The following is a 133,449-nucleotide window of genomic DNA, read 5'->3' as shown; positions in this document are numbered from 1 at the left end:
ACCAACAGACACAACTTCCTCAACTCAGTCACCTTGACTCAAATGGACACAATCTTCTCAACTCGCTCACCTCGACTCCAAAGGATACAATCTCCTCGACTCCTTCATCGATACAGCCACTCCGACCCCAGATGATACAACCTCCTCAACTCCTTCATCGATACAACCACTCCGACCCTAGATGGTACAACCTCCTCAACTCCTTCATTGACACAACCTACCCATTTCCAGAGAACACAGCCTCCTCGACTCTTTCGTCGGCTTGTAACATCCCCCCTTCCTACCTATAGGGGATGCTACTTACTTTAGCATTATTAAATCCTAAATATAAATTTCCATAGATAAATTTTATAAAGAAATATTCTTAAAATAACAGAAAGTTATTATTATTAATAAAATAAAACAACTGGTCAACTCTTATGATGCGGAAGCGATTACTATAAAAGACATAATCAATACTAAGCATGGTTATTTATTTATTTATTCTAATCCGCGGTTCCGCCGCCACACACATCGAACACTGCTCCTGCTGCCTCCCGTCGCTTAACGCTTTTCTTTACCTCTATCTGCAGTATAAGGAATGCAACTATAAGCAAAGCTTAGTAAGTACACACCTAATCTCACAAAACAACGAAAATCATTGCATGCATTCTTTTGGAATTAAACAGGAAAGGACTTGTAATTATAAAGACATGTACTTAAGCAGAAACTACCTGAACATGGAAATACTTGTATTGCATAGAAAATTTCTAAACTTCTTTATATTTGAAAATTCATACATTTGAAAATAAGTAAACATACTTAAACATACTTATGGGCCCTGGCGGAGTATCAATGCGCGCATCTCTGATAGGACTCGGGGTAGCTAGCCACCGAATGCTACCAGAGGACTTATCTTATCAGGCGACCTTTGGCCTGGAATTCCTTTCCTTATGGGCGAACCTTTGGCCCGGAATTCATTGTGGGCGAACCTTTGGCCCGATACTCGCCTCTTAAAAGTAAAATACATTTCTTTACATATCATAAAGTTCTTATACTTTTACTTACTATATCTTTGTCCTTTCATCAATCATTTATCATGCTTTACTTCCATCCTAAATAGGAAGAATAATTTACATATTCATGGTTAAATCCTAAATCATGCTATGGAAAGAACATATATATATATATCCTATTTTAACATGAATCATACTAGAGGAAGAACACATCAATACATTCACGTCTAACATAAATCATGTCATGGAAAGAGCATACATATAAATACATTCATGTTTAACAGAAATCATGTCATGGAAAACTTAACATAACCATGCGAAAGAACAATACGAAAACAACTTATACTGCAGGTGAGAGATGTACTTACCTTTTGCGCTAATTTCCTTACAATTCTTCCGTTAGAGAAGAAGATCTTCTCGGTGATCTTCCTATATCTACGCGTTCTTATCGCGGAGAGGAGCGTCCTTGTAGAAGAAGTTCTCCGGAAACTTTCCTTGTGATCCTGGGGGACGGACTCCTCGTTCTTCGAGTTTGGGGCGCCGAGAGAGAGGAGAAAAGAGGGCGACGGCGTTCTGGGCGAGAGGGGAGGGAAGGGTTTTCGAAGATAATCAAAACCCTCTCTTAAGCCTCCTATTTATATTAAGTGATTCCTAGACCTAACTGGCCTATAATTAAATTTCGGTTCCTTCTTTTTTGGAACAGACTTGCTGGGTCTCTTGGTCATTGGAAATATTTTAAGAGTTGCAAATTCTTAAAGGTTGCGGGTTCAAATCCTGCCTCGGACATTTTCCTTCCTATTTATTTTAAACTAACTCGCCTATAATTAAATTTCGGTTCCTTCTTTTTCGGAACGGATCTGTTGGGTTTTTGGTTATTGGAAATATCTAAAGAATTGCAGATTCCTATAGGTTGTGGGTTCGAATCTCGCCTTGAATATTTTTTCTTCCTATTTAATTTTGCTACTTCCGCTAATCTAAAAATTTCAGAAAAATATTCTAAAATTCCAGAAAAATCATAGAATATTTCTAAAACTATTTTTGAGATTTTTCGGGCGTTACATCAAAGCAGCTAAGGAAAGTTTGAGGGATTACATCCATCGATTCAGTAAGATATCTATAGATGTATCTTCCGCCACCTCTGATGTATTCATCATCACTTTCTATAAAAGATTGCAATATGGAGACCTCTTTTGATCCCTATTGATGAATACGAAGCACTATTGGTAGGACTGCGAGCTGCCAAACAAGTGGACACTTCTAAAATTATCATTCACTCTGACTCTCAACTAGCCATTTAGTAGCTAAAGGAAAAGTTTGAGATCAACCATCCCCGTCGGGCCTATCCGACCGTACTCATCTCTCAGGCTTTTGTTCGTGATTGAGTGATACATGGGTTTCAAGGCAGATTTTGCATCACTGCAAGATATCTTTCTACAGGTCAGGCAATAAAAGCTTCCCTTCTGCTCGGTTGGTTTCTTCTGCTTTGCTCGTGTTATTTGTGTTACTTCGATAGATTTTTATTTTTGTATGTCGTAAATATGACCTTTTCCCAAGTTTTTTTGTGCCATAGCACGAAGTTTGTTGGATCATTCATCATTCGATGAAGAAGGAAAAAATACTTGCAATTTTCGGAGAACTTGCTTTCTCTATGCACTTCTGTTCGTAGTGATTTCTTTCATATACGTTCCTTGGATTGAATTGTTATCTGTGCTGCTTTATACATCAAAACAGTGAGTTACTAAATAATTTGAGATCTTAGGTGGGGCTAAGGTCAATTAAATAGCGTGTGAGTGATTTGATTATCTATATTAGAAACAATTATATGTGAGTTATAGAGCACATATTTTCATTGTAAAAGAAAGTGGATGTTGTTAATATAATTAAAGGACCCTGATTGTTGATCCTGTTACATACGATGAGTATTTCAGAGGTTCTTTACTGACATGGACTACTTTCAAAAGGTGGGTATCTTAACTTATTTCTTTGATATGTCATTTTGATATGTATGATTTTGCTATAGCAAGTAGTAATTTTTATGCTTTTATATCTGCCCAGGTATGTTACTGTTTGGTACATGTTTTATGCCATTTTTATCTGATACCTGTTTAGGTTCCATTTCATCTATATATGATATATTGTTTCCTTATTGGGCATAGATTGATAGGTGTTTCACGCATTAGTGTCATGCACTATCCTTGCATGATTGCATACTAGCGATCATCGACTCCTTTGTAGTCTGAGTCCGTCGCTGCAGGATTATATATTAGCGATCATCGGCTCCTTTGTAGTTTGAGCCTGTCGCTAGTTACATGATCTGCACACACTGCCACTCACAGTTAGTAGTACATCAGGAGGGTGCGTGCAATTGCTCTGTCAGGGCTCCGCTCTGCCGCATCAGAGGTAGTGGTGCCATAGCGTGGTAGCATTATAGGGATCCCTTCTTCGTACAATGAGACGAGGAGATGAGAGCATTGCTCCCCCACATGACCTGGGGTAGGAGGATAGTTGTACTCCACCAGCATCCTGTCCACTCGGTCACTCGGGAGCAGTGACAGCAGAGTGCACAGTTGTCATAGCCTACCTACTCGACCTCACCATTGTCAGTGACGGTGGCTGACTGGCGTCAGGAGTGACCATGTCATTGCATCATGTGCATATGACATGGATTGCATTTATTATTGCTTGTTGTATTTGTTTGACATACACATACAGGAGGCCTTATGCATTTGGTTTGACCACCTTGCATCTGTTGCAGGGTTCGTGCCGTTGTGTTCTTATAGATGATGATTTTGGTATGTACAACTTTCCCATGATTTCAGTATGCATTTTCTTACTATACAGGCATGATTATTACTGCTACATAGCTTATTGTACATATCTGTAGATATCCACTGAGTTCCTTGAACTCATCCCATTGGTTTTCATTCTTTTTAGGTTGACGTCTGTCTGGAGAGCTGTGCTGCTAGTCCTACATCGAGTTGACCTCGATCATTTTGGTTTTTTTGCTATGTTTTTCAGTATTTGTGTCAAAACTTAGTCTATGTCGTATGGATTTTCTTAGACATGTTCGGTTTTATGATACACGTTATATTTACTGGTTGTGGACTTTATTTACATAGTTTAGTACTTGAGTACCTATTTTGACATGTATGGATTGTGGCCGTGTAGGCCTTATTGTGACCATGTAGGTCTTATTATATTTGTATTCAGGGAAAGTGAATTGTTACGGGGGAGATGCTATCGAAATTTATCGGACAGCTGCCTCTCGGGACATGACACATTTCTCTCAACTAGACATACAATTAGATCACAAAATAACAACTCTAGTAAAATCTTTGTTCTATTAGCAAAAAGTACATGAGTTATATTGGCAAAAAATAATCTTTCGTTGAAAAATTACAAGAGTTATATTGGCAAGGAACAGAAGTGAAAACTATGATTGTTCAAGGTCTTCTGGAGGAATTTCATTGAAGACTTTCTCTAAATCCAAGCGAAAATTAAGAGGAAGATGACTGACTTCTTGTAGCTCCTTCAAAGTTGTACCTAACCATTTTAATCATGTGATCGCCAAGCTACTCGTACATCTCTTTTTCCTTGGTCGTTCCTCCTCTCCAGTCTTGTAATTCTTGAGTTCTACTTCCTTGGTCAAGAGTTTTCTTCAGACAGCTTTAGTGGTCAAGTATGGTTTTGTAAACGGATAATAAACAACTTTCATAATCAATGTGATTTTTCTTCCGCAGTTTGAGCCGGCACCAAGGGGAGGAGAGCCAGATGTGACTCGCAGAACACCCGATTACTTTCTCTGAGTCAGCTAATTAGGATTTACATTCACAGCAATTACTGCTTGCTAATTTGCCTCATGGTGGCTGACATTTTAGATCCTATGATCAACTCGACATTCACATTCCAAACTGCTAGAGTTTGGTAGTTTTATGTACAATCAATCATGTTGAAAGCGGCACGCGTTGGTCATTAATTTGTAAGGGGGTTTCATTGTGGTTGGAGATGGCGAGGCTAACCATGCGGAGCAGCCTTTGTTTTTCCCTGAGTTTCATGATATTCATCCCCATTTCCCTTCATTGTCGTTATTTATTTTTCAGTTTCTAATTTCTGTAGAGGGGCTCATTTCAACTTGCACACTGCTTTAGCAAATTCATAGGTTCAGTTAACCTTTCAGTTTTTGTTCTTCTTGAATTTCTGTATATTTGCCGTCCTAACAATGATTCATCTTGGTAGAACAACATCTGGTTATAGATTAGCTTTAATTTGTTTTCCTGCAATCGAATCGAAGCACAGAGGAAATTCCTGCAGTGAAAGTAGAAACAATGTTAATGTCAAATGCAATATAATCCAATTAAGAGAGTTTAGAGCTTTGGATCTCATGCCTTTGCTGGATGGGTGTTAGTATTGGTGGAGGGTTGCGAGACCTGTGTAGTTTGATATGATATTAAAAAATGATAATCCCAATTAGTCGCAATGACTCAATTCCTGAGGGTGACCGATCCGGTCTCACGGAAGTTTCCCATCGGCCACCAAAATAAATCGAGAAATCCACACAACGGCCAACCTAGTTTGATATGATATTAGATTGCCTGGATGGGTGTGGTTGGCCTTAAATTTGAAGGCGATACTTATGGAAAATATATATAGATAGTTTGAAAGATTTCATGGAAAGGTTGGTGATCAGTTTGACTATAAATAGCAACAAGTTCTAGTGATAGATTAAGTTCTACTCGAATTTATATCTATAAATATAATATAAAAATATTCAAAATTTAAAATAATAAATACAAGATGAATCATGTTATTTTTTAAAGCAATTTAAATATTTAATTCTTACGATGATTAAAGAGGATCCTGCTATCTTGATTCTATATGACATATTATTACTATTGAATAATAAATTTATCTAACCAATCTAAATAAAAATTTAATAAAATAAAATTTATATTGTAATTCATTTAAATTAATCGATTATTTCAATATTAATAAATAAGTAATTACTAATTCTTACCTTAAATTTGATCATTATCTAATGACATCATTAAACAAGGTGACTCTAGCAACAACTAATGAGGGTGAGGCTGAATCAATGTGCAATTATATATATTGATAGGAATCATTCTAATTTATGCAATGAACGAGCAGATCGTCTATTAGAGTTACTGTAGTGGTTTCTTAAGTCTGTCTCAGATGGGATGAGATGAGATTTCACTTCATATTTTTAATCAGCCGGGATCTCACGTTTTATAAATTTTAGATCCGAAATCCATTAACAATCTATCACTACAAAAAAAAACTTTTTACTATGAATTTGACGACGAATTGTAAAAAATAATTCATCGTAAAAACATTTTATGATGAAATATTTTTCATCGGTAATAGGTTATTTTTGTGATGAATTTTGTGACAAAATTTTTTCGTGGATAATAGGTCGTTCCACATTCTACGATGAAATAATAGAAATTCATCGTCAATTTTACGACAAATTAATATTTCATCGTCAAAGTCGTAAATTTACGATGAAAAAACATATATATCGTCGCAAAATTTACTTATACGCAAATCTGCAACAAAAGATGATTTTCGCCATAGATTTGTGACGAAAATGATGTTTATCGTTGATTTTCTGACGAAAAATATTTTCATCGTCAATTGGTGACCAAATTAAGTTTGTCGTTGATCTACGAAGAAAATATTTTTGTTGTCAAATCGACGGTGAAAAATTTAATCATCGCAGATTTGCGATTGGCGACAAAAAGAGATTTTCGTCGTCGATTTAGCTACGAATATCTTTTTTCATTGCAGAGAATTGTGATATAGAATATTTTTTCAATAAATTTACAATGAAATTATTTTTGTCCTAGAATTTGTCACGACATAAGAGGGTATTGCCTGACCTCACCACGATTCAAACCCTTGACCTCTTCTGCAATTCTACTGCATCGTAACCAATTCAGCTATGCCCCAGAAGCTACAAATCTTATTTCATACAATACTAATATATTCTAATCTAACAAGTCAAACTTAAATATTATGAAATAAATCATTATATCTAAAATTCAATCTATGAAGTGAGCATACATACTCAAATAAAAATATCTCATATAAAACAATTTCAAAATGATGACAACATACAAACAAATATCATTGTCTTCCTCTGTAGATATTTTCTTTTTTTCCTACATTAGAAAACAAACAAATAAAAAGTATCATTTGGTACAAGAAAAAAAAGGTCATATAAATTCACACAAAATTTAATGTGTAAAGACTTACTTCTTTCGATATAGATTTTTAAATTTCATCCTCTTCCATCTCACCAATACTTTTTGAAACAAATTAACACTAATAATCAATAATACAAAATTGAAGGGTTTCTAAACTCAATCAAATAAAAAATATTCAAAAGTATTAATTCTGAGAAAAATAATATTTATACACAACTAGGATCATGAAGAATCACCACCACTATCATCATCATCGTCACCATTATCTCCAAAACTAGAAGGAACTTAATTTGGAGTGAAGCCTAATTGAAGATATTATATTATGAAGTCTTGTTGGTGCAATTCTCTCATTTCTTGATCCCTTTGCAAGATTATCCTTTTCAAATTACTAACCTCTTTAGTCAAGTTTTCCATTTGTGCCCTTATTACTGGTGGAATGGAAGAAGATGTACTAGAATTTTATAAATTTTGCTAAAAGAACTCATTCCCAATATCATTCTCCTTTTGGATCCCTCACTCACCTCAAGCCAATCAGATTATTCCTAATAGAGCACTCAAATCCATTATTATCATCACTATCATCTAAACTTCTCTATGCTAGCTGTAGCTAATCATATTTTTCCTATATTGTCATGAGAAAAATTAAAATAAATTTATAATAATAATAATTTAGAAACACATATAATATTGATTATATCTAATGTAAACACATTAAATATAAAGAGAGAACAAGTACATAACTATTAGAATCTAAGTTAGAAATTAAGAACCAAGATTAATCTAAATCTTAATTGCTTTAACTCTATCATCACTTCAGGTCTTATCTTTCTTTTAAAATGTGTGGGTATAAGTCTTTATAAATAATGTCTCTTTCCTCATTTTCTTGGTCAAAAAAATATTGTTAGAAATAATGTAATAGTTTGAAATCAATTTGCGATGAATTTGAAGACAAAAATAGTTTTAACGATGAATTTGATGATGAAATTTATTTGTTGTTAATTCTGTTATTAAAATATTTTTGTCAGAAATATCATCGTCTATTGACAACGAAATAATTAATCGTCGCTAAGTTTATTACATATGTGTAATGAATTATTTTTGTCACTAATCAAATCATTTTTTTGTGCATCATTATTAACATATCGGTTTAATAAACTTCATATATATAATTCACACCCAATAACTTAAAAACTCACAATCAAAATCACTACATCAAGTTATATCCTCAACGTTATATCTGCATGTTGTCAATTAATATGTAAATCCATACACAAATGAAAAATAATCGAACATATTTCAGCAAAAGGTAGAATCTACCATCCAACGACCCCATATGGTCGACCACATGACTATATATGAGGAGGTAAATCAGAATGATATAGTTGATCGTGGAGATGGCATTGTCTCAGCTTCATTGAGATTCAACCCTTAATAAAAACAATCATGATGGATACTGTTCCACAATGGGAACAACAAGCGATCAATTATTTTGTTCTACAACACATAATTGTCTTCGAGTTTGTTATGTTAAATTGGTTAGTTATTGGATATGAATAATCAATCCGGGACGGAGCTAAGGAGGACGATGGTCACCCCTCTCCTCTTGGGTCTTATTAAATTTTTAATATAAGAGATATAGAAATATAAAATGAGAGATGAATGAGACGGTAAATGAGAAGTGAGTAGTTGTCCTCCGAGAGCTGTCTCAATTAAGTTTGACGTGTAGATGAAAAATAAATAAATAAATCTTTAATATTAATTTTAAAAAATTAATATTTTTTCTCATTCTTTTTCATATGAACTTAGGATAACAGCTTTAAAAATAATTTTTTTAAAAATGAAATAATAATAATAATAATTCGGTGATTTATTAAAGGGGTGCATGTATATTTAAGAATTCTTAAATTACGCATCATACTTTAAAAATGTATGGTAACCTTCCCATTCTCCCTTTTTCGTCAATATTAACTTTTCACATGTCAATTTTCAAAATATATCGCATTTAAAAGAATAAATATAAAAAATAGTTCTGTGATTTGGATATCACTTATGCAATCTCAATATCTCTCTCTTTTCTCTTCACTCGTGAAAATCAAATCTCTCTTCATTAAATATAAAAATTATTTTTGTAGTTTGGATACATGCAACTTCAATCTCTCTCCTTCCCGGTCTCTCCAATCGTACAAAGCAAATCTCTCCCCTTCCTCTTTCATTTATCGATTTATACAACTAATTTTTTTTACATATGATTTAACTATTAAAATCAGAATCAAGATTTGACATCAAATATACTTTCTCCAACTTTATTCTTTCATGCGGATTTCAATCAAAACTCACTGATCGACCAACAGAGATTCAATTGCACTCATTTCAAATCCTATGAATTTTTGAAATGTAAGTAATTTAAATGTGTCCTCTTTTTTTTTTTTTTTTAGACTTTCTTAATAATATCAAAGAGAACAAAAATTTTAATTATAATGCTTAGATCAAAAATTAATATAATACTAAAACACCTTTAAAAGCTTGAAATTAATAATAAAGGAGGATACATTTGAAATTAATTTATTGCGTCATGATGGGAACGAAGGTTTTTAAGTGAGAGGTATGGCAATAGTCCTGCGGGCGGTACACATTGCTGGTAAAAGATGGGACGTGCCATTATTTCTCTGCCGCACACTTTGCTGGTTAAAGATGGGACGTGCCATTATTTCTCTGCTCCTGCGCGGGTCCCACGTACGCGGGAAGATAAACCACCTGTAAAACATGGGTGTAAGTAGCTAGGGCGTGCTGATTCAGTAATTAATTAATTACTACGTGCCATATCAATTACTTTTATTTGTTCACTTTGATTTAATTTCATCTTAGCGGTCCTATATGGTCGATCTCACGATCATCTGTGAGGAGGTAAATCGAGAAAATACAATTGATTACGACGTAGGAGGGTATTGCCTGACTTCGCCAGGATTCGAACCCTTGCCCTCTTCTGCAAGTCTGCTGCGTCGTAACCAACTCACCTATGTCCCGGGGGCTTAGGTGATACTCTTCGCTGTAGAAGATAGACATGGATGAGCAAAAATTTAATTAAATTGAATAAATTGAATCGAATTAAAAATTTGGTTCGATTATTTTGAAAATTCGGTTATTTTTAAAAAAAATCGATTAATTCGATTCGGTTTCGATTTTAAAATTTCTTATTCGGTTAAATCGAATTAATTAAATTAGAAAAATAATTTATAAATTGTAAATAAATAAATTTATAAATCCCTAATTCATTAGTAAAATTTTTATAATATTTGAAAAAATTTGATTAATTCGGTCGAAAACCGAATTAATCAATAAAATATCGGTTCGGTTTGTTCGATTTTTATTAAAAAATTCGGTCGGTTCGGTTGGTTTAAAAAAAATTGGTTTATTCGGTTTTTGATTAATTCAGTTCGATTTAATTCGATTTTAATCGAATACTCACCCCTAAAGATAGGGCACATGGCATCTGTCGTTCTCTGCTCTTGCATGCGCGTGCATGTGGGAGGTACAGGACCCGACCACAGTTCAGAACCGACGGTTCGACGGTTCACGGCAGGTCGACCCTTAACCTTAACCGCCCAAGACGATTACGGTTCACGATTCAGAACCACCAGTTCACAGTTCGGTTCACGGTTCGCGACGGTTCGCAACGGTTCAAGATTATTATTTTAAAAAAATTAAATTTTAAAATTTATATAAAAGAAATATTGAAAAAAGAGAGAAAAGTTGATATAGTTTAATGGTGCGTATTCCTTTCTCTGGTTCGATCCTCACTAACAGCATGTAAATATAATTTTGAAATAAATATATAAATAAATTTATTGAATAAGTTAAATAAAAATGTTGTAGTATAGTGGTCTCTGTATACATTTCTCATGCGGAACTCTCGGGTTTGATCCCCACCAATCGCGTATTATAATATATTTGAAATATTTATATTATATATAATATCGTAATGAAATTATGTATAAAAGTCATTGGGGTACAGTAGTGAGTGTCTACGTCTTTGATCGGTGAGAATTGAGTGTTCGTTCTCCATCAACGGGATCTTAAAATTGACTTGAATTAAATAAATATAAATATAGTATATATATAATTATATTAATTTTATAAACAAAAGGCATTGTAGAAGAGTGGTGAGTATATGCGCTTGAGTCCCAGGATATCCTAGTTTGATCCTCAACAACGACGTATTAAATTATAATTTAATTAAATAAAAATAAATATATTTTATATAAAAATGTATTGATAATATATACAAATGTATTAAAGTTTAAAAAAATCATAAAATTAAAAAAAAACCAAATCGGCTGTTGCTGTTGGAACCGACGGTTCAACCCGCCGATTCCAATGGGCTTGAACCGTAACCGGCCCGTTGACCCGGGTTGGACCCGGCCCGTGGTCGGGTCTAGGTACTCTGAAGAAAAATCACTTGTGAAACAATAGACTTTAAGTAAAAAGTGAAATTTCAGTATTACATTAAAAAATAAATTAAAAAATTATAATTGATCACTACAAAGTAAAGTATTATTTCGACCGATCTTTTCCGATGAAGCTGAGTAAATTTCTCAATTTAACTCTTCACGATCATCATAAAACACATCATGTGGGACCGGAGTATTCATTGCATCTTTATTTTACCTCGTCCTTTCCTTTCTGTATTTCTCTCTTTTTCTTTTCCATCACTGATTTTTTTTTCATCTTTTTCTTTTCTCTTGCCTTCTGTATCCAGCCAGCGGGTCATGAAGTCCTTCCACCCACCACCCGCAGCGAACTTTAAAGCTCCAATCATATGTTTTGGCTATATAACGCTCACTGCGGCACAGGTTGCTTCGCCCAACTCTTGTTCTTGTAATTCCAGTTCCTGAAGCTTTGGAGGGGCACAGCTCTTTCCTGTATTCGCCTTTTATCCTTCAGTTTGGAGATTGCTGCTTGGTTTATATATGGGAAATTGATCATATACTGTTTTCGTTGTTTTCTAATAGATTTCAACTCAGATTACGTAATTTGGAATTTTCATGATTACTCCGATTTATTCTTTGACTGGAATCGAGAATTTTGGTTTGTTAGAACATATATTAAGGGAGATTAGTCTGCATTTTTGGCGGTGACGACTGAACCACACGTACGCTGTCATTAATTAATTTGATTTGCTGTAGGGAGCCATGGTTGTGATCAACGTGCGTCGGTCGATGATGGTGCAGCCGGCGGAAGCGACGCCGCAGCGACGGCTGTGGCTCTCCAGCCTGGATCTGGTGATGCCGCATCACCACACGATGACCGTCTACTTCTACCGGCCGGATGGGTCGGCCAACTTCTTTGACGCGGCGGTGCTGCGCGACGCGCTGGCCCGGGTGCTGGTGCCCTTCTATCCCATGGCCGGGCGTCTGGCGCGCGGCGAGGACGGTCGGGTCGTGATCGACTGCAACGGCGAGGGGGTGCTGTTTGTGGAAGCTGATGCGGAGGCGACGGTGGACGACTTCGGCGACTTCGCACCCACCGGGGAGCAGGAGCAGCTCGTCCCGAAGCCAAACGCAGACTACGCCGACGGCATCTCCGACTTCCCGCTCTTGCTCCTCCAGGTGCATGCGTACTTACCCCATTTGATGAATTAATTGTTTCAGTCAAGTTTAAGAAAGACGTATCCAAATGAAAATAACTAAAAAAAATAGATCTTACTTTTGGATAAATTTATGGTAGAAAAAATGTAAACGTAGTGTGTCAATATTTTTTCCTTTTATATATATATATATATATATATATATATATATATATATATATATATATATATATATGATTCTAAATCTTATTTTTTGTGAAATTTAAATGTATATTGTAAAGATATGAAATTTCCTAATATGCAATAAAAATAAAAAAAATGTTAAATTAAATACTTATCTTATTATTAGTGACCGTAACTAGCACTTGATCTTCTAATGTTCTTATATCTATAATAATAGTATCCAAATTTTATTCTAGATCAAGCAACTAATTAATTAGTATTAGACAACAAAAGAAATCACATATATAGATTTTTAATATTTGATTTGACTCTTATAAATATAATTATTCAACAAAAGATGGAATTTGTAGTCATTCAGCAATCTCATATGGTCAACTCTATGATCATCTGTGAGAAGGTAGATCGACTCTTATAAGTACAATTCTTCTGTAAAAAGGTCAAATCCACCACCCCAACAGTCCCACGTTCATATATAAGAAGGTAAATAAAAAACCTATAGTTGGTTACGATGAAAAAGAGTATATTCTCGACTTTAAACCTTTGCTCTCTTCTACAATTTTAGTTCATCATAACCAACTCAATTATGCTCCGGAGTTCTTATAAGTACAACTCAAACGTACCTTAAGTGCAAGAAATTAAATAAGACTAAATTAAACATAGTCTGAGGTAGTGTTAATTATGTTCATCTTATTATTTTTATGAATGAATGAAGGTGCGTTGGTAAACTGTGGATTAAAAATATGAATGTTTTTTAATGTTAATTTGTTTATTAATTTTTTTAAAAAAAATATGAATGCTAAATTTGATCTAATCGATGCATGCATTCACACAGGTAACGCACTTCAAGTGCGGTGGTGCAGCCTTGGGCGTCGGCACGCAGCACCACGCCGTCGACGGCGTCTCAGGCGTTCACTTGATAAACTCCTGGTCCGACGTTGCCCGCGGCCTTGGCATCTCCGTCCAGCCAGTCATCGACCGGACCCTCCTCCGCCCTCGCGACCCACCCAACCCTACTTTTACTCACATCGAGTACCATCCCCCTCCTTCCATGAACAGTAGCTCTGCTGCCCAAGTCCCAAGCCCTGCCGCTGCTGTCGGCATCTTCAAGTTCACCCAGGAGCAGCTTAACCACCTCAAAGCCAAAGCTCCCCCGGGTGGCAGCTACAGCACGTACGTCCTCCTCGCTGCCCACGTGTGGCGCTGCGCGTGCATAGCGCGCGACCTCCCGCCCGACCAGATGACCAAGATCTACATTCCGACCGACGGCCGACACCGAGTGCAACCACCACTTCCGCAAGGCTACTTCGGGAACGCGGTCTTCACGACCACGCTCATCGCTGCAGCAGGGGAGGTGACCTCTCCGGAGGGCGGTCCTTCCCCGGCGGCCAAGATGATCCAGAAGGCTTTGGTGAGGATGGACGCCACCTACTTGCAGTCGGCATTGGACTACCTGGAAATGCAGCCAAATGTGAAGGCTCTGGTGAGGGGCCCTCACACTTTCAGGTGCCCATCCCTCAACTTCAACAGCTGGGCGCGTCTGCCAATCCACGCTGCAGACTTCGGGTGGGGCCGACCAATTTTCATGGGTCCAGCCGCCCGTGGCTCCGATGGTCTGTCGTTAGTCCTGCCAAGTCACGCCGGAGATGGTGGCCTCTCGGTGGCCATCGCTTTGCAGCCTGATCACATATTGAAATTCTCAAAGCTCATCTATGATATCTAAGACTTTGATATCATTTATACATGTTATTTTGAATTATGACTTAACCGACCACCTCAGGGATTGAGTCCATGAGACTGGCTGTGATTTATCATTTTTTTTTTGAATTATGATTTAAAATTGTCATGTTTAATATTAAATCAGTTATTTAAATTTCTGATATGTATCCATGCAAACATTAATTACTTTAGAGTATGTGTTCTCTACTCTTATGGTGTTAAATGAAAATTTCCAAGTTAATGATAATAGTGAAATGGTCAATATCGCTCTCTACAGAAAATTAATTGGTTCCTTGATCTATCTAATGTGATATCTTGGAGCTCAAAGAAGCAAAAATCTATAGCATTATCTTCGACAGAAGCAGAATATATAGCTACAACAAATGCAACTTGTGAGGCAGTTTGGATGAGAAGAATTTAGAAAAATTTAAAATTCAAGCAAGATGAACAAATAATAATTCATTGTGATAATATGTCTACAATTGCAATGACAAAGAATCCAATCTTCTATGATAATGGGGTGTGTTTAATTAAATTATTTTAATATTTTTATTTGTCACTTATACTCTTCAAAATTAAAATTTATAATTAATCAAAATCTTTATTTATCGCTCACGTAACGTTCAGGTCGTCTCTCATGCAATCAATGATAGAGAGTTTTCCTAGACAACATAGTGCTGAGTTTTATTTGTTGATCGTATTCACTTCTAATTATCCAAAAAATCTTTTTATTAACAATTAAATCCTAAAATTTACAAATGAATATTAAGTACACATAATTTACAAATTAAGACTAATCATACACCCTAATTATAATTTTTCAGATAATAATCCATTTTACAATATCAATCCTATTTCACATAATTACAATAAAGTACAACTTCCACAAATTACTATTTATTCAACAAATCAATTACAACTAAACATAAGTTAACATGAACTGGTTCATAAACACAACAATTGTTTACCATATAATACAAGATATTCTATTCACTTTCTAAACAACAAAACTCACTTCATCATCAACCTTCTAAACAAGAACCACACCTTATTCAATTACCACATTCTAAATAGGAACAACTTGTTCAATTCTCATAACAACAACCAACAATATTTCCCTTAACTATAACATCAACAACATGGTTTAAACAACCATAATTCAATACACATCTTCTAAATTAAAACCGCAACCAAACAACAAGATGTTCAATCATCCCCAAATCAGATAACAAGCATGCTCAATTTATCCCATTTCAACCATCACAACTGAACAAACAACTTCATGCTATCACAACCTAACCAAACATCAAGATTTAAATTCAACAACTCTAACATTCAACAAATTCAATTATCCATTCAAATTCAACAATCCTTTAATAGCAATTCTGAATTACAAACAAGAATAAGGGGTTTTTGATTGATTTAAGCCAACTAAACAAAATAAACCAAAGTAAACAAAAAAACTAGGGTTAGGGTTAGGTTCTTCCCGGATCAGCACAAAATGAAGACATGTCACCCTCTCGGTTGAGTCGTGCCAACAAGGGATGGTGGAACTCGCCGGAGCCGGCCAATCCTAGCGGGGTTCCGTCGGAGAAGACAAAAATCGATAGATGCTTAGCCGAATTCCTGCTGCAAACTACAAACAAGGATTAGAAATCGAACGAAAATCTTACCTCCGTCGGAGCTTAGATGGTCGGAGAACAGCAGGGTGTCCCTTGCCGAACTCTGGTGGATGTGGATGAACAGGGAGCTCCGTCGGAGCAAACCACTCACGACGGTGCTTCCCTACTGTGCGAAGTGTCGTCGACCGTCAATCGCCGGAGTTGATCCACTCACGGCAACAAAATCACAACCGACGAGGGCGAAGAAGTCGTTCGCCGGAGCGAATCGCTCATGGTGAGATCTCCTACGGTTGTGCCGGCACTCGTCGACCTTTGTGGACGTCGGCCGTTGCTTTGTCGTTGATCGGGAAGAAGGAAGATGATCGGCGGAAGAAGGCAATGGATGGAGCTCAGCGGTGGAAATCACGATGAAGAAGAAATGAGAAGCTAGAGGATTTGATCGATTTTTGCGAAACCTAATCTAGATGAGCCCCCATCTCTGCGTTGAACCCAGCGATGTTTATAAGCCTGCGCAGAACCGGCTTGAACCGGCCTGAACCCAATCTAACCCAGACTCAACCCAAATCTTACCAGATGAACCCAAATCTGACCCATATTGAACCAGAATTGATTTTCTCCCAATTGGGTCTGTTCGTGGGCTTCTTAAATTGATTTTCTTGGCTTGATTTGAATTATTTACAATTGTAATTATCTCAAAATTATTATCTTCATCTTAATTTTTTACAAAATTAAATATCATAAATTAATATCCGTAAATTATCTTAAATTAATAAGAAATAGAATGAAGACATCAAATTAATTCAAGTTAAAGAAATAGACTAAAAATTTAAGATGATAACAAAAGCTATTATCATTGATAAGTTCAACAAATTCAAGAAGCAACTTAAGATTACAAATTAAGAGGGGATATTGAATAATATTAATCTGTAATCTTTGAAAATCTAGAATTGCATGGTCAAGCCTTGGGAAATAAGTATGAAGTTTATCCAGACAGATGATCAATCAGTAGATATCATGACAAAAGCTATGACAAAAGCTATCACCATTGATAAGTTCAACAAATTCAAGAAGCAACTTAAGATTACAAATTAAGAGGGGATATTGAATAATATTAATTTATAATCTTTGAAAATCTAGAATTGCATGGTCAAGCCTTGGGAAATCAAAGAATTGAAAATGCATGGTCAAGCCTGGGGAAATAAGTATGGAGTTTATCCAGATAGATGATAGACATCATGACAAAAGCTATGACACAAGCTATTACCATTGACATCATGACAAAAGCTATATATACCGACACAAGCTATTACCATTGATAAGTTCAACAAATTCAAGAAGCAACTTAAGATTACAAATTAAGAGGGGATATTGAATAATATTAATATGTAATCTTTGAAAATCTAGAATTGCATGGTCAAGCCTTGGAAAATTAAAAATTTGAAAATGCATGGTCAAGCCTTGAGAAATAAGTATGGAGTTTATTAAGATAGATGTTCAGCCAGTAGACATCATGACAAAAGCTATGACAAAACCTATTATCATTGATAAGTTCAACAAATATTAATCTATAATCTTTCAAAAATCTAGCAAACCTTGGGAAATCAAAGAATTGAAAATGATGGTCAAGCATGGAAAACGAGGAGTTGCTTGGTCAAAAAACCCTAGAACTTGTTAAGAGTTAATTTAGCTTGTGCTCGATCGGCCGTTGGTGAATTCCTCTCCCTGCTTGGGTGGCGATTGAAGGTGCATGGCGTAGCATAGCGATTGAAGGTGATTGTGGTGATCGGCCGTTGGTGCTTGTGTTGTGTGTATGTATACTGTTTGCCTTTATGGAGTAGCTAGCATAGCGTTTGGCTTTGTGAATGAATGTTATTTTTTCCCGGTAGATTGGAACTTAACGTAATTTGGAATTTTCATGATTACTCTGATTTATTCTTTGACTGGAATTGAGAGTTTTGGCTTGTTAGAACATATATTAAGGGAGATTAGTCTGCATTTTTGGCGGTGACGACTGAACCACACGTACGCTGTCATTAATTAATTTAATTTGCAGTAGGAAGCCATGGTTGTGATCAACGTGCGGCGGTCGACGATGGTGCAGCCGGCGGAAGCGACGCCGCAGCGACGGCTGTGGCTCTCCAGCCTGGATCTGGTGACGCCGCATTACCACACGCTGAGCGTCTACTTCTACCGGCCGGATGGGTCGGCCAACTTCTTTGGTGCGGCGGTGCTGCGCGACGCGCTGGCCCGGGTGCTGGTGCCCTTCTATCCCATGGCCGGGCGGCTGGCGAGCGGCGAGGACGGTCGGGTCGTGATCGACTGCAACGGCGAGGGGGCGCTGTTTGTGGAGGCTGATGCGGAGGCGACTGTGGACGACTTCGGCGACTTCGCACCCACCGGGGAGCTGGAGCAGCTCGTCCCGAAGCCAAATGCAGACTACGCCGACGACGGCATCTCCACCGTCCCGCTCTTGCTCCTCCAGGTTCGCGTACTTACTCCATTTGATGAATTGTTTCAGTCAAGTTTAAGAAAGACCTACGTATCCAAATGAAAATAACTAAAAGAAATAGATTTTACTTTTGGATAAATTTATACTGTGTCAATATTTCTTTTCTTTTCTTTTTTGTATAGGTATGATTCTAAATCCTATTTTTTTGTGAAATTTAAATGTATATTGTAAAAATATGAAATTTCCTAATGTGCAATAAAAATTAAAAATATGTTAAATAAAATACTTATCTTATTAGTGGCCATAGCTAGCTCTTGATGTTCTAATGTTTCTTATATCTATAATAGTATCCAAATTTTGTTCTAGATCAAGCAACTAATTAGTGTGAGACGAAGAACTTATAGAGATGTGCAACTGCCTTAAGGATCACATATATACGAATAATCACATATATAGATTGTTAATATTTGATTTGACTCTTATAAACTCGATTAGTACAACTCAAACGTACCTTAAGTGTAAGAATTAAACAAGACTAAATTAAACATAGTCTGAGGTAGTACTGTTAATTATGTTCATCTTATTTTTATGAATGAATGAAGGTGCGTTGGTAAACTGTGGATTAAAAATATGTTTTTTTTATTTTAATTTATTTATTATTTTTTTTAAAAAAATATGAATGTTTAATTTGATTTAATTGATGCATTCACACAGGTCACGCACTTCAAGTGCGGTGGTGCAGCCTTGGGCGTCGGCGCGCAGCATCATGCCGTCGACGGCGTCTCAGGCGTTCACTTGATAAACTCCTGGTCCGACGTTGCCCGCGGCCTTGGCATCTCCGTCCAGCCAGTCATCGACCGGACCCTCCTCCGCCCTCGCGACCCACCCAACCCTACTTTTACTCACATCGAGTACCATCCCCCTCCTTCCATGAACAGTACTACCTCTGCTGCCCAAGTCCCAAGCCCTGCCGCTGCTGTCGGCATCTTCAAGTTCACCCAGGAGCAGCTTAACCTCCTCAAAGCCAAAGCTCCCCCGGGTGGCAGCTACAGCACGTACGTCCTCCTCGCGGCCCACGTGTGGCGCTGCGCGTGCATAGCGCGCGACCTCCCGCCTGACCAGATGACCAAGATGTACATTCCAACCGACGTCCGGCAACGAGTGCAGCCACCACTTCCGCAAGGCTACTTCGGGAACGCGGTCATCATGACCACGCTCATCGCAGCAGCAGGGGAGGTGACCTCTCCGGCGGATGGTCCTTCCCCGGCGGCCAAGATGATCCAGAAGGCTTTGGTGAGGATGGACGCCACCTACTTGAAGTCGGCATTGGACTACCTGGAGATGCAGCCAAATGTGAAGGCTCTGGCGGCTGGCGCTCACACTTTCAGATGCCCATCCCTCAGCTTCAACAGCTGGGCGCGTCTGCCAATCCACGCTGCAGACTTCGGGTGGGGCCGACCAATTTTCATGGGTCTAGCCCGCATCGCCTACGAAGGTCAGTCGTTCGTCCTGCCAAGCGCCGCCGGAGATGGTGGGCTCTCGGTGGCCATCTCCTTGCAGCCTGATCACATGTTGAAATTCCAAAAGCTCATCTATGATATCTAAGACTTTATCATATTAGATCACCTATATATGTTATTTGTAGTTATGATTTGAAATCGTCATGTTTAATATTAAATTAGTTATTTAAATTTCTGATATGTATAATGCATCAATGCAAACATTAATTAAATTGGAGTATGTGTTCTAATATTAAGTTGGATTTGCAATATTCAATTCTTTTCCATATTTGCAAATATTTATAATCAATTTGACATTCCCTAGCTAGACCAAGTATATATAGTGATGGGGACTTGAATGGAGGTCTTAATTACTTGGGAGGTTCTTGACCTATTAACATGGGCTCCATGTAATACATTTTTGACTTGGTCAATATGGAATCCACATGATATGCCTTTGATTTGTCATCATAGATTTGAGTCGTTTAGAATCTTAATTGTGTTTGGATTAAGATGAGCTGAGTCGTGATGATTTTGAAAGAGCTCGACATGGAAGAGCTCAACAAAGTTGACTTTGGAAGAGCTCGGTATAGATTATGGGGGACTCAACCATCAAACTTCGGTTGAGGCATGACTAATTTTCACAAGTCCAAGCCGCATCGGCTATGAGGGCCAGTCGTTCGTCCTGCCAAGCACGGTCGGGGATGGTGGCCTCTCGGTGGCCATCTCCATGCATCCTGATCACATGGTGAAGTTTCAGGAGCTCATCTATGATATCTAAGCCTTTCAGATTGTTGTTGTGTTCGAATTTAAATAAAATCACCTATATTAGAGATATTTTGATCACTCCTTCATTGACTTGGTGAAGGTCCAATAGTCAGTCTCGACCTCATCAGTTTGGTCAGAGATATTTTAGTCACTCCTTCATCGACTTGGTCATCCCGACTCTAGAGGACACCAACCTCTTCAACTCCCTCATCAATTCAACCATCCCGACTCTAGATGATACAACCTCTTCGACTCCCTCATCAACGCGGCAGCTTCAACTCCAAAGGGCACAACCTCCTCGATTCCTTCATCTACTCACCACCAGACTCCAGAAGACATAGCCTCCTCAACCCCTTACCCCTTTATTGACTCGGCCACCCTGACTCCATTGGACACAACCTTCTCGACCCTTCATTGACTTGGCTTACCTGACTCCACAGGACACCACCTCCTCAACTCTCTTATCAACTTGGTTATCCTGACTCTAGAGAATACAACCTCCTCAACTCAGCCGCCTTGACTCAAGAGGACACATCCTCCTCAAATCCTTCATCATCTCACTTGCCCCAACTTGAGAGGATACAACCTTCTCAACTCTTTCATCGACACGGCCACCCCGACTCCAGATGATACAGCCTTCTCGACTCTTTTATTGACACGACCTACTCATCTCAAGGTTTTTGATACTATGCCAGAGGAACATTCTGATTTCAAGGTCATTTTTAGTTTATGTCAAATTAGATATTGTTTCTTGCAATTATTATGAGAAGTTTTTGATACTATAGCAACCCGAGTCCTTACACTCACATAACAACTCTCGAGTCCTCACACTTGAACAACAACCCTCGAGTCTTCACACTCGAACAACAATCCTCAAGTCCTCACACTCGAATAACAATCCTCAAAGTCTTCACATTCGGACAATATCCCTCGAGTCCTCACACTCGGACAACAACCCTCGAGTCCTCACACTCGAACAACTCTCGAGTCCTCACACCTCGAACAACAACTCTCGATTCCTTACACCTTGAACAATAACCCTCAAGTCCTCACACTGGGACAACAACCCTCGAATCCTCATACTCGGACAACTAGTCCTCACACTCAAACAACAACTTTCAAAATCCTCACACTCGAACAACAATATTCAAAGTCCTCACACTCGAGCTAACAACACTTGGGTCTTCACACTCAAACCTACACTAAGTCTTTCAAAAATATACGCTCTCCCTTGTATTTAAAGATCTTGGCTCCGCTCGGCTTTGCCCGACTTTATCACACCAATCATAGTTGTGACCCCCCTAGCTCTATGTATGATTCCCTTCAGAGTGTTTAATATCAGAAGGAACTGGTGATTTCATATCTAAGTTTATATGTTATCTTACAATGCGAGATCGCTTGAGATCCCTCATTTCTCTCACTAGAAATACAATTAGATCACAAAATAACAACTCAAGTAAAATCTTTGTTCTATTAGCAAAAACTACATGAGTTATATTGGCAAAAAATAACCTTTCGTTGAAAAATTACAAGAGTTACATTGGCAAGGAACATAAGTGAAAACTATGATTGTTCTACATCATCAAGGTCTTCTAGAGGGATTTCGTTGAAGACTTTTTCTAAGTCCAAGCAAAAATTAAGAGGAAGATGGCCGACTTCTTGTAGCTCCTTCAAAGTTGTACCTAACCATTTTAATCATGTGATCTCTAGGCTACTCGTACATCTCTTTTTTCTTGGTCATTTACCATTCCTCCTCTCCAGTCTGTAATTTTTGAGTTCTACTTCCTTGGTCAAGAGTTTTCTTCAGACAGCTTTAGTGGTCAAGTATGATTTTGTAAACGGATAATAAACATCTCTCATAATTAATGTGATTTTTCTTTTGCAGTTAGAGCCGGCACCCAGGAGAGGAGAGTCAGATGTACATGACTTGCAGAACACCCGATTACTTTCTCTGAGTCAGCTAATTAGATCATGTTAGATCCTATGATCAACTCGATATTCACATTCCAAACTGCTAGAGTTAGGTAGTTTTATGTATAATCAATCATGTTGAAAACGGCACATGCTGGTCATTAATCTGTAAGGGGGGTTCATTTTGGTTGGAGGTGGCAAGGCTAACCATGCAGCTCTAGGAGCAGCCTTTGTTATTCCCTTAGTTTCGTGATATTCATCCCCATTTCCCATCCGTCTCATTATTTACTGTAGAGGGTTACGTTCATTTCAACTTGCACATTGCTAAATAACCTTTCAGTTCTAATTGTTCTTCTTAAATTTCTGTATATTTGTTGTCCTAACAATCAATGATTAATCTTGGTAGAACAACTTCAGGTTATAAAGTAGCTTTGTTTTCCTGCTATCAAATCTGTGTTCTACAGTTTGACTTGATTCAGGTTAATTTGACAATCAAAGAGAATTTTAAAGAATTTCCTTCATGGTAAAATTCGAGAGAAGCTAAACTTCTTTTATTTTTTCCCTTTGATTTATTGCGTCGTGATGGCCAGGAAGGTTTTTAAGTGAGAGGTATAGCAATAGACCTGCGGGTGGTACACTTTGCTGGTACAAGATAGGGACGTGCCATTAGTTCTCTGCTCCTGCGCGGGTCCCAGGTTTTTAAGTGAGAGGTATAGCAATAGACCTGCGGGTCGTACACTTTGCTGGTAAAAGATAGGGACATGTCATTAGTTCTCTGCTCCTGCGCGGGTCCCACGTACGAGGGAAGGTAAATAATTTGTGAAACAATGGGTGTAAGTATAAATCTCAATTAGTTTTGTTGATTATTTTTTAGAATGATCGGTTTGATTCAATGAAAATTTTCTATCGATCATTAGGATAAATCAGAAAGTATATATAGTGGCTAGTTCAGACGTCCAGCATTCTTTGATTACACTTTTCATTTGAAAGTAAATTTCTATAAATAAATCATAATTGAAGATCGAGCCGCAGATGACATGTAAAAAAAAATGATAACCCCAGTAGCCACATCTCTGGGGTGGTCGGCATAATTGAAGATCGAGCCGCAGATGACATGTAAAAAAAATGATAACCCCAGTAGCCACATCTCTGGGGTGGTCGGCCCGGTCCCACGGAAATTTCCCACTGACGGGTAAATCTACGGCGGCTATTCATCCTTTGAATTGATTAATACGCCGTACTACCTGCCATGTCCTATCGTTACACCATTGCCCCGGGGATCGCAGAGGACATGTAAGTAGCTAGGGCGTGCTGATTCATTAATTGATTAATTACTACCTGCCATATCAATTACTGGACGTATTTATTGTCGGGAAAAAAGTAAAAATAAAATAAAATAAAAATACACCTCATTTTATAATTCATTTTTTAAATATATCTTTATTTTAGCTCGTGCTCGATCGGCCGTACGTGAATTCCTCACCCTGCTTGGGTGGTGATGGAAGGTGCATGGGCCCCTTCCACCTACAACTTACAGCGCATCTTAAAAGCTCCAACATGTATATGTTTTGGCTATTTAACGCTCACTGAAGCCCAGGTCGCTTCGCCGCCGAGCTCTAGTAGCATAACCAGTTCCTGCTTTGGAGGGGTACCGCTCTTTAATTATATTATTCGCCTTTTATTCTTGATCAGTTTGGAGATTGTTGCCTTTTATTCTTTGACTGGAATCGAGAATTTTGGCTTGTTAGAACATATATTAAGGGATAGGAGATTAGTCTGCATTTTTGGCGGTGACGACTGAACCACACGCTGTCATTAATTATTTAATTTGCAGTAGGGAGCCATGGTTGTGATCAACGTGCGTCAGTCGATGATGGTGCAGCCGGCGGAAGCGACGCCGCAGCGACGGCTGTGGCTCTCCAGCCTGGATCTGGTGATGCCGCATTACCACACGATGAGCGTCTACTTCTACCGGCCGGATGGATCGGCCAAATTCTTTGACGCGGCGGTGCTGCGCGACGCGCTGGCCCGGGTGCTGGTGCCCTTCTATCCCATGGCTGGGCGGCTGGCGCGCGGCGAGGACGGTCGGGTCGTGATCGACTGCAACGGCGAGGGGGCGCTGTTTGTGGAGGCTGATGCGGAGGCGACGGTGGACGACTTCGGCGACTTCGCACCCACCGGGGAGCAGGAGCAGCTCGTCCCGAAGCCAAATGCAGACTACGCCGACGGCATCTCCGACTTCCCGCTCTTGCTCCTCCAGGTACGTACTTACCGCATTTGATGAATTAATTGTTTCAGGCAAGTTTAAGAAAGACGTATCCAAATGAAAATAACTAAAAAAAATAGATCTTAATTACTTTTGGATAAATTTATGGTAGAAAAAATGTAAACATAGTGTGCCAATATTTTTTTCCCTTTTTTTTATATATAAATATGATTCTAAATCTTATTTTTTGTGAAATTTAAATGTATATTGTAAAGATATGAAATTTCCTAATATGCAATAAAAATTAAAAATATTTTAAATAAAATACTTATCTTATTATTAGTAACCATATATAACTAGTTCTTGATCTTCTAATGTTCTTATATCTATAATAGTATCCAAATTTTATTCTAGATCAAGCAACTAATTAATTAGTATTAGACAACAAAAGAAATCACATATATAGATTTTTAATATTTGATTTGACTCTTATAAATACAATTATTCAACAAAAGATGGAATTTATCATTCAGCAATCTCACACGATCGAGTCTATGATCATCTGTGAGAAAGTAAATCGGCTCTTATAAGTACAACTCTTCTATAAAAAGGTCGAATATGTCACCCCAACGGTTCCACGATCATATGTGAGAAGTTAAATCAAAAACCTACAATTGACCACGATGAAAGAGGGTATTTTCTCAGCTTTAGGGTTTAGGGTATTTTCTCGGCTTCAAATATTTGCTCTCTTTTACAATTCTACTTCATCGTAACCAACTCAATTATGCTTTAGAGCTCTTATAAGTACAACTCAAATGTACCTTAAGTGTAAGAAATTAAATAAGACTAAATTAAACATAGTCTCAGGTAGTGTTAATTATGTTCATCTTATTATTTTTATGAATGAATGAAGGTGCGTTGGTAAACTGTGGATTAAAAATATGAATGTTTTTTAATCTTAATTTGTTTATTAAAAATTTTTAAAAAATATGAATGCTAAATTTGATCTAATGGATGCATGCATTCACACAGGTAACGCACTTCAAGTGCGGTGGTGCAGCCTTGGGCGTCGGCGCGCAGCATCATGCCGTCGACGGCGTCTCAGGCGTTCACTTGATAAACTCCTGGTCCGACGTTGCCCGCGGCCTTGGCATCTCCGTCCAGCCAGTCATCGACCGGACCCTCCTCCGCCCTCGCGACCCACCCAACCCTACTTTTACTCACATCGAGTACCATCCCTCTCCTTCCATGAACAGTACTACCTCTGCTGCCCAAGTCCCAAGCACTGCCGCTGCTGTCGGCATCTTCAAGTTCACTCAGGAGCAACTTAACCTCCTCAAAGCCAAAGCTCCCCCGGGTGGCAGCTACAGCACGTACGTCCTCCTCGCTGCCCACGTGTGGCGCTGCGCGTGCATAGCGCGCGACCTCCCGCCCGACCAGATGACCAAGATCTACATTCCGACCGACGGCCGACACCGAGTGCAGCCACCACTTCCGCAAGGCTACTTCGGGAACGTGATCTTCACGGCCACGGTCATCGCAGCAGCAGGGGAGGTGACCCCTCCGGAGGGCGGTCCTTCCCCGGCGGCCAAGATGATCCAGAAGGCTTTGGTGAGGATGGACGCCACCTACTTGCAGTCGGCATTGGACTACCTGGAAATGCAGCCAAATGTGAAGGCTCTGGTGAGGGGCCCTCACACTTTCAGATGCCCATCCCTCAACTTCAACAGCTGGGCGCGTATGCCAATCCACGATGCAGACTTCGGGTGGGGCCGACCAATTTTCATGGGTCCAGCCCGCATCTCCTACGAGGGTCTATCGTTCGTCCTGCCAAGCGCCGCCGGAGATGGTGGCCTCTGGCTGGCCATCTCCTTGCAGCCTGATCACATGTTGAAATTCCAAAAACTCATCTATGATATTTAAGACTTAATTTGATCATATTAGATCATCTATGTATGTTATTTTTAGTTATGATTTGAAATTGTCATGTTTAATATTAAGTCAGTTATTTAAATTTCTGATATGTATAATGTATCCATGCAAACATTAATTAATTTGGAGTGTGTGTTCTAATATTAATTTGGATTTGCAATATTCAATTCTCTTCCATATTTGTAAATATTTATAATCAATTTGACATTCCCTAGCTAGACCAAGTATATATAGTGATGGGGAGTTGAATGGAGGTTCTTGACGCAGTCAAAGTCAACATAGACTCCATGTAATACATTATTTGACTTAGTCAATATGGACTCCGCATGACATGTCATTAACTTGATCATTATAGATTTGAGTCATTTAGAGATTTAATTGTGTTTGGATTAAGAGACGGGTTGGGTACGTCGTGATGATTTTGGAAGAGCTCGACGTGGATTATGGGGAAATCAACAAAGTTGACTTTCGAAGAGCTCGATATGGATTATGAGGAACTTGTTAATGCTTATGATGAGTTCAACAGTACTTAGAATAACTTTGCCCAGTCGAATTTAATTTGTATAACAAATTATCAAGGTTAAATTGGAATGAGTTATAGTCGCATCCATTGCGGAAGGACGTTAAGTCAAGAATTCCAACGGGTATCTTGTCAATAGTAATGAGTATCGATTACAAATGCAAGAAAGTAAATGTTGATTGCAAATGATGAAAGTTTGCAGAATTACACATGCTGGTTATGCAGCCTCTCAAAAATCTACAATCGTTCGGAAGAAACATCTTTTCTTCTTCTTTTTCTATATAAGGTAATAACTCCGGTAATAGAAGATATGCACAATTCGACTTAAAATCTACTCGACTTCTACTATTCTCCGTCTTGTTCTCCACTCTATTCTCCTATTCTAACTCGGACATCGGAGGAGCCAAGCTAATGCCGCGAAGCCACATATATCTTTACCCAAGCTTTAGCCCAGGGTCATCCAAAGGTGCGTGGGGGTGAGGGAGGGAGGGAAGTATAGAAATAGAAAAATATGCGGTGAATTCTGTTATAGTTCAAATGTTTTTTTTGTTAAAAAATTTTAGTCCGAACAAATGTATAATCCTGGCTCCACCATTAGGCCAAGCCAAAGTACACTTTGACCTTTTTTTTTTTTTTTAATCTCTTGTTATCGGTTCATGTTTATTCTTCCTCAATAACACTCGCTGATACAAGTCATTAATCATTGTGGTATTGCTATGAAGCAACTTTGTTTTTCCTTTGTTGCAGGGACTTATATTGATAAGAAATGGCCATTCACTGGAACTGTGTCAATTAGAGGCCGCATTTTGGTCGGCACATGTCATAGTGCCAAAATGAACAGAACCATTATTGTCAGGAGAAACTATCTTCACTATGTGAAGAAATATCAAAGGTGCATGACTGCTTTACCAATGATTCCATCTGATAGAATGTGAACTTGACTTGCAATTTTCATTTACAAGGTATGAGAAGAGGCATTCCAACATCCCAGCACATATTTCTCCTTGTTTCCGAGTTAAGGAGGGTGCCCATGTTCCTGCTGGATCTACTAATGGTGGGGGCAAGAAGGCTTTTGTAGTTGCTTGAGACGGCTATTTTTGGAAGTGAAGATGCTGCAGTTGAAAAGATTTATGTTACAGAGCTACTAAATTGTTTCAGAACTTTGTGCAAGAATTTTAGTTGTCATTTTGATATGTATTCTTCAATTGATTGAATTGGTCTGGCAGTTTGATTCTGCATTAAACTGCCTAGATTATTTATGTTTAACAAGCAACTAGTTGTACCAGCATTAATTGTAGCTCTTCAAAAACAATATTATTGCTTACATATTACGTCATAAGTTGGTTTAACAATCGTTGATAATAAAAATTATATAAGTATCAAAATAAATACAATGATCTTACAAACGCTATTATCATAAAACCAATTTATAAATATCTCTAATTTTTTATTTTATTGTTAAAGTAAAATATTATATATTTATTTTATAATAATTAACAATGTAGCACCGCCCATCTCTAAGTTAGCTGTCTCTCCAAGTTAATTTTAAAAAATAATTAAATATTAAATTAATTTAATTATAAAAAATGATTATAATTGAACTAGGGGTAATATAGTAAATATTAAAGTAAGTAATGTATTAAAACCTTCAAACAAACAAGGTTTTATCTCATTACTTAGGATTAAACCAAACAACATTAGGTTATGTTGTATTCCCTATAACCTTGGTTATGTGATTACTTGGTAATCACATAATCAAGGTAATCACGGATGCTCCCCAACCAAACGCACCCTTAGGGTCATCCACTTGACATCAGCCCACGAAAGACAAATTCGCTAAGAGCCGACTCGGTGGAAGACGATCCGTTTAAAGAAGCCAGATCTAGTTGCAGCTAACTCAACCAAAATCAACAAAAGGTGATCCCGTAGGAGTTAGACCCGTTCCTCAATCTCAAACGGGACCACATATATAGGATAAGCTGTCATCTTTTTCTGAGATTTCAATCTTAAATACATATATAGCATAAAAGACCACCAATACTTTTATTTTAAAATTAAATATAATGAAAACTTTGAAACCTATACAAATAAGTTAGGATTAGTACAGGTCTATATATGATCGAAAGACATATATAGGACCTACCATGAAGTATTCAAGCCGTTTTCACCTAATTTATACCTCCCATCAATTCCCTCGTCATAATTATCTGAATTATTCTGCCTCCTTATTTATTTCTCACGTTGTGTCATGATGATCGAAAAGGCTAGCTTTAAATGAGAGTTTTGTCTGGAATGTCATGACTACTGCATTAACCAATTCATTGCTAGCTACCTACAATATCAATTAGTTGGATTGCCTTCAGTCCTTCAATGGATCTTTCTAACATTAACTCATGACGCTGACTTAACTCAAGAATCGTCGGTTGCCACATTCTCGGCCAAGTAATGACATGGTCACCCTAGTCACTTCGTGGAGTTCTTATAACCGGATCTGGCTTTGCTTCCTTAATTCCTATATTTATTCTCATTTCATCAGTTCGGTTCGGAGATTTTTGCTTGGTTTATGGAAAGTTGATCTATTGTTTGTTTTGTCGGCCGGGCCGGGGCTCATATATGATATCTAAGACTTTGGGGTGGTTGTGCTTTGAATTTAATTAAGATCATCTATGCCATTATAAGGATGTTAAAGATAATCTCACACAATCAACTCAATATGTTGAAAATCAGGGATATGATTTGATTTGATGATAAAGATAATCTCACATCATCAATTTAATATGTTAAAAATTAAGGATAATTTGATTTGAGATTTCGATTGTAATTATTTAGCTATAAATTATAGTTTTGTGATTTAGTATGATGTGTAGATATCATTTATATTCATTTACTTTCCTTACAAATATTGACAATGTACACAAATCAAAATTAAGGAATACAAAACACTTCAACCTGTTCGAGTTCCTTGCTCTTCTTTTTCTCTTCTATCTTGGTATCAGAGCTTCAAGCCAAATGACTGAACAAACAATCGGACTGCTCTTCATTTCTGTGTTGTTAAGGATCGAGCTATGAAAACAGAACTACTTAGAGGTGCAGTTAAAGCAGGGCCGTCTCAAGATTTTATGGGGTTCTAGGCTAAATTTTTTTTTAAACTTTTAGCATATTTTTTTTTAAATATAAAATTTTTCCTCATCCTTTTTCATTCGGACTTGGGACCGACAAGGATAGATTTAAAATATTTTTTTAAATAAAATATTAATTTAAAAATAGTTTTTTATATAAAATTTAGTTTTCTAACTATTAATTTAAAAATAGATTTTTATATAAAATTTAATTTTCTAACCTTTTTATATTTAAATTTTGTTAATAAAATTTTTTCAATTGATAAAATTATTAAATTATTTAATCTTATTATTGAACGTAAATAAGACTTTATTAAGATATTATTTTTAGAATGATTCATCAATTCAGCCATGCATTAATTTTTATACATGCAGCAACTTCTCATGCATGCAGGCGTAAATAGTGCATCAAATGCATGAAGCGGCATCCAATTCTCATGCATAACCATATAGGCGTGATGTGACCCTGCGAAAATCGAAGCATCGTGAACTCGTGAAATGAACACGTTGTTTGACTGATATAAAAGAACTTAATAAAATATATATTTTTTTAATAACAATGGGCCCCAAGTTCATTGGGGGCCCTAGGCCTATGCCTTAGTGGCCTATGCCTTGAGCCGGCACTGAGTTAAAGGAAGTCTATATTACATAAAGCAGCTCATAAGCCCTGTGATCAATCGGACTGCTCTTTTCATATGAAACACACTTATGAAATATTATCAACTATTTATCTTCTCATAATTTTTTAATTATTTTAAAATTTATTTTATTATTTTAAATATCATTTTAATTTTTTTTAAAAAATAATCATATATATGCATATAATTCAATTTATCTATTTACTTAATGATAGAACCCAAACCACAATTGGACCCTAACTGCCAAGGGACAAGACGAGGGTGGGCCCAGAGACCACTGATGGGCCGTGAGCCCGGTCGGTTTCAGCCCACGATCAAGGAGCGAATCAGCTGCCGCCATCGACGGAGCTCACGACAACACAACCACGTCATCTCATCGATCGGCACCAAACAAACGGCTCCAAAACCCCAATACCCGCCCGAATCCCGATCGCTCGCTGCTGGTCCGACGACGATGGGAGAATATTCGCACGGCGACGGGCGGCGGCAATCCTTCACGGACCTGCGTTCCAGATTGGAGAGGCTGGATGAATCCTTGGTACTCTTGCTTAATCGATCGAACTTGCATCTCGTCTTCATCATCTCCCCGCCTCTTAATCTCTGCCTAGTCATTGAAATCGGCCTCGGTGATGTAAACACGTCAGGTGAAACTAATGGAGGGGCGGCAAAAGCTGTCGAAGACGACGTCGAGCGGCGGCACGGAGAGGCAATGTTTTCTGCCCGATCTGCCCGTCGAAGCAGCCCGTGAGAAAGGAGAGGTTTTGGATCGTGTCTCTCAGCTCGAGCAACGACTGGCACAGGTAGGATTTTGCATTAATTCGTAAAATCATTTATATCTTTTAACTTTGATCAAATGCTCCGGATTTATTATATCCTGCTTTCGATCGGCATAATAAGATTCCTTTTGCAGATCTCAGTAATTATTCTAGGGTGATGCAATTGTTGTTCCTATTTATGATGTTGAGTTCTCTTAAACACAACAAGAATGACGCCAAACTTGGATGAAAACTCCTTTGACTCACAGTCCGGTGAAAAGTATCTTTCATCACTTGACATTTTATCCAGAGAGAATACTAAAGCAAATATGGTCTAAAAAATGAGTATTTTACTTGACTGTAGATACATTATTATAAAGTGCACTAGTTTATAAATGTAGGTATACTAATTTAGTATGCTTATATACATTGTGCAAGTATGATACTGGACAGGTATTTTACCATGTTGTAAATGCATCCATTCTATATTTTAAACTGCACAAACTTAAGTAGATGTAGGTGCAATGATTTAGTAGCTGTATTTGCACCTGTGTGTTTAAAAGACCCCAGCTTGAGCATCATATGTGGCCCTGCTAGGTAAATTTTAAAGTGGGGCATCTAGTGAACGCAGACGGTTACATATTGTATACACGATTTGCCTATGCAACTAAAAGCTTTATTTGCTCATTCCCAATTTAAACTCAACTAAATTTACATAATAGCTTAAGTTACTTTAGTTAGTGGCTTGTAACTTGTAAATTAATGTGAACTTAAATACTTATTTTAAATATGACAAATACATTAGATATCAATCTAAATATATTTTTAACTATTTTAATAATAGCAGTAACTTTTTAGATTATAAATATGCTATGCAGTCAGTCAATCACATACGGCTTACACATGTTTTTGAAACATTGTGTATATTAACTTTGCAGACTTATATATTAAACGACATTTTACTTAGATTGAGGGTGCATTGGTTCTATAGTCCAAAATGCATTACTTTAGTTGATGGTATATAGTATACATATTCCAAGATGTATTTGTTTAGTAGATGTTAGTATACGAGTTAAATAGACTTAGGTGCACTCATTTAATAGAATCATAAAAAATTGCAAACATGATACTGTGCTTTGTAGCTTTAGGAGTCCTATGGACAAGCCGCATGTGGTGAATGCTTCCTTTACTTGATCTTGAGTGAATGGGCCTTGGCTTGTTTAAACAGTACTTTCTTAGAATTACTTCCAGCCATTTATAACCCCCCAAAAAATAATATCCGATCAGTGTTATTGAATGTGAACTTGAAAAGTAAACTGCTTATTTATTATTCTGCATTCATATGAACTTGTCACTTGAGTAAGTTGTGGCATTGTTTTGTCCTTTTTTCAATTGTTTCGTATCCTTAGACAACAATACTGAGTGGATGTTTGGTTCTGTGGTATTTCTTTATTCTAGATTCATATGTTTATGAATGGCCAAATAAATATCACTGTTTCTTTGATAATATGTCAGTCAAGTAACAGTCACGCAAATGCAACTATATTATAAATCCACTAGTAGTGAGCTGTCACAGAAGCACATGCATAATGAAATACACTCAAATGTGAATCTCTATATTCAGGCTTTTCTTTAATTATTTCTTATGTTTTCATTTCCTCTTTGATCTTATAATTCATTCAAATAAATTTAAAATAAATGACCAAATTTTTCTCCTTTTCATTTGCAAATGTGTATTATGAAATATGATTGCCGAATTATGAGTTGCACTATATTTCTGTTCTCAGGTAGGTGTGATGTTAGTTTCTGTATGATTTTCTCAGTAATTACCTTCTTCAACATCTTCCAATTGATTTCCTCAGTTAAAATTAGCAATTGAAGCAAGTAGCAACTCAAGCTCATCTACTGCAAGCTCTGTTGGGAACCCATCCAGAAGACTCAATTCCATTTCCAGCAGTAAAGAACCTTTTTCCACTAAAAATAAGCAAGAAATAGTTCCTGCACAACAGGAGGACAACCAGCAAATAATACTTGGGAAACCCTTCAGAAATAAGAATAATTCCAAGGTAAGCTTATCAGATATCTGTGTCAACATGCAATCTTATAAAAGATACCACTCTCGTGTTCTTATTGTATTTATGATATTGGTTCCTTTCTTTTTAATAGAATAGTAGCTCATTTTTTCTGGTTTCTCTTAATTTGATAAATATCGTACTAGAGCTAAATTTTAGAAGTTGAAACAAGTTTGTTGCTAACTCCTATATATATGTATGCTTAAGCTCATAATAGAGAGAATATATAGATATTTTTTCTGATAAAAATTTTAATATTCAAGAATAAATAGAGATGACATGTACATGTATAAAAAAGATTCAGATAGAAAAACATTAATATTTAAGAACAATTATGAACCAGATTAATGACCATTACTAGATTAGATAACTATAAAAGTGTAATATGTTACTGTGGAGTGCATAAGGGATAAAGAAAGTTAAAGAGAATATTAATTAATGTAATAAAAATAATTTAATTAATTTATATATATATTAATAGTAATATGGTTTTGATTAGAATTCAGTGTATCTTTAATAATTAAAATAAATTCAGCTCGATGACAAGGATGCTGTTTTTCTTCCCCTTTCAGTGTGAAATTGTAGAAGAGGAGGATGAATCAACAAGTGATCAGCAAGAAAAGGATGAGAAAATTCACACCGGAATGCATCAGAAAAAGATGAAGTCCAAATCTGGCAACTCATGGCGATATAAGAGGTTACTGGGGTGTTGATCTGTTGGACTTGCCTCTTCAACACTTAACCAAAAGGAAACAAAAAAAAAAGTTGTTTTATTCATTTATTTTATTCATTTATTCAAAATATGTTCTACGATTTTTTTAGATTGTTCTGTTTCATCACAGTCGTCATTTCTGCCAGAATCTTCATCTAGAAGCTCATAATGTAATTTAAGTAGAGTTAGGACAGTTCATGCAACTGGACCTAGGAAATTAAGTATCTGGAGATGAAGGATTTTCTTAGGATTTATAAACTATTTTTTTAAGAAATTAATATCTGGAGATAAAGAATCCAGATTAGAGCTCTTAATTATGTCTAAATTAATATTTTATAATATTAATACAGCAAACATTATATGATGAATCATAATGAAATTGCTAAATTTTCTTCTTCCTATAATTATTTCATAAAACAGTTTTAACAATGTCAAAATTTCCCCAAACACCCTCCAAATGTATTAGTATTTATCTAAATTAATTTGCCATAATTTTAATCTATGATATCATTTATCATGCTATTTTATGAAATATTTTGATACCATCGATAGGAAAATATTTGGATCACAACTTTTTGGAATAGCAGGATTCAAATTGAGGACATCCTTATAAAAACTAAACCAATTGAATTGCCCAACAAATTTTTTCCAAACCAGGAGAACAAACTAAGTTTGTAAAATTATTTTCTAATTCAATCATTTAATCTAGACTAGCAGATCAATTATCTATTATTTTTTTCTTCTCCTTCTCATTTTACTTCAATCCATTATAAAGCTAAAGAGAAACCTTAGTGCAATGATAAAATTATTGTGAAATAATTTTTACAATCATAAAAATAATTTTTATAATACAAGATAAGACTGTGTATTAGATTCTTTTCCGGGACTTATAGGGTGACCAATCCAATTCCATAGAGAATGGGTGATTTATTAATCTAGTGTTCATAGGTCAACTGTCTATTAAAAAAATTCATCCGTTAATTCATCAAAGTTTGAGATTCAATGAATTGTCTAATAATTGCACCAAGGTTTAGAAGTGCTCTTTCTTCTACAAAAAGTGGAATCTGTCATCCACCCCAACGGCTCCACATATCAGCTCCACGACCATCTGGGAGAGGTAAATCGAAAAATTGCAGTTGATCACGACGGAAGAGAATATTAATTCGAACCTTTGCTCGAGATTCAAATCTTTATCGTAACCAACTTAACTATATCCTAAAACCCTAAACCCTAAAAGTGTTTTTCTTTTGAAAAAGGTGGAATCCGCCATCTTAGCTGCCCCACACGGTCGGCCCCACGACCATCTGTGAGGAGGTAAATTGAGAAACTGCAGTTGGTCACGACGCAGGAGGGTATTGCCTAGTTTCGCCGGATTCGAACTCTTGCTCCTCTTCTGTAAATCTGATGCATCGTAACCAATTCAGCTATGTCTCAGGAGCCTAGAAGTGCTCTTTCTTCTAAAAAAGATGGAATCTACCACCTTAGTCTCCGTACGATCGATCCACGACCATTTGTAAGGATAGAAGTGCTCTTTCAATACATATACAGCTGGTTGAATGTAAGTATTTGACCTTAGTATCAGTGGCACTCTACCTCTACCTGTAGACCTTAAACTGCCAAGCAGCAACTGCAAACTCCAGAATCGCATAATAAATTAAAGAAACTACATCAACACGAGAAGTTCGTCGCGGTACTGATCGAGCCCAGAGTCAACTCCGCTTTGCACTTGTGAAGCTATAATAATACTATAATCGAAGGTCAACATCTTCAGTCAAAATCTGCTGTTGGAGAGCTGCACACGCAGAGGGCTCATGAACCCATCAAACTCAATCAAACTTCTGTGTATTCTTAAAATGTCCTTACGAGACGATTCTTAAAACTTTCATTAATCTCTAAACCTAATTTTAGCCAAATTCTCGTCGTTAATTGCTAGCTGTTAATGATTATGCTTTGATTACAATACCTCTCATTCATGTACAGCTGTGTCCTAAGCAAGATGCATGTGAACGGAAGGCAAAGTTGTTTTTCTCCCTCTGTGATCTCTATGATTAAAGTGACCCACTGGGCCAAGCCGAAGGCATTCCATAAGCCTTCTCTGCACTGTAGCTTCTCTGTGGTTCTTCCCTGAACATGGCCATGGAAGATAAAGGCGAGGAGTACAGGTGCAGGGCACTCGCAGAGGATCTATTGGGGAAGACGACAAGGCTTCCTGTTAAACTATGGCTAAGTGCTTTGCGAGTTGGAAGAGAAGATCCAAGACGAGTCGTTCATGCTGTAAAAGTTGGGGTGGCACTGACATTCGTCTCCTGCTTGTACCTCCTGAAGCCATTGTTTGAAGGAATCGGACAAGATGCAATGTGGGCTGTCATCACTGTGGTCGTTGTGCTCGAGTTCACCGCAGGTGACTGACTTCATCAGGCCAAGAACTGTATTTATATATTCTCTTTGATTCTTCTCTTCTGTTTTTGCATTTTTCAGGTGCAACTTTGTGCAAAGGGCTAAACAGAGGATTTGGCACACTGTGTGCTGCATCCCTTGCTTTCTTCATCGAAGTTGTGGCACAGAAGTCGGGCAAAGAGTTTCATGCTATATTCATAGGAATTTCTGTATTTCTAGTAGGTAAACAAAAAAAAAAAAAAATCTCCACTCGAGCAAATGATTACTTTTACATTTCTGTATAGGATCTAACATCTGCTGCACCAGGATTCCTGGCTACATACTTGAGATTTGTTCCATACATAAAGAAGAACTACGAGTATGGCGTAGTGATTTTCCTACTGACGTTCAATCTAATAACGATATCGAGTTTCCGGGTGGAGAATGTGCTGGACTTGACGAGGGACCGTCTGTTGACGATCGCCATCGGCTGCGGCGTTTGCCTCTTCATGAGCCTCTTCATTTTACCAAACTGGTCAGGCGAAGACCTGCACAATTCCACAGTCCACAAGCTTGAAGTCTTAGCAAGATCTATCGAAGGTAGCAACATTCCTAGCTAATTACTGACAATGATTAGTGAAACTCTGCTAACCTGTAGCTTTTCAGCTTGTGTGCATGAATTCTTTGAGAGCCATGACCAGAAATCTCCGGTCAGGGAAGACGAGTCATCCAAGGATGAAATTTACAAGGGATACAGAGCAGTCTTGGACTCCAAATCCAGCGATGAGACTCTTGTGAGTTACTGCAGTTGTTATTTCTAGATGCTGCTCCAAATCCATCTTGAAATGGTGACATGGTTGCAATCTCAGGCACTCTTTGCGAGCTGGGAACCGAGGCACTCCAGACACTGCTACAGCTTTCCATGGGAGCAGTATGTGAAGCTCGGTGCTATCATCAGACACTTTGGCTACACTACTGTGGCACTTCATGGATGCTTGGAATCAGAAATTCAGGTGCAGAATCGTAGAGAATCTAATTTAGATCTTTGTTTTTGTAAGAGTTAGATTTTTGGAAATGTCTTCGTGTCCTTTGCAGACCCCTCAATCTGTGCGGTCGCTGTTCCGGGACCCGTGCGTCCGCGTCGCCGGCGAGGTGCGGAAGGTCCTGGACGAGCTCGCGAGGAGCATAAGGAACCGCCGGCACTGCTCCCCCGACGTCCTGTCCGACCATCTCCACGAGGCCCTGCACGACCTCAACTCCGCCATCAAATCCCAGCCCCGCCTCTTCCTCAGCTCCAAGAGCGCCTGCCGCGCCGCCGCGGAGCGGAGGCCGGCCGCCGAAAAGAGCGCGACCACCCTGCCGTCGGCCAGATCCGACATCACCTTCGTGATGGCGCCGGAGTGGCGGGGCGGCAAGCGGGCGGCGGCGGATCAGCCGCCGGTGAAGGAGTTGAAGACCTTGAGGCCGACGCTGAGCAAGATCGCCATGACGAGCCTGGAGTTCTCGGAGGCGCTGCCCTTCGCGGCGTTCGCGTCGCTGCTGGTGGAGATGGTGGCGAGGCTGGAGCTGGTGATCGAGGAGGTGGAGGAGCTGAGCAGGGCCGCCAATTTCAAGGAGTTTTCGCAGCAGGACCAGATCGCGATCGAGATGGAGCGCAAGGAGAAGGAGCGCGCTGCGGCCGTGAAGGATTTCCACAGCCATGTGGTTTGGCGCCATTCAGCCGCAGACTGATGAACAATACGTAGCTAGCTTGAAGATCTAACGAAAACGAAGACGAACTCTTCCTCCAGATGTTGGATAAACCTTTCGATGGTAGAATTAAAAACAGTATCGAATGCTTGTATTAATTCTGGAATTAGTTGAAATATTTTCATAAAAAAGTTTAAAAATAGCCTCCTAATCAATAATTAATAATATCCTCAACAGTGAATTGTAAATTTTTTATTTATTTTTTCATAAATGATCATGGTTGGGTGAATTTAATTTTACAAGAAATGGTGAGGAGAATTTAAACGGAGAACAAAAGACAATTTCATTTCCTCTATAATTTTCTTACCTTTTTTATTTTACTTTTGTATAGTTCAAAATTGTATATTGTATTTTTAGAATTTACAAAATTAAAAATATATATATAAGATCCTTAATATTGTTTCTTCTTTTGCGTAAATAATGTTTGCACGATATCTTCCTTTTCGCGACGTTCCAATTTTTTTTTAAAAATTTTTAATTTCTTTATTTCTAAAGAATGATTTATTTTTTTAATCAAAATTACATCTTATTTTATTATTCAATAATGGTATATAATTATTCAATACTCTCTAATATTATTTTATATTATTTAATACTTATTTTTCATTTAAATTTTAAATCCATCGGATACGCTATAACATATGTGATTTTATAACCGCAATATGAATTCATGTTCATATTCAATATTCATAGCTACTACAACTATATAGCGACTATGAAATCGAAACTACATCAACGTGAATGAGTTTATAGTATATAGTCGCTACAACTTGATTTTTAGGAAGTGTCAAAAATGAATTCGACCCCCTAGACTCAAATTGATTTAAAAATTATCAAATTAAGGTGGGGATTTTTTAGGTTAGAGATTTTGGGTTGAATTGAGTTTGATCAGGTTTAGAAATTTTTTTGAAGATTAAATTAAAGTTTATTTTAAAAATTAAGATATTTTAGTATAATATTAGTATATGACAATCATAAAGTAATAAGATACAAATAAAAAATTATCTAGAAAAATAATAAAAATAATTTTTTGAATTATTAGAGTTGCTTAGGTTATATGAGTTGAAGTTTAGAGTTTTCTAATTGAATTTAAGTCAGATTTGAATTAAAATTTTTTATAATATTTTTATTTCAATCATTTTTTTATCATTTGTATTTCTTATATTATAATAATTATAAAATTATAGCAGTTATAATTTGAATTTTTATTATTTTAATTTATGTTATATTAGTTATGATTTTATAGCTATCATAATATTATGAATCGATTCAGAAAATTAGACGGAGACAACCGTATTAAAAGGGTAATTGAGTAATTGTGTAGATTAAACAGTATTAGGGTGGAATTATCTTTGATAAAAAGTTAAAAATGAGACGTCATTATGAGGAAAAAAAAAGCTTTATTTTTGTCAATATTATTTTAGAATTATATTAGCAAAATATTATAAACTACGGGGCATAAATGGAATTTAACTTCTAAAATCCGTGGGCGTAGTGTGATGGGCAAGCGCTAGGAGGGGGTTTCGGATATCCAGCGGGTTTCGGAGATCTCCACAGATTTCGAAAATCTCCATACCCATACCCATCCCCATCCCTGTCATGACATATTTAAAAAATATTTTTTAAAATTTATTACTTTTTTATTAATTTAAAAAAGGGAGGGGATATAATCAAATTAATGAGGGTTCCCTCTGCATCGATCGGATCTTATCGGATCGGCTGATTACCGGCATCGCCGGATGGCGGCGGCGGCGCTACTAGGGGAGGACGGCAGGGGCTACGAGCTCGCCAGGAGGCTCGATGGGTGCGGGGCATGGCGTGCGTGGCTGGGCGACGGCGCTTACGCTGCCTTTGTTCACCATCTCTCCTCCCCCGCTTCCTGGGAAGCCTTCTTGTCCCCCTCGCCCAGCTCGCCCTCTAATTCCCGGGCTCATCTCCACCTACAGCTCCGCGTTCGTGCCCTCCTCTTTGACAAGGCCTCCGCCTCTCTCTTTTTCCACCCCGCCTCCTCCCCCGGCAACAGTGCCCCTTCCCTCGCAGAGATTAATCCAGACTGTAAGCGCTAATTTTTAACAATTTGTTGGTTCATTATCAGATGTCTTATTCTTTTTACCGTTTTATGTGAAACCAAGCAATACTTAGTTCATGAGTAAAAAATGTTTTATTTTAAATTTTATTTTTTGAATTTCCTTCTCATTCTATTTTTTTAAATGTTTAATTAAACATCAACCTGTCGTACTACAATCAACTTCAAGGCATTGTTTTGCCAGTTATTAAGGGGCATTTTATTAACTTTATCTCAAGCTATGTTTCTAAAATGTGTAGCATGATCAGCTTCCACACACATATCTTTTTGTTAGTACCCTGTTATCCAGCCTATCATCTTCAGTTTTATCAAACGTCTCGGTGAAATTTGACAAGGGATCAATAAGGTTTCTCAATTGTTCATGACAGAGATGTTTACTTTAGTCGAATATGGAGTTCTTAACATATTCTTTATTTACATTCTAAAACAAATATGGCATGTCTAAACTAAAATACATTAAATGTATTACCCATCAAAACATAATTTAGTTACTCATATGACTTGTGGAAATAAAAAAGAATATAACTTCTGTAAACAAATCATATCTTGCCTCAGATACCTGGCACCATTCCTAAAATAACCTCTAATCACATTCTCTAGATTATGTAAATATGAACATAATAAATTAGAAAGGTCAGTGTGTTCATCAAGGTTGGAAGTAATGCAGGGTAACTGGGATACAAATATTTGTGCATATTGTCATGCTCACGTATCTCATGTTACTATGGCTTTATGTGAATATGATATGTCATCATGAAACACTCAAGACCTGTACATAAAGTATAATGTCTTTATGTGAATATCACCACAATTTTGTTGATGTCTCCATGTTCCTATTTTGTCTCCACTACACCTTCTATATTTTGGATAGGATCATGGGCATGAGACCATGAGTTTCTCCCACACTCTAATGCAGTTTCACAAATACCCACTTAAGTGCACCATTGCAAACACTATGTAACTCAATTTAATTGTTTCACTCCTACAAACTGGACAAATTACATTTATATGGCATATTCCTTCTTTCAAGGTGAAACTGCCTTAAGGTTTGTGTTTGTGCATAGTCAATCTCTATTCTATGACTCTAATATGTACTTATGGATCTCGTTTGGGCATTATCTTATGGAGTTGTGACATAATATGAATATGTATAATCAAAGTATAACATACTCTTATGGATTTCTTTTGGACATTCTGAATTGGAAGCAACTTTGCAGAATGCCATCTTTGGGTTTGCTGTAAGTCACGAACCATATATATACATATATATTTATTAGGAAGAGGAGGGCTGGGGAGGAGAAAAAGGCATGAGGTGAGGATGCCAAGTCTATGGTCTCTCCTCAAATGGGAATGGGTAAAGAAGAAACCCCAGAAAAGAACCTACTCTGATACTAGGTTTATTCCAAATTGGGATAATCAGAGCACTTAAGTATTGCATAAGAAAAATGAGCCATACGTCCATACTAATATCCCAGGACCGAAACTGTATCGTTTCAGTTCAGGACCGAAATGTTGGGTCCAAAAGGATGTTTGTATCTCCACAATGGCATGATATTGTCCACTTTGGGCCTAAGCCCTCATGACTTTGTTCTTGGGCTCTCCCCAAAAGGCCTCATGCCAATGGAGATATCTTCCATCCTTTTAAACCCATGATCTTTTCCATGTGCTTTAGATGTGGGATTATGTTTGCACCCTTGCAACCTAACAATCCCCCCCTCAAACAAAGGACCATAGGCCCCCCGGTCTGAATCCTCGACCCACCAGGACTTTTTGCCCCTCGGTCCACCTGACCTACTAGGACTTCCACCTAGCCGCAACTAGGACTTTTTGCCCCTCGGTCCACCCGACCTACTAGGACTTCTCACCTGGTGTCTGGTCCTCTTGATTCAGACACGGGAGCACCCACTTCTTTTGTTTAAGGTTCAAATCACATGGTTAGATCTGGATCATGGCTCATTCGGCGGTTAGTCCGGTGAAGAGCGGTCTCGCTCTGATACCAATTGTTGGGTCCAAAAGGATGTTTGTATCTCCACAATGGCATGATATTGTCCACTTTGGGCCTAAGCCCTCATGACTTTGTTCTTGGGCTCTCCCCAAAAGGCCTCATGCCAATGGAGATATCTTCCATCCTTTTAAACCCATGATCTTTTCCATGTGCTTTAGATGTGGGACTATATTTGCACCCTTGCAACCCAACACGAAACTGTATCGTTCTCAAGACCATGGTTGAATCTTCATCGGTTTCTCAAGATCGATTTCTTCCTCCTCTGACAAGGCACACACTTAAGGTGCACAGGCGCAAGAGGGTCGCTTGGCTATGCCTTGCGCCTAGGCGCAGTCAAGTGAGCCGTTTTAATAACTATGTAATATGTTGATGTCCAATTATTCAAATACCTACTTTTGACATTTTCAATGTTATAAAAATTCTTTTAGTTTGCTTTCAAGTGCTAAGGCTTAGTTGTTGTTGTTGTTTTAGAGTAATGACTTCATCTTTTCATTTCTGAGATAGTCTTCTTTTTCACACTGGCTTTCAGATCTGCAGTTGCATGGTGATGATATTTATTATTCATTGGAAGATTGCCAACAAGATGGTGTTCAGAATGATGTAGGCTCTTCCCTCCTAATTAATTGATGCACTTATATCTCTTGTTTGTTCAAGTAATTGCCATTTTTTCTTTAATCTGTCAGAATCAAATGTATCCTTTAGAGTAGGGGTATATTCTTTACTTCCAAAAGTTTTAAGGACACTTGGATGGACACTTAGAGAAGGGTTTAATCATCTCATTTTAAAGGATTTCTTCATATTGATTATGAAGCTCCAGTTTTTTTGGTCAAGCTTCTATTTTTCCAGTTTATTACATTCTTATTCTTTGTACTCATAATAGGTTTGTTAGTTATACTTTTCTTGTGCTTTTAAAACAAACAAGAACTAGACCCTTATATATGAATTTATGTATTAGATAAGAGTAACGAGAAAATGTATTGGAATTTAGTCTAGTTGATAGATAAAAGATCTTACGTGTTTGCAAAATTGTGTGACTAGACAGGCTACTAATAGGTTGGAAGTTTACAAGATCATACAAGGTCATTCTTTTTGTGAATTCTTATCCATGTAGTGTAGCTGACATATCAAGTGCAACTTCATTTCATATGCTCAGTTCTCAGATCAGTTTAGTTGGAAATTTTATTTCCCTTTCACATAGTTGAACTTGGGACCGTAGAGCAATATTATTAAATGAAAAAGGGAATAACTAGTATTTCAAGCATGGTTGACAACACCATTTTAAACAAAAAGTTAGCCACAACTATGTTGATTTAAGCATGGTTGAACATTTGTCTACCAACGCTTTGTCCTAAGTTTGTCAGTATTTCAAGTTCAACTCAGTAACAAACAACTTTAATTTCTGTTTTAACACTTTTCAGTTATGGTTTGGATAAAAAATTACTGGCTTGTGTTCAACTTAAGCCATGTATATTGCTAGTCTTGTATACATTTATAGCCAGATGAAGTAAATCATTTTAGATCAAACGGATTACAGTAATTCTGTTTAATTTGTAGCTGATCTTAAACCTTGCTTTAAACCTTTTTACTCTTTGGCTTCTTCTCTTCAATGCACCTCAATATAAATTTTGAGGTCAAGTGATGCTTCTATACCGGATGTTGATAAAGCATGACTTTGTCATTAATCTTATATAGTTTCACTTATACATAAAATAAAGCTAAATACAACCTTATTAGTTTAATTTTTTATCATTAAGGTCTCATTGTAGAAGGGGAGCCTTGACGCAACGGTAAAGTTGTTACGTGTGATTTGGAGGTCACGGATTTGTGTCTCAGAAACAACCTCTTACAAAGCAGGGTAAGGCTGCATACGATAGACCCTTTCTTGGGACCCGTCATTGGCAGGAGCTTCGTATACTAGGTTGTCCTTGTTTTTAAGATCTCATTGTGAAAAGCATCACATATAACCTTGACCCACACTTTTGACATTTAATTAAAAAGAAGGTGCTTTGATGTTTTTGCTAAGTTTTTACCCTTTAGTTAGGGATTTCTTTGTATGTAATTTAACTTTAACGAAGTTGTGAAATAAATAATTTTATATAGTTTAAATATATTAGTTAATAAGAAGCAGATATTAATGATGCTTTCAGTAAAATAAAAAAGGGTTGAAATGGAGAAAAATTTCTAGAATCTTTTGTGATCATTCTGTGTTCCATAGGTTAAATGGAAAAATTCTATAAGATTGCAATACTATATGCGATCCTTATGGATCAGAGTGTTTGACTATTAGAAAACAGTATGTATAAATATTAACGTGACAAAAATAATAATGCTAAACTAAATATGTGAGTTAGTAGAAAAAACAAAAAAGAAAGAATATCTATTAGGAATAAGTTGTAGCTACAATTGATAATAAAACGAGAGAAAATAGATTGAATTTGTTGAAAGATTACAAATAGAATTTTCAACTAGAAGAGTTGAATTAATTAGAGTGGAAGTGTAAGGAGTAGAGGGGGAGCAAAAAGTACCTGTCTGGTGTAATGAAAAGTTATTCGATTGCTTTGAATAGATTCCTAGTTATATAACTTGGCATAGAATTCAATGGAGGGATGGGATTCATGTAATCAATTCCAAACAATTGGGACAAACACGTGCTTGATAATGGTGGTATTGACAAAGTTGTTGAAGAAACTAATGCTGTTTTAAGTTCCTTTTAAGTTCCTTTTGAAGATATTCTGGCTCCAAACTTAAGGACCTCTACACATTATTTTTTTGCTTTGTAGTAATGATCGTTGGTCAATATTTCTTTACCCTTCTTGTCGAAAATAGTGAAGTTGTTTCTGATGAACTGGATGTGAATCCTAATTAATAATTGCATGGCTAAAATCTTTCAATTCCTTTTTTGTTGAACTCAATGTTTACTCAAGTGATGAGTTGGTGTTATTCATTTATTAGTCCAAAGTCTCAATTCGTAATTATCAATTGTAATTGTTGTTTTCTTTTGTCTTTTACAATCAGCAATGTAATTCTCGGGGGATGCAAATGCAGCTAAAAACAGCATTCAACACTTGCAAAGTAAATGAACATTCTTATGAGCGGGCTTCTACTGTTGGCCAAAAGTATCACGAACCAGACAATGTACGACATAGGGTGGAGGATTTGCCTGAGACATGGTATAACCAGTTTCTTCGTGAGTACCGATTGAGGCATCATACATTTCCATATTGTGACAAAGAACCTCAGAAAAGAACGCCTGAGGGAATGTCTATGTTTCTCAAACTAAGTGAAACACAGAAAAGAAAGAGGCAATCTTGTAAGGTAGGCCCAACTGTGGCCTCCAGAGATTCTATGGTGGAAAATGGAACTTCTGTGCAGTCAAATGTGGCTTCTGATTTATCTATTTTGACTGAAGAAGAACATACTTTTTTTCCAGAAATGATGTTCCCTTCTAATTGTGTACCTAGTAGTGCAATTCCGCCAAACAACAGCATGGGGAAAAAACAAAAAATTGAAGTCTTTGAGGTTCTAGATAATTTGCCTACCATAATAAGCCGAAACCCAGCCATGATTGAAAGATTTGGCTTAATATCTGAGTATTATAAAATGGGTAAATATAGGGGGAAAGACAGTTCTGGAGGGGAGAAAAAACCACTTGGTGTTGAGGAAGCATCTAAGATGACTCACAAAGTAGTAGCCAGTGCATTATTAAGAGTGGGTTTTGAAGCTGGATCTGAATCTTCTATGGAAGTCTTCTCTGAGGTGTTAAGTGCGCGAATCTGCAAGTTAGGCCGCATCTTGAGACTGTTAAGTGATAGCTACAAAAAGCAGTTCTCATCAATTGAACTTCTGAAAATGTTTCTGCAAACTGCTGGATATGGGTAAATCCCATAATCTCAGTTCTACAATTGCATCTCTTTTAGGTCAAAATATTTTTGGGTTCATAAAATTTCTCCTCTGTTTAAGAGGTTACATGTCACCCTGTTCTGAAAGATGGTAAAATAAAAAATGGCAATAATAAGAATGCAATCTTCATACACACACACATATGTAAATGGGGTTTCGGTTCCTTGTTCATCTGCTATAAAACTGTAGTTAGTAACCTCTTTACCACAGGATTAATCAAATTCAGGCTTTGAGCCAGCAATAATTGGAAGCAATCTCACTTTTAATTGTCTTTGCTGCTGGAAATTTTGTTGACATGGCTAATTTTTTTCTCTCCATCCTACTCTTCACATTGCGATTATCATATATTTTGGTCCCGCAACTTATACATCTACTTGATTCTAGCCTTTAAACAAGATGCACATTTCTAGTAGCAAGATTTGGTAAAATCACCATATCAGTTAACATTGCCACACCAACATGCCAATATCCAACCAGTACATTTTTAGTGTGTGATTCAATAATTGAAGACCTTATTATGTCATGATTCACAGCTTTCCTGCATTTATTTTACAAATGATGGAAATAATATTCAGTTTCTTGTCTTGGCACTGCCAGAAGTAGGCTATCTGTACTATTTTGATCAGACTTATGATTGCATATTTTGGTTGTATTTTCATATAAATAAAATTCTCATGCATGATAACCTTGTCCATGACCTTCTAGTGTTCTATAATTTTGACACTTCATTGTTAAGTGCTTTGACCAAACAGATTGTAGAACAAAACCTTAGCTGTGTGAGTTGCCTGTTCCTGACAGGGTTGTACTCATCCGTAGGTTGCAACTCTTTTGTTATCACCCAAAAATGACAGTATGATGTCTTACAAATTTGTTTGGTGAGCAAATTAATTGCATGGAATAGTCTCCAATTGGAGGATTTTTGAGAAAAAAATTACTTATATGGTAGAAATAACATCTTATGTAAATTCTTCCTGATTTAATGTGTCATCACATAATTCCTGTGTCATTTGACACTCAACATGGTTCTTTTTCCTTGAATAAAACTTCTGATGAGTTTTCTTCAACAGTAATGTTGGGATTCTAGCTGAGCTTATAAAGGATGGTATCAAAGGCTTCCCTCAGCAGGCACATCAAAATGTCCGTATGATGCAACCACAACAAAACGCTTATTTGCAAGCTCAAGTATGAACACTTCTTTATTTCTCATTGTTGGTTGCCAATTTTTGGATCAATGACGATACAGTTAAAACAGGTTTTCTGATAGTGTGCCACAACATGCATCTGCATTGGAATAAAAATCATTTTTTACTTCATGAAAAACAGGCTGCATTTACTAGGTGATAGGTGGCTTTGTTAGTATCCTATAGTTAGTAAATACTGACCCTGATGAGGCCTTAGTGCGGAATCAGGTGCTGAAATAGGATTTGTTTGATGCCTAATTACTCACAGCCTATTCTCTAGAAGCGCACTTTTATTTTTTTATGCGTAGGAAAATTTTCATATTTATTCTATAATTGATTTATCATAATTTGTGTTTGTGCTCCTATATATTCTTAAATCTTCCTTGTGCCACTGTAGTTACTATCCGTCCAATTGACTAAAATGTATGACTACTGATCATGTTATCGTTTATTTTTAAATGAATTTAAATTTAAATATGCTTATTATTGGGAAATACAAATTCTATCTTGAAATTTGAATTTGCATATTTGTTAGTGTGAAAATTTAATATTCCATATTTTTCTGCATGTTCAGACTTACACAAGTACTGCTACAATGACCATATGGTTCATAACTCCTATAAATCATAGTTGTTTATAAATACAACTAATTTTGTATACATACTATTCTTTAATTGTAAAATGAATTTAAATTTAAATATACTTATTACTGGATAATACAAATTCTATCTTGAAATTTGAATTTGCATATTTGTCAATGTGAAAATTTAATATTCCATATTTTTCTGCATTTTCAGACTGACACAAGTGTTGTACATGTACCATATGGTTCATAACTCCTATAAATCTTAGTTGTTTAAATACAACTAATTTGGATACATACTATCCTAAATACTAGCCGATGCAAAGTAGTTGAGAGACTATGATTTGTTCTATCCTAAATTCTTATAATACCTTTTTCTCTTCATGAAGCTCAAGTTGGTCTTATATTTATTTGCTAGGGTTAATGCCAATTGAAATCTTGAAGTTTACGCTGAAAGTCTTCACCGACACGTTAACTTAGTGTCATGAATTATCATGTATCTACATAAGCACTGTCATTACTGTCTATCAAATAGCTCTCATTAGTTATTAAGAACTACAATTATTAAGATTTTAAAAATTAGCAAAAATCTAATTAATTCCAAATATTCTATATTTTCAAAAGTTAAAGATTTAAATATTTCTTGAAGCAAGAGCTTTAGGTACTTTGGATCTACTATCCAGCAGAAAGAAAGAGATTGATTAAGATATGATAAGGGGTAGGATAAAAACTTAGTTGAAAGAGAAAGGCTTATCTGAAGTTTCATACAATCGTTGTAAGTTTCTTAGGCTAAAATGAAAAGTTAAAATCTATGAAATGGCCTATCATACTTTGTGGCTCGAAGTGTTTAGCAATTAGAAAACATCATTTAAAAAGGAATGAATCTAATAAAGATGAGAAAGCTAAGATGAAGGTGTGTGGATATTATGAAAGATAAAAATATTAGCATCTATGAGCAATTAGGTGCAACTCTAAAAAAAGATAAAATAAGGGAAATAAGTTGAGGCGGTAAGAACATGATTAAAGGCAATAAAGAAGTTGAATTGATTAGAATTGAAGGTCTAAGGGTAGAGGCTTGTTAAAGAAAACTCTAGCTGATACAATAAAAAAGTGATTTGAATAATTCGAGGGGCTTGTTCAAAGGCAGTAAGATGATTTAACAAAAATTGATTTGAATGATTCGAGGGACTTGTTCAAAGGTGGTAAATAGATTTATAGTTGAGTTGAATTGATTAAAATTGAAGGGATAAGGAATCAAAGAAATTAGTTAATATTATAAAAAGTAGTTTAATTGATTGTTTAAATAATTTGACTCATATAGCCTTGCATTACATAGAGTTCAATGGTAGGATAAGATCCAAGTAGCCTATCTCAAATAGTTGGGTGTTACACGTCTTGACGACGACAACGATGATGAATGTTAATAAATGGTTTTTGGTAATGGTAAACTTTTCAATGATTAACCATAGTAGCATACTTGCAAGTTTAGAGAACTTGAAGGTATATATGCATGCTAAACTTAGACCTACAGTAGCAAACACGGAGATCAATTGTTTTGGATATGTATAAACACACTAAACGTTCCATATTTTTTTACAATGGTAATAACATGAACTGAATCTATGTTAATATTTAGAGTACTACCCTCAAGTATTTCAGGTGTGTACATCAGAATTGCTAGAAAGATAACAACCAGTAAGTTATTTCATTAGAGGTCCAGATTACTTATACTTAAAAGAACTGATTACCTATTTTTTGTTTAGCCCCTACTCCAGATTACTTTTTCTTAAAAAGAACTGATTACCCATTTTTTGTTTAGCCTTCTTTGGAATGCAGTCTGGTGCAGCAGATAACTAATTAGTCGTCTAACAACAGTTGCAGAGAATGCAGCAGATGCATCGATTACAACAAATGCAAATGCTTAACCCACAGAACTTGGCATTTCAACAGCACCAGCAACAATTGTTACGGCGTCAAATGTCCGCTCCTCGTGGTTCTTTAGTCATGATGGACAAAGAGCAGCCCATGGTGGACGTCAAGGTGGAAAATGTAATGGAGTCTCCAGCAGGGAACATGTTCAACGCACTCAATAAACAACAGTTACAGTTGCAACATTTACAGCTGCGACAGCAAATGGGTATGTCAAATCAGCATGCTCAACAAAGCCAGCAGTTCAAACAAATCTCAAATGTCCAACTTCCTCAACTGCAAACCCAGTATGTCCCTCCCTGATGATACATGTTCTTCATATCTTTTGAATCATTCTTCACACTTAGACTTCAACCTAACATTCCGAGATTTGTCTTATGATGCAGGAACCCATATGGCATGCGAACACAACCAGTGAAAGTGGAAGCCTTTCACGAATTGATGGGTGGAGACTCGACGATAAAACATGATTCTGAGCACACCAAGTTGACCCCATCTCAATGATAGGAGTTGATACATTACCTTATGTTAATGTAGGAACCTTGGCAATCGCATTGCTAATCTCATTATACATATCATCTTATTTTGTCTTTGAATATGTTGTACTACTGTGTTATGTTGTAAAGATTAATTATAAAATAAGACCAGTTTTTGTTTTAGAATGAACATCTCTGGATTATGACATTTATAATTATTAATGGCTTATTACTTTTTAAATATTTTCTTTGTCATTTTTGTCGACTATTGATATAGCAATGATTCCTTTAGTCTTAGGATCTGTACTCTTCTGTAAAAAGTTAATATAAACTATCTATGGAGGTATTAAGAAATTGTAATTGGTCACTTTGCTTTTTTATAATCATAATTTTGTTGTATTGTAATCAACTCAGTTATGTTTCGGGGGTTTAGGATATGTACTCGAATTAATATAAATGGAATGATGATATTTCTTTATTTTTAATCAAGTTGTATCGTACAGGATCTGAAATAACGACTAAATAAGATTTTCATCAACTATTTATTAACAAGACCACTTAAAATAAAGTGGATTTAATTTTATTTTAATCAAGTTTAATCTGGTTTAATTAACTCTAACTTTTAATAAATTAGTTAAAATAAATCGGATCCAATGTTTATCAAATGATCTGGTTCGTTTGATTTTAATTAATCATCAAATTAAATCTGTTCTAATCAAATTGAGTCTAGATTAATCTGGTTTTGATGGAAATTTTCATTAATTAAATTAATTAGAGTCAAAATTAAAATAGTTGATGATCTATCGCACTAATTCAAAATAAATTCTAAAGAAAAACAAAATTGTATTGAACTAAATTTTTTTAAACTAATCAAACCGATGAAATTTTCAAATAAAAATCAAACAAATCAAATGAATAAAAAGCTTATTAATTCATTTTTCGATCAAATTAACCGAAATAACTAAATTATTTAAATATTATAAAAAATTTATCAATTAATTAAAGATTTATAAATTTACTTAAAAATTTATAAATTATTTTTTTTAAATTAATTCGGTTTAATCGAATAAAAAATTTTAAAATCAAAATTGAATCGAAATGAATTTTTAAATTAATTCGGTTCAATCAATTTATTCGATTTAATCAAATTTTTACTCATTCTTAATCGCACTAATTCAAAATGTTATATTATTTTGTAGTTATTTATTTAAAATAAATTTCAAAGAAAAATATATTTCGTTTTATATTGTTTTATAGTTATTATATAGATACTCTTTAATACTTGTTAGATTTTTAAAAATAGCTTTTAAATTTTACTAATACCAAAACAAATTCTAATATTTCTATTTTACTATTAAAATATTTTTGAAGATTACTTATTTCGCCTTTAAGAAGTGTTTAAATTACTCTTTTATTGATGCCTCACTCGGCCGCGTCAATTCGTCTCTGCCCTAATCTCTTCTCCGGCGGGCGCCTGAGCGCCTCCCCTCGAACCTCTCTGCTACCGGACCTTTCGGGATCCTGCCGTCGCTAACATCTCTCCAGATCCTGTAAGCGCTCACGAACTTCGGTGCTAGTCTTCCTTCTCGGATGTCTTGATATCTCTGATCCCCCTTTCTTTGAGATTTTCATCTTTTTGCATTCCGGTAGTTAAGTTCGGCAGTTGAGGTATCGGCGAACTGAGGAGGTTTGTGTCGTCTAGATGTGTCTATCACTACCGCCTGTTCCGTGTGATCTGTCGTATTTGTTATCTCTCACTTCGGGCTTGATTGTGTTGAAGAATAGATTTTGCTTTAGTAGATATGTTTATTTCATTCTAGGAAAGGGATTAATTCAAATAGCCCTTTATTTTTGAATTGTTTTCCGTTATTTGCTTCAAGAGTTGGTTGTGGCCTTTTATTTTCTCTAGACTTAGTTGTTCAATTCAGAATTAATTATTTTATCGTAGATATGGCATTCTTTTGGATGCCTATAATTAAACACATTTCTGTGATCTCCTTTATTTTGCTTGTAATGAAACGCCTTGTGATCTCCTTGATATTGAACAAATTTATGGGCTACAAAATAGCCTATGAGTTAATGGAGGTGGTTCCCTTTAAAGTGGTCATTCCCTTTCCTCTTCCCTTTTCTCTGGTTCTTCATCAGATCGGACTTGGGTTCTTATCAACTCTGTATGAGAGCATTGATGCTCTTCGCCGCCAATATCCTCTTTGAATGTTGTCCTCTTCCAACAATTGTTAGTCATCACCTCCCATTTCTATCATTGCCAGACCATATCCATCACTAATGCAGGATTAGTGATACCTCATGCTGCAACCTTTTCCAATATAGTTTCATTATTTAAGCTTTGAATTTTTTTTTCTTCTAATTTCCTTGTTTGCTCAAACAAATTGTGCATAGTCTGAGCTCGACTTTAAAAGAAGATATTATAGGACAATGACATGGGTTGCCAGTAAAAGACAAATTAGCTTGTAAAATCTGAAGCTAATTTTGAAGCTAAATTTTAGCAACATAAAAAATGCTTAGTAACCATCAGATAGGCATTGATAAAGAATCAACAAGATGATGAATCAACCTCACTGATTCAAGGATGATAGGTTGTCGATCTTGACAACTCCAAGGGAACCTTAGATGCAACAATGATATGTATATTGAGATTGCAACTTTCTAGGAATGATAGGGGAATTCAGTCTTTGGAAAAGAGATCTTACCAGATGGAATTTAGCTGCAATTTCAAATGATGGAGGAGAGATTAGACTTAGAGAGCTTCTATGAACCTTGAATCCATCAAATGGTTCGATTGATTTGAGTTATGCTATGAGCCTTCATCATGCGAGGAGTTTATGGATGCTCTTCTCATTTGCTTAGGCCTTCAAAGCAATAGCATAGTTGCAAATTTGACCAAATTTCTACAGATCATACCAATACTAGAATACGATAATCTTGTTAAGGAACTCTCTTATCGAACATGTGATATGTTGGAACACAATTATTGGACACTTTTATTGTAGAGCTGTGTCCTAAAATCTAAAATGATGTCAAAGCTTGCAAACCTTGCACAGTAAGACCTGCACTATACCATTCTCATTGAGAAAAATAGGAAGATTATTCAAGATGGACGAATATAACAAGTTCATTGAAAATTAATTCCTAGAGATATTCCATGATAATAAAAATAAGATTGTGGCATAGGGGGCAAGAACCATAGAGGAAAAGATGGAGCAAAAGAATTAATGATTACAAAATGACTAAAGAGGCAAACCTTCATGAGGATTCACATATTAATAGTAATTATCAAAAGCATCCATTTACTGCTATCATTATGATGCCCCTATCAGAAGTTATCCCATTCATGGCTCATTATAAGCAAATCCATCTTCCACTCTACCTTTGCAATCATTTGCCATAATTTTCGAGCACCAAAGGGCAAATATCTATTCAAAATTCCCTTTGTCACCACAAATCCCCTCTAACTAATGTATTATCAAGTACAATAACTTAATAAAGTTTCGCACAAGAAATTATCTACTTCAAATTGAGATACCCCTGCCACAACTTATTGAGGACTTGTCATAAGAGGCTTTCATATCATCATTAAATCCGAAAGAAATCTAGATATGCTTGCCTCTGCTGTATGGAAACTTGATGAGAGATGTTTTCCTATCATCAGTTAATTCAAAAGAAGTCTTGATGTCCTCGCTTTCCCTGACTAAGTACTCGTTGTAAGAAGTTCCATATGGTCATCAATGCTTTGAGAAGACTTGGCATAAGGCACTTTTTCCATTTAATTTGAAGGAAGACTTGAATTACTCATCTCTGCTCTATAAAAACTCAATGCAAGATTCTTTTACTTCATCACTCAATTTGCAACTCTTGGCATGCTTTCATTACGTGGAAATTGACATGACAGATTCTTGTCAAGAGAAGCTTCAAGCGCACCAATCTCATGCAATGAAGACTTGACACAAGCTACTTTGCTATCATCACTTAGTTAAAAGGAAACCTTTAGTAGTCTGGAATAAGAAGAAATATTATGCAAGCTATATAATGGAAAAGAAAAGGAAAGATTCCCAAAGTTTTTTTCATTAACCTTGATTATTAGGTTGTTTTGAAATATGATGGAATGATACAATCCTAGAAAAGTGATAAATTCCAATATAGTTTTGATTTAGCATTATATCCATTTGCTTCTTCAAGGTTTTAAAATTCATATAGAAGCGTTATGTAATCTAGTGCTATCTGGCATGTGAGGGCATTTATAGGCTATTAAAATATCAAAGAAAATATTTTCATTAATATTTAAGGTTTTTTTATCACTTGCAAGACAAGTTTCTAAGTTAACACTTAAAAATCACAAGTTAATAATAGGGTAGTTTAGGGTTTTAAGTTGGTAAGTCACATCTGTGCTATATGTGACCATAAAGCAAAAATAATATTATTTTAATACATATGTAAACCATGTGTGTGCTATATGTGACCGTATGTGATTGCTATGTGGTCCTTTTGAAAATCCACTTAGGCATTTGCATATGTGGCTAAAGCTAAGGCTTTTTAAATACACACTCTATAACTAGTTGTCCACTTTTTTTTCTATGAATTAGTTATTCACTTAAGATTATATATACTTGATTATTTTATTGTAGGCACAAAACCCTCTTGGATACCTATGAGTAAACACACTATGATCTCTATTGTATAAGACAAATTTATCATATAAAATAGCCTATGGCATAGTGGTGGCAGATCTCCTTGGAGTGATAGTCCTCTTTCCTCCTCCCTCCTCTTTGGTTATCCATTCTATCAGACTTAGGTTCCTATCATATGTCGTGTTAATGAGCAATCAAAAATATTGTTGGAAATTTGCTACTTGGCTTACAACTTTGTTGATTGGAAATACTTTTTGAATGTTTATTTAGCTTTATTTTCATATTTTTTGGTTTTTCTCATAAATGATTCTGTCTGAAAATGAGTAATAAATGTGAACGAGAGATGTTTTGTAATATGTTTCTAACATTTAGAGCGAGTGGTATTTCATTGCATACTTTAGGATACTGTCATCCATGCTGATCTTTTGGGTGTTTGTTTCAAAAATGGAGTTCATGCCACTATATGTGAAGCGAGAAGATTGTATAAGAAGATATTTGTACCATTTTTTTTCTCTTGATGCTTTGTCATACTTGATGTGTTTGCATTTGTGGACCCAGCTTCTTACATGTGAATTTGTTACATTATATGATTTAGCTCATTTAATACCTTATGGATGGGCTTGTGGAAAATACTGTGGAAGAAGAGATATCTGGAGAAGCTGGAAACATGTACGAAATGAATCAAGAACAAGATGGTCAGATAGAAGCTGAATCTGCTGAAAAAAGATGGCCTGGGTGGCCAGGGGAAAGTGTTTTTCGTATAATGATTCCTGCACACAAGGCAGGTGGTCTAATTGGTCGCAAAGGTGAGTTCATCAAAAAAATGTGTGAGGAATCAAAGGCTCGGATAAAGATTCTTGACGGACCTCCTGGAGTGCCAGAAAGAGCAGTAAGTATATTTCTAGTAGGTTTGTGCTCTATTCAATGGACACTTCAGTATCCTTTGTCGCACTATGGAGAGTTGTATTATGTTTATCCTTGGAATTATTTAATCTTTGGCAAATATTAAATTTCATTTATTTTTCTTGCTACCTATTAACCTTATGTTTCACCTTTATATTTCATCATTTTCTCATGATCTTGTGAAAGAGTGCACTTTCTTATTCTTCCTTTGCAATTAATTCTTGCATGTCATGACCTGCCATTTTATTATTTGCCTTTTTTTCTTATATAAATCTGAGAAATAGGTCTAGTTTTAAGTTTTGAATGAATCATGACATAGTGGATATTCAGATCTGTAGATAAAATAGTGACTAAGTTGTTACATCATTCATGGCACAAGTTAAACAGTAAGAAATCCAAATTATCTATGAAGCTATTGCCAAATTCGCTCTTGAATGAACTGGTTATATGGATCAAAATAGTGATTAAGTACTTGCATGGGCATCTAAGTTAATGCATGTGGATTTTTGTCTCATGCAGCAAAGTGGACAAAAAAGTACGATCCTCACCCAAAAGAAAGATAGCAAAGATACAATCCTCTTCCAAAGGAAAATTACCACTTGTGGCACAGAGAAAAGGAAATTGAAAATTATATTAACTCAAACATTGTCTAATACATGGGATGACAACACGAAGACTTTTTTCTGAAACCTTGATTATTCCTATAAAACTCTAATAGACGTTTTCAACCTTTTTTTAAAAGGTTGGCACTTATTTCTAAAATATAAAACTAAATGATTTTTTTAAGTTCTAACAAATTATAAAAATTAACGACTTAGACAGTGTTGAATAATTTTTTTAAAAAAATCTCTTGAAGATTAATTCATATTAAGGTGAAAGTAACCATATATTTTTGGACACTATCAGGGTCTTTCAAAGATCAGAACAAATTATCATAATGTTGAGAAATCACCCTTTCCATAACAATTCAAAACCCCTTAACCTCCTCAAAAGAAATCATCTTTCGATTGTAAAAAAATCTAACAACCCACATACTTCATGTACTTTTATGGTATAGGAGCTTTATGTTATCTTTTCCCCAACTAACCTAAAACTTTAGAAATATAAACTTCTTATCTTAATTAGCATTTAAACCTGCAAACATCTTTCAATCTAACATCTAAAAAAGGTGAATTCCTTGAAATTGAAGATCAGTCTGTAACCAGAAACATTTGTTCTATTGGTGGAGATGTGTCATTATTTTATAAATGAAATTTAAGTTGAGAGTTCCTTTTAATTGAGCTGAATGTTGAGGTAATTAGAGAACTATCAAGATTCCATATCAAGCTCTTGGCATACTTCTTCTAGCAAGGGTTTGCTTGCCTATGCTTCAATTCCTCTTGATTTCTGCCATTTGCTGGTAGTTATGTTTCTATTATAAAATTTTAAATCTTGATGAGCTTGATTTGTACCTTGTTTTGTGTTTGTAAATCAAAATATTCTTTAATTTGGTTTACAGTTGGTTAACTGCAATTTGAATTCCTGAATTGGCGTTTAAACTTAGTTGTAAAAATCAAGTAATTTGGGTTTAATCTTCTCTTACTGCGTTGGTTTATACTGATTGTTGTGGGAGTGGAGAAATACAATCTACTTTTCTAACCAACTGCAGAGTGGAGAAATTACAATCTACTTTTCTAACTAACCCCAGAGTATCTGACAATCTGAAAAGCAATAAGAACTTGGTGATATTCAGACAACATGAGAAAATAACTAAGGTCCAGAGACTACAATTAGTGACCATATGTCGAAACCTAAAACAAACACTTAGCTCTAAGCTTGCAGCCTTCAGTCATTATAACCTGATCAATCTTTGCAGGTTCTTTCTGCTGACATAAAGCCACAAATCAAATTGTTCATGTGAACCAAATAGAAGAAACAAAGTTCCAGTTTGTGAAGGTCATTCTTTGAGCATCTGAGCTGAAATAAAACTAAGCCTATACGTTTTGGATGACTACCATGCTTCACATTATTTCTGGTAATTCTATAACTCGTTTGATTGCGGCTTCAACGAGAGATTGATAAGTTATTAAAAAGCAAACAAAAAAAAGATTGGTGTGGAGGCTACTCAGTAGGGATGCTATAGTTTTGAGAGACCAAATAAATAAATATTAATGGACAACGAGAATGATTGCACATTTAAACTATTGGATGAGACATTATATATCAAATCTTTTATGAGAATAAAAAGTTGTTGATTAGCGTTGCACATGAACATATCTAAACTTTATGGATGCTATCAATTTGTAGGTAGATAGGATTGAAAAATAGATTCGCAAACTAGAGTTTTGCACATGATTTATTATCATCTCAGATATGGAGCTCATATGAAGTTGGGAAGGAACAGACATCCTAGTATGATTATGGACATAAACAACATGGATATTCTACTCTAGTCACCGAACTAGAAAGTCAAACTTAGTCATTCTATATTAAGCATAAGCGCAACATGTTTCATGGGGTAGGATAAGACAGATGAACATGTTATATAAGCTGGTAAGAGATGGAAGCTTGTTGATCCTATTTCCGGATCATTAAGATATAGGAAATTACCCAAGAGTTAATTGGAAACTGATTCTTCATCTTGTTTAATTGTTTTTGTCAATGATTTCAGAGGCTAATATTTTATGTTCCATCTGTTCATCTCGTTACAGGTGTTCATGTTGCTTGGGCTTATTCGTATTCATCATCAACATCAAGTTGTTATAAGCATTTCAGTGATGTTTGATCTGATGTTCTGATGTGAGTATGATGTCAGATAGCAGGTGGTGATAAGAGGAAGTAATTCAAAACTTAGCACACAAGGAATTAGGATTTAAGAAATATAAGATAGATTAATTTGAAAAATAATAAACAAGATGGAGGCCTAAATTTTTTGAATCTGTTAACTACTTGGGAGCTAATCCTTGTTAAAATTGCATACCTTCCTACACTGTTCAAAATCATCTCATGACAATTAGAGACATGCTCTAATAGCTCTATCAGATATTACTTGTTCCAAATGAGATCTAATTACCTAAACCTTTGTATTAAGTCAACACAATTAATAGATTTTGAATATCTTGGTTTTAAATGACATGATATTCCAGAATTACCTTAACCAAAATACGGACATGTCAGTTTCTAACATTATTATGGAATTAATATGCCAAATTTTAATTTAAAAAAAAATCAGTTTTTTCACCTGACACTTCATGCACACAACGATATTGATTTATGTTGATTGCACCTTTTTTCTGAAAGAGTATTAAGATGATAAGATTGCAATAGGATACAGTAAAACTAATTATTTGTGTCTATGGGTCACTTAAAGTTTCCCCATCCATGTTATAAAACTTTGTAAAGATTTAAATGATTGATGTTGAATTCTTGAACCTTATTTTTTTATGTGGATTATGACCATAAATCACCAATCTTACGCTGATTTTGGACTGTAATTCTGCTACTTTTTCCTACTAGTAATTTAGGGTAGATTAATCATGCAACAGTGCTGTTTTCTTCTACAAAGATAAACGCTTAGCCTTTGTGAGTTCTCAAAAAAAAAGATGAGGAGTTTTTCTTCTCCTTGGAGCTATACAAGAAACACCATCTCATTGTACTTATCAATGTAATCTTTCTTGTTTCGTGAAATTTATGAAGGTAATAGTTTCAGCAAAAGAGGAACCGGATGCTTCTATTTCTCCTGCTATGGATGGTTTGCTTAGAGTTCATAAGCGAATAATTGATGGTTTAGATGGGGAATCTGGTATTCCTCTATCTTCTGCTGCTGGAAGCACGGTTCCCACAAGATTGCTTGTGGCAGCTACACAAGCAGGGAGTCTCATTGGGAAACAAGGAGCAACAATAAAATCCATTCAAGAAGCTTCAGGTTCAATTGTCCGTGTTGTTGGTATGTTGACTGACAATTCTTCATTTTGTTTATCATCACCTATCCTTTGAAATTTTCTAGATTCGTGGCCATTATCTTAGATAGAGGATAAGTTCCTATTGTTAGGTGGATATATGGATTGTTTCTGACAAAGTTTGTTACTATGTACACTACATGACCTTTTATCTCTAAATGTTTTTTTTATCATGTAGCTGTACACTGGAATGCGTTGCCATTTTACATAGTGCATCCTGTTTCACCGCTCTTTTTTACATATATAACAAGATTTTCTTTTCGCACATTTATTTCTCAGTACATTAGCCTTTCCAGATAATTACTGCAAGTTGTGTTGATTCCTTTGCAACTTGTATTATCCTTTCCAGCTTCTCCAAATGTGTGATTGATAGTTTGATACCCTTATGGGCTTATATAATGGATGGAACAACCTTACATCGATTGGCATAGATTTAAGATACATAAGTTTCATGGAAAATGTTTCTAAGAGTATGATTCAGATACAGCCAGATGCCTTTGAATCCGTGTGATGTACATTCTAGTAGATAGAGCTTGGTACTGATTTTTAACTATTATGTTAACTTCTTGTGATTTCCTTACTAACCCTGTGTCATCTGATCTACTATGCTCTAATCAATTTTGATATCTAAAAATTGTTTAATGAGGGTTTCCCATATGAGTTTAGTTAATTTTACATGATCAGAATACTTTAGGTTTCTAAAACTTCTTGGGTAGGGTTCTCTGCCTGAATGTGAATAACTCTACAGGATTAGAATGCACCCATATGGTATGACATGATTAGGATCAAATTAATTCCAAGCTTACTGCTGTATTAGAATATATTATGATTAGCCAAACAAAGAATATGATCTTTTTTTGTAAGGGTACTACCTTCAAACAACTTCGCAAGTTAATTGATTCTAAAAGATATAATTTCACCTTATCAAATTTGATTTATGATTTCTGCAAGACATACAATTAAGATTTCCAAAATTTTATAACATAAATGAAACTGATATAAATGCATATGTTATACAAGTGTTTACATATATATTCTCAGTGCATCATCTATTCAACAAATATTCCTATATTTTCTAAATAATAAAACAATCATTGTTCAGTGAGCATCTTTCAGGTAAGTCTGAGTTCACCTGCAATCATATGTGTCATGATTGCTGTTGTTATCTATGTCATAATTTTTATTGTTCAAGGTGTTCTACTTTGAACTTTTCTGAAACCCACTTGTATTTGTTTAACTTGCATGAATCTGTGCAGAAAATCTACCTCTAGTTGCTCTTCCAGATGATAGAGTTGTTGAGATACTAGGAGAGCCCAGTGAAATGCATAAAGCAGTGGAATTGATTGCAAATCATTTAAGGAAATTTCTTGTTGATCGGAGTGTCCTTCCCTTGTTTGAAAAGCACGTAAGCTTCTCTGAATTATGGCACCACTGGAAATCTGTTATTTGATAAATGATGGTTCACAACTTTTTGTTGGAGTCTAACAATTCATAAAATATATTTCGTCTAGTTACCAAATATGCATATGGAGCAAAATATGCCTCCCCTTCAACATTGGGGCCATCCCCATGGCCTTCCCCCTAGTGTTGGTGGCCCAGGTTATGGCAGAAACCCTCAGTTTATTCCTCCACGTCCTCATGATAGCTTTTATCCTCCAGACCTTCCCCCATTAGAAAAGCAACCTCATCGAGGCATATCAATGTATGGACAAAATGCAGCCTCTACAGGTGTCCACTCTGGACCAAATCAACAGCCACCGACAATGATATCTCAGGTAGTTAATCCCAATCCATGCCTTTGAAATTGTATTTTCTTCAGATGCCAGGGACGTTTGTTTCATTTGGCATTCTGATGGCTTCGACAGGTAATACAGCAAATACAGATTCCACTTTCTTATGCTGATGCTGTAATTGGAGAAGCTGGTGCCAATATTAGCTACATCCGTCGTGCTAGTGGTGCAACGATAACCATACAAGAAGCACGTGGGATCCCCGGAGAGATGACTGTTGAGATTAGTGGTAGTGCCACACAAGTTCAAACTGCTCAGCAACTGATACAGGCACGGTCCCTCTACTGTCATACCATGAGTAATATATTTGTAGTTTGGTGCTATCTTTATATTTCCAAAGGCATGCGAGAAAGAAAATTGAGACAGGAGAAAATCGGATTTAGGAATAAGATTATGATAAATGAGTTTTTCATCTCTTTCAAATTGAGTATGTTAGGTACTCAGCCATTTGACATTCACAAATAAGCCAATTTTATACCTTTAGAACATGCAAGTTAGTGTTTTTATTTCAAGAATTCCCCCGCTGACAATAATTGTTGCTATTGCAGAATTTTATGGCTGCTGCTCCAGCGGCTGCTCAGAATGCAATGGGTTCAATGGACCATGGGTATAATTCTTACCAAACCCACGGCCCGTCGTATGGCTCACCTTCGAACTCGGGCCATGCAGCTCACGCTGGAGGATATGGTTCAACCTACAGTGCGAATTATGGATATTAGGTCACTGATGAGTTGCTAATGTCTTGTGCGAGTTACCTTAAAAACTGTGGTTTTTTCTGTTGGAAATTGGTGTGATTGGATGAACAACTCTGTTTAGCAACCAGGGACAATTTTCGACAAGTACGTTAAAGCCAAATTGAAGATACTCATTATAATTGGGATCGATCTGTTTGTAATAGGAAACTAATTTAGGAGTAAAAAATTGTCATTTTTCTGTTTACAATAGCAAACTAATTTTTACTGCAACGCAATTACCACAAAGTTTATAAATGTTATTTATGCAATTGAATGAATTAGCAATTCGTTGTACGTTTTGGCTCGTGAAGTGGAACTGTGGAACTGATGAAGAAAGGAAATGTTGAAGAAAGAAAATGGAAGTCTAACTGGTAGCACTTGTATAATCTATCTAATTTTGTACGATCAATTTACCATGTCCATTAAGTTTGTTAAGTCATTCTAATTGACCTATTTGAATCGTTCAACTTACGTTCCTTGTTCGATCCAATTCCATAACCCATTTGATAAAATTTAAATTTTATGGAAGTTAAGTGCTTGTTGCTTGAGCTTTCATAAGAAATCCAAAATAATGGGTTTTTTTCTCGCCTTCAATATAAATGTAATTTTTGATATAATTAAGTATAACAATTAATTTTGATTACGATAAAATAGAGTTATAAATGACAAAGATAAATCAGAAAATAAAATCAGACAATGATCCTCCACCATCGAAAAGCCATTTGTACCTTTTTTAGATTATACCTTCTTCACCTTCAATATAAATGTAACTTTTTAGGTATAATTAAGTACAACAACTAACTTGATTTGTAGATCAAATTTATTCAAAATTTTTACATGAGGCAAATAACTGCCTCACGCTCAGGATCAATTTGAATAGTTAGCATAAACAAGTTACAATAAATTACTAATAATCTTTATTTGAAACAGTGAATACAAACAACATATTGCACATTTTTCATTACTAATAAATTACAACTACTACAAGGTGTTGTAATACTCAATTGTTATTCTCATTAGATAAATCAGCTCCAATATCATTTATAAAAATCTGCACTTCACACAATATCAAACATGTAAAACTAAGATCACAAGTGGATATATTAACAATATTTGTGGACATCATATTTCTCAAGACAACTGAGTAGATGCCAACTCATAATAGCAACAAATCAACATAAATATTTGCCAGCAGCATAGCTTTGAATTTTGACAGATATTTCAGATTAAAACATCTAATAGTTTAGGCATAACAAAATTAATTCATATGAAAATGATAAAATATATATATGATTATGATTTTCTTAAATATGATCACCGAGAATTTATCAGCGTCATCAAGATTTTGAAAAAGAGAGAAAATGAAGAGAGAAATAACTCTTAAATGAAGAGATCAGCAATCATACCACCTTCACCTTCCTCTGCTTCTTCAATGTTGGTATGCATTCATCTGCATCATCTCATGGTATATCTATGTCAATGTCAGATGATACAGAATAAGAATTGCCTTGTATCATTTGTGTCTATCCAACTAGTTATGTTATCCAATTTTATGGTTTGAACAAATCTTCTCTTTCCCTGTACATCTAATTGAACTAAAGTGATATGCCAGTTAATAATTGATGCATGATTATCCTGTGTTTTTTATATGACCAAATACAAATTAGAGAAATTTATAAGGAACAGAAACTATTTTTTAAATCAAACACACCATAAAAAAGTTATGCTTAGTTTGAAACACTTAAAATATCTACTCATTTGAACATTTGAACGAACAAAGTTTACTCTCCCATGAATTATCCGTGTACAATCGAATTATAAATAAAGATGAGCATCCGTATCAAAATCTTTGACAAAGGAAACCCATGCTACAAAAACAAACAGCTACCAGTTAAAGTGGCAAATAAAAGATGATAAAGAATCATACATGATCTCGTCCTCATTTGAAGTCTAAACCCTGTTATATGCCACTGATTTGTTGAAAAGGCGTCGGATATAAAGAACCTGAAGCCCACTCGCGAGAGCCAGCACTACGTATTCCATGATCGTATAGAATGTAAGGCGTTGTCTTGTGCTCTCATTTGCTGCATTGCAAGAAAGTATTAGATGACTTATAAACAATGTAATACATGCAAAAGCGAGATGCATCAGTTAACAATTCCTACGCAAGAGCAATGAACAGAAAGACCAAAAAGAAACTTTTTCTTCTCAATAAGAGAACCAGTCATAAGGCTGATCAATACGTTCATTAGGTTGGAAATGCATCAACTTACAATTCAAGATTCAATCTAACCCACAAATTATGCATTATTGAATTGTTTAATGCAATATGTAGTTAGTGCACTATCATAATAAGCACATCAAGTTTATTTTAGAGCTCCTCCAAGATTCACAACAGACTGCGATTCTAATGAACTGATACTTGAAATTTCTAGTTACCCATGTAACAATGAATATTAGATAAACATTATACTAAAATTAAACTATTATAAAGAAATCCAAATATAGACGTTGATAATCAAAACTCAATAATATTAGATGCAGATATATACATACCAAAATTATTAAAATGCAGAAGAACGAACTATCAAAACAAAACTAGCTTAAAGTATACAATAGATTCAGTATCCACAATACTGTTTCATTAGTCAATCATGATACAGCACAATACTTAAATTGTGCAAATTTGCTTATAGTGTATTAAAAGAGTACGGTTAAGATGTTTGAGTTTGATCACAAGTCCTGTAAAAAAAAAATGAAAAAGAATAGAGCTAACTGCTAAATATAACCTGAACCTTCCTAAAAGAAGTTGCATTATTGACATGCTGATGTTGGTTGCATGACTTGGTGTTTCTTGCAAAGTGATACATATTGTTATATACGTGTATAAACAATAAATATTCCCCAAATACTTGCTTTATTAACTTGCCAATGTGGAATGCATATTATGTCTCTTACCACGGTAGTTATCCACATATATAATTTTTTCAAATAAAAAAAAATCTACCATGCTAATAGCCTACACATGTGTATCATCAACCTCAATAGAACAAGTATAGATGATAATTAGTGTTCAAAGATTATTAGTTGATATATGCCAATGGCTATTCAGCAATGTACATAGCAAGAGATATCCACATATCAAGTCCAGGCAATAAAATAAGCTGAACAATTGCCTTACTAGGCATTGGGAACTAATGGTTTGTTATAGTAGTAATTATTTTTACACTGTAAAGTGAGTAAATGAAATTGTTAAAATTGTAAGTTCCAACCAAAAATAATATATATACAGTTGGTCAGTTTAACTTACTATGCCGATGGCGGACTTCGCGTGCTTTTAGGTAGCGCTGCTCTGCTGTGACAGATTCTAGTGCTTCCCTAAGCTGTGCAATTTTCACATTTATTGGACTCAAATGCTCTGCAGGAGATTAATTGCAATAATTTTTGTTAAAGAATAATATAATTTTATAATACAAAAACAAAAACACTGATTGGCATATGATTTTATAAAAAAAGTGGAGTCAAAAAGAGACAATCATAATCTATCTTAGGTAGAATCATTGAAATATATAGATCAATAATGAAAATCTAGATTATTTTCGAAGGGAACTATAGTATATTAGCATCCAACCATGGGAAAAATAGAGAATATTGTTTGATATAAAAGATAGTCAAAAACAAAAATTACAGAACTTGTGAAATTCCAAAACTAAATTTCTTCACCATTCATTGAGACTGACCATCTTTCGCAATGTCATGTTCATTAGGAATATGTCCTACATGAATGTAAAATGAGACAGTCTCTGGTGTTCTGTTTGGATTATGAAAACAGAATTTGTACATTCCAGCTCGTGGGGCCTTAAACTCAAACTTGTCCCCAGATGTCCCCTTCAATGAGTGCACAGTGTTACCAGCTGGAGTAGTTACCTACATAATCAAATTTCAGTAGTTACCACAGTAAGCTGAAATAACCCTTTGAAAGAAGGCTGAAATCAACTAACAAGAATAATAACATGGCATATGTTATTCAAATATACTTGTGACAGAAATAAGCATAAACTTCAGAATTTCAATTGTGCATACAAACTATTTGTTTTGTTTACATGCTAGCTGGTCTTTAAATAAAAATGAAATTTGGATTTTCAGAAAAATACTGGGCTATGTTGACACAGTAAGAAAGTAAATATAAATTAAAATGCAACAAACTTATAGCCATTAGAATCAAAATAATTATGAAGCTGGTGGATCAAGGTTTGCAAGACAAATATCTTTTCTTTCTTTTTTTTTCCTTTGGATCCAAGGGATGTTGCTTATATGACGGTAGTCCTAGTTCAGAGGGTTAGGATGTAAGGAAGTAACATCAACAAAAAGTTAAAGTGACGGATGAGAACGTTAAGATGAATGTAAAAAATCACTATTAAAGAGACGATTAAAACCACTAATATTCAAGATAAAATACAATTGATAAAATAAAACAAATATGTTGAGATGGTATGCCTATCTTCAAAGTGACTGGTAAATTATTCAGTTAAAATAGTTGAATCAATTAGAGAGAAAATATAAGGGGTAGAGGAAGATCAAAGAAAACGTTAATCAATATAATAAAAGAACCATTTAATTGATTTAAATATTATTAATGGTATAGCTTTGCATAGAGCTAATGGGGAAAAAATCATGTCCACTCTAAATAATAGGGACAAGCATGGTTTGACAATGATGATAGGGTGCATATGCAACCACATCGGTTGCCTGGTTCCGCATAGTAAAGCACTGCATATATCATATATGGGACCATAAAGAGGTATATGGCTTGTCATCCACTATTGAAGAAGTCTAGGTCCCAGAAGTCATCTAGGATGTCTTTTAAGACGACGATATTTAGATATCAATCCTATGCCAAACATCAAATCGGAGCGAGAACATAGATTATCACCTTTTCTCCAAATAGTTCCGCTATCAAAGACAACCTGGGAGAGATATAAAGTATTCCAACAAAGGTTGATATGCAATAGAACAAATACATATTGTGTGTATACACTTCTAGTTAAACTGCCAAAACAACCTACTGCTAACTATCATCAGAGTGTATTTTATTTTTCCATATGAATGGTAAATGGATATTATTTTCCATTCCAATCTTGCACCGATTCTCTGCTTGCATCACTTACCAACAAAGAAAATCTTATCTAGTTAAATCATAATATATAGCAATATTAGCTTTGCAAAAATGCAGATAAGAGTGCACAAATTAATTTCAAAGTTTTCACTATCCAGTGAATACAGGAATACTACTTACTACTTATAGAGCAAACCTTAACACATGAATCAATGGACAACAGCAGGCTTCAGTACAGAATCTGGATTAGAACTTTCAATCAAGAAATATTTGGGACATATTATTTGGCACGGACAAATAACTCGAGAAACTTCAGAGAAGTTTAAGTAAACTGTGATGGGATAATTAATATTTTTTTTCTATTCATATCCATTTTCAGATCTAGAGTGGTATTGGCTTCCAGTTGAATGTTTACTCATCAAAGATGTTGCCCACTAGCATAACTTTGTTGGTTTCAACAGGTGCTTACTTATGAGGAATCGGCCCTAATAGGATGGAGGAAACAAAGAGTCCTTGTCACATTTTTAGCATATAAAACAAATACAGTGAAAGTTATGGCATGAGGTGAACACACGAGGAAGAAAGTGGGTGGGGATTAGAAACCCAAACACTATTGGAAGGGCAATTTGGATTCTAATTTCTAAGTCCTTGTGATCCCAAACGAAGAAATTCAAAACAACTGAATTGAAATTGAGATTATTTTCTGTTCCCATTAAGCTGTTAATAAACCAACAGAAACCCTAAATGTCCGTGAAACATCGAAACTTCCTCTAGAAGCAGCAATCATCTTGATGAATTCCCCAAAGATTTGGATGGAGGCAACAATGTACCAAACATACAAAACCACTATCCTCTAATTCATCCATTTAAATACAAAATCACTATTTTCTAATTCAATCATCCAAACGGGCTGTTATAGAATCAACAAAAACCCTAAATATTCGAAAAATTATAAACTGTCTCTAAAAGCAACAATCAACTTGATGAATTAGACAAATATTTGAAGGAGTGCATCGAACACACCACACTTCCATTCTCTGATTCATCCGTTCAAATACTGCTGCTTCGTCAACCTAATTAACAGATCCAATCGAAAAGCATCTGCTTGCAGAAAAAAAGGGGGCGCTGGCGCAAATACGCATCACTTACGATGAGATCGACGCCGGGGTGATCGGAACTCCAGAAAATGTCATGATCCACGACCACGAAATTTCCCGAGATTGTGTCGCCCTCGTAGAGGACGAACTCGTAGACGCACTCCACGTCGTTGACGGTGACGGACAGAGCCGAGAGACGACGGGGACAGCCGAGGAGAAGGCCTACGATCAAAAATACCTCCCTGAGACCGATCGATCTACTCTTCCCCATGGATCTCCAAACTCGATCTCTCTTCTATTTCTCAGGAGAATTGCAGCCTCGATAATGAGCTTCGGGAGACGTTCACGTCTTTTTTGTCGGTTCTCGTACTTAAAAAAAATTAAAAATATATATATATTTAATATAAAAAACACACCTTTATTTTATAATATTTTTAATTTTCTTATTTTATTTTAAAAAGACAAATAAAATAGTAGGCTGTCGGATTTGGGTAGGACCCGGCACGGTCCGACACGCTGAAAAGCAAATCAATCCGGCTTGAGCTCGTCCAACTTGATCAAGCCGTTTCAAGAGTAATATTTTAATATGAATAAATTATTCATCAAATTACTTAGCAAAATAATTTGATAAATTGAACTTTAATAAAAAATAAAATTCGTTTCCATGATCAATCCCACAGATCATATATGAAAAGATAAATTAAAAAATTACAATTGACCACAACGAATAAAGACATTACCTCAACTTCACCAAGATTCTTTTCTTGTCCACTTCAACAATTCTACTCCGTCGTAACCAACTCAACTATACCCTAAAATCGACATTTATCAATTTATATGATTGTGAATTCATGTTAGATATTTTACGATTGCTCTTCGTTCATTAATGATATGCGATCCTGAGTTTCAAACTCTAAATACTTGATTGGCGGACTTAACCATCTCACCATTAGAACAATTGGATTACAAGTTCTATCAGGTACTTGATCTGTACATAGAAGAATGAGGACTTCACCCTGAAGAAAAAACAGGACGTTTACTTCCACCACTTAATCCTTCGACAACAACTGTCTGATGGAGAATCCTGTCGATATACTTCAGACTTGTTTGCTCGTTCTCAGCGGCACGAGCAGGCACGTCATGATCATGAGCACCCACAGGAAATCTCCTCGAGCAGAAAAATCTGGTTGTGGTTGAACAAACAACATGAGCAGGTAATTAATGCAGAAATAACATGACTTCTTTCAGCGACAGTTACCTCCACTGCTTCTCTCAGCAAAATTAGGTGGGGAAGATGAGCCATTTGACAGTGCGAACCCCAGGTTTGGACAATCAGCCGTGACGAGGCCTGCAAAGATGATGATGATGATGATGATCTCGCCTTTAAGCCGCAGTTAGTCTTATCTTATTTGGTGGAGTTAGTTAGTGCTCACACTCTTTCAGACATGGAAGATTGGTGTGGTTTAGAAGGTTGCTAAACCCCTCTTTGCACTCACAGCGATGGCCCAAACTGGTCGTTCTCACACATCTTCCACGGCCGCAGAAGGACCATATGCATGCTACATCCATGTCAGTAAAGAGGCATTGAGGAATACACAAGCATGAAGGAAGAAGAGAGTCGAGAATTACGATCGAAGAGCGACCGATTTGTAGGCTGTGTGATGGTTGAAGGTGGGCGAGCCATGGAGTCGTTGTAACACTTGTGATCGAATACACCTGCATTTGGGCGATGCTTAAGTTTGCGTTGCATGTGGATGGATGATAGTAGAGGAGAACTCACAGTCGGGCATGGCACAGGGCTGGAAGGGGAGGTGGCCGGTGAACTGGAACCGGCTCCAGCCGGGATCGCACTCGCACTCGAATCCAAAGGTAGAGTTTGGCGACTCTCGGCAGCTTCCTCTTCCGCAATCCACATGGCTGCACATCCCTTCTGGCAAACAGAAGATACAAAGAGTGCATAAGATACAGAGAATTGCAAACTTTAGCATGCAATCAGTTAGTGTACTGGGGAGAGAAGATGGGATATGCTGTGCTGAGAGAACTTGGATCATGGTCGTGAGAAGAACAGCCAGAAGCAGACTCATTATTTCTTCCTAGCTGTTCGTTTGTTTCCGTCCTTCAGATGCTTGTCATTTAAGAGGGTTGGAGGGGAGATTAGGTGGTGGAAGATGGAAGCCCAGTGGACAAGGATGATCAATAAAAAATATTAAGATAATAATTTTCCTCTGATAAACATAAGGAAAATTATTTGAGGGAAATGTCAATAAACCGCTGAGAGGAAATACACATACACAAGGTTCCGTAATTAAGCTTCAGGAGTAATATACTGAAGACTACAATTACATGTCATAACTTTGAATGTAAAACTCAATACCTATCAGCTTGACCACTGTAACTTTGAACCTAGGGATTAGATTTCCCGCATAAGTAGCTAAGAAAGGTGAAGGCCAGAAGTCCGACAAAAGATGTCAAGGAGACGAGGATACCTGGCAATGCAAAAGAGTGAACCGCATCAGACACGCAGGAAAGTTTACTTGGTTTGAAAAGGATATGAATGAGAAAAGGAAAATAATTTCAATTTACATGCCCTTAAACAGGTTATGCCGATAAGTACATCATGCTCTTGTAAACTGATATTCTGTAATGTAATTCAAGGACAGTAGAAAAAAGGCAAACACCAGAAACTAACCAGTAAAAGACTTGAGCTTGGAAGAATCAGGAATTATTAGCTCGCTCTGTTGGCAACTTATGAATGTATTCTTTCTACAGATTATAACTGTATAAATTCCCATGAGGTATCCAACACCTGAACTTGTTGGACCTTATTTGGAAGACAGCTTCAGAATCATGAAAACCTTTCTCTATCCATTTCCAAGTTTCTGTGTTTTCATTGTCACAATTTATTCACTGTTCCTTCATTCCTTGGTAAATTGCATTAATTTGTGAAGCCTTGTATGATATTACAATGTATCTTAGTTTGATATAGTGTACCTACATTTCAGCACAGGCACACAAGTGATATCCTGCTACAGCAGATATGAAAACTTGGCTATAATAATTGCTGATAATCTAATATCTATACACTAAACTGGCATTATGCAGATTTCTATCTCCAGGAGTCTCCAAGTCCTACCCCAAACATACATCATCGGCAAGTCCATGACCATCACTATTTCCCTCATGGATTCTAACCAATCTCCATTCTGAGGGTCTGATGCTAAGCATGAAAAGACAATGCCAGTGCAAAGAAAGGTGACGAAGACAAAGGAACAAGAGAGTTCAACATGGGCATGCAAAAAGACCTCCTTTTACTATCTCTTTAATAAGTTATACAAGAGGCAGTGCAACAGAGGGGTTCATTTTTTTTAATGATAATAATAACAATAATAATAATCTATACTAAAAAAGTTAATAATAATAATAACAATAAATGTAGGGTAGTTGTGGGAGAAAAGGATAAGATAACTCAATTTTTTTCTCTCTTTATCACAAGTTAATATACCACTAGGTTCTTAGTACTTTTGATTCGCCATGTGTACAATTTGAGATTATCCATTGTCTCTCTATTCTAACATCTCAATAGCTCCCCCAATACAAATTCTTATTTTTAATTTGTGATGCATGAACAATTTGAGATTAGTTATTGTCTCTCTATTCTAAGATCTCAATAGCTCTCCCAATATCAATTCCTAGTTTGAGAGAATAGATACACTGCAACCTTTACAAAGCTCACTTCGTTTTCACAAACATCAAAACAATACGGTATTTTCCTGTCAAGGGTACATTAAGAAAGAATATTATATCAAGACTTTTGAAGATAGTTAATAACTTTGTCATTTGAAGATCATATCTTTCAAAGATTCTCACCAACTATAACTTTTGATTCTCTCCTGAAGATCATTATCAATTCCACTCCAAAAGTTAACTTGTACAAAGAAGAATCCAAAGCATTGTATCATCAAATTTCTCAAGGGCTACACTAGTATTGTATCTTTGTCATCTTCACCTAATGTCATTTTATGTAACATGTTTGGGCATACATAATATCTATGTTGCAAGGTGGAAGCTTAAAGGAGAGTGTTAGTACTAATGGGCAAAAGTTTCTACTAATTAGTTAGTGGTATTGTTAAAGGGCCAAATAGAGAGTAATTTTGAACTACACAATGTAGTCGGAAAGAACCCAAATAAACACCTACGAATGAAATATTTGAACAAAAAGGGCCAAATAACATGCCTGAACGTAAACCACTACTGGTTCGGGCCCGGCTGTTGGTTCGGCGGTGGTGGCGGTGGCATTCCAGGTCTCGGCGGAGCAAACACAGGGACCTGTCCACCAGGCGGTGGTGGCATACCTGGCCTTGGAGGAAGTGGAGCAGGCATACCAGGTCGCATCCCTGGTGGGGGCATCGGGAATGGAAGCCTCTGCCCATGCTGCAGTGGGGGCATCGGAAATGCAGGGGGTGGAGCCCCAGGCCTGGCAGCAAACTGCATTGGCACAGCCCCAGGTTGCCGCAGGCCAACTGCCGGGGGCTGGCCTGGGAAACCAGGAACCTGCCCCGGAGCAGGCGGACGGACAACTTGGGGATACGAGATTGGCGGCGCAGATAGCTGAGGAACGGGAGGGCGCGAGATCTGCGGCTGCATCATCCCTGGAGAGGGTCCACCAACGCCACGGATGGGTCCGGCGAGACCAGGCTGTGCCTGGACAAGGGGCGCCGTGGGGATGCCACGGCCGGCGGCGCGGCCGACTCCAGGGCCAGCGAGGGCAGCTGCGGCGTTGATCTTAGCGCGGGATTCGTCGGGAGGCGGGGGACCCTCGACGGTCATGGACACGACCTCCTCGCCACGGAGGAGGACGAGGCCGAGCGTGCGGCGATCCTCGCGTTCACCGTCGGGATTCTTGGAGGCACCCTTAGCCGGAGGGAGTTTTCGGAACTCCTCGCAGTCGCCGAGGACGAGGTTCATGTGGCGGTCGAACGCCATGAACTTGCCGACGATCTGGCGACCGTCCTGGATGGTGACGCGCATCCGGTAGTTAATGTACTGAAGCATTTTCGATCCCTTCGACATCGACATGGTTGCGATCTGGTCTCTCGCGCTCACCGCCGACGACTGCGAGATCGGCGAACACTAGGGTTTCTATCACAGACAACTGCGCCCGAGGCCGAGGGAGGAAGAGTTTGGATCACGTGCGGGTCACATGCAATCAAAAACACAAAAAGGACGGACGTTTACTAGGAAGGAGACGTTGAGAGGAGTTGATTTGCACAATCCAACACGGATTGGCTGTCTTAGTTTAACCGAGCCAACTCGATTATCAAATATTCATTTACCCCCCGACTAATTATGAAAATCATCTATCCGATCCTATAAAAAATTTTATTATGATAAATTAAAAAACGCTCCTATGAAAATTTTTTATCATAATAAATTAAAAAAATGCTCCCGCATGAATCTTAAAGGTAAAATCTGTTATCTCAATAACTTCATACGATCGATCCTATAATTATCTATAAGGAGATAAATTTTTTCTCTAAATGGGGACTACAATCAAAGAATACTGAACGTCTGAGCTGGCCGCTGCGTGCACTTCCTGATTTACCCTGGTGGCCAGTGGAAAATTTCCGTGGGACCAAACCGATCACCCCCAGATATAGTCAATGGGACTAACTGGAATTTATCATTTGTAAGGAAGTAAATCGAGAAGCTACAATCAGATATGATAGGGGAGGGCATTGTCTTGACTTCATCGAAATTCAATCTTGTCTATTTCAGTAAGTCTGCTCCATATAACCAACTCAACTATGCTCCGGAGGCTCAACATCGATCTCACGATCATCTGTAAGGAGGTAAATCAAGAAGCTGCAATTAATCACGATAGGGGAGAACAATGTCTCGGCTACGTTGAAATTTGACCATTGCCCACTTCAACAAATATATTCCATCGTAACCAACTCTACTATGTTCCGGAGGCTCAACATGAATCTTAATCAATATGCTAAAAGCTATTTTTTTCATATATATATTGAGATATGAAATAATTCTTCATAAATGATCATAAAATCAACCGTATCAAACAAGTAGTGATGAATTCTATTTTTTTTATTGAAGAGATGTTTTTTTTTGTTGAAGAGATGTGAAATGCGCTTAAAGACTAAATAACAAAGAAGAGATGAAGCATAATTTTTTAAAAAAATAACAATAAATAAAAGCAAATTTAAAGATCAGTGTACAGCGAGCAAAAGATTCAAATGAAACTTAACGAACAACAGAATAGGAGAAAAAGACCAAGCACATTAATAGATAAAAAATTTTCAATTTGAATAGTTCTTAAGAAACTATCTATAAAAGAAACATCTGCAAATTCTGTAATACAATTCTCAATGATTAAATGGCAAATACTACTCCAGTTTACCTCTATGTTTTAAAAGATACAAACTTCCCTTCTATGTATTGCCAGAGTAGATATCTATCATCTCTAAACTTTATAATCAGATCAGATCTATCAATTAACCAGCAACTTCCAATAAAAAAATATTCAGCAGCTTGCCACATAGCTTCAGAAGAAGTTACTGAGCATTTCATTGACAAGCTGCCAAAATGTAAGACTCAAGAAGAGTAAGCAGCATTAATACGACTGTCCAGAAACAAGTTATTAGACATTAAGATTTAGTCGGTCATAATTTACATACAGTGCAGGAAATACAGATGTTCTTAACATGAGTAAAGCAAACCAAATAGTAAAGCACACATCGATCCTACAGTATTAGTTAGCCACTACAGAATATGGCATTAAGCGAATGACTAAGGATTATTAGCAATTATATCATCAACTACAGGTCAATCTCGTTGAAGTGCTCGTGCCTATACCTACCTGTAGTAAGCCTGCTGATAGCCTGGTGCCAGCCCGTTGTTGTAACCTCCAAAGGTGCAATTATGGTATGCCCCATAGGCTGGGTAACTCATTGGTGGTGAAGGATATGATGCCGCGAGTGGGACGTGGGCAACTTCTTCAGCTGGGTATCCATATGACTCCCTGATGGCCGGTGGACTCCTGCTGCCATAGACCGCATGTCCCGTTGGACGATCATAAGGATAAGAGGGTGGAGCGGGGTATGTGGCATGGGCAGAGGGAGATCGCACATAAGAAGGAGCAGAAGGGAATGAGGAAACGCAGGCATTGATTGTAGTACGACCAGCCTTGGCAGGAGGCATTGGTCCACCATGGTTGGCTCGTGTTCGCTTGGTGGCGGGACCAGAGCCGGAACCAGGGCTAGATACAGCAGGCTTTTTCTTCTCCACCTTCACCTTCTCCAATGTTTCAAGTTGCTTCTGAAGGCTCTCTAGTGGAAACTCAGATTCAAGTTTGTGATCTTGAATGCATTTAATTGCAGCCCGAATAGCTGACTGCTCTTTCCTGTTTGTGTTATTCTGCAGAAGAACAGAATGGGCATCACTGGCTTCTAAATAAATGCACTAAATTAGACAAGCTACGAACGATATGAAGTTTCTTTTCAAGCCATTATAAAGCACCATATCCTAAATGTTGCAAGATTTATAAAATGGCCCACACAAAAATAAACACTATATGATATAGATGAAAAAATATTATCATTCAACATAATTATCTGAAGCTATTTGGAATAGAATGGGCTAGAAATCTATTGGTGGATTATACATACTAAACTTTTACAAAAAGTTAAGTATAAAATTAACTCATACCACAACTTGCCCACAGGCATTGGTTTCCTCTGATGTTGACGTTGATTTCTTCAAATCTTTGAGGAAGGATTGTATCAGTGAAGTAGGAGGGAATTTGTCCTGGAGGCTAGCCTCATAGGCAAAGTTTATAGCATCTAATTGATGTCCCTTATCAATTAATTCTTCTATGATGTCTGTAAATTGAAAAAGAGTTTTTCAGTTCAAACATTTGCGACAAAATAACCTTCAATTAGAAGGACCACAGTTTCAATACCCATCACAGTTAATTGCTGATTTTTCATCCTGAACCTTGCCAAAGCAGGATACGCAAATACAATGTAGTTTATAAGTATTTTAAGATCCAACCCAATTGCAAATTTGAAGTTTCAAAATAATAAGAAGAAGAAGAAGAAAGAAAGAAGAATAAAAAAAAATATTCTTCAAGAAGGCAATACAGATCTTAAATTTCAATCAACAAGGGTTCAAACACAATGGCTCCATCATAACATCTGAGAGAGAGAGGCATGCATTTTAATGCAGCATTTATCAAACCAAATGATAGAAGAAAAATTTTCAGCATTACAAGAACCAAATAAAGAAAGGCTAGATAACACATTCTGCATTTGTCATTAAGTTAGTCATGACTACCCAGGCTTCTGTATCAACCTAAACCCAACTATTCATATGTCTATATAAGAATAACATGTTTTTCATATTACTATGAATGAATGAAGATGAGCTCAGAAAGTCACAAAATTAAAAATCTTCATCCATCCTCTTCAAACAAGCAGATTCAAACATCACCTAAAACCCATTCCGTTAAACATATTCACGTGTTTCCAGGCATCTCATTGCAGCGGAGCAGTAGTTGACAGATGAAAAGAATTTCAAAAAAAATGCCACAAAAAGTTACTTATTGAAGATAATAGTTGCAATCAATGTCCATAAAGCATGAGTTCCTAGATGAATCTTATCCACATTGATAATGGTTATGATGTGAAAAAAGTAAACTAAGACCAGAATTGACCACATGGTCGTGCACTTCCTATACATCTACAAATCACACTGCATCAAAGGGACTATGGCAATGCTAGTGAATATAGTTAGCTTCTAATCCTACTTCTGCTGTGACCCATATTTGATAAACTACATATTGAATCACTATAATCATAATTATTAAATCTCAAAGTACAAGTCAACAACGAAAGGTATGAAAGACAAAAGAAGAATGCACCTTCCATACTATCCTCGAGTCCTAGAGAAATAGCAAGCTTGGGCATTTGCCTCCGCCAGGCAAAACTGATCACGAGCTTCCTGTATAGGTTCTTGTCATTCTTATCTATGATTCCAAAAGTCACCACGTGCTGGAGAAATGTGTGCGCATCTGGTGGCTTTACATTCTCAAATCCCCCACGCTGTTCCAGCCCCTCCTTCCACTCCTTTGCCATCTCTTCAGCCCGTTTCCTTATGCACCGAGTGACCAATGGCCTGGTCGATCCCAGCTCTGGATCAGCCAACACTGGCACCAACGACTCCAAAATTAGCACGCATGCCCAACCAAGATCATTAGGTGATTTCACGGTTCTATCATCCAGAGGGAAGACCACGGAGATCGCGTCCAACACGAATTTGGCAGGATCAATGCAATCAGCAAGGGCCACTGGAAGTTCCGGCCGAAGAAGCTCCAGCTCCTTCCTTTTGGCAACCACGAAATCGAAGAAGCCAGCAAAATCCATTTTTGTACACAAAGACCGCAACTTTCCAGCCAGATCGAGCTCCTCGACCTTCGAAGAAGCAACCGCGAGGGCCTCGACGGTGGCCACGCGGCGCTCTTCGAGCTTGGCGAGTGCGAGGTCCACGGCGCTGCCAATGGACAGCTCGCGGTGACGGAGGGAGTCGAGGGCGCGCTGGGTGGAGGCATCGACGGACTGGCGCTTGGATCGGAGGGCCTCGGACCTGCTCTCGAGGCCTCGTTCGATGGTGGAGAAGTGGTCTGACAGCTCCTTCCACAGCATTGTGCAGCAGCTGATGAGCTCCTGCTGCCTCTCTAACTGCTTGAAGCTCTCCTGGACCAGCGTGCTCGGGACGACGGACGCCGCCTCAGATCCCATCTCCAGTCCTTCCGAATCGCTCCTGCACCACGATCTCTGCCCTTTTCCCCGGGGAAGAGTAGATTGAGGAATCAACCCAAACCCTAGACTGGAAAGGGAAAGAGGAGGGAGGAAATGGAGAAGCCGAAGACCATAAAAAAAAAAAGGGGGACCATAGAAGGCAGGTAGTACGGCAGACATATCGGCCAATGAAACATCGACACGCAGACTAATCTTACTGTAAAGGGTGAAAGCGGAGTATATTAAAGCCTGGTGAGACTCAATAAAATAATGCGGATTATGTAGAGCACTATCAACCATTACTGCGGTGCGATTACCGGCGAGTCAGGGGACTCAGATCTTGAGCTCGAAAATGCCACGCATAAACAACAATCATGCGATGGATAAGGCGGATGTGCCCTATGTTCTATTTTTTACACATTCATATTTTTTTAATTATATTTTAATATTTTAAAAAATTATAAAAATAATTTAATTTATGGGAGAATATGAAAGGCGCTATTATTGTTTGAATCTCATAAATGGCGTCCCATCTTTAATTTTTTATAATTATTTAATTTTTTATTATATTATTTTCTTTATTATTATTATTTATATATTTATCATCTAAATTTTAAATAAAATATATTATATCAATTACGAAATAGTAATTAATATAATAGTAAATATTAATAAATTTTAAAAAATTATAATTTTTATCTCAGATTAAATCATAAGATGGATAGAAATTCATACAGATATCTATATTTATTATCATATGTAATTTATAACGATCTAATCTTATATTTAAAAAATATCATTTAAAGATTATATTTCATGATGCAATAGTGATTTCGTAATGGTTAATAACAGTTATAAAATTGTAGATGTTGTAACTATAAATTATAATTATTGTAATTATAATAATTACAAAATCAAATGAAAGATATATATGAGATAATAATAGAAACAGTACTAAAAAAATATAATTATGTCTAAATGTGATAAGATGCTCTCTTAATAAAAAAAATTAAAATGAGACATCTTTTGACAATTTAGAAAAAAAATGAAGTCTTCTTATTTTTGCCCTTAATTTAAAGAGCACTTCTATTGATCTTAATGATCGTACTTTAATTACATTTCATCATAAAAATTATCAAAATTAAGAATGATTTTTATTGGATAATATTATCATTAATCGACTAAGTCTGAACGGACCATGGCACAAAGCTCCTCTTGTTTATATCTCAAGTATTTTATTTTATTTTTATTTTATTGGTTAAATATTTCAAGTATTGTTATGCATTGTAAGCATCACCAAGTGCAAAGGCCATGCCGGCCAACTAAATGCACAATTTTAATTTACTCCACGAACTTTCGTATTTATCTAAGTTTAGCTTTTGCGAGGGCTTATTGTTTTGTAATAAATTTCGAGGTTCTTATTATTTTGTAATAAATTTCAGTGAAAAAAATGGAGGGCTTATATAAGAAAATGAAAAATGACAAGGAGCAAAGATACATATACGATCGGTTATAAAGGCTTTAATTTACATCAACAGGAATGTATAACGATATGGCTCCGTGGCAAAGGCTTCTTGCTGCTCTCGCCGTCGCCGCCGTCGCCACCTTACCGGTACTTTCACTGGCGGCGGACATAATCGTTGGCGGATCGGCGGACGGGTGGCGGCCGGGAGTCAACTACACGGAGTGGGCGGAAGGCATGGAGTTCATAGTCGGCGACAGACTCAGTAAGATCAAGAACACAATTCTGAAAATTAGAGCGATTAATTGATTACAAGGAGATTAAATTTACTCAGATTTGCTGTTGATGTTGAATGATCTTAAATTTTATTATCAAATTTAATTATGGTCGAATTTATGTTAGCAAAATTGAATTTCGAGTAAACTGAATTATATGAGCATGTCATTTATCTTCCTCCCTGATTTTTAATGATATACTTTGAATTTAATTTTTGGATTTTTTTTAATTAAGTGGTCTTAGACTGTTGTATTTTTATTTTTCCTAATAATTGTCCATAAATCATTTTAGGGGAAAAGCATCTCATTTTCAAAAGAATACTCCATCATCTTTTTTATCAATATCCCTATTGAACATTATTGTAACGGATATAGTTGCTATACAAAATCAAGAAGGTGTTATTTTTGGAATCCTTCAAGGATGTTCTATTTTGATTTTTTATCAAAAAGTGTCTAACCTTTCACGTAAAATGACATAATTATCTTTCAATACTGTTCTTGTTATTGTCCCGTTTATATCTTTCGTCTAAATTCTGAATCGATTGAACACATTATAACAACTATGAAATCGTAGCATTTACAATTTCGTAATTGTTATAATTATAACAATTATAACGTTATTTGACACCATAACTACTACGATATAAAAAAATAATCTTTCAAAACCTTTGAAAAATCTTTAAACGATGTTTTTTGGGCCTAAGACTAAGACGTTATGTGTTACATCTGATAACAAATGTAAATTTCTCAACGAGCTTCGATTTGATATATTGTGCATCCCGTAATTCAATCCAAGATAAAAGTTATGACATCTTAAAATATATCTAACATTCATAATTATGATAATTATGAATGGACGCCTATATACTTCAGCAAAAGGTGGAATTCACCACTTCAGCGGTCCCACATGGTCGGTTTATAACCATTTATGAGTCTGTAAATCGAGAAGCTACAGTTGACCAAAAAGGGAGGATTGTCTCAGTTTCGTTGAGATTCGATCCTTATCTACTTTAACAAATCTGTTTTATAGTAACTAACTCAGTGATGCTTCGGGAGCGGTGGTAGTAGGAGGTAATTGGTATAAAAAAATTAAAATGGACGCCTACGGACAATAATATTAGAATAAAAACATTTTTAAATAAATTTTTTTTTTTACTAGTCTAATAATATAATCAAGACCGTTGTTTCTTCATTTTTACCCTTGGCTTTCGCAAAGGCAATAGCACTCACAGTATCAGCATCATTGCAGTTTTCAGTTACCCCGCCGGTCTTCACAACGTGATCGCAGTGGACCACGAAGCGTTCCATTCCTGCAGCGCGCCGGCGGGAGCCCATGCGCTCGACAGCGGCCACGACGCGGTGAGCCTCAACAGCTCGGGGAGGAAGTGGTACGTGTGCGGCAAGGCCGACCACTGCAGCAACGGCCAGAAGCTCCTCATCGACGTCATGCCCCTCGTCACCGTCTATTCCACCTCCACACGCACACGCCCTCCCTCTGCATTTACGCCTCTCCTCTCAGCACTGCTCCTCCTCCTCATGCCATGAGCTTCTTCTTCTTCTTCTTCTTCTTCATCATCATCAGATTGATTCCTTTTCAAACAAACAAACAAACATCTATTATACAATTTACGATGTTATTGTATCAGTTTGCTATCCTTAGCTTGGAGTGTCAGTTCAGCAAGGAACCCCTGCTTTTCCCACGAACAAGGTGACGTGAAGCTTGCCGATGGGAAATGGTCCTAAACCCAATGCTTAAAGAAAGGGACAAAAAGGTATAAAACCGAGCAAGCAAAGGGATTTGGGAGGAAAAACACTATGGAGATGCCTCGCAAGTATTTGGATTTCGACCCCCAGTGCACTTGGACTCAGGATGAGAATAGCAAAGTCCTAATCGTCGATCTACCGGGTACCTACGTTCTTATTTGTTGTTTGTGTTCGGTGATGTATTCATAGATTTCTGGATCGAATTGAATTGTAGGATTCAAGAAGGAACAATTGAGCATTCTCGTCGATACTCGCAGAAATCTAAAGATTAAGGGCGAGCGGTACATCGAAGGCGCCCAACTGACTCGATTCAGCAAGCACTTGCTCGTCCCGAAGCATTGCGACATCGAGAACATTCGAGCCACGTTCGACATGAACAGTGGGCTTCTTTGTGTGACCATGCCGCGATTAGCCTCGCAGCACTCTTTTGGAGTCGATGGCGTTAAAGACAAGATTGAATTTAGAACATTCGTTTTCGCTCACTACGAGTTGAAGAAGATGTTTCAGGGTTTGTGTAAGAAATTGTGCGTGAGGATTGATGTGAAGGAGTCTAGTGATGGTGTGCGAAACAAAGAATGAATAATAATGGATGATGAAATTGTATGTATAAAACTAAATCTAACAAAGTAAAGAATAATAATGGATCGATGATGAAATTGTATGTATGAAACTAAATCTAACATTCGAATGTAAGCATTTCAGACGTATGGTGGGTTGTGTTGTAATGGAATCTGAGAGATTATTTCATTTCGACGACTATTTATGATGATATTAGAAACCTATTAAGCACATTGGTTAGCTACATGAGCGGGCTGTTATGCTAGGGGTAACAGTAGTTGTTGGTCTGTACTCCTAGGATTGTATGATCGTTAGCCCAATGTTACTTTCCTGTAGTTGGTCAGGATACAGAAGGATATTCCTGACTTCGTTAGGATTCAAATCTTTGTGTTCTTTTACAATTTTACTGTGTCGTAATCAACTCAGCTATGCCCCGAGGACTATGATAGAATGACTTAATCATCCTATATCTAATATCTAGGATGATTCTAATTGAGTACCCGGGGCAATGGTGCAACGATAGGACATCCGGGTTCGATCCTCAACTACGGCGTATTTGCAGGAATTTTCTTTCAAATGGGGAATGCAATCAAAGGATGCTGAGCATCTAGATTATAATGGTAAAACTTTACCGGACCGACCACCCATCAAAGGATGTTGAGCATTTTTATGCGCTTTCCGATTGACCCTGATGATCAATAGGAAATTTTCATGGAATCGATGAAATTGATTGGAATTTATCATTTTTTTTAGAATGATCTAATTGAAATTAGCCATTAAAAGAAAAATAAAGTACTTGTCACAATTTTCCGTCACAAATTTTGTGACGGGAATCTGGACCGTACGATGATTTATTATTATTATTATTATTATTGACAAATCGGCCCAAATCTTTCATGCGCCGCACTGCCAAAGCGGTTCTGTGAAACCTAAAAAAAGCGTTTTTTCTTCTTTTTTTTTCTTATTCTTCTACTTCCCCGCTTTCTCGCTGTTTCTCTCCACCACGATCGAAGTCCCAAATCTTCCTTGTATCTCTACCTTCCTCGTCGCTTGCTCGCCTCCTTTCCCTTCCTTGCTGCTCCATTGCGATTTTGCCCATGGAGACGCCGGGCTACTTAGGTGGGATCGGAGGGAAGTTGCGGCGGAAGTCGCTCCGAAGAGTCGCCACGACGCCCTACGATCGCCCGGCCACTGCCGCCCGCGGCTTCAGGGGTCCTGCTCTGGAGCCTGAGGGAGGTAGGTGGCTGGCGAAGCTCGTCGATCCTGCGTCGCGGTTTATCGCCAGCAGCGCATCCAGACTCTTCTCCTCGCTGTTCCGGAAGCGTCTCACCGCACCGATGTCTGAGGAAGATCCAGGTTGGAGGACAGGGCCCTTCCTTCTCGTTTTCCCCCCGTTTCCGTGCTTTTCTTTTTTCAGTTTGTGCTTGAATTTGATTTTTTTAATGTCAATCTAGGGTTTTTGATGTCCTGCTCTGTGTTTCATTTCATGTTAAACATGGCATATCTTATTATTTTCGACCAATCCAGTGATCGAACTAAATGAAATAAATGACCGGCTAACATTGTCATAGGGAAAAAGACGCACGCTTATATATTGATCAGGATACTTTTGTTTAAAGTTGCAGAGTTTATTTACCTGAGTTTTCCATATTTATGTTGATAGTATTGTGTTTTAAATCACACATTTTCTGTTTTCATGTTAATATATTTAATTGTTTTCTTTGGATAATTGCAATAACGTTAATAAGGTTCAGGATGTCGCTGAAAGGCTATGTTCTATCTTCTTGTATAATATTTCGTTTCTCATAACTATGCCTTTCTTCAAAAAATAGTTCTCTACTGTGTCAATTTGTTTGAGGAATTTCTGGACTTCTTTTTTAACAAAAAGGGACCAATAGGGAATATATATGTTTGATATCCTAGGTAATGGAAGGATATGCTACTTTGCATCCATCTTATGTCCTTTTTTCCTTTTCATAAAATGCATGTGCAACCTAAGGCCTTATGTGATAATTTGATTTAGTACTTTTAAATTTCTTATTTATTGGCTAATGTGTATTTTTTTCATCTTAAAGAGTGCATTTCAATATCTTGTATGGTTGTCTCGAGAGCGAGATTTGCAGTTCTTTATCACCTTCTGTGGTTTCAACAATTTATACAATATAATTATTCTAAAATTTATTCATGAACTCTGTGGGTGGAATATGTTCATTGTTATCAGTTTGCACTAGAAATTGGATAGTCCCTAGTTGGCCTACAATCTGCTTAAATGGATCATAACCAACGCAAGAGTGCACTAGAAACTCATACTCTGATGCTAATATGTCGACAACCATTAGTTCTTGACAAGATATAGAAAGGTATCAAAAAACAGTAATTGGGGCTGCTAATATGTTGTAATAAAAGTATATATATATATATATATATATATTGAGAATAATGGAAAAAGATATTATTTATCTGATCTCTATCAAATGTCTTATATAATTCACATAATATTCATATTGCAACATGTTTCCTAATTACTAATGTTTTGTATATACTAATATTAAAGTAAAAAGCATTATGTAGTATTATTAATATAACATGTTAGTAAGCACAAGTCTGATGGAAATGCCAGTTTTTCTATATGTATGAAACAATTGATTTGTTTTAGATTTTTTTTTCCTAATAACCTTACAACACCGATTACAAGCCATAAACCCAGCTATTTTTGTTTTGGGGTTGACTATATGAATCTCATTCCTTAATTAAATATCTACTGAGATCCATGGTCATATGATTTTTGACATTTTTTTTAACATAGGCTGTCTTATTTGAAGAGAACTCTCAGCCTTTTAAATCCTGCCTTGTGAACTATATTGACAGTTTTATCATTTTCCAATATCCTAAGAATTCATAAAGAATAATACATTTTAATTTTTATTTACTTAAAAAATACAACCTGATAGGCGGACTTACTTTTTAGCTATAGTCATTTTTACTGATGATACTTCTTTTTAAAATTGCATTAGCAGTTGATTGATATCAGATAGATTGAATCTGTGGATGGTACTTGATTTTTATAAGATAGATTGAATGTAAGTGTGGATGAAACTTGATTATTATTAAATAGATTGAATCTATGTGTGGATGAAACTAATAGCGAAATACTAATGATTAAGTAAGCATAAAAAAGAGTTATACACATGATTAAATAAGACATAAAAAGATATCTTTTCTTATCATTTTTTTTCATCCTAAAATTTTAATGTTTGAACTAATGTTCACACGTGGCTTGGAAATTGTATATGCAGGTGAAGCCTCTCAGTCTCAAGCTGCACAAGAAGTTAATGAAGTAGTTTCCCATGTTAGTAATTGAAAATGTAACTTTACTAGTATTCATTTTCCATGCCCGTTACCAACTTATTAAATAGCATCCATGACAACAATTTATTTCACTCTTTATGAAATTGATTAAGCTAGTGAAAATTATCTGTTTTCTATCACCAGCATTTATTTCACTTAGAATACTAAAGATTTCCTTAAGGTGATTTTCCCACCATTTTAAGGAAATTGTTTATGAGTACAAGATAAACACTACTTTCGGACACTGAGTTGATCATGGAAAGTAACAAACTACATGTAGGCTAAGCGAGGGTTCTTTTGCACTGGAATTGTATACATGAATTTTCTATTTTTTGGTTTCCTACATACAATGGACCATTGTGTCAGGGATAGCTTACAAGAGCCCATTTGTTTCAAACCCTTCCATGAGTTGTATCCGGAAGAGTGAAGCCAGATTACATATTCAATCCTTGACGAATCTGAGTCATCTAATAACATCCGTGTCTTAGGATCGTGTGAACCTATGTCAAAGAACACAAATTGATAATAATGTTTTGAATCAGAAACTCTTTGCATTCAGTTATCTTGAGTCATTCAACTTGACATATTCACTGGCATTGTTAGGGAAGATAAATAAATGTAATTTTAATGCTATGAGTCTATAACTAACTTGACCAATGTGATGGTTCGATACATGGCATGCTTTAATAGACAGAGTGCATAAAATTAGAAGTTCCACTAAATTGATAACTTTGTTAACTATTTTACAACTCATAACAGTTCAGTTACCTAATACACTCCCATAAAATGTCAAGGGAGGACTGATAGTGGTTGGCATATGATGCTTTATTTCTCCAAACCAAAAGATTGTTTCTGTGATTTGAAGCCTGGTCACAGAATAGTGAGTTTTCCAATTTCCATGAATTATTTTGAATGATATTGACGCTGAGAAATGAAACTATATACGATCACACCCACACTAATATTAAAAAAACTAAAATATGATTTTGCAACTAGATATTACTCCTTTGCTTGCTTTAAACAATAGCATCTTCTACTCTGCCTATTAATTCATTTACTGTTGTTATTTGCCATGCAGGATCTGCCACCTAAGCCCCCAGAAAATGAAGCTGGGAACAAAAACATTGCAGCAAATAACCATGAAGATAATGTAGTCTTGGAGTTTGAACGACTTATTAAGGAAAAAAGTTTCACAAGGTAAGCATCTAACTTATGCAGCTCTTTGGTATGAGGTGTATTGTCACCATCAGTAGCATTGCAATTTACTGCATCTAGTAACTGCAATGAATTTCTTGGATGTCTAGCTTCTGCAACAACTTTTATATCCTTCTCATGCTAGACATACGAGAATCGGAAGATGATTATTTGAATTGCCATCTTATATCATCCTTTGGGTGTTACTGTGATTATAATAGCACTAATTCATTGGTTCCCATTAGAACTCCAAAGTAGCATGATTCGGCAAGAGTAGTATTAGGATGGGTTAACTTTGGAATGCCCTTGTCTTGGCACCATTGGTATATTTACTAGTAATGTAATCCTTTTGTAGAGTTCAATCGAGGGATAGGATTTTTGTAATTAACTTCAAGTAGTTGGTCCCCTTTGATAAGAATAGATCTGAACAATCTCAAGGTGGCAGAGTGGGGAACCTGTAGTTTGCTCTTATTATTGTAGGTTTAGCCTCAACCTCCATGACTTAGTGGGATGATTTTTTTCCCTGGTCATCCATCCATGCATCTCAAATTGATTTTCATTCAATTCACTGGATCAGCTATCTGCACTTGGTTTTCTTTCTCCAAATCGAGTAATTGTCTTTGTCATGTTTTTCCTATTAAACTAGTGTGATCTTTAAGTTAATAAATTAATTACATGCACTTGAATCTTTACTTTAACTTTTTTGTGTTATTTTAAGCATTTTGTTAATGCTAGTAACTACATTTAAATGCCATTCTGGAGTTAATAATTTGATCACATGTGCCTACAGTTTTCTTTTTTTTTTTATTATTTTATGCATTTAATATTAATGGCTAGGTTCAGACACTAAGAATTCTTCTGTTTTTGAACAGAGCTCAATATGAGCATCTGATGGTTGTTCTGCAGTCGAGAACTACTGATTTGGATACGACAAATACTGGAGCAAATGGTGAAAAGATAGATGATGTTATTGTTCCCCTCCCAGCAACAAGAACAGACAGCTCTAGTTTGCTTGAAGATCTTGTAAGAACTTGAGATATTTTAGCTCTTTGAGAAACTAATATTATTAATTTTTCAGTTTCACTTGTGCGATAAATTTTGTATCTTTAGCTAGCATCTAGCTGATATGGTGGTTTAGTCTAGTTTGGAAATATAAAAATGACAGAATTGTAATTCCTATGTCTACAATTACAAGCCATGAATCCAAATCATTTTGGGCTTGCTGCTTTTAATTTCAATATACACCTAATATTTTAGATTATCACACTCGTTTCCATTCTCATGAGTGATTTAATACTGTCCATGAGAACTAATCTGTGGCTAACTTTTATGATATCCTAAATTTTCCTAACATTGCTTGAGCTTTATAGGTTGTTGATGATCATGCTGTTACACCAGTGGAACTTGCTAAAGAATATATGCGTGCAAAAGTTTCAAATGTTTCCTCTACACCTCTAAATTGGCAAAACCATCACTTTCATGAGAATAAACAAGTGCGAACTGATTCACGATATGGTGCAAAAAAGTTAAATCATAAAACTGCAAGATCTCTGGTTCAATTTTCTTTGCCTGCTGAGATTCCTGAAAGTAGCTATTTTACTCCTAGACCTCTTGGGAGATCTGCGATGTATACAATGGAAGGCTCTCATTGTGCTAAGGTTGGTGTTATTACTGCATAATGTGGCTGCATATAAGGGTTCAGTTTATATGTTGTATGTAGGCTGCTCCTAAATAATTCAGGGGATCATTGTTCTTTGCTTATATGTTTTTTCTGTCAAAGGTTGACCAATCTTTGAAAGATGGCTACGTTGGAACCTTGTCTCATAAGGCATCAGACGATGAGCATACAGAGGGGCTGGTGATTTGCTGACCTTTTTTTGTATACTTGATAAGTCTTGAGTTGTTTGATGCAGCATTAATTCTTTGCCAATGTCTAAGTTTTAAGTTGTTTAATGCAGCATTAATTCTTTGAGATATTGTGAGTGATTATTCAAAATTTCAAATTGTCTCTTTAAATGTAGGTGCGAAAACGATGTAGTTCAGCGTTGTATAGTGATTTTCGATCTACTTGTCCTATACGTAGGGTTCGTCAAAAATTGGGTATCAATTCTTCAATGAGAACAATACATTCAGTTTTCCCGGGGAATGTTGACCCTAGTAGTTCAACTGTCAAGAAGGTTGTTCAAGATGATTCATCAGGTAATCAAAGGCCTCATTGTTTGGATGTATCGGAAGAAACTGGGGGCGGCAAAATTCTCAACAGTGCTGTTGTTTCTGGTGCAGTTAAATCGACCGAGATGGAAAACAAAATATTGCATCAACTAGATAAATTATTGCCTTCACCAAAGGGAAAATCAGCTAAGCTAAACGATGATCCTGTTGAAGAATCACCTTCTAATTGGATACATACAATCCCAAAAGGTGAAGCTCACATAATTTTAACCATACAATTTTTAAAAATTACAAAAATCTTGTTTGTCCAAATTGCAGGTACCATCAACCCTTTATCTCATAAACAAGGAAGGTTTGAAGTGCTTATGGAGAATGGCCAATCAACTTCTCTTGGAGGAGTCAAATCTAGAAATGCAGTTGATAAAATGAATTTTGTTGTACCTGAAACTGCCTTCTTGCATGACAATAATGCTGTGGATGCTGGGATCACAGATTACATTGCTGTTTCTAGGAATCAGGAGCCAACTTTTCAGATTGGAGAAACTAAGGTATGGAAGCTTTAAATGCGTGGTGGCTGAAAATGCTGTGAGCTTGATGTATCTCCATATTTATTTAATATGGGTTATCCTATATTGAAGGGTTCTCCCATCACTTTTTGTTCAGGATACAGGAGTGGATGATACAAATTTGTTGATGGATCCTTCATCTCGACTCAATCATAGAGATGAGGTGAAGATTTCACAACATAAAGCTAACCCACCTTCACCAATAAGAACCGAGGGATCTCCAACAGTTTTTACATCCTTACCTGTGACCTCTTTATTCTCCAGTACAATTGATCTGAAGCCTTCTATTGATACTGTTGCCAACTATAGCAAGGGTTTTACTTTTCCTTCTGTAAGTGCTACTTCTCAACAACCTCCAACACCTACTCTGCCAGGACCACTAGTTGAGAAGTCTACGATGCAAAAAGGACAAAGTACTACTACTTTAGTAACATCTGGTTCCTTGGATGCTAGCAGAGCACAGTCAACCACAAACAAAGATAGTTCTCATGCTTCTAACTTAGAAAATGGCACAAGGTATGAAACTATGCCTATTGATTGGTTTTGTTATTACCAATAGTGGTATCTGCTATAGTCCATATGAAGGTTTTGTCTCAAAAGTTTTTTCCTTTATTCTCCTCTCCTGTTTGTTTTGTAAGAAACAGAAAAAAAAGGGTATGGACACAATGGGGAACTGGATCAAATCCTTCTTGCAGGTTGCAAATAGGAAATGTAGTAGCATGTAGGATTTTTGGACACGTACAACCTCATATGTATTCTTTTATTATTTAATTTATTTGATTACGGTAAGTACAAATTTTGCTCATTGATAATTATGTTTTAATCTGCATGTGAGATCACTAATCTACATGAAATTTATTTAGCTAACCTTAAAGACGTTCAACTCATATTTAAAAATGTTCGTTTAATTTTAAAGTGTACTTGAAAATACTTTCTCTGTTAATAACTTCATTTATGTTATCTTTTGTAATTTAAACTATTTTATTTAGTTATTTTCCATTTCTTATTCTAATTTAACATTTTATTATGCTTTGTATTTAGATATTCTAATTAAAGAAAAACATTAGTATTCATCCAATTTCCTTTAATGAAGATGTATTCAAGAGCTAAAATGGCATTTGGTGTTTAGTGTTTTCCCTTTGTTCCCATAATTCTGTCATCTTCATATTTTCTGTTGCAATTATTAGTTTGTTAATGGTGTTTCTTTCTATATTACAAGGTTAAGCAATGTTACATCCTCAATTGTTTCTTCCGATCCGGCACCTCAAATTAGTTCTGCGGATTTGGAAGGAAAGTCTTGTAATACATCAACATTCAGCTTGCATAGTGCAAATCAAGGTACGACACTCAAGTTTGGAAGTAATTCCTCTGCATTCGTGGCTGAGTCTCCGTTACCGAGTGGTGACAGTGGCACGGTTTTGGCAGTGCCCACGGTTTGTAGCTCTGTCGTCAGTTCTACTGCTGCATCAAGTCAATCTGTTTTTTCAGCAAAAGTATTCTCAGGTGCAAGAAACAACTTTAGTTTCAATTCAGCGAGATTTTAATAATTTACACACATCATCTCTGTGCAAAAGCACTGAAACCTGATCTAGTTTTGCTGTTACTGGATTTGTAGGAACTCGAATAGCACAACAAACTTCTGATGCTTCAGAGAGTCGGTTCCAGTCAACTTTTGAAAATAAACCTGACAGTGACATTGTTTTGGCACCACCAATAGTTTTCAGCTCAAATTGCAGTAATCCAGCCGCTGCATCGAGTCTGTCTGTGAGTGTTGGAGGAAGACAATCTACTCTTGCACCAATTTTGCCAGATACAAACAACACAAAACCTGGTGTCTTTTCAACAATGCTTACTAATTCAACCTCATCAAATCTGGACGACAGCACCAAAACCTCTCCTCCTAGTGATCATATTACTAGCTTTGCTGGAACTTGGTCAAATCAAGTTCAGAGTGGAAGCTCACATATTTCTGAAAGTTTGGGGAGTCACTGCCATTCAACTTCTGGAAACAGGGCTAATGGCGGCTCTGTTATGCCTGCATTCGGCGTCTCTACGGTGCCAAGTCTATTTTTTAACGCTGCTGGAAGCCAATCTGCTCTTCCACCAACAACATTATCAGGTAAAAGCAACGGCCATTCCAATTTGGGTTCAGGTTCTTCTACTGTTACTTCTACTGGATGTGATGCTGTTCGGTCAACTCAAGTACAAAGTCGAACCCCGCCTATTTCTAACAGTTCTCGGAATCAATTCCCATCGTTCTTTCCCTCTTCAACTTTGGGAACAAACATTGCTGCCTCATCAAGTTCCGGCAGCTTGCAGTTTTGGGCAACAAACACAAATTCCAGTTTCAGCACTACTGCTACTGCTACTACTACCACTACCCTTCTGGCAGCAGCAAGCTCCAGTTTATTTGGTTCTAGTTCCCAATCACAAACATTGCCTGCTTTTGGTGGTTTCGGCTCTACTTCCCTACCATCAACATTTAATGCCCCTTTTGTTTTTGGTTCGTCATCCAATCCACCATCCTCAGCTAGTTCTTCTGGACATCCTGCAGTTACTCAGATGAGTATCGAGGTAAGCCCGACCGCAGATGTTAACCTGTCAACAGGCAGCATGGTTCAACAGTTCGGCCGACCGGGCACTGCATTTGCCGCAACAGGCTGTGGTGCTTCATCTCCCTTTCAGTCTGGTAGCCAACAGAACTCTTCCCCTCAGCCATTTCTTCCACAATTTCAAGCTTCTGGCAGCTCTGGATTTCCTCAAGGCGGAAGCTTTGCTATGGGCAGTGGTGGCGGCGGCGGCGGCGGCGGCGGCGGCGGTGACAAGTCCGGCCGCAGAATAGTAAAGATCAGAAGAGACAAGAGGAAAAAGTAAGCGTAGTTTGAACCTTGCGCGCGGGATTGCAGTTGCTGTGATATAAATCTTGGTGAAGCTTTGTAGGGCTTGTCCTTGCACGGCCAATTTTGGTCCGCTCGTGTTCGCGCACACGTGTGTGCGTGCGTGCAATTTGTTGAGCGTGCGAGATTTTCTAGTGCATAATTCACCGAGACCACCACCGCCGTCGCCACACGTGTCTCTCTCAACTACTTCCGTTGATTCTCACTTCTCCTCAAACGCCGTCAAGAAAGTCGACGTCACGTCTGCACACGTGCCGACCGCTCGGCAAGCGGCTCGGTCCACGGCGTCCAATTCTTTCCAAAGTCATCCAATAACCGTCCGCCACGTCTGAAGGTGGGACCCATCTTGCTAAAGTACCCCAACATTGACGCGCATTTATAGTCCACAGAACCTTGGCCCCGCAGGGTCCCACTGAGTACGACGAATAGTGAATGGGTAAAGGGAGGGCGTGAGGATTGTATCTTGCAGCACATACGAAAAGTCGTACGCGAAGTCTCACCTTCAAATCCAACGCTGTAGTCACGTTTGAGTTCCGCCGTTTCCAGACGCCGTTGGAAAGCGAAAGACAGATATCGCTCACGTTATTCTCTTTTCTTCACATATTTATTTATTTAGATAAATATTTTTTTTCCCCTTCAGTTCATGTCGTACGAATCCGTTGGCTTATCCGAGAGCGGGAAGTCGAGGCCGAGCTATGGCGGAGGTGGAGGTGGGCGATGCGAGCGCCGAGAAGGGTGCGCCGCCGCCTCCGGAGAAGGCTAGGGCGGACGAGCCGGAGGTCGTCTGTGTCGAGCTACCGGCGCCCGCAGGATGGACGAAGAAGGTATGGTTTGGGGAAATTCCTCCTGGGTTTCGTGTTTTTTGCGCCTTAAAGTTCGTTTGCTTGCCCTAATTTTTTCCTTTATGGCTTCTATTTGAGTCGGGGAGCGTAGGTGATTGGTAGCTTGTCTTGGTGGATTTGCGTTGTGGATTCTAGGGTTTCTGTGCGTTCTGATTCATCGTTTCCGTTGCTTTGTTTAGTGGAAGCGAGATGATTAGGGCGTGGGTCGAATTTGTCCCTCAGTTTAGTTATCGCTCTTCTGAGATTAAAAGAATTTATAAATGAATCGCAAAGATATAATTACAGAAAAGTCACTTGATTACTTCATTTATGCTCAACTTCAATTCGAGAATGAAGCCTACCTTAGTGGCTCAGGAGTTAGCCTCTGCCTCAATTAGTGATTTCGACACTTCCAAATTTGGAAAAGAAGAGCATAATAGTAATTAGTAAAGGGATAATTACATGTTTAGATTGGGGGAAGTCCTAAACCTAAAATAAAACTGTGGGACTAAATCCATTACACTAATAGCCCTATTAATTTGACACTTGTGACACATTCCTCAAGCTGGAACATTTGATTCTACCTATGCTCAGCTTGCTATATAGAAATTAGCAGAGGACAACTATAAACTAAAATTAACCACAAAAAAAAATGAAAAGACGATTAAGTTTGGGAGTAGTTGATTCCCCACTCATATAATGATTCCTTCAACCTCATGTCATCATAGAACCAAATGAAATCTTTGACCTCCAATCAGCACTTCAACAAGAGAGGTTAGAGAGAGAGGATGAAGTGAAATGTGAATGAAGAGAGATTTCAGGAATTAATCTCTAGAGTGGATTTGTTCTTGAAGCTTTGTATAACAACATGCAGTAGGTTGAGGGGATAAAAGGAAAGCATCACAGATCTTTAAGAGGAAAGTTGGATAACACCACTTGATCCATTATTGGATGTATCAATATAAGAATAAGACATTTTCTCCTGTAAGGTCTTCATTAGCTTTTAGGCGGCATATATCAACACATGTAGAATAGAACCTGATATGTTGAAAGATATAAAATAAAGGCTAGCTGGGATTTAAGGAAAGAAGAAAAAGGAGGACAAATGCCCATAAACTCCTTGTGATGCAACAACAAGAAGAAACAAACCCAGGAAGAGGATTTACACTGCTTGCTTGTATTCAGATAGCAATAACGTGCAACTGAAGAGGATGAAAGCCCAGGTAGGAGGTAGAGACAGGGTGCTAGAAACAGAGAAGCAAAACCTGCAATATTTAGGGAGGAAGAACAAAGAATGAGCAGATTACTAAGAATTGCTTGCTACTTTCTATATCAGCAGGAAGAGGGCAGAAATTACTGTAGAACAAGAAATTCTAGCAGAGAGGTGTTGAAATCAGAATCTGTTGTGATGGTATACTGAGGAGAAATCCAATATATCAGAATCTGCTGAAAAAAAAGGATTTTGGTTTGATTTGGGAATCTCATGCTTGTGATGGATTAAGTGAATCCACTGTAGTCGCACTCTTACTGAATCTACAAGCAGATCTGGAATCACCAGAACAAGACTCGGAAGAAGTAGACACTGAAGAAGAAAGCATTGGCCTAGGAGCAGTGGCAGCATGGTTGCAATGACAGAAGATGGCATGAGGGTGCCTCTTTGTGGGTGCAGTAGGGGTGTGTTACAAATATGGTGAAGTGCTGTTCCTTTTTTGTGTGGGGAAGGAGCCAATGGTGGTTGCTGACACTTTTTGGATAGATAAAATGGAGGTTAAGGTGAGGTCTGGTGGATCCAAGTGCAAGCAGTGTCAACGATGTTGCTTGAGAATGCCAGAGGAATCTGCAGGTTTGAAATAGACACACCGAGAAGGAACTCTTTTTCTGTTTTTGCAAGAGGTGATGAGAGCTACCTCTGACAAAGGTGAAAAGGATGAAAAGGAAATCAGAAGGTGATGGGGTGTTTGTTGTTAGGTTGTTGTAGGTGACCAAGAATTGCTTGATGTGGTCGTTGGTGATGGGCACGCAATGTGGCCGAATGCTTGAAGAGGTTATGGAAGTGGATGCGATGGTTGTGTGAATGAGGAGGGTCCAAGAACTATCACAAGTTATTGAGAAGAGGAATAGTGGAATAGGATGCAATGGTGGAGCTTGCAAACAAGAACGAGAAAATGTAAGAACTTTCGATATACTTAGGATCAGAAAATAGTTAGTATGCATGCATGAAACTTCAATATAGCTGGCCTTATTCTATGGATTAGATGTGAAAAAAAATTAATATAGCATAAGCGAATGTTAAATTGATGTGTGAAGTTATTAGGAAAGATAAGATAAAAATTTTAAAAAAATACCACTATCTCAAGGACAGAAAAGCAGTCAAACAGACAAAACACATAATCCCACATCTTACTCTTGGAGCCTTGGCATCGTGACTAAGTTTATTATAAATTACTTTGTCATTGATACTGGTACGAATAATATCCAACTACCAAATAATAATAAAAATGTTCTCTATATGATCCAGTAAGTAAAAACAAGTTATTTTTGAAAAGATCAAAGAAATAACTAAAGTATTGTAAGTATTCCTGTCAACAAACAACAATTTGAATAATTAGATATAAAAATAACTTTCTCAATATAGGTATGCTGGTTCTAATATCTCTAACTATTAATTACCATTTATACTAACTAATAATAATGAATACTGTTCTACTTTTAATTATCCTTCTAAATATAACTTGTACTTGTTAGAAATCATTATAATGGTGGCTGATCTTTTCTATTGCAAATAAAACTAATATCTCTATTTTAGACCAAAAGTGGAGAACAATTAGATGCAATTCAATAAATGATAAAATGGTAGAACAAACTTCTGTCTCACATGCGTTGACATGCACCATATTTCATTTTATTGTAGAAGGCAATAAGAACTCCCAGAGTACAGTCAGCTGATCATGACTTTTGCTGCTTGTTAACATCATTCTTGCCATCTTCAAAAAAAAAAGAAGCATCGACATTTGATGTAGTTTAAAAATAAAATTGAGACGGTTAAAATTTTAAGGTTTAAATTAAAATTCTTATATTAGATAATTAAAATTTATAAGTTTCTAAAAATTGTAAGCTTTTATTTTGAAGTAGTAAAAAAAAGTAGGGAGTTATATTTTATTTTAGGGATTAGTCATCTATTTATGATAAGTTATTTTATATGAATGTTTTTTCTTTTGTTTACAATAATGGTTCCTAAATCCTCATGTAAGATATTCTTCAATGTTAATAAAATCCTTTTGACTTTTCTTTTGTGTGTGAGTTGGTATTCTATCTGTGTGATATAGTTATTCCTCATGCTACATCAACTTGGCATCAAAGCTATGTGAGAGTTTTGTTCAATTTTGGTGTTGCAACAGCATTCCTTCTATCAACTCTAGCTTTTATATGCTTGTTCTTACAGCTGCTCTTTACTCTCCTTTTTATCTCTTCCCATATTTTTGTTTCTATCCATGGCCATATCCTTTCCATGCATACAAATTCAAAATCCACATCAAGTAGCAAAAACATCAGTCATCAATAAGTTATCATCTGCTAGATTTGGGAAGTTTAATTTTGTTGAGAAAACACAAGGTTTTGACCTTTTCAAATATGGCACAGAAGGAATGTTTTGGCAACTTTGGGTTGGAAGTGGACTACTAAGGTGATGGTTCTAGAAAAACACTTGCATTGTTTATTTTACTCTGCTTCATTTTTCTGTAAAAGAAACAGGTTTTAAAAGGATGGTTTTAGTTATATAAAATTCTAAGAGGTTTTTAAATACTAATTTATGGAATCAGATTTATTCTAAGAGGTCTTTCTCATTTTTAAATTCTTTAGCTTGTTATCTAGCAAAGTACAAGTTTTTATGCTTTGTCAAGAACAACAAACAAATTTGAATTAGTGGTTTGATTTTTGTATCCTCTAAAGTATATATGAAGCTATTTTGTTTGCTTTGGCTACATTTTAGTACTTCGTTCCATCAAACAATGGGTCTCATTACTTTTTCTCTTTTTGTACAGTTCAATACTTTCTTAATTTTTTTACCTGCAATTAATTGAGTCCAAGCACGCCATGTGCCTTTTTTGTAGTGTTTTTCAGCAATTTGTGGGGCTGTTAGCATTATTTATGTCTACTTTTTGTATATGAGTTCAAAGCCTTCTCTAATAATACCAAAGATAGTTGAAGTTGGGTTCTGTTCAGTGTTGGTGAACCTAAGTATAATCTTACTGCATCCACATGGGTGTCAAACTGTCAAAATTTTGTAAGATAAATTTCTAGGGCCATTGTTGAGTTTGTTGATAACCCTTCATAGGTAGCCTCCGTGTAAAAAATTGATGTTTTTATGAAATGGATAATTTGAAAAATAAAATAGGAGTGTAATGGGAGACAATACTGGTCTCAAATCCTTGTTATGTCAACCGACATCGATCAGGTCGTTCTTAAATCTTTTGAATTCACCTTATCCCTTTGGCTCCACTCGCATGGCCCTATTAGGTCGGTCAGTTGCATTGCATTTTTTTTTAATTATCAACTATTTCTGAAATAGCTCTACAAACTCATCCTGACCTATCATTCAAAAGCTCAAGATAGAGTGTATATCTTATTAGCAGATTTACGATTTTCCATGTGTTAAATATTTTTCTCTTTTTTGTTCCGTCTGAATCTATCTCTTCATTTCAGCAGTTTATGATCTCAGTTTTTAAAAATCAACGTTGGCATCAACTTATTATAATCACAATAAATTGTACATATTTCAGCAACATGCTGATTTTGTGTGTATATTGGATTAATATTATTTTAAGATGAATATAAAAGCCAGCTATGACCATGCAGAGCTGCAAAACTAGTTTGGAAACATATTTGCCAGTGCTTTCTGTTCAGAAATTTATGGTAGTCTATTCTCAATGAATGGAGTGCCATAGATTCTGTAGTAACAGAGCCTGTGCTAATTTCTTTAGAGGATGATGACCATCTTCTTGCTTCTTGACTATTATTTGATTTGTTACTTTTACAGGCAATTACAGAAAAGTATAATACTGGGTTGTTATTTCATATTTTCTATAATAGAAAAAAAATATTTAGTCTTTAATCCAACTGAGAGCATTTTGCTACTTCCTTTTCACTTATTTAGTTCTTTTTTTGTTGTACTAAACTTAGCTTTGACAACCTCTGGGGCAAGGAGGTTTTGTCACAGCCAAACAATGGATTGACAGATTATGTAGGCTCCTGATACATGCCGTAATACCTTCCCTCTGAAATTTCCGACATGTACTGAATCTTAAAAAGCTTAAGATGGTTCTTCTTTTATGTCCTACCTTCATTATGATACCGAGAGTGCTAATTTTCTGGATGTGCAATGACACTGAAGATTCTTCTATCTTTCTGATTGCGTGACAATTGTCCAAGTCTTCTTTATCCTTATCTTCCTTTCTGAGTGATGAAAACCTAATATGCTGTTAATATTATTTTCCCATTTTTTAGAATATTTATGCATTTAAGATAATAGCAAATAGTTATTGTATTTCACATCCATCGATAGTGTAATGTATACATTTTTGGAACTGACAGTTCTTACTGAACGAGGATGCAAGTCCAAGAAAGAATGAGATTGTGTTCATATCACCTACTGGTGAGGAGATTAAGAATAAGAGACACTTACAGCAATACTTGAAGTCACATCCTGGAGGCCCCCCTTCAAGTGAATTTGACTGGGGAACTGGTATCTTCACTTTCTGATTATTTCCTAATGGATGTTAGAGTTCCACAATTACGCAAAATACATGCATATGAATATTGCACAAATGAATCTGTATTTTGGTTCATTTATCAAAAACTTATATGCAGGTGACACTCCAAGGCGTTCTGCGAGAATTAGGGAGAGAGCTAAGCCAATAGATACCCCAGAAGATGAGAAGCCAAAAAAGCGAGAAAAGAAATCAAGTTCAAAGAAAGCAACAAAAGACAAGAAGGATAATGAAGATGGATTTGATGCGACTTCGGAAGCAAAAGAGGATGTTGTGACAGAAGAAGCTAAAGCAACAACTGATGTGGAAATGCAGGATACTGAAGATGAAAACAAGGTCAAAGCTGAAAATGAAAACAAGGTTAACTGTGAGCCTGTAACAACTGGGACTGAAGTAAATGAGGTTATTGCTACCGAAGAGACTGCAGTGAACGAGGATACTGCTGTGAAAGTTGTGAATGAGGGTGCAGGCGAGCCAAATTCAACCTCAGAAACTAACGGAAACGTTCAAGAGAAAACTGCTGCTAATTTGGGGAACAATGACGCAGAAACAGCAACTGAAGCTGATAAGCCAGATGATTCAAAGGTATCGCCTCTGCCAGATGACTCAAAGGTATCCCCTCTGCCAGATGACTCTAAAAATTTGTCAGCAGCTAAAGACGACCAAGGAGATCCAACAGGGAATAGTATTCAGGAGGATTCGGTCTCTGCTGTCCCCAAGGATGTTCCTTCGGGAAACAGTGGTGATGCACAGCATCTGCCCAAGGCTTCTCCTATTAAAACTTAGTATATTGCCATCTAGACCATGGTTTACTTGATTCTAGGTTTTAGTGCCTTCTTTTGGACTGTTTGTAGTATGAACTTGTAACTAGCGCAAATATGCTGCTACTCCACTAAATGTTGTGACCATATGCATGTATCTCCTCTATCCGGTAGGTAGATTGTAATCTTAACTTGAAACCTACTTATTCCTGACGTGATACCCTGTTGTCATTAACGAATTATTGTCAACGCATGATTTGTATTTAACTTTCATTTCAGAATTGCCTTGCCAAATGTCGTTTGATACAGCTTTCACTTTTATATGTAAAAAGATAAAATCCACCACTTTAATCGTCTTTTGTGAGGAGATAAATTAAAAAATTATAATTGGTTACGACGCAAGAGGATATTATCTGACTTCATCAAGATTTGAATTCTTATCCTCTTCTGTAAGTTTGTTACGATGTAACATGTTGTGATATAACCAACTCAACTATGACTCGGATACAGCTTTCACTTATGCAATTGCAGTAGCGCTGATCTGTCATTGCACTGAAAAAAAATGCATTTACTTGGGTAATAAAAAGAATTGCTTGAAAATGCATGATTGCTTGAAAATCAGCGAACGCCGAGAAATGTAAGTGGAGAATACTTTCTGCGTAACCTTGTAAAAGGTGCATAATCCTCATAAAAATAGATCATCTCCTTTGTCAACAACTAATTATTTTTTAATATATATATATATATATAATCCAAGCATTTGGTATTCAAATTCCGGTTCTCTTATTATTTTTACCATCGACGATCCAACTCGTTAAATTAACAGAATTTAAATAAGCCGAATTTTTTTTTCTTCTCAAAAGTGCGTTTTTTCACCATTTATTTTGTACAAAAGGCGTTTACCATTCCCAAGACAATTAATTTAAAGGGCGATAAGTAAAGCATGATGACCTGCTCAAATGGTCAGCTAAGCCACACACCACAAGCACGTAATCCAATCGAAAAAAACTTCTTCAAACACATGAAAAAGGTACCTAAATTAGAGTAGCAACAGAATCATGATCTGAATTGGATTATAAGTGCCTGAATGTTCAACGGTAACGACGGAGAGATAGTGTCTGGTTCCGCTTCCAGGTCGCCCTGCGAGATGGCCTGGCCTTGTGGTGGCGATGACCTTTGCCGCGAAGACCACGGTACTTCTTACCAGCCGAAGTGAGTCCGCGAAGCTCACGGTGCTTATGAACACCCTTGCAGATCCAGTTGATCCTGGGGTCATTGCGGATCACTGTGTGAGCCGCATCGACAAGGATAACCTCAAAATACTTGTAGGTCGAATCCTGTGAGACACAAGAATACAAGTTATAAAGATCAGGATCACTTGGAGCAAAACTGTATAGAGGCCAGTACTGTCGAGCAGCACAATTTATCAGACCTCATTAACCCAGTAGGAGTTTAGCACCCTGAGGCCTCCCAGCTTCCGGCCAGCTCTCTCCTCGGCTACCGACCTCTTGTTCCTTTGGAATTTAAGTTGAGTGATACCCTGATTTTTGGGTTTCCCATAGACAATACCTTTCGGAACTGGTCTCTTCCGGCCACCGCGTCTTACTCGGACACGATAAATGACATAACCCTGCATCCAGAAAGCAAACACTATAAGCATGAAAACAAAAACACAAGAACAATGAAATATGAACAAATGTAGAATTTTATGTTTCATTTAAGGGCACATACATTATAGACTTGCCAATAATGAATACAAGGGAAATACTCATACAAACAGGAAACTGAAAGCACGTGATTTAGAGTTCAAAGGTAAGAACAAATGACACTAACAAGAAGAAAACAATATGATGTAGTAATTTCTTCTTAGACAATTGAACTCATAGTCACTCTAATTTCATTGAATTACAGAGGAAGAAGCATCATATAGAATACAAGATAGTTAAGGGAATTGCTAGACTACAGCTAATGACACTAACAAGAAGAAAACAATATGATGTAGTAATTTCTTCTTAGACAATTGAACTCATAGTCACTCTAATTTCATTGAGTTACAGAGGAAGAAGCATCATATAGAATACAAGATAGTTAAGGGAGTTCCTAGACTAGAGCTAATGACACTAACAAGAAGAAAACAATACGATGTAGTAATTTCTTCTTAGACAATTGAACTCATAGTCCACTCTAATTTCATTGAGTTACAGAGGAAGAAGCATCATATAGAATACAAGATAGTTAAGGGAATTCCTAGACTACAGCTAATGGTTCCAGGACTTTCAACTACAGCCGAGGAACGAAGACTGAAGAAATGAGACGCGATCCTGGATTAGGTTATTGCCATGTCTTAATCATTGAACAAACAAACCATCAAGAACCTACAAGTATACCTTTAAACCATCAGGAACCAATACGTAAGGAAGATCAAATAGCTACAATATACTGATACCGTTTAGGGCATGGCAGACGTCAGGGTAAAGGAAGTGAGAGCTTATGGAAATGGGCACAAAACAATGAGATCCATGAAGATTCAAACAGTCAAATGCTCATGCACAGGAAAAGCATGAAATAAAAGCAAGAAAAAAGCATTAAAATCTTGGCAAAGAGCAAAAAATAGCGGAAATCGCTCATGGATCGTAACCTGCTTTGCCTTGTAACCAAGACGCCGAGCCTTGTCGGGGCGCGTCGGCCTGGTGACGCGGACGATGGACGGAAGCTGGCGGTATTCCCAGCAGCGAACCCGCTGCAGGAAACGCATCACATCCGACTGCTTCTTCCTCCATAGCTCCGATACGTATTTGTACGCCCCTGAAATCACCCACCCACAGAATCAACCACTAAAATCACAAAAAAAAAAAAAGCGCAACAACCGGAGAAGCAAGGAAGATGAAACCTCAGAAAGCGAATGAACAAAAGAGGAGGGAAAGAGAGAGAGATGCGGCTCACCCATTGCTCGGGAGAAATGCACTGGACCTTCCGCCTAGGGTTTGTGTGCATCGAGACCGATCTGTATTTAAAGAGAGCGACGAGTTCTTGTGGTCGTTGGATTCGTTAGCGCAATCACGGACGTTCATTTTCACCCTTCGCTGACCTCGTGATGTTTTGGATCCGGAGCTTTACGATCCGTGCTCGAAGTACGATGGCCCATCAGATCTCAACCGTGCCTATTGATCGATGTTGTTTATTCCCATATTTTTTCATTTAATAATATAAATATGAACATATTTTTCCAAAAAAAAAAAAGATAGATCTCTTGTACTATCTCCTTTTGAAAGAAATCTATAATAAATAAAGTCTTAAAAATTTTAAGGTGAAGAATTGAATTAAACATAGAACGTGAATTTTAACAATTACATATAATTAATACTTTATTTTGTCCTATCGATGGATTATAGTTTTTTAATCATTTGCTTTGATGAATACTCTTTTGTTTTTTGCTTGATATTTAATTTTAATAATGAAGGAGAATATTGACAATAAAATTACTATCATATGATCTAAAAGTCAAGGAATACATATAATATTTGATTTTAACAATGCCTTACATAATATTTTATTAAAAATCATAAAGCTAAAGCATAAACGCAAGCAATACATATAAACAGGAGAAAAGCATTTATGCTACGCAAGCAATACATAATTAAAATCAACAAAAAAAAAGGAATTCATTTGTTGGCACATTTCATTTGATTTTAGAAGACAATTATGACTAATTCTCAATTCAACCAGCGGAACTATTCCGTCCAGTATCAATAAACAACAAAATTGGCACAGCAATATATGACACTGGATCGTTTCATTGGCACAATATAAAAGAGTTGCAGAAGCACTTATGCATGATACTCCGGAAAGGATAAACTAAGTTTTTTTTGAAGATTGGGATAAATAAGATCCTTCGACATGATTAGTCACTCGGGATATTGCATAATATGAGGCGCTCGAAGCAGCATAATATGATGACACACTGAGTTGAGCGAACGCTGGAAGCAAGTAAGCTGTTTATGAAATCAGAAGTTAGCACAAGATGCAAGAAGAAAAAAGAAGAAACAAAAGCTTCATTAGTACTATCTTCACTAGATTGTGTCTAGCAAGAATCACAAAACTCTGTTGTGATTTATTCAGTGAACCTATCTTTCATTCAGAGTATATAAGCTGTTTTAGACCATTTTGATCTATAAGAAATTACAATTCTTAGACCATTTCGAAGAGAGGGCAATCATGTAACGTGCATGCAGTATGTGCAAAAGCATCAAGTAATAACAAAAAAACATCTTACCAATTTCACTGAATTTGAGGTTATATCTCAGCATCAATTACAACAGATAAGTTTTCCTTTGTCTTTCTATCCTTCGCACCTTCATCTTTAATAAATTTAAATTGTCTAAACTACTAAATCTACTCATTTTTTTTATGTTCATATCATATTAATATATTTCCCCTCATGTAATCATGTATTATGATAATACTCTCCTCAAAGATGGTTGTGGGACTGACCGTGTGAGGCCGCTGGGATGACGGATTCCACCTTTTACTGCAATGTATTATGATAATACTGAATTGATCGTAAATAGTAATGTTTTTATGTTTTCAATCAATCTCACGCATCAATCTTAAAAACTTTTATCATAGCTAAACTAAGTCATTTTTTTCTTGACTATACCACATTTTGAACCATAAACTATGATGGGTTCTCCCATAACACTATAATGTTTCTTTAACCTGAGGATCATAGTTGATCACAAGGCTCTAATAACTCCTTACCATTTGAGTTTTAGCTTGTTAATCATGTTTTTAGCCTATTAATGATATTCTCATACCTCATTGGATACCCACAATGGATCTTGGGGTTGACTCCTAATGGATGTAAATGCCTTGTTGGGTGTTTCACCTCCCCCATGCAAAAGGGCCACTGTGTTAGGGCAACCCCCCCCCCCCCCCCCCCCCCCCCCGTGATTTATCCCCTTCCAGAGTGTGTGGCCCACCCTCCAAAGTGTGAAGGCTTCAACTTTTTTGCCACAATCGGATAACAAAATCAAGAAATATAAAGATTTTATATTTATCTATCCTATCTAATTCTTTTGCTTCTTTAATATTAATGAGTCTATATTCTGTATATTCATTTATGGTCCTACTTAATTAAGGATATTTAGTATCTAAAATTACTCATTTGTATTACACTATTTGCCATTAGTATAATATTAATTGCAAATAACATACATGCAACAGGTTCATCTACTACTGATGCTATATGATTGTTAACTTCTAAAGAAAATGATTTGTTAAACATCAATGACCTCTCACTTGCATAGATAGCATATATCTCCTAAGAATGGATAGCATGGGCAAAAACTTTTGTAACCCTACCATACATTTAAAGTGGCTTTACTTTCATGGATAACTAAGATGGCAATGGAAATAGTAAAAGAAATCAATAAAAAATATAAATGGGTGGTCTATACTCCATGTGTAATGTTATGACCATTTCCTTCTAGCTCCCCTCTCCCTTCCTATATACATCCAAGTATTAATGAAGTAAACCAACGCAAGTATTAAATGACCATATATACTTTAATATACCTACAAGCTAACTTAAATTATGTGCCCATGTTTTTCACAACAGTAGTTTTTATGTGAAAACATAGTATTTTTATCGAATCAGAACAGTATTTGGTGATTTGCTGATAAATAGCTACGTCACTTATCTAAATTAAACAACTCACCAAAAAGTCCCTTTAATTACGGTCTTGATATTCTAAAGCAACCATAACAGACATGGCTGTTCTACAGGCCCTAAAACATCTTAAAAGGTGCATACATCCATAGCTGCTTCAAAAATCAAAGGGTCTATTTGCAAGTCTCTCGCACTGTATGCAAGATCGTAGAACTTTTTTAGCTTAGACGCACAATAAGGTTTGTCACGGTGAAAGATGTCAGAGCTCTATATCACTTGGACTTGCACATGAGTATCCAACATGGGTGCGAATCAAAGAGTGTGTTATAAGTGATCAATATAAGTGTTGGTTATCAATCCAGAGTGCTGATAAGTTGAGAAGAATATTATGTTGTGCACTTCTTCCCATATCAATAGTCTATTGGGCTTTGCATTATTGGTGAGAATCTCAGAAAAGTTCAACTGAATTTAGCATAACAAGTATTCAGTTTGGACTCACTTGAACAGGAATATGATTCATAATGAACCAGCAATCTTCAATTGTTTCAAATTTTATTTAAAAAAATACCAATGCACCAGAGTTTCAGAATTTGAAGATAAAGTTCGATACCACAAGTGCAATAAGCAACTATGTAGCCCAACTATTTCAGTTGGCTATATAAATCAAATCATCCATTGAGCTTGGACAACATTACATCGATAATAATACCATGTTATTTAATTGAATATCATAATACTAATTGTCATTTTCTTTACTCTCCCAATGTCCTCCAACCATTCAACACTTAATAAAATTTTCTTATACAATCATAACTTTTTTCTCATATTTCAAGCAACCATAAACAACGCCATTATTGACATCTGAACTTCAGAGAAAAATAAATAAAAGAAAATCCTTCCATTTAGTATAACCTTCTCAAATCTCAGTTTCAACTAACCCAAAATTAGACTACTGCTGCTTAATTGTCACTAGCCCCCAGCATGATACAGAAATCAAAAACCTCTTATATACCATAAAGTGGAATGCATAAATTGTAAAGGCTTTGCAAACTGCAAAAGTACAGTAGAGAAATGCTGTAGTCATCAGCATCAACATTCATAGTTTGCAATTTCTATGGTGGGTGCCTTATAATTTGGAGAGATTAAAATATTTTTTTCGGTAGATGAAAGAGTAACTAGATAAAATAACTCTTAACTACTGCAGACAAGCATTATAATTAATAGGAGAATGTATCAAGTAGAACTTTGCATTGGATAATTCCTTATCTTGGATAATTGTTATTCAACACACAAAACTTGGTATACTTGCAAGCAGGTTTCACTTATAGAACATCAAAATATTAATAAAAAAGGAGAATATAAGCACATATGTGCTTTACCTCCAAGTGCAGCACTAGCTCCTGAATACAACAGCAGTGAAGGAATCTGGAGGGAAAGAAATGTCAACGAACAATGAGGGAAAAAAACTAAACAAGAAAAATGTTATTACTTAAACTCTGGAGACAACATATTATCAAATGCCACTTCTATAAGGTAGATGAGAGTATTTTCAAGCAAAGTACATTTGGAACATGTTTTAAAAGGAATTAAATAAAAGAAATATATGAATTTTTATTAATATGACAACTATTACATATTAAAAATGCCAACGTTATGTAAAAGTTGAAAAAATCTTAACATAGAGGAAGGAGAAAGTTAGATGTATGATTCTAATAACCATGCTAAGGTCGATGCAATTTTAATTACACACGGGCAACAACGTAACATGATGAGGGAGTGAAGTATCTTATCTAGGATTATTATATGAACATCTTTACAAAACTGCATCTCATTGTAAAACAATAGTCTAGCACCAATACAAAGTTTATTCAACCAGAGATCTATATGTCCTTCGTTGAATTGTCTATCAGTTCCTTGAGTTAATATTCAGCAAAGGAATGGTTAAAACTCAATTCAATTAAATAATTCAAACCAGCCAAATATAATAATTTCGCCTTTATTAAACCAAAAAGTAATAATAATAACTTGACTTTGCTTTCATTAATTGGATACTAATGGATGCCCATCCTGCACCACCATTTGTTGGGAATGGAAAAGTAAATTGACAACTGACCATCAAAGGTCTTATTTTTCATACAGAAAGTTTAGTGAATATCCATAAGATAAATGGTAAAGCTAAATCAGATTATACCACAGTAGATATCATCTAATCTTTAGTTATCCACAAAACAATTACATATCATATAATCTTTAGCTAACAACAAAGGCAGTGATTCCGACAAAATGATAGAAACCATTACCCCAACTGAGAATTGCAGCCATTTGGGACCCTTGACATGCTGCTGAATAAATGGAATACCTAACAGATATGCCCACACTCACTTCTTTCAGGACAATCACCATGGTCAAATTATCCAAAGGCCTATTAAACCTCAACGGAACTAAAATTATTACCTGAATTCATACTATGAACAGCACTAAGCAATCCGCCAGCTCCTGAACCAGCCTTTCCAACACAAGAAAGTTAACATAAGAACCAAGAACAATAAAACAAGCTATTTACAAGCCAATTTTGAGTAATTAGCATAACATCTAAGTTTACAGCAATGCCATATATCCAAATGATCATCATTTATACCACGCTAGCAGCATCATGCAAAACAGAAGTGATGGCCCATTCACCTTTTTCCTGCAAGTTTCATAAGTAGCATAAAGCTTCGATAATTGGAGGAGCGAAATTAAGGTGCAAAAGGAATTTGTCCAAGTTGGAAAAAAAAACAGTGCTAGAATTCCCTTTTTGGGGCCAAAAAAAAAAAAAAAGAAAAAGCAAAATTACATAGAAGTAGATGACTTCAGTGACGGAAGAAACAACGAAAAATTGAGACTGGAGCAGAAGAGGGAATTGGGAACTGACCGGATTAGGGTTTACGAGGGAGAGACAACGAGGGCAACGAGCAGAGCCCAAGCCAGGATTCATCGTCGGGTCATGTTGAAGATTGCCAGCCCGGAGCTTCTCCTCGTAAACTTGTCTCGTCCCCATCGTCTTCTCCTCGTCCCGAAAGATCTTAAAACCCTGGAGCAGAAGCTTCACAACATCACTAAATTCATTTTGCATCTTAACTCATGAACATCCAAAATCATGTCGGTATGATCTCCAAACTAACAAGATTAATTGATAAAATCGAGGATAAAAAGAGGCGAGATCGAAGAGACGCATCCGTACGAGGTCACGCCGATCAAGCAGAGCAGCGATGTCGAACCAGGGAAGGACGATGCTTAAGAAGAGGCGCTGTGTGCCTTCACCAGCAGATGCCGCGGCGTCGTCGCCGTCGTCGTCGGCGTCGGCGGCGATGGTGGCGGAGAATTACAAGGTGGAAAGGAGGCGGATTACCGATTAATGACGTCGATTTTTATATCTGAAGCCTATAAAATTAGGATAAATTGATTTTTTTTATATCTTAAAATTTTAAATTAAATTATTGTTTTCAATAAAATATCTTTATTCTTTGTATTATTAAAATGGATTAAAAAAATTTTAAAAAGTGTTCCTCCGAATTGTCAAAAGCATCGTCCTATATTTTATTTCAAAAAAAATTTATTTTGATATTATTTTTTTAATAGTATAAGTATTTATTTTTTAAAATCTGATTAATCTCCACGTGATTAATCCGATTTCGTAAAAATTTTCATCAACCAACCAGATATATAATAATCCACTTTAGTTAAATTAACTTTGATCAAATTGATTAAAAGTATTATAAATAAATTATATTTATATTAAAATATTCTTTATTAATTTAGTTAAAATTATTCAAATATTTTATCAACGGAAGCATAGTTGCTATGAAAGTATTTAAGCGATTTTGTTATATAATAATTTTGAATAAAATTTAAATAATTTTAATAAATTGATAAAAATATTTTGACATAATAAATTACTATATGTGTATATACATAGTAATTTTGAAAAGTTAAAAATAATATTTTTTTCTATTATAAGAGTTATGCTGGATAGTTATTCTAATAATATTGAAATAAAAATATTTTAAAATAAAATAAATAATAAAACATCTTTTAATAATTAATAAGCATAATAATTCTAAAAAATGCCCATTTTAAATGACTTCCAAAAGAAACAACCCAATTAAAATTAAAATGAATTAAACATTCATATAAATAAATTGATGTTCGATTTAATATGAGTTTATTTATTTTTGTTTGATATGAACAAAGTTAATTAAATAAAAAATTAAATAATTTATTAAATTAAATAAATAAGTTTAAATATATGTATATCGAACTCGTTAATGTTCATAAACAAATAGGATTATAAATGAGCTAAGCCAAACTAAATGGTCGAATCTAAAATGAATTAAGCCGTTAAAATAATTATTCAAATTTAATTTAGTTTTGTTTATGAATTTGAATTTGGTTCAAACTTAATTTATTAAATCTCAATTCAAGCATTATTTAAAATTTATTATTTTAAATTTATTTGATTGATTATTAAATTTAATAATTAAATTTTATTTATTCATTTAAATTTTTTTATTTATTTAACTTGTTGATACAAATTTTATTGATCACAAACATTATTAATGATTAATTGTTCATCACTAAAATTCTTTTTATTAATATAATAATAAATAAACAAATAAGTTTTAGAAACCCAGCCCATGAAAACCAATTAAGTAAATTTAAAAATATAAAAAAAATTAAACAATCTAATAAATTTGAATTAAAAATATCTAACTCGAGCCAAATTTAAATCTAATTAAATTCAATCTTAAATAATCATTTTTAATAATTAAATTTATTTTATACTTCAGTATTATCTTCTCAAGGCCGAAGTGATTGATGACTTGCGATGCCCCAAGCCTCCACTTCGCCTCTGCGCACTGCTGCATCAATGGCGGGCAGGCATCCGCCGCCTCCTGTCGCCGCCGGACCCACCGCTCGTCGCCATCGACAAAACACCTTCGCTTCCAATTATTGCTCAACCTTTCCTCGCTCGCTTGGATCTGCCCCAGTCGACGCCTTCAACCACCGGCACACTCATCCTCGGAACATGAATTTTGTTTGCTCCCATTCGTCAACCGCCCTGCTCACTATTGGGCGACAGTAGCAGCAGCAGCAGCGGCAGTTGAGTACGGAGCACAAATGTTTCCGAGTTCGACAGGTCCATGGCTGCTAGCTGATCCGAGGATCACTACAAAAACAGTAGCACCTCGTTTTCTCTGATTCGGATCCATCCCAATCTCTGCTGTTGGGCTGTTCTTATCCTCTTGCTTCTCGACGTACTTGGCTCTGTTTAGATTTATGCTGGCCTTTGTGGCTCATCTTGGTTTGTGAACTAGAGATGGAATCTCCTCCTCCGCCGCCGCCGCCGCCGCCGGCCGTTGACCTCTCACTCGCCTTGTCGTCGTCGTCGTCGTCGCGGGATCAGGTCGTCCGCCTCTACCCCTGTCTCTTCTGCGACAGGAAGTTCCTCAAGTCGCAGGCCCTGGGGGGCCACCAGAACGCGCACAAGAAGGAGCGGAGCGTCGGGGGGGATCCGCTCCTCTACCTCGCGCCGCCCGTCGCCGGCTACGGCGGCTCCTTCCCCATCGCCTCCCACGCGTGCAGGCCGGCCCACGTCGACTACCGCCGCCGCCGCCCCGGGGCTCCTCCGTTCGAGTGCAGTGAGACCGTCGAGTTGCTCAATTGGCAGAGAGCATCGCATCCCCGCCGCTACCGCCGCCGCCGCCGCTACTGCTGCTGCTGCTGGCGAGGAAGACAGATCCGCCATGATTGATCTATCCTTGAAGCTTTAGGCGGCCGTTCTGAAGACGTTGAATTGTTTAATTCGGTTCCGCAGCCGCCGCTACTACTACTGCTGGCTGGGTGGCTGGTGGTGAAGAAGACAGATCCGCCATGATTGATCTATCCTTTAGGCTCTGAAGATGTTGAATTGTTGTTGCTTGATTCGGTTGTGTGCATGCTTCGCTCCGGTGGCACTTTCAGGATTGAAAGGCTGCATTTCCGGGAGCTGTAACATCGCGTGGCCTTCCACCAAATGGAAGTGTTTTGGATCCTTCAAATCGATCACCTCGCGATATCTTGTCCAGGATTTGACAGTTAAGACGCAGACAAAATTAGTAAGAAGACGCCCTTCGGATAATATAAAAATCATTTTTTTCCATCTAAAATTTTGATGATTTATAGCAAATTTGGAAAGGTGTTTGTTCTAAGTTCTTTATCAGGGTGATCTTTAACTTAAGAAACTTATATTTTCTTGCATGAGAAGAGAAATTAGGACTCTTAGACATGATTAAGTTGGTTACTACAAAATAGATTTATTGAAGTGGACAAAAAAAATCCGACTAAACCCGACCCGCCCGTCTATTTATATACAAATAATAAAATATATGAATTTAATAATAGATAAGGACAAAAAAGAGGGGTTTCCACGAACACTCGAGACAATACTCTCCTCCGGATCAATTGTAACTTTCCGATTTACCTCTGCCAATATTTTCTTTCAAGAGATAGTTGGTATGCATACTATTTTGATTATGATCATTTGGCGGCTGTGGCAATTGAAATGCAAGGAATGTTTGCGTTGTTTTTTTATTCGATAACCCGCCAATGTGTTTGATGCGAAAAAAAAATCGAGTTGGGTTTAAATTTTATTAACCCGCCAATGGTGGGTCGGGTGGGAAAATCGCACGAACCCGTCCGACCCGCCCGCTTGCTCAGCCCTAAATTGTAACATATGTGAGTTGCCCCCGGGGCATAGGTGAGTTAGTTACGACGCAGCATACTTGCAGAAGAGGGCAAGGGTTCAAATCCTGGCGAAGCCAAGCAATACCCTCCTGCGTCCAATGCAATTTCTCGATTTACCCCCTCATAGATGGTCGTGGGACTGACCGTGTGGGGCCGCTAAGGTGGCGGATCCACCTTTTTGCAGAAAAGAAATGATGAGTTGACCGTGTAGTCTAGTGCAACGGTAGGACATCGTGTGACCAATTGCAGTTCGATCCCCAGCTCGATTTACCTCCTGGGGAACGCATAGGATGCTGGGCATCGTGGGCCGCCGTATGCGCTTCCCGATTTACCCTGGTGGTCGGTGGGAAACTTCCGTGGGACCAGGCCGGCCACCCACCTTTTGTAGAGAGATGAGATTTATCATGAGTTGTGTGTAAAATTGCTGGAATGACAAATTCCATTTTATACTGAAGAGAGAAGAGAAATTAGGGTAATAAATAAATGTGTGTAGATTTGGAGTAGTTTGTTAGGACCATCTAATTCAATTTGCTCGAACTAGTTGATCAAATTGGATGAACTACTTGCGCCTTTTAGCAATTGATTGAACAACTTGCTTAGTCTACGCTTTAGACCAAATAGTAGCTAGGCCATGGCTTTTGGCTTGTGAATTCATTTGGCTTGCTTGACCCCATTCGATTTGATTGCTCGAATCAATTGACTCAGTTGACTCGTTTGGCTCAATGGGACCTTGTAAATCAAGGAGCCTAATTGACCTAATAGACTCTTCTACATTAATTTGTTTGATTATTAGCTTGTGTAGATCAATTTATTTATTAAAATAATTTTTATAATTAGTTATAACTTTTTTAAAAAAATATTTATTTTTTCAAAAAACGTGTAAAATTTTATTTTAAAAAAATAAGATTGTGTTAGAAAATTCTATTTTATAAGGAATAAATCGTATAATCAAAGCATGAAAAGAGATTTAGATCCCGTTGTACCTTATTGTGCGTTGTACCGCTTAATAATCGATCCAAAATCTTGTTCAAGCTAATACACTTATGAGTTTGGAGTTGGACTTAGATTTGGTATTCATTGTAAGAAATAGGAATGGAAAATAGGTGGAAGGAGATTTCATTGTAGACTTTAATTTTGAAGTTTCAAGATTTTATTATTAGTTTATATTGTTTTATAAGCATTTATATTGTGAACATTTGCACAAAGAAATGCTCTCTCTCATACATAGGCCCGTAGAGAGTATAAATTCAGGATCCGAATTGTACTGACTCAAGTTGACTTGTATGCGAGCACAATTGTTACACGTCGAATGTTGGACTGATCAAAGCAAAATTTGTCTAAGTGAATGAATCAACATGTTGCCATTTAAATCCGTTTTGAAATGGCTCATCATTAATAGTCGGTGGCTAACGTTTTGATCTCGACCAATAAAGGCAAGAAATAACCATTAATCAGATTAATTGACTGATGCTTCACCACATACAATCTGTGCCAAGTTGCGTTTGTGATCTCACCTTTGTATTTTGGAAAATAGTCGTCCAACGTGAACCTTTAGCACCATCGAAGGACGAATCTATTTTAAAAAAAAAAACTACATTGAACGCAAACCTCTCAAACTTCTTTATTTCCGAGCAATCGAAAATCCTCTCGGACTCTTGATTACTTCTCGAGTACTCAGCTTCATTTCCCAACTCGACGTTTAAAGATCCACTCGACATGCAGTTGGACTATTTCTCTATCGACTTAGCTCTCAAGCAAAAACATTCGACCGACTAGGTATCGACGTATCCACTCGACAGCTCGACTAACTCAACGATGCAGCACTCGAGTGACTCTATAGCTCAACGATCTTGGCTCTCAACCAACTTGACACTCAAAGCATCAACCGATGACACTCATAGACTCAACACTTGACTGATACTCAACTTAAACAACTCGAGCACTCACTCTACAACAAAACAGCTCAATCATACAAAATAATCAATCATCCCAAACAAACTTCCTAATTCTTATTTTGACAACTTGAGATTATCTCTCGAACACTAAACAGATAAATTAAAATTAAATTTATAATTCCAAATAAACTGGTCCAACATTCATAAGCTCAACTCTCATAAAGTAACTTAATAAAGTAATTTAGACTGGGTTCTTCTTTCATGAACCATGCACTGAACTACTTATTGGCTTACCACTCTTAATCGCTACTCAAAATGCTTACATTTCAAATTAACAGACACTAACTCATTAAAATTTATAAAACACCTTTATCAACTCACAACATGGCTATTTAAGAGTTAAATACCTGGATATTATAATAAAAGCTAGAAAACATCACAAAACCCACCATCAAGATAAGCTCAAAGTACAGAAAACATCAAGCGCGCTTTAATTACATTGAATATCGTAGTCCAAGCTGAAGATTAAGAGGATAACCCTCAGTACATATATAGAGTAACAAAATCTCAAACTTGGTTCGCTCTGATGATCTTCATATCCACACACACACAAGCAATAAATGAGTGCTCAGCATATATGACAGTTTCTCTCTCTCGAAGCATACAAAGATGAAATCATCGTAGCATAAAATCGTCTCAGACATTATACAAATGAGTAATAGTAGAGCGACATCCACAATATATATATATATATTGTAATGCACTTGCAGGAACAGATATGAAGTCCCCATGCTAAGTTGATTGGTTCCTGCATCACAAACTAAAAGGCAAGTTAGGTTATCAGGCTGAAATTTGTCAAAAAAAACACTCAGAAATTCATAGCTAAAGCATAATGAGAAGCAAAAGAGTAAAGGTGGTCAGTTATCGCTAAAAGTGTACAAATAGATTGTTTTCTGATTCATCCTGCTAAATTTCCCCAGTTGCTTAAGTAGAAACTGGATGGTTGAATATCTTACATTCACTTGCTTGATTAGTCGCTAATGCATTAACTCATCCATAGGGATGTTTAAACATTCAGCATAACCTAGTTGAAATCACAAAAGCTTTACTTTTCATTTTTTCTTAGAAAATAAAATTTAAAAATTAAAATAAAATTTAAATATTTAGGTTCTTTTAATTTATTAGAGGGGAAAGATGTTTTTTATTATATAAAGTTGTAAACTGAAAAAAAAATGGCAAGCCAAATAAAGCCTTACGTTTTGGTTTAAAGATATTGAATGCAAATATATAGCATTAGTAATAATTTAAATATTTAAATATCTAAACCATTTTTAATTAAGATTTCTCTATTATCATAATATTCTTTATAATTTCATCTCTAATCAATCCAACTTATTATTATAAAAAACTATTAGTTGTCTATGAACATCTCTATAACATCTAAACATATTTTTTTCTTATTATACCATTTATTAAAATACTCAAAATAATATTTTATTTTTTTAAGTATCTCCACACTTTTATCTTAGTATATCGTTATTTTATTTACCTTTTTCTAAGTAATTTCCTATTTACTAACTCATAACATATGAGGAAACATAGAATAAACAGATTTTTTTTTGTTTTTAACTAAGGAGGCACGTGGCAATAACATGTGATTCTAAATGCTTATTTCAATTACAACCATTTACTGTCTTATTAATTATATCTTATTAATATCTTCTTTTGGTTAAATAATAGATGCAAACTATGTATAATACTCTTACAAAAATTTCTAACTCATCACTTGTTATTATTCACCCTGTTCCTGTTTATTATTAAAACCAAATTTCTTCTAATATCAATTCTACTTAAAATCTTTAATTTCTAAAATTTTTCTATAGACATAAAAGTCTAGAGATAATTTACACTAAGAAGAGTTATCTTAACTATGATTAGTAAATATAACTAGTACTACCATGCAAAATAGAGATTTAAAACTGTCGTTGATCTAATCCTTCGTTACGCTCCCTATAGTACAAAATCAATTTAACATCATCCATGTCATTTTTTACATATATTGTATGATTAATCATCTCTCTAATAGTCTCCTTATCTGGCTTCCAATATACAAGAATAAATGTATTTAGAATACTGGTCTATCTAAATTGCAAGTCTAAAGCTTTTCTTGTTGCCTAATTTCATATGCTCAAGTGCTTGGTGAGGTCAAGGTTAAATTTCAATTTGGTATCAGTTTTGTATCGTGAAGGAGAGCCTTGACAACGATAAAGTTGTTGTCGCGTGATCTAAAGGTCACGAGTTCGAGTTTCAGAAACAATCTCTTGCAAAAACAAGATAAGGTTGCGTACAATAGGCTCTTCTCCGAGACCCCATATTGGCAGGAGCTTCATGCACCTGGGCTGCATCATCCCAAAACGACAATACTGAGCCAACCAACATTAGCATGGGTCAACCCATTCCCACATAGTTTTGGGTCGCGGATAGAGTAGATTCCAAGTTATATCTAGAGCTGATTTTGTTTAATTAAGACCTAACTAACTCTCTAATGGATGAAATTTGGATTATGTGGCGTCTAAACTCGATTCAATTTAGGTGGAATTAGAGCCTAAATCAAATCCAACTTCAGACTAGGTCACATAATAAGTAAAAACAATGCCAACCGAATCATACACTATATGTATATATACCTATTGTTTAATACCAATTCAATTAGGGATTCTTGGGCTCCTCAAAACTGCTCTAATTTGTGTGATCATAGATTCCTGACATTCAATGCAAATCACCTCCACATCTCCATTGGGCAATTTGGTGTCTCCACAGACATTCTTCGTATTTGTTTTGACTTCAGACCTTTGCCACACTTCACAACTCATTTTCTTGAGCTTCATTGTCCACCTCTACCATTTCTTTGCCTTCCCATTTAGCACAACATAGGGCCAATTTTGCTTGATAGGTCAATTAATACGGACAAGCAAAACAACTAATTCTTTCATGCTAATTGGTTTCAATTTTTACCCAATGTTTTAGCTGTGCCCATCAGCACAAAACAAGTTTTAAAACTATACGCAAAATAAACAAAACTGCAATCCACTAACACCAAAATTGTGGTTATAGTAACCAGCCCTATATATTCATCTTATCAATTTATATATCTACTAGATTATCTTTTTTAATCCAATACTCAGATCTAAGAAGTATATGGCTAGTCATTCAACAATCTTATAAAGTTTCCTCTTTAACCAAAAGGCATACAACTATTGCACAAGACTAGAAGTTCTTTCAATTTCAGCTACTCTTTGCATTATTCATTGTGCATGTCTTCATCTAAGTCTTTTTTTGAATAATAGTTCCACAACATCTATGACATTTTGCAAAAAAAGTTATATCTTTCATAAAAGCTATTCTCACTTGTTCACATACATAAACAGTAAACTTCTGAGATAATAAGAAAACACCTAAAACAAAAACTAGTTCGTTTTAGCAAGGACAACTTTCCCTTTTTCTTTAGAACAACGAAAGGGAAGATCCAATGCAAATAGGACAATAAAAAAATGAGCTACAGTTAATGTTGTATGAATGGCAGGCAGCAAGAAGACCATCAATTAATGAGATTAAAACTTCACGACCACATGACACCTGTTCTAGACAAGGAAATGGGAGTACTAAAAGTAGTGAGATATGAAATTGCTAATGGCCAACCGGCCATCTTTCCACCACTAATTTTCTTTGTTGATAGGACATCATTTAGTTATAAAAGCTACGGCAAAGTAATTAAAAATCAACACATGCAACCTTGAGAGAAACGTACCCCGATGGCAATAGAACGAGATAAACGGAAACCTATAAAGCATTTCTGAAATGAGATACTAAGATATAAATGTAGAGGAAGAAGTTTATTTTTCAACAGTAATAACTTACCAGCAAATCGATTTGCACGATGAATCATTGTATGATTTTTTCAGGTATTTCCTTTCCCCTTCAGGTCCGATTGCCGATAGCCTTCGCCATAGTAGAGCTGCAGTCGGCCGTCGAACCCAGCTGGAAATTGATTATCTGCATTGCTAGGAGCAGTAGCGGAACCTGCCCCGGCGCCGAAGAAGAACTGGAGGTTCGATCCGTCAACCGTGGAAGAGAGCCTCTGTAGGTGGTTTTGACTGTGGTTGTGCTGCTGAGGCAACTGAACTGGTGAATTGGACTGAAGGGTCCCCCTGTTGAAACCCACAAGGCCGGAAGACGAAGTTGAAAAGTTAAGATTGTAGTCCCCTGTCGCTGCCACCGCCGAGACGTGGAAGTAATGGTCCTGCAAGAAAGAGAACTGTTGCATCTCTTGATGGTCGCCGGCGCCTGCAATGTTAAAAGGCAGCATTCCCATGGCAGAGCTGTTTCCTAAGTGAGATTGATTGGAAAACCCAGAAGGCAACTGGTGACTCTTTTGAGACTGGGGGAAGAGAGCAGCATTGCCAAAGTAATCAGCCGTTGAGATTTGCTTCTGAATGCAATTGTGCCTGGAATGATCGCCATCTGTGGCAACAACGGTCACGTTATTGTTAGCCCCATTGCTGCTGCCACCGCCGGTGAGAAGCTCCGTGAAAGAGGTCTGGGGATTCATGTTCTGGTGGGCGGAAACAACAATGTGGCTGCCATCATCTCTATCCTTTTCTTTATCCTTGGCCGCTCGCTCTCGAGCTCGCTCTCGGGCCATGATGCGGTTCTCGGAGCGAGAGAGTGACAAGACCGAGCCTTTGCTGGTGTCCGAGGTACTGCTGCATCCGGATTTGGTCGATGGATGCTGCTGCTGTTGGCAGTGGTTGTAGCTCGGCTCTACCTCCGGATCCGTCTTCATGGCGTCTTCCCCGTCGGGAAGAGGCAGCTTCAGGAACGCCTCGAGGGGAGGTAGCTCGTTGATAGCGACTGCTGCTGCTTTAATTAGCCACTCGATAGCCTTGCTCGGCTGGTCGTAACCGAGGCGGTCTTGGAGGTCATAGAACTGGATGGCAGTGGAGACGGAGAGGCGCACTCGCCTATCCCGGAGGCCCTTCGCCGTGTAGACCTTGCTGTGCCGATCCTTCCCGCCGGAGGCGCGCGAGACCCGGAAAATCCTCGACGACGGATGTTGCTGCCAGGGAGGGATGCGGCTAGCATCGACTCCTCTTCCCTTCTTCTCGCCGTCCTCCTCGTCCTCGTCCTGGTGCTCCTTGCGCCGCCCTATCTTGGCTGCTAGGTTCCCGTTGCCCGCCACCACCACCCGTGTCCTCTTACAGCCTTGGTTATTCTCCTCCACTTCCATCTCCTTCTAGTGCCTCTCTTGGCCTGAAGATCCGGCCTTTACTGCCTTCCCGACCTCTCCTTTTTATCTCCACCACTTAATCTCCTTTCTGGAAAGCTGTGGGCGACTGAGAGGGAAGCTGTGTCAACTCTAGGTCATATATGTTGTCTGAGAGTCAGCCGAAGGCTGTCCTTTAGCAATTAGCATTGGTGCCGTGTTCAAGGTCGCAGTAAAACTTGTGAGAAAAAAACGAAACGGAGTGAAAAGAGGAGACCTTTGGACGCTCGAGATGGCACTAGTATCCGGCGATCAGCTGTTCTCGGACTTCTTCTCTCTCTTCCTGCAGCTTGCGTTCGCCAGGCGGCCAGAAATCAGCGTTGCCGCCTGCAACACAGCAGCAGCTACACAGGCTGCAAGAAGGGCAGTGTGAATTCTGTGAGCGAAGCCATAAAAAGACGAACAAACGGCGGCAGCAACCTTTAATTCCACCAGCAGCTTTAAAGCCAAAACCAAATCAAATACGGGAAAAAAAAAGACAGCAAAAAGAGCAAGCGATCAACGCAAAGCAAATAAAAAAAGACAAAAATTCACAACAGAACCTGGCTGTTGAAAAATCTCAGCAATTTACTCTTCGGTATCAATTACGCATCGAAATTTTAATCTTCTTCCTCCAAGGAAATTTTACCTCCTTCCGATCTAATGCTGCTGCGCGCAAAACCCTCCAGATCTACCACGGACCACGGAATCCCTCTCTCAAACTCGCTCCTTACTCCCAATTCGAAGCAGCCAAGCTCGGATCGACATGCATTCCTCCCGATTGCCCTCCGGACTGCTGCTTCCACAAATGCCACCTTCTACTTCCTCCGAACGAGACCAAAACCGTCCTTTCCCAGGCCGCTACACCCGCTTTAGACAGGAATCCTCCATTTCGTACCTCGATCTCCTCCTCCCCGCGACATCCTCTGTGCCCAAGAAGCGCGACTGCGACTGGGTTAAAGCAAGGTATACTGAGGATCTACGCTCGCAAAGTCGTAGGTGCCGTCGGGAATCGGGCTTATCTCCTCGCCAAATCCTAGTTTAATCCCCCCGAGAAAGCCGACGAGGGAAGGCGATCGATTGGCGGGGGCTCGCGTTCCGAAACCCTAGTTGTTCCCATCCCAGCAATGCCCAAGCTTATCGGGAAATCTAGCAAACTACTTCGTCATTTTATACGGCGAACTCCCCTCCTTCCCGTTCACCTCCCACCCCTCCCCAGGACACCAACCACCCTCTCCTCCACTCCCCTCCCGCCACGCCGCCAAACCCCCGAACGCGCGTCACGCGCTTCGTCCCCATTGGCCCAACGCTTCCCTCGGCGGCTCCTTCACGACAGCAGCCCTTTTTTCATTGGACTTCCCCCGGTACGACTCCGTTCACGGGCTCCAACTCACCCCTTCCCGGACCCACAGCCTTGCCCATTAATGGCGAAGGTACAGATCGAGTACGCTAACTTCGAGTAAACAAACAGCATTCAGCTTCACGGTTGCATGTTGAATATTAACGAGGGCTGTGCGTTAAGCTACTGAAGAATATTGTGCTACAAAGCAAGCAGATTTTCACTGTGATCAAGATTTAAGAGTATAATTGCTCCCGGAACATAAGTTGAGTTGGTTACGACGCAATAGACTTGTAGAAGAGGACAAGAGTTTGAATTCTGGCAAAGTCAGACAATACCCTCCTATGTCGTAATCAATTGTAGTTTCTCGATTTACCTCCTCACAGATGGTCGTGGGACCGACCGTGTGGGGCCGCTAAGGTGGCGCATTCCATCTTTTTGCAGAAGAGTATAATTGTATGCCCCCAGAGCATAGTTGAGTTGGTTATGATGCAGTAGAGTTGTAGAAGAGAACAAGAGTTCGAATTCTGACAAAGCTAGACAATACCTCCTAACTGTAATTTTTTGATTTATCTTCTCACAAATGATCGTGGGACCGATCTTGAAATTAGATCTGAATTATTATATACGTCGTGTGTCAGCAGCAACAGCATGCACTTGGTGAAAGGGCTGGTGCTAAACTGTTCGCTGCAAGGCATGGCATTGAATGAGCTTTATGGTGCATCGCAGCAGCTCCTTCACCATTCATGTGAATGTTCTTTCTTCTTTCTACATATGAATTATTGCTTCCACTTGCTGATCGAGCTCCTCCTTCCTGTTCAGCCTCTTAATTCCCGCGAACAGGTGAAATCGAAGTCAACCATTTTGACCATCGACGCCCGAAGTCAAACGGGGAGAGCGACTGAGATGGCATAAGTCCTTCGCCTTGACAATGTGGGTTTCCTTTATAATATTTGCACGCCTACTCCAAACATATTAATTCAAAATAAAATAATCCTCTAATATCAATTAAATAAATATCTAAATAGTCTTAGAAAGTCATAATTGAGCAATGGCGTGTCAAGAAGGGTATGCAATAGATACTAAATAGTCAATGAAGTTAATAGATAGATAGCTTCTAAGAGTGCATAATTTTGTCTCCTACGTGTGTATACATGTATTCACATAATTTTGTTCGTGGTAAGACTTTTCGGAAAGTTGCGACGATGATACGATAGTCATCGCGAGGAAGATCCTTTGCGATGGCCATGAGAAGGTAGATATGTCGCTGCAATATTGTCGGAAGTGTCGAGGTTATTGAGATCCTTGGTGACTTTTTTTTTTTATCAAATTGGTTGTGAGGAAGACGATAGAGATGGTGCCTAGTCATGTGCATGCATGAGAGAGTTGTTGCCATCAGACGGCATGCGCAAACAGGGCTCTCGATATCTTCATGTCTCTGCATGCCTACCGTGCATGAAGATCGATCCAACTGTCAGCACAATAATTGGAGTCGATCGAATCTCATGATCTCCATTATTTAAAACTAACTTAAAACTATCGTTTACTTTTCTAGTAAATCGATGCATTAGCATTCATGAAGTTGAAGGGTGGAATAGTGGGAGTTCTGTGGAGAGATGGAGATGTGTATGAGGAGGCACTGTGGGCGTTTAATCATGCTCTGTGGCTTCGAGGACTTTTGCTTGGCCTTTGGCCCTTCTTCCCGCTGGTGCTGTCTCTCTTTCTGTACCTTTGGTGGTGCTCGAGTGGAGCTCACTGTTTGTGCCAGAGCTTCCTTTGCCATCGGATCGATCGAGGCAGAAGAAGATGAAAAAAAAAAGGGATATTTGTATCGTTTTAATACATGATTAATGATTGATACGGTGATCTTGTAGAATTGAATCTTTTTGGTTTAAGAATTTTTAACTCCATGCATTGACCTGACTATTCAAAGGATACAACCTTCTCAATTAGGTCATCCAAACTTCAAATGACACCTCGATTTGTTCACCGACTTCATAGGACACAATTTCCTCGACTCCTATATCGACTCTAGAGGACACAACATCTTCGACTCTTTAATTTCATTGACTCGTCCATCCCGACTCTAGATAATATAGTTTTATTGACTATTTTATTGACTCAGTCATCCCGATTCCAAAGGCATAACTTCATCTACTCCTTCATTGACTCATCTATTTCATTTTACAGTTAGCCACTACGGTAAAGGGATTACCTCGACTTTGTCAATAATCTACTATTGTCCACTTCAGTAAGTCCGCTCCGTAGTAAACAACTCAATCATGTTCCAAGTAAAAAAAACAACGAACAAAGCTTAGGAGCTCATTGACACCTCTAATTAATTGTCCTAAATTGAGTTAAAAGGTGTTGTTAATTATCTAAATCGATGCTTGACAATTATGGAATAACCATCATAACATGTAAAAATAAATCAAAGTTAATTATCGTCGAATTACTTAAAATCACATGAACTTAACCAGTTCCCCATGAATCTCTCTCGAATCAAGTACCTCTACTTAATTAAAATTCCCTAGAGTAGTCGTAGGTTGTACGGCCTCATTGCGATTAGCGAATTTGTTTAAGAGATTAATTAATCCAACGAACTGACTCTCATGGGCACCACGCTCGAGGTTAATTAATTGACCCAAGTGCTTCCTCATTGGAAGCCGCATGGGCTCCACCGGACTCATCGACTCTTTTTTTTTTATTAATTCTTAAATGTCGCAGTTGGGCCGGCCGGTTTTCTCCCTCAATTTTGGTCCATGTACAATAGTCGATAAACAATGAACCATAAGATAATATCTTAGAGGTCGACTTCTGAGTACGTATAAATTATACGACGGACTAATTTGAGCATGATTTGTCACAAAGCATTGGTGTTTCATTTCAGCGTTGGCTTTGTAACTAAATAGATTCGCATGCTATAAAGATAGAGTGCTATCTAGATAGAGTCATCAATTTAAATTGAGTCGATAGGGCAATCCTAGATTGTAGCAAGAAAGCAAATAAAGATGTACTAGATAGTTTATATCCCCAAGTTTATCAATAGCCTTTAGCAAGAATGCAAGTGCTAAAACCTATCTAAGATCTTTCACCATGAATTCAACTCAAAGTCGAGTCCTTTCTTTTGTTTCCGGAGGTTTGCAATCTTTACTTTGTCGATCATCATATATATCATCTATGTGCAAATATTTCTTCGTAGTCAATTATATTTACATCAACATTCCTCATGCATTAACTAACTTGCAGCAATAATTCAGATACTAATGCAGATATAAACACATAATTAATCATAATGATTTCGATAATAAATTAATTATATATGTTAGCTAAATGACTTGGAGCCTAGAGCTGGCACTGCTCATTAATGACTATTAATTACACAAGAAAGTGAAAGGAAAATGTGCCTTAATTAAATATCATAATAATATAAAAAATACTCTAAGCAATATTAAGCTAATTAAGAATGCTCTAAACAACAAACAATATTTTCAAACCATACGATGATATTTGGTGAACTAATAATTCATCAGAAAATCTGAAATAATATTTAAAAAAAAAAATATGAGGTCACTCGTGATCCATCTTGTTCATATTTCCACAAGCATTGAATAATCCATTGAATGATGCGGGCCCAGTCATTTATTGGGGGCAGTTTTTATAGATCACTCCTATATTTTTTAAAATTTATCCTGAAGGTTATGCATCATAATTGTTTTCATAAGAGTCATAAGATTTTTATTTTCACGAAAAATAAAGTTGAATGGGGTTAAAGATATAGTTTTGACTTAGAAATATATTAGAGATTTGCTTCAAAGTCTTTGTGTGTGTTTTTAGTTGATCCGTGTCACTGTTTTAATAAAATATTTTCTTTAATAATTATGTCATTTTTTGTCATAAAATCAAATTTCTTTTTTTAAAATGAAAATATCATATTTAAAAATAAAAAAAGTGGGTCATTCATACACCTCATAAGAAAAACTCAAAAGTTGGTGGACGAGATCTACCCATTTATTGCCCTTGATTGTTGCTTCTAACCAAAGGAGAGTCTCAACGTGTAAAACTAGTCATTGTCTCATGTAAAAAAAAGTTTTAAAAAATGATTGAAATCGAATTTTATCTTTTTATTTTCTATATTACTTTCATCTAATTTATCTTTAACAAATAAAATAAATCATTTTCACATGCAATTTAATTCAATTTTTTAAAAACCTAATTTTAAAAAATCTTTCAAAATTTCTTTCTTAACCCATAGGAATTTATGAACCATAATCTGTTTACTTGTAATTCTATTGGGATACCATCCAAGTTTCACATTAAAAATATATGAAAAAGATCATGAATTTATAAAATAAAAAATATCTCTATTGATATAATGACCTTTTGGATTGAGTCTAAAAATAAAACTATGAAGGCTTAGGTCCAAGATGGACAAAATTATATCATTATAGAGATATTTTAATTCCATCGGTACTAACAAGTGACATCAGATGTAAAAAAATGAATAAACCATGAGGAGAATGATAGGGGGCTCTTAATAAGAGAAATCTAGATCCGAACCATGAAGAGAATGGTAGGGGAGATCTCAGTAGGGGGAGTCTAGACCTGAATCATGAGGAGAATGGTAAGGGGCTCTCAGTAGGAGCAGTCTAAACTCGAACCATAAGGAGAAAGATAGAAGGCTCTCAGCAAGGGAGTTTGAACCTTATTATGAAAATATATAAAAAAAATATGGGCTTAGGTTTAAAGTTGACAATATCATATCATTGTAAAAATATTTTAATTTTATTAATACTAACAAATTCTCACCTTACCTCCCATTCCATTAATTAATTTTTGAATTATTTTAATATATATATAATATTTTCAAAATATTTTAGTGATTAATTGATTGTTCCCAAATCATAATTCGTTCCCAATCTCTCATAATGGCTGAGAGCGCTCTTCCAGCGGCTCCGCTCATTAATTAAACTCACCGTCTCATCTTCTTCTTCTTCTTTCTCCTCTATTTCTTATTCCTCTCTTCTCCTTCTTCTTCCTCCTCCTCTCCGGCGACTCGCTTCTGCTCTTCCTCTTCGTCGGCGTCCTTCTCGATTTGATCATTTGAAATCGGATGGAGGTCGCGGTTGGCTCGAGCGCAGGGAAGAGGGACCTCGTCACGCTCGACCTACTCGGTGCTAAAGCCCCGTCGAAAGATGTGGATGCTGCTGCTCTCGAGATCGCTCCTTTCGCGGATCTCTATCCTCTGGTATGCGGATCCTCGCGCCAATTTCGGATTTTGGGTGTGGGTTTAGGGTTCTTATTTGCGGGCGGTTGTTTCTGCAGGACCTCAAGCTGGCGCCCGCCGGGGGGCGGGGCGACGCGGCGGGGACGACGGTGCGTGGGTGCCAGAGCGTGTGCACCATCGAGAAGGTGAAGTGGGCGCTGGAGCGGGTGGCGGAGCGGGAGACGCGCGGCGAGCGGGAGGCGGAGCGTAGGGGGAGGAGGGACGGGGCGGCGTCCGACGGAGGAGGGTCTCCGTCGCCGTCCTCGTCCTCGTCGATCACGACGGCGTCGGTCAAGCGGCGGCACGAGGGAGGGGAGGAGGAGTGGGCGGACGGAGGCGACTCAGCCGGGGCCGGAGGGAGCCTCGTAGCCACCGGATGCCCCGGTTGCCTCTCGTACGTTCTGATCTCTAAGGGGAACCCGCGCTGCCCCCGCTGCGATTCCCTGGTCGCGCCGCCGCCGCTTCCGCCGCCGCACAAGAAACCCCGAATTACCCTGAACTTTTCTCCCTAGGCCCCCGTAGTTTTCGGTTATTACGTGATAAACTTTCTCTATTTTGTAAAAAAGCACAGAAGTATCAGTATTTTAAATTTCTTATCCTTTTGTTAAATTAAGACATTTCGATGAGTACTAGGATCTCACTGTAAATACGCTAAACAAAAAAGGCTTATGTGTACCATGCCAATTATTTGTTATATTAAAAAAAACTATTCAAATACTTCGATCATATGAACGATTAAAAAGAATTGATGAAGTAATTTCAAAAATAAAATATATGAGAAATGATATGCGGCGTGGTTGTGAGTCCCACTGCATGGATGTGAAATCCACTGTATGCAGTGTGTCATGTTAATTTTTATATTTTTTTCATACTGCAGCTCGGTCTGGCGGTTGATGGTGGTCGGACGGCAAAGCGACAGCGGAGGGAATGGCTGGGTGTCAGGGGTGTCGCGCATGAATCACGTAAATATCCGTCACGCAGAATATCAATTCTATATATATATATATATATATATATATAATTTGCTTAATTAGTTAAAATTAATTATACTAGTGCATGCGCCTTAAAACTAGTTGGAGTAGTTTTGTGAAGAAAAACTTAATAAAAAATGGTGGCGGTGGTCAAATGGCATTAAATGATTTTTATTTTTTATTTTTGTATTGGAGTTGAATTTCTTGAATTGGGTGTGTCATCTTTTTAATTATTTGGCGATTTTCTCTTAATTTATTATGGCATTAAAATTGGGAAGAACTTCGGCATTAATGAATTAGGACTCCGTATTTGAATGCGCTGACACCGATCGCTCCCCGATTAAAACCGTTCATATTTAAAGTAATTACAACGAAGAAAGAAAAATTAGTTTTTTTAATTTTATTTTGGTCATTTTACTAAAAGGCGCATTCGAAATTCGGCAATTTTCAAATGACGCATCAAAATTTTATATTTTTTTCTCCAAAATATCCTTCTTATTAAAAAAATTATAATGTTATTAAAAAAATAAAACCATTCTTTACATGTATTTTCATACACAATTTAAGTTTTTAAAAGTACATGTGTGATTTAGTAACTTGACGTTAATTATTTTCTAATGCATTAACCCATTTTCTTAAATCAATAAATTTGTATATAGTACTCGAGTTACACATAAAGCATTGAGATAACAAAGTCAACTGCTGTTTATGTTGACTAATCATAAGTCAAACAGAAAGTAATTAAATTAAATATTTTATTAAGTTATAATACCATGTGATCAAAAAAATTAATTAATAATTAAATAATTAAATAAAAAAATATGATCAATACAGTCTAATTTAACAAATAATTAAATAAAAATATAAAATACATAATTATTATTATTATTATGGTTTATAATTGCCACGGCATATTATTGAGTATGAATAAGGATGTAAACTAATTGAATTGAGGTACGTGTCCTGCCTGTATTAATTAATATATTATTATTAATATTTAATAAAAAAATTATTTATTACCATATGTTTTCTATTTACTTTAAATTCTATTTAAAAAATAGAAATAATTTAAAATGTATTAGATTAAATTTCATGGTCAAATTAAGGAAGACAAATGTTAAATCTCATTCGTCCATTTTTATTTCCCTTCTTTTATTTTAGATCCATTAGAATAAGCAAGATAAGTAAAAAGATAAATTAAATAATATCCATCCACGTTGAAATAAACAACGTACTAAAAAATAAATTAAACATTTTTCATCTATATATAATAATTAATTAATATTTCTTGTCCTTGAGGTAAATAAAATCTTAAATAAATTTATGTAATAAGAAGAAAAATGAGATACAAAAATGTAAAAAATGTATATCCATTTTTATTATTTATTCTTTATTTACTTTCATATTACTCTTTTGTAAAAAGTAGAATTTGTCATCTTAGCATCCCTACACGATATTTATAAAGTTCAGAAAATACAGTTGACCATTACGAAAGAAGGTATTGTCTTAGTTTCACCGAAATTCAAATTCTTATCCTCTTTTACAAGTATGCTAACCAACTCAGTATGAAATTAACACGAAATGATATGAAACATCGTCTCATTCAAGGAAGGATTTAGAAATTAAGATTTTGATGAATCTGAATTTGATATAATAAATTATATATTATTATTCAATCTGAAGAATTTAGTCGGAGAATAATGCACTCCAGACCTATCTCTGAGGCATTCTATCGAATAGATTTGCTGGTGATCTCCTGCATCACCTGCCCAAAATCGCTTCTCGTCGCAAGGAATCCTGAGCACTCCCTCCTGCCGGTACCCGAACTCCCCCGCCGCCATGTCCAGCAGCTTCACGAAGCTCGGGTGCCTCAGCTCCTCCACCCTCACCGTGAACCTCCGCAGCTCCTGCCCCACCCCAATGAGCACCGGCACACGCCCTTTGGGCGCCGCCCTCCCTTCTCCCGCCACCGCCGACGCCGCACGCTTCTGCTGCTGCTTCCTCATCGCCGGACGCATCACCGGCCAGGCCTCTCAGCCGCCTGCCTTTATACTGCAGCCCATCATCAGTCGGCATCCATTCATTCAACACGCTGCGTTTGACTCAGCCATTTTATTAGATTTTTTAAGATTGCATTTGTTCGTGATTTCAAATTTTTTTTGTTTTTTTTAAGTAGAAAAGAACAAAAAGGAAACTAACATGTGAATGAGTTCTTCGAAGTCAATGCTGAGTTTGATGGATGGCCCAATTTATGTGCCCATGTGAGCTGTCAATTCAAACTCTAGAGAATTAAAAACTATAATGGGATTTTTTTTTCAAAAAAAAACATGAAATGTATTGTTCATGAGCTATATTTTCAATTGCCTTTATAAAAGAATAATTTATTAAAAATAAAATTTTTTCATTTGAAATTAATATTGAAGGACGTTTGAGATGAGAATTATCAACTTTTGAGTTATATTTTCAATTTTGTAGATAAACGTCGAGAGATGCCGGTGCGGTGTTTCATTAAATTTATTATTTGAGGAAACAAAAACGGCACGTTTAACTTGCACATTTAATGGACAGCGCAACAAAATTTGAAAATCATTTTATTTTATTTTTTAAATTTATTTTTAATGAATGTATAGAGACTATTTTTATTTTTCAAGATTGGGACCGATTTAATTATTTAGCTTAACGATACACTTGGCTTAAGTACAAGATTAGTTCAGTCAAAAAGAACCCATTAATGGGGTCGTTGACTTGACTAACTAATTTGGATGGGCATACTTAGTCCACTTAGATTAGCTGAGTAATTAAGTTAGACGAATTAATTCCCTCCATTAGAATATATTAAGACGGCATAAATTGATCGACATAGTCGCCTTCCGTCCACTGAAATCGATTGACTTGTTAACTCGATTAACTCGTTTGGATCGATGGGCTTGTGCCACCTTGATCCCTTCATCCCTCTAAAACTATTCATTACAATGTAATATTGATCCGATCTGGTCCAAAATTAAAGGATTAGATGACTCAACAAATTAAGTACGATTGAGTACTTTTGGCTGATTAGATACTGATCAGGTCAATTTGTTTGGTAGGTTAGACTTCCTCTATATCAGACTTTAATCAAGTTAGACTTTTATCAGGTTAGCTTCTCAAGAGATCAATTGTTGTAGATGACTTCTAATTAAGGAGAATGACTGTTGTTAAAATGACTTCTCAAGAGGTCAGTTGTTGTAAAGATGACTTCTCAGAAGGTTAACTTCTAACCACCAAGCATTATAGAAATCTTCAGACAGAAGTTTAAAAAGACTTAAGAAAAATATTAGAAAGGGGACCAAGGTGAACCTTGGCAAAGCTCCTCCGAAACTCAAGTTAAATTTGAAAGAAAGGATGGAGAAAAGGAGAAAATGAATAATACAGAAAATAAAAAATACTAATGCTGCTGTTAGAACTTATGTGAGTTAGAGAGAGGAGGGATGAATAGCTATAATTATCTTGTCTTAATTTCATGTTCATCATTTAAATGCACAGTGAAAACTCGAAACAAACTCGACGCCAACAAAGCAAGACCATACACTAACAAGGTCAGTTTACTTGATCCAATGCCTCCTAAGTCGATTACTTTCTAAGTCTAGTCATAATAACTATCCCTACTAATCCTTCTCCTTGTCAGATATCTTCTTCTAGAGATATAGAAACCTCTTATAACAAGTTTTCACAATAATACGACAAGAATATGGAATACAAAAATAAATATAATAAAAGTAAACTACTTTATATAAATCTTGGTTTGAACACTTTTTTGTTGTTTGGAATTATTTCTTATTGGTCTATAATTGCATTAGCACTTCTCCCTCAAACCTCCAAGAGCTGACATGAAAATCTCTTCAAAATCTTTCTTTTATACTTTTTAAGTTGAGATTGATTTTTGATTGTTTTAACTGGATCTGAGTTCAATTTGATCAAACACAAGTTTAATTTGACTTGACTTCTAATTCAACCTAACTTTTTTTATTTGACGATGCCACGTGGTGCCAATTATCTATGCCACATCAATTATCATGATGGCTTATTGTACTTAATTTTTTTTTCTAAAACAGTATTAGTTTCCTATTAAATAAATAACTCTGGATCTAATTACTTTGCCAATTCAAACCTTATCCATTTCATCAATAAACTACGGGATACTGTCAGAACATGGCCAGCCACTCGAGCTGCATTGAAACATCTACATGATATCGATCACTTCATCAAATGGGATATGATTCACGTTATTGTCCATTAATTTTCCCTTTTGATTTTGAGGACATTTATTGATTGAAAATAAGAAAAGCATAAAGTCACAGAGACCAGATCAAATCCCAAGATCCTCATGAATGAGCAAGATCTTAGTTCATATCTATTTATATTCATCAAAATCTTCGTCTTCATGAATATGTATAATCTGTACAACTAACTCAGATCATGTATAGAAGCTCAGAAACCAAATGAGAATGAATGCGAGTTGACTTCCAAGTTGTCTTTTATAGATCAATGAATATGAGTTGACTGATGTCTTCCTCGTTATTTATTATCTTTATATTCAGTATATAGTAGTATTGTTATGAAGAGAAAAAAAAAAAATAAAAAAATAAATTAATTTTTTATCCAAGATGGTTAGGCATTTATGTTTTGTTCGTTGGGATACCATTAAAGTTCCATATTAAAAATATATGAAATAGCTCATGAATTTATAAAATAAAAGATATCTTTATTATAAAGATATTTTAATTCCATCTATACTAATAAGTGATAAAGGGTCCGGACTATGAAAATAATAATAGAGGGGCCTTATTAGTACATTACGAGGGCTTAGGTCCAAAATGGACAATATTATATTATTGTGGAGATATTTTAATTCCATCTCAAATATTTATAAATAAATTTAATATTCAATTTAATAAGAGTTTATTTATATTCGTTCAATACATATAAGATTAATTAAATGAATAAGAGGTTTATGAACATCATTCGTGAACAATATTTATAAATCGTGTTTATCAAAATTTTTTTTATCAACATGGTAAATAAATAATTTTTTTTTTCAAAGTAAACAAATAAGTTTATATTATCATACTCAATAATCAACTAACATAAAAATTTTAAACAATCAAATAAGTTTGATTTGAAAGTTTAATAACATTTAAACTAAGATTAAAATTAAACTAAATGCAAATTCATAGAAAAGGAATCAAAGTATAATTTGAGAAATCATTTCTTAAATTTAGTTCTTTAATTTGATTTAAACATCACAAATCTCGAACTTAACTTATTTAGGTCCTATTCACAATCATCATTGGCTAGCTAAGTGAACTAATGGTAACGGTGACATCATGAACTTGCATACTCCGCGGTGGCTACGAGTTCGTGGCATCGCAAGGCGAGGATAAATTTAGTTATT

At 36.7% G+C, this 133,449-nt stretch overlaps 19 protein-coding genes, 1 long non-coding RNA gene and 1 pseudogene across 25 annotated transcripts; 12 read left to right on the top strand and 9 right to left on the bottom strand.

Moving 5' to 3' along the window:
• The first annotated feature begins 12,411 nt into the window (after positions 1 to 12,411).
• LOC141822230 (hydroxycinnamoyltransferase-like) lies at positions 12,412 to 14,752 on the top strand. The gene is made up of 2 exons (XM_074709667.1): positions 12,412 to 12,828; positions 13,822 to 14,752. The coding sequence occupies exons 1-2, from the start codon at positions 12,412 to 12,414 to the stop codon at positions 14,707 to 14,709; spliced, it is 1,305 nt and encodes a 434-aa protein (XP_074565768.1). The 3' UTR covers positions 14,710 to 14,752.
• A 1,301-nt stretch (positions 14,753 to 16,053) lies between these two features.
• On the bottom strand, positions 16,054 to 16,787 carry LOC141822473 (uncharacterized). Its single transcript, XR_012601262.1, has 2 exons — positions 16,379 to 16,787; positions 16,054 to 16,278 (listed from the first exon to the last, which is right to left on the bottom strand). It is a non-coding gene; the product is annotated as an uncharacterized LOC141822473 (long non-coding RNA).
• A 1,602-nt stretch (positions 16,788 to 18,389) lies between these two features.
• LOC141822300 (hydroxycinnamoyltransferase-like) lies at positions 18,390 to 20,381 on the top strand. The gene is made up of 2 exons (XM_074709743.1): positions 18,390 to 18,809; positions 19,491 to 20,381. Exons 1-2 carry the CDS (start codon positions 18,390 to 18,392, stop codon positions 20,379 to 20,381), a joined length of 1,311 nt encoding a protein of 436 aa, XP_074565844.1.
• A 4,185-nt stretch (positions 20,382 to 24,566) lies between these two features.
• On the top strand, positions 24,567 to 27,083 carry LOC141822234 (hydroxycinnamoyltransferase-like). Its single transcript, XM_074709677.1, has 3 exons — positions 24,567 to 24,602; positions 24,789 to 25,214; positions 26,193 to 27,083. Exons 2-3 carry the CDS (start codon positions 24,798 to 24,800, stop codon positions 27,081 to 27,083), a joined length of 1,308 nt encoding a protein of 435 aa, XP_074565778.1. The 5' UTR covers positions 24,567 to 24,602; positions 24,789 to 24,797.
• A 4,740-nt stretch (positions 27,084 to 31,823) lies between these two features.
• Positions 31,824 to 34,909, top strand: LOC141817116 (uncharacterized). Its single transcript, XM_074704797.1, has 4 exons — positions 31,824 to 31,907; positions 32,014 to 32,169; positions 33,987 to 34,190; positions 34,769 to 34,909. Exons 1-4 carry the CDS (start codon positions 31,824 to 31,826, stop codon positions 34,907 to 34,909), a joined length of 585 nt encoding a protein of 194 aa, XP_074560898.1.
• Positions 34,910 to 37,004: 2,095 nt separating this feature from the next.
• LOC141822071 (aluminum-activated malate transporter 12-like) lies at positions 37,005 to 39,170 on the top strand. Its single transcript, XM_074709492.1, has 6 exons — positions 37,005 to 37,309; positions 37,387 to 37,527; positions 37,612 to 37,884; positions 37,951 to 38,078; positions 38,154 to 38,297; positions 38,380 to 39,170. The coding sequence occupies exons 1-6, from the start codon at positions 37,039 to 37,041 to the stop codon at positions 39,013 to 39,015; spliced, it is 1,593 nt and encodes a 530-aa protein (XP_074565593.1). The 5' UTR covers positions 37,005 to 37,038; the 3' UTR covers positions 39,016 to 39,170.
• A 1,549-nt stretch (positions 39,171 to 40,719) lies between these two features.
• LOC141815537 (uncharacterized) lies at positions 40,720 to 51,383 on the top strand. Its single transcript, XM_074703489.1, has 6 exons — positions 40,720 to 41,088; positions 43,654 to 43,724; positions 46,140 to 46,999; positions 48,092 to 48,206; positions 50,664 to 51,004; positions 51,104 to 51,383. The coding sequence occupies exons 1-6, from the start codon at positions 40,773 to 40,775 to the stop codon at positions 51,219 to 51,221; spliced, it is 1,821 nt and encodes a 606-aa protein (XP_074559590.1). The 5' UTR covers positions 40,720 to 40,772; the 3' UTR covers positions 51,222 to 51,383.
• Positions 51,384 to 52,624: 1,241 nt separating this feature from the next.
• On the top strand, positions 52,625 to 63,450 carry LOC141821321 (flowering locus K homology domain-like). Its single transcript, XM_074708733.1, has 7 exons — positions 52,625 to 52,743; positions 56,435 to 56,728; positions 60,418 to 60,667; positions 61,937 to 62,085; positions 62,192 to 62,455; positions 62,546 to 62,740; positions 63,019 to 63,450. Exons 2-7 carry the CDS (start codon positions 56,450 to 56,452, stop codon positions 63,187 to 63,189), a joined length of 1,308 nt encoding a protein of 435 aa, XP_074564834.1. The 5' UTR covers positions 52,625 to 52,743; positions 56,435 to 56,449; the 3' UTR covers positions 63,190 to 63,450.
• Positions 63,451 to 64,478: 1,028 nt separating this feature from the next.
• Positions 64,479 to 69,746, bottom strand: LOC141822101 (transmembrane emp24 domain-containing protein p24beta3-like). The gene is made up of 4 exons (XM_074709526.1): positions 69,470 to 69,746; positions 66,945 to 67,131; positions 66,515 to 66,622; positions 64,479 to 65,288 (listed from the first exon to the last, which is right to left on the bottom strand). Exons 1-4 carry the CDS (start codon positions 69,686 to 69,688, stop codon positions 65,155 to 65,157), a joined length of 648 nt encoding a protein of 215 aa, XP_074565627.1. The 5' UTR covers positions 69,689 to 69,746; the 3' UTR covers positions 64,479 to 65,154.
• Positions 69,747 to 70,317: 571 nt separating this feature from the next.
• LOC141822084 (uncharacterized) lies at positions 70,318 to 71,900 on the bottom strand. 2 transcript variants are annotated; one of them, XM_074709509.1, is made up of 6 exons: positions 71,792 to 71,900; positions 71,198 to 71,347; positions 71,047 to 71,133; positions 70,851 to 70,976; positions 70,676 to 70,765; positions 70,318 to 70,600 (listed from the first exon to the last, which is right to left on the bottom strand). In XM_074709509.1, exons 2-6 carry the CDS (start codon positions 71,340 to 71,342, stop codon positions 70,515 to 70,517), a joined length of 534 nt encoding a protein of 177 aa, XP_074565610.1. In that variant the 5' UTR covers positions 71,343 to 71,347; positions 71,792 to 71,900; the 3' UTR covers positions 70,318 to 70,514. The 2 variants fall into 2 exon arrangements, with proteins under 2 accessions (XP_074565610.1, XP_074565609.1); XM_074709508.1 differs by lacking the exon at positions 71,792 to 71,900 and adding an exon at positions 71,423 to 71,535.
• A 1,753-nt stretch (positions 71,901 to 73,653) lies between these two features.
• LOC141822083 (uncharacterized) lies at positions 73,654 to 74,571 on the bottom strand. The gene has a single exon (XM_074709507.1). The coding sequence runs from the start codon at positions 74,491 to 74,493 to the stop codon at positions 73,666 to 73,668; it is 828 nt and encodes a 275-aa protein (XP_074565608.1). The 5' UTR covers positions 74,494 to 74,571; the 3' UTR covers positions 73,654 to 73,665.
• Positions 74,572 to 76,061: 1,490 nt separating this feature from the next.
• On the bottom strand, positions 76,062 to 79,340 carry LOC141822135 (FRIGIDA-like protein 4a). The gene is made up of 3 exons (XM_074709565.1): positions 78,353 to 79,340; positions 77,140 to 77,312; positions 76,062 to 76,848 (listed from the first exon to the last, which is right to left on the bottom strand). The coding sequence occupies exons 1-3, from the start codon at positions 79,227 to 79,229 to the stop codon at positions 76,288 to 76,290; spliced, it is 1,611 nt and encodes a 536-aa protein (XP_074565666.1). The 5' UTR covers positions 79,230 to 79,340; the 3' UTR covers positions 76,062 to 76,287.
• Positions 79,341 to 80,781: 1,441 nt separating this feature from the next.
• On the top strand, positions 80,782 to 82,511 carry LOC141817763 (basic blue protein-like). Its single transcript, XM_074705394.1, has 2 exons — positions 80,782 to 80,956; positions 82,216 to 82,511. The coding sequence occupies exons 1-2, from the start codon at positions 80,782 to 80,784 to the stop codon at positions 82,509 to 82,511; spliced, it is 471 nt and encodes a 156-aa protein (XP_074561495.1).
• Positions 82,512 to 84,302: 1,791 nt separating this feature from the next.
• On the top strand, positions 84,303 to 93,612 carry LOC141821542 (uncharacterized). The gene is made up of 12 exons (XM_074708939.1): positions 84,303 to 84,644; positions 86,585 to 86,637; positions 87,715 to 87,833; positions 88,703 to 88,853; positions 89,201 to 89,488; positions 89,611 to 89,688; positions 89,852 to 90,029; positions 90,114 to 90,251; positions 90,321 to 90,550; positions 90,666 to 91,084; positions 91,788 to 92,071; positions 92,184 to 93,612. Exons 1-12 carry the CDS (start codon positions 84,386 to 84,388, stop codon positions 93,440 to 93,442), a joined length of 3,456 nt encoding a protein of 1,151 aa, XP_074565040.1. The 5' UTR covers positions 84,303 to 84,385; the 3' UTR covers positions 93,443 to 93,612.
• A 498-nt stretch (positions 93,613 to 94,110) lies between these two features.
• LOC141822525 (uncharacterized) lies at positions 94,111 to 101,061 on the top strand. The gene is made up of 3 exons (XM_074709970.1): positions 94,111 to 94,289; positions 99,876 to 100,026; positions 100,152 to 101,061. The coding sequence occupies exons 1-3, from the start codon at positions 94,161 to 94,163 to the stop codon at positions 100,835 to 100,837; spliced, it is 966 nt and encodes a 321-aa protein (XP_074566071.1). The 5' UTR covers positions 94,111 to 94,160; the 3' UTR covers positions 100,838 to 101,061.
• Positions 101,062 to 101,808: 747 nt separating this feature from the next.
• On the bottom strand, positions 101,809 to 103,787 carry LOC141821247 (large ribosomal subunit protein eL15y). The gene is made up of 4 exons (XM_074708653.1): positions 103,756 to 103,787; positions 103,451 to 103,617; positions 102,245 to 102,442; positions 101,809 to 102,149 (listed from the first exon to the last, which is right to left on the bottom strand). Exons 1-4 carry the CDS (start codon positions 103,757 to 103,759, stop codon positions 101,904 to 101,906), a joined length of 615 nt encoding a protein of 204 aa, XP_074564754.1. The 5' UTR covers positions 103,760 to 103,787; the 3' UTR covers positions 101,809 to 101,903.
• Positions 103,788 to 104,477: 690 nt separating this feature from the next.
• LOC141822012 (uncharacterized) lies at positions 104,478 to 109,869 on the bottom strand. 2 transcript variants are annotated; one of them, XM_074709420.1, is made up of 7 exons: positions 109,704 to 109,869; positions 109,395 to 109,553; positions 109,119 to 109,169; positions 108,935 to 108,986; positions 108,781 to 108,839; positions 107,860 to 107,905; positions 104,478 to 104,804 (listed from the first exon to the last, which is right to left on the bottom strand). In XM_074709420.1, exons 2-7 carry the CDS (start codon positions 109,518 to 109,520, stop codon positions 104,668 to 104,670), a joined length of 471 nt encoding a protein of 156 aa, XP_074565521.1. In that variant the 5' UTR covers positions 109,521 to 109,553; positions 109,704 to 109,869; the 3' UTR covers positions 104,478 to 104,667. The 2 variants fall into 2 exon arrangements, with proteins under 2 accessions (XP_074565521.1, XP_074565523.1); XM_074709422.1 differs by having other exon boundaries at positions 109,741 to 109,869.
• A 1,487-nt stretch (positions 109,870 to 111,356) lies between these two features.
• LOC141822477 (uncharacterized) lies at positions 111,357 to 112,659 on the top strand. The gene has a single exon (XM_074709926.1). The coding sequence runs from the start codon at positions 111,840 to 111,842 to the stop codon at positions 112,272 to 112,274; it is 435 nt and encodes a 144-aa protein (XP_074566027.1). The 5' UTR covers positions 111,357 to 111,839; the 3' UTR covers positions 112,275 to 112,659.
• Positions 112,660 to 115,629: 2,970 nt separating this feature from the next.
• LOC141822430 (transcription factor TCP24-like) lies at positions 115,630 to 121,563 on the bottom strand. 4 transcript variants are annotated; one of them, XM_074709879.1, is made up of 4 exons: positions 121,092 to 121,563; positions 120,681 to 120,816; positions 119,059 to 120,597; positions 115,630 to 115,960 (listed from the first exon to the last, which is right to left on the bottom strand). In XM_074709879.1, the coding sequence occupies exon 3, from the start codon at positions 120,425 to 120,427 to the stop codon at positions 119,099 to 119,101; it is 1,329 nt and encodes a 442-aa protein (XP_074565980.1). In that variant the 5' UTR covers positions 120,428 to 120,597; positions 120,681 to 120,816; positions 121,092 to 121,563; the 3' UTR covers positions 115,630 to 115,960; positions 119,059 to 119,098. The 4 variants fall into 4 exon arrangements, with proteins under 4 accessions (XP_074565980.1, XP_074565979.1, XP_074565981.1 ...); XM_074709878.1 differs by having other exon boundaries at positions 119,059 to 120,592; XM_074709880.1 differs by having other exon boundaries at positions 119,059 to 120,533.
• A 5,160-nt stretch (positions 121,564 to 126,723) lies between these two features.
• On the top strand, positions 126,724 to 127,656 carry LOC141822219 (uncharacterized). The gene is made up of 2 exons (XM_074709656.1): positions 126,724 to 127,029; positions 127,107 to 127,656. The coding sequence occupies exons 1-2, from the start codon at positions 126,895 to 126,897 to the stop codon at positions 127,557 to 127,559; spliced, it is 588 nt and encodes a 195-aa protein (XP_074565757.1). The 5' UTR covers positions 126,724 to 126,894; the 3' UTR covers positions 127,560 to 127,656.
• A 2,091-nt stretch (positions 127,657 to 129,747) lies between these two features.
• Positions 129,748 to 130,024, bottom strand: LOC141817461 (auxin-responsive protein SAUR71-like; annotated as a pseudogene).
• Positions 130,025 to 133,449: the final 3,425 nt, after the last annotated feature.

This window comes from Curcuma longa, chromosome 2 (assembly GCF_044706935.1).
Source record: "Curcuma longa cultivar G26 ecotype Majalengka, Jawa Barat chromosome 2, ITB_CL_G26_1.1, whole genome shotgun sequence".
NCBI classification, from domain to species: Eukaryota; Viridiplantae; Streptophyta; class Magnoliopsida; order Zingiberales; family Zingiberaceae; genus Curcuma; species Curcuma longa.
The sequence above is the reverse complement of the archived record's forward strand: the minus strand, read 5'-3'. Positions and strand labels throughout refer to the sequence as shown.

Coding starts and splice junctions, on each gene's coding strand:
- LOC141822300 (XM_074709743.1), top strand. CDS start 18,390: ATGGTTGTGATCAACGTGCGGCGGTCGACGATGGTGCAGCCGGCGGAA. Junction 18,810..19,490: donor TCCCGCTCTTGCTCCTCCAG/GTTCGCGTACTT, acceptor GCATTCACACAG/GTCACGCACTTCAAGTGCGG.
- LOC141822477 (XM_074709926.1), top strand. CDS start 111,840: ATGGAATCTCCTCCTCCGCCGCCGCCGCCGCCGCCGGCCGTTGACCTC.
- LOC141822135 (XM_074709565.1), bottom strand. CDS start 79,229: ATGGGATCTGAGGCGGCGTCCGTCGTCCCGAGCACGCTGGTCCAGGAG. Junction 77,313..78,352: donor ACTCGAGGATAGTATGGAAG/GTGCATTCTTCT, acceptor TTCAATTTACAG/ACATCATAGAAGAATTAATT. Junction 76,849..77,139: donor ATGCCTGTGGGCAAGTTGTG/GTATGAGTTAAT, acceptor GTTCTTCTGCAG/AATAACACAAACAGGAAAGA.
- LOC141822230 (XM_074709667.1), top strand. CDS start 12,412: ATGGTTGTGATCAACGTGCGTCGGTCGATGATGGTGCAGCCGGCGGAA. Junction 12,829..13,821: donor TCCCGCTCTTGCTCCTCCAG/GTGCATGCGTAC, acceptor GCATTCACACAG/GTAACGCACTTCAAGTGCGG.
- LOC141815537 (XM_074703489.1), top strand. CDS start 40,773: ATGGCGGCGGCGGCGCTACTAGGGGAGGACGGCAGGGGCTACGAGCTC. Junction 43,725..46,139: donor AAGATGGTGTTCAGAATGAT/GTAGGCTCTTCC, acceptor TTTTACAATCAG/CAATGTAATTCTCGGGGGAT. Junction 51,005..51,103: donor CTTCCTCAACTGCAAACCCA/GTATGTCCCTCC, acceptor CTTATGATGCAG/GAACCCATATGGCATGCGAA.
- LOC141822084 (XM_074709508.1), bottom strand. CDS start 71,501: ATGAGTCTGCTTCTGGCTGTTCTTCTCACGACCATGATCCAAGTTCTC. Junction 71,348..71,422: donor TATCCCATCTTCTCTCCCCA/GTACACTAACTG, acceptor TCTGTTTGCCAG/AAGGGATGTGCAGCCATGTG. Junction 70,601..70,675: donor TGCTGAGAGAAGCAGTGGAG/GTAACTGTCGCT, acceptor AACCACAACCAG/ATTTTTCTGCTCGAGGAGAT.
- LOC141822012 (XM_074709420.1), bottom strand. CDS start 109,520: ATGGGGACGAGACAAGTTTACGAGGAGAAGCTCCGGGCTGGCAATCTT. Junction 109,170..109,394: donor CCCTCGTAAACCCTAATCCG/GTCAGTTCCCAA, acceptor TGAAACTTGCAG/GAAAAAGGTGAATGGGCCAT. Junction 104,805..107,859: donor AGCTAGTGCTGCACTTGGAG/GTAAAGCACATA, acceptor TTTCATAAACAG/CTTACTTGCTTCCAGCGTTC.
- LOC141822083 (XM_074709507.1), bottom strand. CDS start 74,493: ATGTCGATGTCGAAGGGATCGAAAATGCTTCAGTACATTAACTACCGG.
- LOC141822101 (XM_074709526.1), bottom strand. CDS start 69,688: ATGGGGAAGAGTAGATCGATCGGTCTCAGGGAGGTATTTTTGATCGTA. Junction 67,132..69,469: donor ACCCCGGCGTCGATCTCATC/GTAAGTGATGCG, acceptor TTGATTATGTAG/GTAACTACTCCAGCTGGTAA. Junction 65,289..66,514: donor CGAAGTCCGCCATCGGCATA/GTAAGTTAAACT, acceptor CTTGCAATGCAG/CAAATGAGAGCACAAGACAA.
- LOC141821321 (XM_074708733.1), top strand. CDS start 56,450: ATGGATGGGCTTGTGGAAAATACTGTGGAAGAAGAGATATCTGGAGAA. Junction 60,668..61,936: donor TTCAATTGTCCGTGTTGTTG/GTATGTTGACTG, acceptor GAATCTGTGCAG/AAAATCTACCTCTAGTTGCT. Junction 62,456..62,545: donor CACCGACAATGATATCTCAG/GTAGTTAATCCC, acceptor TGGCTTCGACAG/GTAATACAGCAAATACAGAT.
- LOC141822525 (XM_074709970.1), top strand. CDS start 94,161: ATGGCGGAGGTGGAGGTGGGCGATGCGAGCGCCGAGAAGGGTGCGCCG. Junction 94,290..99,875: donor CCGCAGGATGGACGAAGAAG/GTATGGTTTGGG, acceptor TGGAACTGACAG/TTCTTACTGAACGAGGATGC. Junction 100,027..100,151: donor TGAATTTGACTGGGGAACTG/GTATCTTCACTT, acceptor ACTTATATGCAG/GTGACACTCCAAGGCGTTCT.
- LOC141821247 (XM_074708653.1), bottom strand. Junction 102,443..103,450: donor TTGGTTACAAGGCAAAGCAG/GTTACGATCCAT, acceptor TTCTGGATGCAG/GGTTATGTCATTTATCGTGT. Junction 102,150..102,244: donor ACTCCTACTGGGTTAATGAG/GTCTGATAAATT, acceptor TGTGTCTCACAG/GATTCGACCTACAAGTATTT.
- LOC141822234 (XM_074709677.1), top strand. CDS start 24,798: ATGGTTGTGATCAACGTGCGTCAGTCGATGATGGTGCAGCCGGCGGAA. Junction 25,215..26,192: donor TCCCGCTCTTGCTCCTCCAG/GTACGTACTTAC, acceptor GCATTCACACAG/GTAACGCACTTCAAGTGCGG.
- LOC141822430 (XM_074709881.1), bottom strand. CDS start 120,427: ATGGAAGTGGAGGAGAATAACCAAGGCTGTAAGAGGACACGGGTGGTG.
- LOC141822219 (XM_074709656.1), top strand. CDS start 126,895: ATGGAGGTCGCGGTTGGCTCGAGCGCAGGGAAGAGGGACCTCGTCACG. Junction 127,030..127,106: donor TCGCGGATCTCTATCCTCTG/GTATGCGGATCC, acceptor TTGTTTCTGCAG/GACCTCAAGCTGGCGCCCGC.
- LOC141822071 (XM_074709492.1), top strand. CDS start 37,039: ATGGCCATGGAAGATAAAGGCGAGGAGTACAGGTGCAGGGCACTCGCA. Junction 37,310..37,386: donor TGTGCTCGAGTTCACCGCAG/GTGACTGACTTC, acceptor TGCATTTTTCAG/GTGCAACTTTGTGCAAAGGG. Junction 38,079..38,153: donor AATCCAGCGATGAGACTCTT/GTGAGTTACTGC, acceptor TTGCAATCTCAG/GCACTCTTTGCGAGCTGGGA.
- LOC141821542 (XM_074708939.1), top strand. CDS start 84,386: ATGGAGACGCCGGGCTACTTAGGTGGGATCGGAGGGAAGTTGCGGCGG. Junction 88,854..89,200: donor CTAGTTTGCTTGAAGATCTT/GTAAGAACTTGA, acceptor TGAGCTTTATAG/GTTGTTGATGATCATGCTGT. Junction 89,489..89,610: donor AAGGCTCTCATTGTGCTAAG/GTTGGTGTTATT, acceptor TTTCTGTCAAAG/GTTGACCAATCTTTGAAAGA.
- LOC141817763 (XM_074705394.1), top strand. CDS start 80,782: ATGGCTCCGTGGCAAAGGCTTCTTGCTGCTCTCGCCGTCGCCGCCGTC. Junction 80,957..82,215: donor CATAGTCGGCGACAGACTCA/GTAAGATCAAGA, acceptor GCATCATTGCAG/TTTTCAGTTACCCCGCCGGT.
- LOC141817116 (XM_074704797.1), top strand. CDS start 31,824: ATGGGAGAATATTCGCACGGCGACGGGCGGCGGCAATCCTTCACGGAC. Junction 32,170..33,986: donor TCGAGCAACGACTGGCACAG/GTAGGATTTTGC, acceptor TGATTTCCTCAG/TTAAAATTAGCAATTGAAGC. Junction 34,191..34,768: donor GAAATAAGAATAATTCCAAG/GTAAGCTTATCA, acceptor TTCCCCTTTCAG/TGTGAAATTGTAGAAGAGGA.